At 35.1% G+C, this 106,911-nt stretch overlaps 4 protein-coding genes across 10 annotated transcripts; 1 reads left to right on the plus strand and 3 right to left on the minus strand.

Moving 5' to 3' along the window:
• Positions 1-2,273: 2,273 nt before the first annotated feature.
• On the minus strand, positions 2,274-62,899 carry LOC113120501 (centrosomal protein of 85 kDa-like). 4 transcript variants are annotated; one of them, XM_026290362.1, is made up of 13 exons: positions 62,796-62,899; positions 52,630-52,788; positions 30,647-31,353; positions 13,874-13,959; positions 11,181-11,298; positions 10,890-11,087; positions 9,760-9,912; positions 8,107-8,261; positions 7,660-7,777; positions 6,520-6,570; positions 6,297-6,404; positions 3,002-3,182; positions 2,274-2,914 (listed from the first exon to the last, which is right to left on the minus strand). In XM_026290362.1, the coding sequence occupies exons 3-13, from the start codon at positions 31,277-31,279 to the stop codon at positions 2,751-2,753; spliced, it is 1,965 nt and encodes a 654-aa protein (XP_026146147.1). In that variant the 5' UTR covers positions 31,280-31,353; positions 52,630-52,788; positions 62,796-62,899; the 3' UTR covers positions 2,274-2,750. The 4 variants fall into 4 exon arrangements, with proteins under 4 accessions (XP_026146147.1, XP_026146146.1, XP_026146145.1 ...); XM_026290361.1 differs by lacking the exon at positions 62,796-62,899 and adding an exon at positions 60,784-60,870; XM_026290360.1 differs by lacking the exon at positions 62,796-62,899 and adding an exon at positions 55,334-55,735 and having other exon boundaries at positions 8,107-8,255.
• On the plus strand, positions 21,551-29,566 carry LOC113120532 (cardiac phospholamban-like). Its single transcript, XM_026290403.1, has 3 exons — positions 21,551-21,715; positions 26,593-26,904; positions 28,593-29,566. The coding sequence occupies exons 2-3, from the start codon at positions 26,750-26,752 to the stop codon at positions 28,609-28,611; spliced, it is 174 nt and encodes a 57-aa protein (XP_026146188.1). The 5' UTR covers positions 21,551-21,715; positions 26,593-26,749; the 3' UTR covers positions 28,612-29,566.
• A 2,313-nt stretch (positions 62,900-65,212) lies between the features above and the next one.
• On the minus strand, positions 65,213-81,823 carry LOC113120491 (DNA helicase MCM9). Of its 3 annotated transcripts, none has more exons than XM_026290335.1 (13): positions 81,531-81,812; positions 80,347-80,702; positions 75,845-76,161; positions 75,018-75,099; positions 74,039-74,239; positions 72,315-72,398; positions 72,090-72,209; positions 70,548-70,722; positions 70,246-70,448; positions 68,852-69,055; positions 68,693-68,775; positions 68,475-68,620; positions 65,213-67,808 (listed from the first exon to the last, which is right to left on the minus strand). In XM_026290335.1, the coding sequence occupies exons 2-13, from the start codon at positions 80,663-80,665 to the stop codon at positions 66,494-66,496; spliced, it is 3,249 nt and encodes a 1,082-aa protein (XP_026146120.1). In that variant the 5' UTR covers positions 80,666-80,702; positions 81,531-81,812; the 3' UTR covers positions 65,213-66,493. The 3 variants fall into 3 exon arrangements, with proteins under 3 accessions (XP_026146120.1, XP_026146118.1, XP_026146121.1); XM_026290333.1 differs by having other exon boundaries at positions 72,308-72,433; XM_026290336.1 differs by lacking the exons at positions 65,213-67,808; positions 68,475-68,620; positions 68,693-68,775; positions 68,852-69,055 and adding an exon at positions 69,099-69,304 and having other exon boundaries at positions 72,308-72,433; positions 81,531-81,823.
• Positions 81,824-82,436: 613 nt separating this feature from the next.
• LOC113120528 (protein FAM184A-like) lies at positions 82,437-98,496 on the minus strand. 2 transcript variants are annotated; one of them, XM_026290398.1, is made up of 6 exons: positions 98,054-98,496; positions 93,256-93,373; positions 91,996-92,100; positions 89,716-89,924; positions 84,835-84,948; positions 83,012-83,088 (listed from the first exon to the last, which is right to left on the minus strand). In XM_026290398.1, the coding sequence occupies exons 1-5, from the start codon at positions 98,158-98,160 to the stop codon at positions 84,861-84,863; spliced, it is 627 nt and encodes a 208-aa protein (XP_026146183.1). In that variant the 5' UTR covers positions 98,161-98,496; the 3' UTR covers positions 83,012-83,088; positions 84,835-84,860. The 2 variants fall into 2 exon arrangements, with proteins under 2 accessions (XP_026146184.1, XP_026146183.1); XM_026290399.1 differs by lacking the exon at positions 84,835-84,948 and having other exon boundaries at positions 82,437-83,088.
• Between the last annotated feature and the right edge of the window lie 8,415 nt (positions 98,497-106,911).

A 106,911-nucleotide genomic window follows, 5' to 3' on the forward strand; every position in this document is an offset into this window, starting at 1 on the left:
GGGGCATAACAGACAGTTTGATCCAATCGCATGTTAATCTTGAGCACCTATAGAGTAGTACTGCATCGTTCATATCGCCAACAAGTCTTTAGTCTTTCCATCTTGGATGCGTGCTGTGGGCGGAGCTAAAGAGTGACGAGCACCGAATGCAAACAAAACTGACATTTGATGCCGTTTCACTTTGCGTCTGCAGTTCTGAATCATGACTGGGGGATCTTTTTATAGCTGGGACATCTCCGTCTTTCAGTTTTAAACCATATGCAAATCCAGCGTCTAACTGGGCCTTATTTATAAAATGTTCATCTGAAAGAAGCTCACTGATGAGCGCGATCTCGCTCTGGTCAATGTGGGTGTGGGTTTCCAGGTTCCACCTTCGTCTACGTCACAATTGTATTCACAATTGAAAAATCTGAAACTTGTATGAACCTGGAAGTAAGATTTTTGGCACAGAAATAGTCATACATCCAAATTAATTTTTAAACTATATCCATGCTTGGCATGAGAATCCAACTCTTTTACAATGTAATCCACTCTGAATGCATGAAACCACATTGTGCCCCCCCCCCCTTAATTTGTTTTTTCTTAAAGGCTCTAGTTTGGCGGGTCCTGCGACTTAAAGTCAGGTGCGACTTATCAAAATTAATTTGACACGAACCAAGAGAAAACATTACCTTCTCCAGCCACGAGAGGGCGCTCTATGCTGCTCCTGTAGTCTACCCCTGAGAACATAGAGCGCCCTCTGGCGGCTGTAGATGGTAATGTTTTCTCTTGGTTCTAAAAAAATGCGACTTATAGTCCAGTGCGACTTGTTTTTTTTCCTCATCATGATGTATTTTTGGACCGATGCGACTTATACTCCAAAAAAAATATACTGTACTCCCCCTTTTTTTTTTTTTTTTTACATCAAAGTGCCTGAAATATACTTCGACCATTTGATTTAGAAATTTAAATGAAATGCACATCCAACATTACTATACATTTTACACCAAGATTTGGAATTGAATGTGCATCATATAAAAAATAATCTACATGAATTTACTATTCTTGTTAGTAAAAACATTTAAAAAAAAAACGATGTAGAAAAATACTTTATTTGACAATTGTACAAACGAAAAGCACTTTACAAAATGGAAAAATAGTTAATACTTTTGAGAACAAAAACTAAAATTGTACATAAATAGACCTTTGGCATTTGTAAATTCTAGCTGGAAAATTAAAAGCTTAAGATTTGAAAGACATGTGAAATTCAAACATACTGTTAAACCAACCAGTGGCTTTCAGTGCACAGTGAGTGGGTCATGTCAACCAGTGCACGTTGCTTTTGTATTCCTATATATACACAATTCAGCATGCGGTCACACTGTCCTCTAATGCACAATGAAGAGCACCACATGCATTCTCCATCTGGTTATGAGCAGCTCTCTGCCTGAGAATAAATATGCATTGCATGTGAATATGGCTTAGCTGGCCTGCACATTTATGAAATAAACTTCCTGTCTCTGCCAGTTATGGAAAATACCCTTCGATGTCATACTGTGGTTCTGCTGCATAGATTTGTAAAGGCACAGAATAATATTACATATCTGCAGAAACGCATAATAAATGCTGGTTAATGTGAGGTTGCATAGCGCAGCGTACATCTACTTAGTTACCTTAATCTAGTCCCTTCTTTAAATACAAAGTAATTTTATGCACATGCACAAGATATTATGAGCACATAATGACAAAACCTCCATTTGAAAACATGCTTAATATACTTTAAATACAATGAGAGTACAGTCACGATACATAAGCCATATATAGATGCTTGTACTGTAAATATCTTAAACATTCGTCACCTTGGTGCAAAGCTTGACATGACCGCATCACTGGACTTTATCAACTATAAAATATTCTGCTTGGGGTCGAAAATGAACTTAATGACACTTAAATCCCTTCTGAAAGCATTCAGAGCAACGACAACGAATAAAAGAAACTCTTAAAATACCTGAGTGAACAAGTTTTGCATTGATTTCGTCCATATTCCTAAGAAATACATGTTATCTGGAGTTTATAAAATGTCATAAGCATGTCACAGGAAGTGCAGAACATTGTTTCCTGTCTGACTTTGGAACTCGACACCGAACTGTGCAGCGAAGTTAAAAAAGCAGCTCATATTTTATTCCAATTAAAAACTATTTAATGGGCATCCTGAATAGATTCACCTGGATTCCTCTGCTGTCATTTATTTTGAAATGCAACATTGCTCGAGTTCAACGGAAGCTCAAACATACTAAACTACACAAAATGCAGGATGTTGGCGATGAAGGAGCTTTCAAATGCTGCTGTTCCTGTTGGTGTTTTCGATGTACAGGGTCCTGAACATCGACCTGCGACCTGCAGCTGTTGGGTAGAGGATGGACCAGCTTCTTTGGGTAAAATAATTCAGTGACGTTCATGAAGTTTAAAGGTACACAAACAGGAACACAAGGCACTTTAGGACACCAGTTGCTCTACTTTCCCTCAAAGTCGACTTGACAGGAACAGCGTGAGGAACTCAAACGGTCTCAATAAATACAATAACACATTCAAACTCCTTGAAAATTCAATGTCCGCAAGAAACTTGTTGTAAAGACGTCCTTGTAAACTGGATTCACAGCTTGGTCCAACCTTTAGTGGTCTGAAAGACCTTGTTTGTTTCCGAGAGGTTGACTTTATTTCCCCTTTATGATCTCTGGGAACGCCGTCGGGCCTGACAAGGTGGAAATGGCTCATTGCGTCACGCAGTTTTCGCCCATGTCCTGTGCGTAACGATCCGAGATGAGCGTCCGCAGCTCGTCAATGTCTTTCCTCAGCTGGCACACCTCCACCAGCTTGGCCCGCAAGCCGTCCTCCATCAGCGGCTTCTCGTTCTCCTCCGCCGAGCAGCTCATAGCTGGAAGAAAAAAAGTGTCACAAATGAAAATCAAACCAGTTTATTCTGGAATAAAAGATCCTATGCTGCTAAGGCTAGAGTATTTACATTTGATGCCAAGCAGCAGGGCCAGGTTGGGCTCTTTTCCTTGAGCTCTCTGTGTGAGGACACTGCACAGACCCTTCAGATCCAGCAGACACAGGGACATCTCCTTCAGCAGGGGCCCGGCCTCCTTCAGACAGGACCCGGGGGTCACATTCAGCGTCTCCTCGTCTGGCCGTCTTTGGTTCTGTGGAGACAAATACAGAAAGCAGGGTGAATCAGGACAGAGCCTTTCAAGGGAACAATCAGAGTTTAATTTTAAATTATGAAAGTACAATGAAGCCCCGGCTTGTCACATTTGCCACTGGAGACTTGAGAGAATGGTTATTTTCACCTTCAAGTGCTATTACGGATACAAAGAATGTGTCTGAAGTGCGATTTCAGCATTTTATGCTGCAGTGTGGAAGGAACTTTCAAAGTTTGGACTGCAGCGTTGATGACTAAGCTTAACAATCGTGTGCATCCTGATACAGATCACCAGCGTAACTCTGAGCATATTCAAGAGCTACAAGAACAGATTCATGAGCAGCTATTTGTGAAAGCTGCCCAAAATATTAAAGAGTGAGAGCTGGAATTACTAGCACTTCCACAGCAGGACTACAGCAAGAGCGGAGGAGAACGTGCGTCCTGATCTACTGAGGATGGTGGCATTAAATCTGCACGTCAGCGGAGAACGCTTGATAATTCATTCACATCTAGCCCGAAGAGAACTGTTCTGTGTCGTACATTACAGAAGATGCAGATATTCATTTATTCACACGAGGTCATTATGAAATAAACACTGAACGGCGTTCAAGTTGACACAGCTAGAATGTAGTTACTCAACTGCATTGCTAGAGCTTGTACAATTTTCAGAAAATTGATAACGAGAAAGTGAGCACACAGTAAAGGACTAATAATTAGAGAATTAACAACAAAATTAAACTAGAAATCAAGACAAAAGCTGCATCTGAAATCAGAACTACTGGTCTGTTTTTAAGGGGAAGTCGTGGCCTAATGGTTAGAGAGTCGGACTCGCAATCGAAGGGTTGTGAGTTCGAGTCTCGGGCTGGCAGAAATTGTAGGTGTCACTTTCACTTCAAAAATGTGGGCTCAGTGAGAACTAAAATATGAAATTAAATGTAAATATAAAAAATACTGTAAAATTAAAATGTGCTTGTAAACTCACTGAGATTACTTTTAATTAAGATTTTTTATTCAGCAAGGAATCACAAAATTATTATTACAGAATAAAAAAACAGATCATGGTTTTCACAATAATACAAAAAAGGGTTCATATATATATATATATTTATTATATTTATTGTGTATATATAAACACACAGATGCATGCATATATTTAAGATTTTTATATATATATATATATACACACACACACTATATATATATATATATATATATATATATATATATATATATATATATATATATATATATATATATATATATATATATATATATATATACACACACAGTACAGACCAAAAGTTTGGAAACATTACTATTTTTAATGTTTTTGAAAGAAGTTTCTTCTGCTCATCAAGCCTGCATTTATTTGATCAAAAATACAGAAAAAAAATGATATTGTGAAATATTATTACAACTTAAAATAATTATTTTTCAATTTATTATACTTTAAATTATCATTTATTTGTATAGTAATAGTAATTTTTCTTTCTTTCATTTAAAAAAAAAAAAAAAATCAATACTTTTATTCAGCAAGGATGTGTTAAATTGATAAAAAGTGATGGTAAAGAAAATATATTATTAGAATATATATTATAATTTTTTTTTTAATAAATGCAGTTCTTTTTAACCTTTTATTCATCAAATATATTAGACAGCAGAACTGTTTCCAACACTCATAATAAATCAGAATATTAGAATGATTTCTAAATGATCATGTGATAAACTGGATGTTACATGTGACACTGAAGGCTGGAGTAATGATGCTGAAAATTCAGCTTTGCATCACAGGAATAAATTATTTTTTTTTAAAGTATATTCAAATAGAAAACTATAATTTTAAGTTGTAATAATATTTCACAATATTACATTTTTTTTCTGTATTTTTGATCAAATAAATGCAGGCTTGATGAGCAGAAGAAACTTCTTTCAAAAACATTAAAAATAGTAATGTTTCCAAACTTTTGGTATGTACTGTGTATAAATACACACACACGCACAATTTTAAAACATTGATAGTAAATTTTTGAATATTAAAATGTAATTATTAAAATAGAAAACAACTATTTTAATTTGTAACAATATTTCACATATTTTCATAATACAATATTCTCATTGTATTTCGGTCAAAAATGCAAACATTTGAAAGGTTTACATGAACGCGCGCACACACACACACACACACACCATCTGTCAACGCAGATTGGAATACTTCAATGCAAAATATAAACCTCTGCTAAAATTTAACAAATATGTTGTAAAACGGATAGTTCCTTGATTCTGATTGGTTGAGCCAAGTTCGAAGCTGTTGTAAATTACTCTACAAATACACACCTTTTGTTTACATTTGCGTTGCTCGGCAAACACTTTGTTGGAACCACAACTGTTTCTGAAAAACTACATTGTTTGCCGGAAGAATAATGTTTTTATTAATATCATTACATTTTTTTTGCTCTGTTTTATTCTGTGAAACCTTACTACGTATAACTGTTAAAGCAGTAATCCCCTTGAACCTGTGGTTTACAGTGAATTTATAACATCTAATGGGGTTGTAGGAATGTAAATAAATGTAAATCTAAAATGTAACAAAAAAAAATTGTAGTACTATTCTTACGTATCAGTTGCTTGGAAAAGAAACACTTCTTGGTTAAGGCTGTAGGATCTGTGGTTTAAAAGCGGTTGTGAACTGCATCATGAGGGAACCAAACTGTTGTCCACTGCAGTCCTCCTTTACATGGGATCTTTTATACTTGGTAATCAAACCTCACAATAGTCTGTGGGTCTCGCATGAGAAAGCCAGGTAATAATCTGGTGTCCCTGTGGCAGCGGTATGATGTACGGCCTCAGTGCTCTGTGAGAGTCTGTGGATCACGCATGACCTTGAGACGGCGCGCTGAAAAATGACGTTCTGAATCCTAATAACGTACTGGGGGCCGGTTGGGTTATTCATGACTCGACAGCTGTTAAAGGCAGGGTGCGAGCAATTTAATGGCACAAAAATGAGCCTTCAATCAAGCTTCTAACTTCTGCTTGCAGGCTCATCTGTATCATTTAGGACGAAAAAAGGCTTAGCGGGACTTTAGAGTCGCTTTTTGGATGGTTTGGTGAGCTGTACCTGTTGAAGAGTTTTGGAGAGGGTTTCCAGTTCCTCCTCGCGTTCCAAGAGCTGTTTGCGGAGCTCCTGCGTGATGCCTCTCTCCCTCTGCAGCTTCTTTTCCAGGGCCTGCAAGAAGCCTGCTCTGATAACTCAATTCAACATAAGACTCATCATCCATCCAAGAGTAAGAGCCAATCCAAACCAAGTTTCCACAAATAAAAGGTAGAGAATGACATCTTACCGACATCTCCAGAGTGAGTTTGTCAATCTGCTGCTTCTGATCGTCGATCAGCTGAAACAAATGAAACGTGTTAAGTAACACAAATGGATCTAATCTCATTTTATTAAGCAAGACCTTTTTTAAGACCTTTAATAATCCAGTTCAACCATACTAATAAGCAAAAATTACTCTAGATAAACTAACAATTGTGCTTCATTGTTTTTTGTTATTGTTGAAGAGTGTTGAACCACCTTCTCCTGCGTTCTACTCTACAGACGTGAATTAACTTTTCCTTCAGCCTGAGGTTTATTCATTACACTTTTTGGTGTGAAAGGGTTTTTACATTTGCTATAAATAGAACTTATTATATTAAAAAGAATGAAGCCCTGCTAATATCGAAAAAGTAATACAAACGTAACACAAAAGTAATGTAATGCCTTACTTTCCATTGAAATTGGTGAAATTGGTTACTTTTTTAGGGAGTAACGCAATATTGTAATGCATTACTTTTAGAAGTAACGTTTCCCAACACTGCATATACATATGAGTGTATGCAAAATTACAATTTTAATGCAGAAATTGTAATTATATAATTTGAATGCCCAAAGGAGGAAAAGCAGCCAGTGATTAAAATAAATATTAAATAAAGTGAGAATTTCAGCATTTTACGCAGCAGTGTGGGAAGAACTTGGACTGTAACAAAACAAAACAAAAAACAAATTTTTGATTAATTCAACCATTTTTGGTCACTTCAATTGGTTCATCAAAATTTTTGGTTACTTCCATTTGTGTACGTCAATATTTTTATAAAAGGTGGGATATATTTAATAATACAGAATGACTAGGTGTTCCCATACAATCGGCCTGTTGTGTTTTTATGCCTACATAATTTAAAATTGAATTATTTCGCAATATCAGCGTTTTTTATTGTATTTTGGTGAGAATTTGATACATTAAAAAATAAACCAAATTATTAAAATCCAAACTCTAAGTGTAGTGTACATGTTCTGTCTTTAGTGCAACATATCAATCTAGCAGTAAATGTGTTGATTATAATGTACTAAAAGACATCTGTGGCAGAGACGTCTGGAAATAAAAGCAGCGCATGATTACAGTAATGTCTTTTTAAGCTTCATTAGGTGCTTCATGGGGGATCAGTACCAGGCTCTTCTGGCTCTGTTGTCCCAGCAGACGAGTGTTTTCTCTTTCCAGCTGTTTCAGGTCCAGCATGGGCAGCCGTACTCCATCCTCCAAGCACTTCTCCACTTTCTCTTGCAGGCTACAGACACGAGTTTTATCATTCATTGGGTAAAATAAAATAAGGTACAAAGAGAAATCATAATAGATGCTCATTACATATATCAAAGCTGCAGTGGCCTTCAATTATTATTTTTTTCAGTCTGAGCAGATGCTTGGCCTGATTTAATTCCTGTGTTATCGCCATGTTTTAATAAGAGTACACAGCACTTTGATCTTCAGCTCACCTAACAAGGACTAGGCACTTTATATATAAAAAGTGGCTTTCAGAGAAGAAGCAAATCAAAAGCAATGCTTCTGGGTGTGAGCTCGTCTCAATGGAGTGAGTGTGTGTGTGAGTGAGTGCAGTACCTCTGAACAGCGCTCATAAGCTCTTTCTCCCGTTTGGACTGGGTCTCGATGAGGGCATCTTTCTCCTGCAGCACGGCTCGGTTCTCCTCCAGGGTTTTCTCCAGCTGGGCGACTGTGTCCTCCAAAGTCTGCTTCTTCCCCTGCACTTCCTGCAACTGAGACGCCACAATACGGACAGAGATGAGGACAGTAACACTACTATTTTGCCTGTAATCTGATTTTTTTTTTGCTTTTGCATTTCAGAAAATTGGTCAGAATAATCTCTAAATCAAGATATGTTTAATTGAGAAGAAAAGATAATATGACTTGTTTTCAGAAATAAGTGAAATATTATAATATAGTAAATATTTTTTATCTTTATTTTACATTATGTTTTAACATAAACCTTATAAATGTTGTAAGATTTATGCTTAAAGCAAGACAAAACTCTGACAATGCGCTAGGAAAAATAAAATAAAATAACATAAAATGAGAATGTGTCTGAAGTGTTATTTCAGCATTTATCTCTGCAGTGTGGGAAGAACTTGAACTGTAGTTCGGACCGTAACATTTCAAATCAAATGTTTTGATTTATTCCAAAAAAATTGGTCACTTCAGTTGGTTAACTTCAATATTTGTTCATTTCAATATTTGTGTTATTTCAAGGATTTGATAACTTCAATATTTGTCAAAAATAAAATAATTTATAAAGAATTAAATAAAAAATTTGAGTTTTCTTTTATTTATTTTTGGTCACTGCATGATTGTCATTCAATTTCCATTTTCTCTAAAAGGTAAAAAAATACTACAAACACAAAATGAGTAAATGTTTACAAATGTTTTTCATTTGGTGGGTAGTTCGGAGTTCAAATATTAGTAGTTTAGTATTTAGAAATATGTTATTTTATTTGTGTGTTTATTTTGCTTATCCAATTCTTGGTTTTAGCATAAACCATACAAACAACAACAACAACAAAAAAAGTAACAAAATTAAATGTTTGTTTCCATTTGTTCAGCCATTTCTGGTCACTATATAATTTGTGTACTTCCATTTTTAAAATAAAATAAAAGTAGTACACAAATGTATCGTATCGCAGATTTTCTCATATGTACTGAAATGTATCGTATCATAGATTTTCTCATATGTACTGAAAAGGGCGACTAAAATATTAATGAGTAAAATTGTTTCTGGAGTAAACTGCACTGCATTTAATCCAGTGTCAGAACAGAAAAAATCAGCAGACATCATCTGAGTGTAGTGACAGGGAAGTGAAAGATGCCGCAAACTACTCAGATAAGAAAAATGTGATGCCAAAAATTTGCTGTTGACTGTCGGATAAAATTAATCTTCACTAGCAGACTGCACAAAACAATGATTTAATAACCCGCAAGTACGATTATTTCCAACCATAATGAAGAGCGTCTGTCACATCAGCAGCTGTTTGTGCTGATCTGTTAGCAGAACGCCGTGGGGACTGACACTGCTGTGTTGGTTTAGCATTGAAAGGAGACGCTAATTATGCCCTGATTAACTGAATCAACATCACTTTAGATTTTTGAGGCTGACAATCAGATTTAAGGCTGAACGGGATGGTGATAAACTAGGAAGAAGTAGCATCTAAGGGAATCAGGTTAAATGTAAAAGACTGTTCGATCAGGTTTTGACGTCTGGACCTGCTGAGCCTGTGTCTGGACCTCGTCCAGCGAGGGCAGGTCTGCCAGGTACTTCTCCAGCGTCTCGATGCGCTGCTGCTTCTCCTGATTCTGCTCCTGTTCACGCTGGCACTTCTTCTTCAGACTGCTGATGTAGCGGTCACGTGTTTTCATCTGAACCCAAACACAGAGTATCTTGTTCAGCTTCAACAGTTTCTCATTTACTAAGCACATTGTGTTGACACAAGTTTGTGTGAGAAATCTGTTTGAACGTTTTCAGAAAGATATCACAATTACAAACCATCATTTATTTTAAATGTAAGAAACTCAACAACTGAAGCCACAAGTACGCCAAAATCACATGCATAGGATGGCCTTATAATCATGATAAAATAACATTTTAGATACAGATATAATCTTAAATATAGTTAATCCTAATATAAAATTCTAATGTTTAATACAAAGAAATGTTAATGATAATAAATTTGTATATATATATTTATGTGTATATATGTGCTGTCAAACAGTATAAACTTTGAAAATATTTACATGTATATATTTATATTAATATAATTTATGATATATAAATAAATTTAATATATGAATCTAAAACTTTTTTTAAAAATTCAGAAAAAAATTATAATATAATAATAAACAATAAAAAAACTTCATACTCTGAAATCATGAGATTGATTTTAATTGTTTTATTTTTTGTTTTTAATTGTAATAAGTACTGTAACTGTACATTTGAAAAGAAAATCTACTAAAACTTATTTAGCTTTTACTATAATGGCAAAATAAAAGCACACATTTTATATTGTTTTATTTATTTTATTGCTGTCTTTATAATATTATACTATATTTCTTACATATTATAACGTACAGCTGGCTAATAAGAGGTCTGTAACTTTGATGGTTTTGGCTGTTATTTTACGCAGATAACTAATTTCAGGCATGCAGTTGCTTATTTACAAAACTCAAACTTCATTAACATTAGAACGAGGTTAAGAAGAAATTCATGTGTCTATGCACGTGTGCTGAATTAAGCATACATATTCATAAGAAACTGTTGTGTGCATACATATAATCCATATAATCCAAATATTTTAACACCACAGACGTTTAGGAGTAAGATAATTAGACGCGCTCACCTTCTCCTCCAGTTTCTTGATGTCTTCAGTGTATTTCTGTGTGTTCTGTTTGAGAAATTCGCTGAGGTGGATGACCTCCAGCTCTGCCGCAGCTAGTTTCCGGCCCAGCTCTCCGTTCTCACAGGACAGGGGACTCACGCGCTCCGGCAGCTGGGACTTCGGACTCTGGCTGGATACCGGACTGTCATACGGAGAGTCCTAAAATAGTGAAAAGAAAGGCATCAGTGGTAGGTAAGTGACCATTTTTAATCTCATTATAAAAGTATTATGTAATCCGAATCATTATAGTACCTTAGCTTTGAGCAGATATGAGTCATCATAGCGCCCCCTCTGGTTTTGGAGGACTTGTTGCGCCCTTAACTCGTTTTCCCTGATCCTCGCATGGAGCTGAAGGATTTGCTGCTTTTGCCTAGAAATCAGTAAGACACTCAATATTCACTTTGACTGTTGCACAGCGCTGCTTCAGAGTTTTTACACTTGCAATGACATTTTAAAATGTGCTTGTTGCACTTGGTTTGGACATTTTCTGCCTTTGAGCAAAATAAGAGCGGGAGTGTGGTTAAACATTACTAGAACAAGTTCAGCATATGATAAACCAGCAAGATCAGGGAACTGATCGCAAAGCTGTCTTGTGGTACCTAATGTTTTGTTCAGTTAGAGGTGCTGCAAGCAATTTGTTAGGAAAACGTCCCTTTTTTCCCCAACGGAAATAACTGAATTAGATGTTCTGAAACAGATCTTTCTCTGAGATGACCGTAGATTTAGAAACATAAATTGTGGCCTAAACATTTCTGAGACCCAAAATATAATAAAATACAAATTGAAAAAGGTAAAATAATAATAATATGAATTAACACATTTCAAGAATGTGATGTTACTTCTAAAATATTCTGAAAAAAAACAAAAAAAAAACTGTCAGACATTTTGAAGCGTTATATATACATTCCTCACACAGTAGAAATTTGTACACATGGAAAATATATAGCTGTGTTTATATTTTATGGTTTAAAATAGTGCTGTAAAGCAATTAATCACATCCAAACATTTTTTTGTGTGTTTTTGTGTACACCGTATGTGTGTGTGCACTGTGTATATTTATTATGTATATATAAATACAGACCCATTCATGTATATATTTAAGAAAAATATGTTTCGCTTACAAATTAAATATATTGATATATAATATAAATTATATGAATGTAAATATATACATGTAAATATTTTCAAAATATATACTGTGTGTGTGTATTTATATATATATATACACATAATAAATAAACAAAGTAAAATTATTTTATGCAAATATGTAAACATGTAAATTAAAACGTTTATTTTGGATGCAATTAATCATGGTTAATTATTTTGACAGCACCAGCTTTAAAAACAAACAAACAAAGAGAAAAAAAACCTGGTTTAGACAATCAGAAGATTCTGAAATGCTTTCTACCTGTCAATCATGTTGCATGTTCACGGAGCAGTCCATATTTGTGAAACAGGAAGCAAAGAGTGTCAATTTTTTAAGATTATTCAGGTTTACAGCCATATTCACTTTCATAAACAATCAACAGTTAGTCTGTGGTACAATTTTGCTATTTTGCTCCTCTCTCCTTATATCAACGACATATTTGTAAGGCAGGGTTTTGGAAGAAGAGGTGTTAAAATAAAAGTCCCCAAACATTGGTTACAGCACCTTTAATAAATTAAACTAAAATGTAAAAGAGCAATAAGATAAGCAAAGAGCTAAACTGTCATGTGACAGAAGTCTGAGCAGTACCAGACTGATGGCCAGCTAAAAGCGTTTCCTCATGTGTAATTCTTGGCAGGGAAACGCGGTTCGTTTGTGTCTGAACAGTGGCGGTCTGCTCGGTGGCGTCTGTGAAACTGCCCCGTCTGTTAGAGCTCACAACACTTCGGGTGATGGCATGATGCTATAATTACAAGCGCTCAAGGTCACAGCAATCACTGCAGGGTCAGAGTCGCAAACACAGCCCATGTCATGTTAAATTAATGAAACGCTATTAATGAAGCATCTGCCCCTCTCCAGAAACAGGAGCTCATGACAAACCTACAGGCAAAAATGGATGATTCCATTACTCTGTTTATGTGGGAGGTCAGGATAGGCCTTGTTTGGACACAGACAGTTGAGAGATGCTTTTATTTTTGGCTAGGATGAGTGATTATTTTAATAAGTGGAATATGTCTACACGCATCAGATCTTACAACCCCATTTGAATAAATATTTTACCCAACAACCTTAAAATGGTCTTATTTTGAGCACTTTAAAACTGTCTTCAGTAAGGCGTGTGACTTACTGAAAGCATGTTATTTGATTGGAAATTAAATGTATAAAAATATATATATTCATGTATATATAAAAATGTCCATTATTATTATCTAATATCTAATATTATGTTAATTATTATATGTTAATATTATCTGTTAATTTAGAATTAACCATTTAAAATATAAAATTTAGAGAAATAATACATATATTTTAAATAAAATATAATAATATAGTAATATCTAATATCTGTAAATTTAGAATTTATATACAGTATATGTATATATACATATGAAAACATAATACATTTTTTTAATAATTATATATAAGAGAGTTTTAACATATTATATATTTGTGTATATATATTTGTGTGTGTCTATATATATATATATATCTATATATATATATATATATATCTATATATATATATCTATATATATATCTATATATATATCTATATATCTATATATATATATATCTATATATATATCTATATATATATCTATATATCTATATATCTATATATCTATCTATATATATATCTATATATATATATATATATATCTATATATATATATCTATATATATCTATCTATATATATATCTATATATAGATATATATATAGATATATATATATATATATTTGACCCCACAACCTAAAAATAATCTAATTACACTCTAAAAGTGTCTTTATTTACTCACCGGTCAATCTCCAGTTCCCTCTGCCTCAGGAGTCCCTCCTTAATCTTTACCAGGGTATTGACAGGGAGAGATGTTCCACCCAGCATCTGCACCAAACAATAATTACAGCATTAGAAGCGCTCATCTGGTAAACACGCAGGGTCAGGCTAGCGTGTACTTATGGTAAGCACACTGTAATTAACATACTCTGTCATCATAATCACCATCAACAACAAACTGCCACCGAAGTCACGCAGCATTACAGTGAAGAACTCCAGGGGGTTTGCCTCGAGGACCACAGCGAGACTCTACTGAATCTGATCATGCATTTGTTTAGAACTTTACTTGCATGTTTGTTTAAAGGAGATGTGTAACTCACTGAAAGTTAATAAATTCAGATTTATATTCAGGATTTGCAGGTAATAAAATGAACAAATAATAAGAAAATTTTTACATATTTAATATAAAATCCTTTTATAAATAACACATTTGAGAATTAATGAATTAAAATATTTTTCTAAAAATATTTTAATTGCTACTTTATTGATATAATATAAACAGGTAATTTTTCAGGATTTGTAGGCTTCTCATAATGAAATTAAAAACAGTATAATTATTAAAGGTATTTAGTGTGAAATAATTAAACGTTTAATAATTAATAAAAAAAAATTATTTAGAAATGTAGATTTTTTTTTTTTTGGAAATTATATTATTATACCTATAATATATATTATATATATTGATATAATATAAACCGCTCTAAATTCAGGATTTGCATGTTTCTCGCAATGGAATTGTTCATTTCAAATGAATTATTTAAAATGATTTCATTTTAGAAATTAATACATTTGAATAAATAACTATTAAATGAATTGTTTACGTTAGTAAAATATTGTAAAATCTTTTATGTATAATTTGATTTCATATTTTCAAATAAATTAAATAATTAACAATATAAATGAAACTTATTTTCTTTAATTATAAGGTGTCTCCATGTTCATTGTTACCGATTCTTTTTTCATCTGAGCAACTGTTCGGAATCTAAATAAATCTTAGGAGTCCTGTACTTTTTGCACTGGATACTGGATGTGGTATGGTACATTTTATCCAAGGAGACCAATGGCAGCTGTCCACTAGACTATGCATTCAACTGATGTGGTTGTGCAGGAGCAACCGCAGATGCCAATTACACAACCAGTTATCAGATGTATTAGACTCATTTACATCAACTCTTTAAAATAGTGTGTATTGTTTCTCTGACCCAAATCGGCAGTCTTGACCAGTCGCCAGACTCACAAATGCCAACCCTATAAATGCGGCACATATCAGTGGCGCACTCGAGTCTGCAAGCATGCCTTTATTTGCCTCTGGAGAGGTTTTAGTCTCAGCAGCAAACTGTGCGGTGATAAGAAGCAGGTGCCACTTTCATTGCCAGGCCTCCCTCAACTCTTCACATAGCTGGGGATATATTTAACAGTCAGTGTGTGGTAAACACAACAAGCTGGCTCAAATCTCCACAGTATGTGCCACGAGCACCATCCACTCGCACACAAGGAGCTTTGCAGAAGGAGTCCATCACCGGTTGGGTGGTTGGCAGCAGAGACAACAAACACAAGCTGGGAAGCAGATGACAGAGAATGGATGGGGAGAAGTTGAGTAGGCAGCTCGCTCTTTTCACTCTTAAAGGATCAGTTCACCCAAAAAAGAAAAGCACTTTCTGTCTTATACATAAAACGGGTGCAAAAGAAACATACAAAGTTGTAAAAGTAGTCTATACAACTACATTTATGTGAATGGGTTCAAATTCCAGCAAAGAATCAATAAAGAGATGTATACCTTGAATTCAATGCAAGTTGCAGTTAAAAGCATCTTCCAAAAGTAGATGTTATAACTCCTAAAGTTTTATTAACCTTGTAGGTAATCAGAGTGAATCAGACAATTTAAGATTAAATGGTAACACTTTAGAATAAGTTTCCATTAGTTAATGTTAGTTAATGTATTAATTAACATGAACTAAGCAAGAACAATCCTTCTACAGCATTTATAAGTCTTAGTTCATGTTAATTTCAACATTTACTAATGCATTATTTAAATCAAAGGTTGTGCTTGTTAACATTAGTTAATGCACTGTGAATTACCATGAACTAACAATGAATAACTGCATTTTCATTAACTAACATTAACGAAGATGAATAAATACAGTAATAAATGTATTATTCATTGTTTGTTCATGTTATTTAATACATTAACTAACATTAACTAATGGAACCTTATTCTAAAGTGTTACCGATTAAATCAGATTGGTGTTAAAACAACCCAAAGAGCCAAATTCCACAAAGAAGTCCAGGACTACAAGACAATGTCATAAATCTCGATATCCACGATACCTAAGTACCAGCCAGTCTGAAGCAAGCCTAACCAACCAACTATTAAACAGAACAGCTTGCAACATTAAAAGAACACTTATTACTAATCCCAACTCAGGAAGGAGATTTTCAATTTTGCGGCAAGAAACCGAAGATTAATGATTGAAGAGACAACATCATGACCATCACATAAGGGAAACAATCATTTCTATGCATAACTCCATATTATGTATGTAACCCACACATTTGACTATCATGCACTACTATGATGGCCTGTGACGTGTCCATGCATCTGACCAGAAGGCTTTAAGTTGATGATTGGAGAGCAAGGGAGCCAGGACATAGCAGTCATTCCCCACCAGCTTGTCTCCTCGGAGGGTGTTGTCACCACATGCCAGAAGTACCATGCAATTCCTATCAAGACCAGGACCTTTACACTTACATAAGATACTATGTCGACCCTAGGCCTCCAAATTTCTGTCATACATATGTGGCCATTTAGAAAGCGTATTTTTTAAGTTATATTTTTGGGCTTTTTTATGCCTTCATTTGAAAGGATAGTAGAGAGCAGACAGGAAAGCACTGGGAGTGGGACCGGCAAAGGACCTCGAGACGGTTATCAAACTTACCGTATAAGTCGCATCAGTCCAAAAATACGCCATGATGAGGAAAAAAACATATATAAGTCGCACTGGACTATAAGTTGCATTTATTTAGAACCAAAAGAAAACAGTGCGCCCTCTTGCAGCTGTAGACGGTAATGTTTTCTCTTGGTTAATGTTTAGTTCATTTCTCTTGGTTCATGTCAAATAAATTTTGATAAATAAGTCGCACCTGACTATAAGTCGCAGGACCAGCCAAACTATGAAAAAAAGTGTGACTTATAGTCTGGAAAATACGGTAGGTCACCGTGAGCGCAGATGCACTGTATGTCGCACACTAACCACGAGACTACTGGCGCCGATAGAATCACACATGGTCACGGAGCTCCCTGCAGGAACTTGTTCCAAAACATTGTTGTGCTTCATACAATGTCCACCAGGTAGCCCAACGAAAAACAATTCTGCAGGTAAACACCCAAGCAAGATCTACCACAGTGTTTTATTGCCACGCAAACGAAAATAAAATAAATGTAAGATTACGAGATTAAAGGCATAATATTTTGAGAATAAAATCAAAATTACGAGAATAAAGTTGTAGCCATATTGAGAATAAAGGCATAACATTATGAGATTAAAGTCTTAGCATGAAAATAAAGTCAAAAATGAAAGTCATAGCAATATGAGATTAAAGTCATTGTATCTGTACTGGTTTTACGGCATCAAAATGTGTGAGTGTGAAACATGCATCATAGCAGATAAGTCCTGAAAAGAGTAAGGTTAGTGGGCAACTAGTGGGAATAAACATCTATGTTTACCTAATTTTATGCTGTTACATAAACTAAAAGCTTTATGAGTCAGAAGTTTGTCTAAACTTGTTCCCCCACCTTCTCCTCAAAGCTCCTGACGGCACTGTTTGTCTCCTTCAACGCAGCCATTTAAACGGTCTAAGATATGAACAGCTGCTTGAAGAAGGAACCTCATTCATTACAGAAGACTGAGGCCAGAAAATGCAAAATGCTGCGTCTTTAATTTTATACTCCCTTTGGTCCTCGTTCGCCTCGAGTCTATAGTGAATAGGTCTTCATTTTAAAATGGAGAAAGCTCCCCTGCATATTCTATTATTTACCACTACCACATTAACTCTATAAACAAAATCCACATTAAACACCACAATAAATCACCTGACAGCGCATTTCCTATTGAAACAATTAGTTTGGACAGGACACACTAAAGGGGAACATATTTTGATCAATTTTCCAGGAAGAGGTGCACATATTGAAATTTGACCCTGTGGTCTGCGTGGGTCCTAATGCCCCAGCATAGTGATATATAAAATCCCACGAAAAAGAATTCTTGCTTTCATTGATTTCAGACATAAAGACTAAAATTTCTAAAAATGTAGCTTAGTCTGGTAGCAATTAGAATGAGGGATTTTTCCACAGGGGACGGATGCCTTTGGTGAACAGTATAAAAGTCAGATCCACTCTCTCAAATGCAGCAAAGAGCACAGGAAAGGTCTGATGCCTTTCGGCTACAGCACTTGAACAGTTTCACTCTGTCACATTGCACAGCTAATCTGGTGCCAATTCCCTGAACTCTATCACACCCTGCCACTGCGCTTTCTCCAAGGCCCTCCAGACAGCCGTCCATCAAGCCTTTTGGCATTCTGGGACAACACAAGGGAGACACGCTGGCTCCTGTCGAGGTGGCGGTACTCAGAATTGCCAATAAAGGCAGTGCTGTGGCCATTTGTAATGTAGCGGGAGTTCAGCAGTGTGTTATATAAGAATCACCTGTCGGTTTTAAGCACAGGTAGGTGATATCGGGTTTGCTTCAAGCTATTCTAGATCCAGAATACTCACTACATAAAAACAGTGCAAACACATAAAATTGAACATACGGTGTCCCAACAATTATTTAGACACTTAAGCTATGTTCTTTACATAAGATTAAGAAAAAAATATGAAAATATTAAAAAAACTGATATTTACTTGAAAGAAAAAAAGAACTAGAAGCACGCCTTTTAGGCAACATTTCTTAAAAAGGTATTTTTAGGGGTTTTAAATGATAAAACAACAGATGTACTGTTCAAAATAAAGACAAAGCTTATTTGGACATTTAAAATACAATTATTGTAGGAATGTAACTGGATTGGATTAGGCGACTAAATATCAAACCAAGTGATATTTAAAAAACAAAACATTTTTTGAGCAACACACACAGAATACAGTACATATTGTATGAATGTCATTGCATTAAATTGGGCAACAAAACTATTATAGTATAATAACAATATTTATTTGAAAGAAAAATTGCACAAGCAAATTTTTTAAGCAAAATATAATATATTAAAGTTAAAAATTTTTGGAAGATGTTAATATAACAAATATTACTGGTGTACATTTTACAATAAAGTACTATTTTACCGTTTCTACTTCAAAATGTCATGTTTAATTCAGTGTTACTTGCGGTTTATTTTTGAAGTTTACTTATTTTTGAAAATTCTTACAACACGTTTTTCTTTGTGCATTGTTAAAAAAAAAACAAAAAAAAAAACTATAATAATAATAGTAATATAATTTGGTCCCTTAAAAACGTTATTGACGTTACATAGACGTACTGTAGATTAGATTTAGTAACAAAATATCAAGCCAAGTTATATTTATTTGAAAGACAGACAAACACACTTAAAAATATTTCTTTTTCCGGTAGATTTTTTTGGTTTTAAATGATAAAAAAAAAAACATTGTTCAAAATGAAAACCAAACACAACCTAGTTGGACACTTCAACACATGTGTGAATGTGAGGAGGAATGACTTCATACATCCACTTAAAATCACTGCGGCTCCAGTTAAATGTACATGCTATTAAACAGCAATTTAGAAAGTTAATTCGGAGAAAATCTCAAGCAGCATTTGTTTACAGATGCCACTTAATGAAATGACATTTAGACATGTTAAGTGTCACTCGAGTGTCCGAATACCTTTTGAGGGTCACTGTATACACACACACTCTGTCACAACCCAAAGGCACCGCGGTGTGTGTGTTCTGGTGACAGCTGTTGAATCCGGGGAGCGGGTGTGCTAAGCTGAACAATGAGGTGAGACATGGATATATTGCACCTAACAAGCAAACTTTCCAGCACTGGCCAGAGGGCATGGGACAGGTGAACAGACAATGTGTATACATGTGCATGGCAACCGGGCATTTACACGCCATAAACACTCTGTAAACGCAGTACGCTGGACAAGGTCACCAGAGTGGACTAACCTCCTCCTTTTCCAAAAAGAATAGCATGTCTACCGAGCCGAATGGCACAAACGATGTCCTGTTGCATTGGGATTATTGTAGTGGGAAGAACTAGCATGCTAACAAATACACATTCAGAAAGATTTGAGGAACTATGAGATGAAGGAGTTGCTTAAAAAAACTGGTTTATGCTTGATTAGACCTGGTTTAGACACACAGCTGTAGTGTTCACCCAGCAAAACCTAATTGACAATTTTATAACACAAACCTCAAACTTTAGCATCTAGTGTGCATTTTAAAGACTTTATAGACATTGGTGCTGTTTTGGTCAAGTGGCAGTCATCCAGACTTCACCAAAAACAGTTTGGCATTGGCTGGAGGCTCTGTTGAAATCAGATGCCATCACAGTGCCCTCTCCATTCCTCAGGTCCTCTTCAAGCTCTTAGAGCTTCCCTCACTAGTGAACAGAGCTCCTTATAAGGAAGAGGACTCGGGATGTTATTATCTCAAAATAGAACTCAAACAATGATGAAAAAAGCTCAAATATGCAAGAAAGTTCCCAGAGCCCCCAGGGTCTTAAACCACATGTTGAAAATGGTTATAGTCTATTAGGACATAGGTATCATCATCTCAATGGAACCGGTCATTTAGCACATGCAACATCAAGAGAATATTTGCATTAATTCACCAGTGAGTAAATTCAACCAGGGCTGAACCGTTCAGTAATGGGGAAAAGCATGCAAAAGCAAGAAAAACAATATATTAAGCACAAGTATTGTTTGCAAATTTGGCTTGTTTAGATCCTCACAAGCCTACTTGTTACATGCAACAGGGAAAAGCTTAGCAAAATATGTCACTTAATATAAATGCACAATGCAAGGCCCATAATATCTTACATTATAAGTAAGAGATGCACATGAGAAAAGAAAAAAAGAAAAGAAAAAAAATTATATGTTTTTTTTTTTTAAAGTTAAAAGCTTTTCCCCAGGGGACAGTTAATTTTATAAATTTTCATATATGCAAACTTAATTCATGTCCATTCAAATAGGTAAGTAGGATTATAGTAATTCAAATGAATCAGTATATTCATAAAATAAGTTTATTTAAATTGTTTTAATGTAATTTAAACCTTCATTAGCCCTCAGTATAAAATCTGACAAAACAAATATAATAGAAATAAATACAGTAATAATATCAATATTATAACAACTAATATATATATATATATATATATATATATATATATATATATATATATATATATATATATATTAAAATTATATTATAATAATTAAAATATTATTTTAAACCTGGATACATTTATTTTAATTTTGCTTCCAATTAAAGATTTTATAAATAAATAAATAATTGTATAAACACTGTTCAATAAATCCTCATTTTGGTATGCTATGCTTATGTAAGGATAAACACTTGTAAATCTGCTACCAAATAAAAAATGAGAGAAAGAAAGCGAGAGCTCAGACCCCTCCTACGCATCTCTTTCTTTTCTCTCTCCACCTCTACTCCACCCCTCCACTTTTTCTGCCATAAACTTTCGAACACAACATTGTTGCCACAGACCCTCCTTTCCTCTAAAACCAGAGCAACAGGATTGAACCCCAACACTCTCCATCTACAGATTTAGGTAGGTAACTTTTTCTTGTATATCAGTTTCAGTCTAGTCGTCAAAGATTAGTTTATCTAGATTTTATCAATGACAGTTACCACATTTGACTATTGTGTCTAGTGCTGTTTGATGAGAATCTTTTCCCAAACATAGGATTTCTAGGATGCTGTGTCAAGTTAAAAACAGTTTGACTTAAAAATGCACATGTGGAAAAAAAGACAATGGAGTCTGTTTTATCCAAAACCAGCCTAAATTCAAGGTGCTTTATTAATATTAATAAAGCATATGCTTTTCCACAAGCAACAATGCAGTTAATAATTTTTTTTGTGATACAGTTACCCTTTGTATTTTATATTCCTAACTATACACAGCAGTGAACGACGTGTCCGAATGCACAGAGTCAGAGGTTAATCTGAGTTTTGATGTTTGGGTCTGTGCACTGGTCTTTCTGAGCTCCGCTCTGTGTGCCCACGATAAACAGCGAGCCAGACTCATTCTTCTCCGACACAAATCTGGGAGACGTGACCTAGACTGACTCCGACCTATACACAACACCCCACATTTGCACTGCATTCACCGTGGCCCTGCAGAGGAGGACAGCTTAACTGAATACAGAAGAGTGTTAAAGCAGGAACCACAACAAAGGTTGCACGCATCCAATTGAGTTCGCATAAGACAGACAAATATCAAAACAATAAAAATGATGATGCTTGCACAAAAATTATATATATTTGTGCTAACATTTGTAGCAACTGCCTTATTATTCTGCTAGTTATATGAAATTCAACTTGGTTTTGTAAAGTCAGTTTAATGTAATTTAAGTTAAAATGTTAATTATATAAACTGTAACAGTTTAAGGCTTCAAATGAACTAACGTTTTTAAGTTGAACGTTTTTTTTCAAAACTGTACTGCAAATGAAACTGCAGTAAATGTGAAATTCTCTCAGTGAGAGAATGCATCTGCTGTACGACGTTTAAATGGATTTGCTTCCCTTGTGTCCAGTATTGCATCTCCACAATAGTTTCAGAGTTTCACCTTCTTCAAAAACTGAACTGCAAGAAAATTATAGCATTAATAAAATATCTAAAAGATCTGAAGTTTCAAAGAAATAAAGTGAAATATTAAATATCAGTATGTGACTATCAGCACAGCCTTTGTGTGCATGTCCAGAAATGTTTGTCCTCAAGCCTGTTCAACAGGCTCTGGTCTACCTGTTAAGAGTCATGCCCTCAGAGGCGTCACCAAGCCACAAAAAAACCCCACTGCATTGCTCTACAATGCCATCATGGAAAGTTCAGCATTGAGGCCAACTGAGTGCACTCGCTCTGCCTCACGTCGACTTATTTGTACAGCAGAGTAAAAAATATGCACATAAACATGCAGAGGCTTGGGAAATCTCCAGGCCAGCCTTTCAGATGATTTCCTTCTTCGGTGCGATTCCATCTTATTTTTGCTCTCCTTGTTTTATTTTTTCACAACTTTCTTGGCTCTCTCTGTGCATTTCAGTGCAGATGAGTTCTTATTTTTTGCCAAAAGATGGCTTGAGAGAGTTGATAGAAATCTGCTCAGAACAGCCATATGAGGAAGGGTCTCAAACATATGACCTGCCTGATACCCTCCTAAGGAGATTGTTAATGATCTTATCATTCCCAGCGGTGAAGGCGGACATGACTCCTGACTAGCTAACTAGGGTGCTGGAATTCTGGTGCCCTGTGGTGTTGACAAACATCTCTCCAAAGTCTGTCGTCACCAGCAGCGGGTTTATCTCCACTGTGTCACATGTGGCCTGCGATGGGCGTCTGAATGGACTGCTCAACTCCAGGCTTCACTGTCAGTCACTCGTACACTTAACATCTTTGTCCAGTGACATCGGTCAGCTGGACTCAAGAAGCACTATGAAAACAAGCGGTGGGGAAGTGTGGGGTCTACTTTTCTGTAGCTTAGTGTCGATCATTCTGCTAAAAGAAAACATGGCTTTTCAAGTTGAGATGAGACTCGTAAGACTTCTATTACAAAAAAAAAAAGTCAAGTCGTTTGTGATAAGTATTTTAAAAATCATTGCATAAAGAACACAAAAAAGGTTACAGAGAAATATCTAGTAAAATAATTAGAATTAGGGGTTGCCAATATACTAGTAGACACAATTATCTGCTGGAATTTGTCAACCGTGTTTCTGAGCACTGTCATGGAGTGTGGGTGGGAGTATTGAACGTTGAGTTTTTTTTGCTGCTTTAGTCCTTGAAAGGTTAAATACACACACTTTTTTGTGTCAAAATGTGTCCTTGTAAACACAGAAATGTAGGTTTTAATTGAACTCAAACAGCTCAGGAAGAAAACACACGTAACAGTATTTTGGATCTGGGCAGCTCTTAAAGTGACAGCAGTCTAATATTCCCGCTTTCTGTCTTTTTATGCTGATCAAACAACGGAAGAGAGAAAATCAGTGCTCTTGACTTTTGTAGCTTTAATAAGAAGAAATATATATTTAATTTACACAGTGAAGAATATGCAGTGATTATACTTTATACAATTTATGTAGCAATTCTTATTGATTTATTTTATTGTCGTTTTTGTCCTATTGCTTGTAATTCGTTTTCAATTCTTAATCGCTGACTGTTTACTCGTCTTCGGTGAGCTGGAGTATTTGTCTTTCAATATTTTTCAGTTTAGATATCATAAAGACCTTATTTAAAGCTAAAAGAACTATATTGTGATATTACCATGAAATAATATTACTCATACCGTGATATAAGATTTTTGTCATATTTATACCAATATTTAGAAGAGAGAATACATAAGAAAAATGTTGACTACACAAATTGCAATAACTTTTTTTCCCCATGACCTTTTAGGATTTTATCAGTTATATCCATTCTTCCAGTCCCGATATTCACATTTTTGGAGGCGTTTAATTAGGCTGGGGTTTGCTGTACGTGACTCCAGTTGGGTGCATTTTTAGGGGGCGTATACAAGATTAGGATTGTTGTGTTGACTTCAAATGTAAATTAGCTTAAAAACCCAATGTTCATAGTGTGAAATGTTCAAAACAAAGTAAACAGCTAAAAATCCACACACTGAAAGCAGGTCAATTGATGTAGCCGCTAAAAATATTAATAGAAAAAGAAAATGCTAAATCCAAAACTAGTCAACCTGACTAACATAAGTCAGTTGTTGTAGTTAACAACAGTGACCCATCTCTAATTTAAAGTGGAACAGACTAAAACAAGAAGTAGGCCTACATAATTTTCCTGTCAAGAAGCCATTTAAACAACATAAATTGTGGAAATGCATAAATAGTTGAAAATACCATGCACGCCATTAAAGGCCTGTTTTATGTCTTTACAAGTTGTTGCAAAGGAACAGGTTTCTGTCATGCAGGTCACTACAAAAACAACCAATCCTTCACATCCTGTTTCCCATTGGGCTAAAGTTGTCACAGCCTACATATCCAACGACAACATCATCCCAGGCCTTCATGGCTCTCTTGGTGATAAGTTGTACTTAGTAAAATAGAGTCCGGCTCCTGAGGCATTCCGGGTAAGTCCTTGCCACGGTTTCAATGGAATATTGCGACCACCAAAAGTCATTCCTAAGAATAACTTTACTGTGGGCGAAGCAGATAATGCAACACATCAGCCAAAGAGAACACAGGTCAGAGGTGCTTCTGCATTCATGATGCTTCCGAATGCACTCGTAAGACAGAACTCCACACAGATCTGAGGACACAGGAATGAGCAGCAGTCTGAATGAGCGAGATAAGCTCTTCTAAGACGAGAGCAAGGCTAATACGCAAAGATTTATAATCAAGGCCACTTTATCTTTCAGCGAAAACAGGGCTTCATCTATTCTTTCTGGAGGCGAAGTGCTAAATCCTGATTTAGGCTGTTTTGTACACATGTAAAATCACCAATATAAAACGTCTTTCTGAAGCCGCCTCTTTTTATTTACTCAGAGCCAAGACGGGGTAATGAAAAGAAATAGACTCACTCCTACACCGCAAAGACAGTTATATAAAGACACAATATAAGCTGCCAGAGTCTCATTTTGCAAGCGTTAATAATAATAGGTTAATGAAGTTGCATTCAAAGTATGATAGACCAAGGTTTTGTAAAAGTGAATCTAAGCGAGAGTAAGACTGTAAAATCCACTCTGAACGACGAACCCAGAGGAACCGAGACCCCTGGGGTTTTCATTTTAGGAACACGTCAAGCATCTTTCTTTTTGGGGACACATCTGAAACACATTAGGGCATAGACATGATGTTAATGCACCGTAATTCAGTGTATTCCTTTTTAGTACAATCATTCTTTAATATTTAGTGAATCTTTTTGATGTATTGAAACAATCAACCTTTTTCATATTCCAAGTTCAAATCGGTACATGTTTGGTGCAATTTCTTGCTACATCGTAAAAACATGTGAAAGTCCAAGTGGCCTTTTACATTACTATTGAATACATTTCTATAATGCTAATCATGTGATATGACCTTTAAAGTGATAGTTCACCCCAAAAAAAAAAAAAAAAATTGCAGACAGAGCTTTTTACAATTACTTACAAATTTTATTTTGTTACTGATTCCAAATTACATGGCAAAAATAGTAGGAATTCAGATTATACTCAATCAGTTACTTTACCCATTCCACAGAACACAAAATAAGATATTCAGAGGTCCATGGTTTATGGACCCCAATGTGTTCTGCAGAGGAAGTCAGTCAAACAGGTTTGAAACGACATGAAGGTGAGTAAATGATGATAGATCTTTCATTTTTGGATGAACTATCACTTTAAGGATGCTAGATGGTGTCAAAATCTTCCGAATCATCTACCAAACCTGCATGACTCTTTTGAATCTGCATGCACATTCACTCTTTCATCTCCTGCTCCTTTCCCTCAGCCAACCGGATCACGTCCTCCATCGCCGTGAAATCCAGCACTGCTTCCTCCTCACGCGGCTCTCCACTCCACCTCGTGGTACTGCCATCTTTCTTCCTCTCTCCTCCACACTTCTCCCCTCTCTCTGCACTAATCCGTCCCACCCACCACGCCTCGGCATGGAGAAAGTGCAGCACATCACACGGGCGGCCATCCGCCGGGCGTCCACCATGGAGGTCCCCCAGCAGGCCAAGCAAAACATGCAGGAGCTATTCGTCAACTTCTGCCTCATCCTCATCTGCCTGCTGCTCATCTACATCATTGTCTTGCTAATGTGAGCGGGAGGGGACACAGGTTTCCCTCTAGCCAATGAGGGAGAAGGACTGTACATAGGGGCCAATCGTGTTGAGGGGAGGGATGGGCGGGGCTATTTATTATTTATGGGATTTTGAGTAGTTGCATGATTTGTGTCTAAACATTTTGTTTGTAAATATCACATTCAGAGGAACACAAAAAAGGCAATACTGATATAAACTAGTGGTTAAACAACAGGGGTTTTAAGTGGATGTTGCCAAAATCAATAACTAGACAGTCAGATGATTAAAATGCCAATATGTCTGATAATGTCACACAAAATTGAATTATATCATTTGATTTAGTTTGGGACTAATGTTAAAGCAGCATCACATGTATCCTAAGCAGAAAAGCCAAGTTAAATAATGAATTGTGCCATTTTGAAAAGTAAATCCAAGACAGCGGATGAGGCAAACTTAATAAAGTAAATATAAATAATGAGTTCAATTAAACATGTGACCCTGGACCACAAAACCAGTCATAAGGTCGTTAGGATAGGACAATATCTGGCCGAGATACAACTATTTGAAAATCTGGAATCTGAGGGTGCACAAAAATCTAAATACTGAGAAAATCGCCTTTAAAGTTGTACAAAATAAGTTCTTAGCATGCATATAATTAATCAAAAATGAAGTTTTAATATACTTAATGTAGGAAATTTACAAAATATCTTCATGGAACATAATATTAACCCATGTATAATTTATTTTGGTTATTGCTACAAAATATACCCAGCGACTTAAGACTGGTTTTGTAGTCCAGGGTCACAAATTTAATTTAATACAGACTAATATAGTTAAATTGCTTTTTGAAAGTCTGGGGTTAGTAAATTCTGTTTCTATTTTTTTTTTTAAGAAATGAAAAAGTCTGTTCAGCATAGATGCAATAAATAGAAGACATTTATAATGTCAGAAAAAAAGCTAAAAATATTTTTTTTTTGCAGTTTCCACAAAAAATATTAAGCAACACAACTATTGAACACTGATAATATTAATGCTTCTTGAGCAGCAATTCAGGATGTTAGAAAGATCATGTGACACTGCAGAATGGAGTAATGATGCAGAAAATTCAGCTTTGTGTCACAGGAATAAAAAACATTTTAGATTATATTAATATAGAAAACTGTTCTTTTTAATTATAACACTATTTCCCATTACTACTGTCCTTACTGTATTTCCGATCAAATAAATGCAGCTTTGGTGCTCATAAGGTGGTTTAAATCTTAATGACCCCAGACTTTTGTTCAGTACTGTACAATCAACTGATTAGAAATGAGTTAAATCAGCTAAAATAGGATTGGCGCTCCATTTTCTGGGGTGATTTGAAGAACTGAATGAACTTATGCTGCATGCATGTGTCTCTCCATGTGTCCGTCACTCTCCCCAGTATCCTGTCACTGCATGTCACCTGTGAGCCACGTCTTCTGTTACACACTGTGCCAAACTGAAAAACACTTGCTCAATAAAAGCATTGTATGATCACTTGTGTGCAATAAAAAGTGTGCCGTTTCTGTTTTTGACTGATACTCCCACTGTACTAATTCAGTTAAATGATCCACACCAGTATTTCACTGATGCAGTCACAGGAAGCTAAGAGAACCAGTTATTGTCTGTTTATATGACTCTGTCTTATCAGAAAAGCTCATGTCAGTCTGTCAATCATGTTTAGCTCTTTCCACGGCATGTGAGAGACCAGCGTGATGTAACCTGCTCATCCTCCTGTTCCCTGGCAAACAAGAAGAACCTCCACTCGGATACACTTCCACACGGCCGAACAGCCCAGGAAATCTCCATCCCGTCACTATGGATCTGATCAATAACCGAGGGATAAACCTGCTGCTCAACTTCCTGCTTATTGTAGTGGCTCTACTGCTCATGCTGATTCTGGTCAAGCTCATGTGACCCAACATGGCCAGAAACAAGAGACTCCTACTCTCTCCACCTCCAAAACCAGTTTAAGGTTCCTAATATGACATCAGACTGACTTTTTCTCACTTTAACAACACACCAGATGAACCTGTGCGAAATGAATGACAGGCAGGCAATGTTTCTGATTGGCTAGTTTTCCGATGTAGACTTTTCCCCTTTCTCTCCCTCAATTTTTTTCTCTCTCTATATTTTTCACTGTCAGAGAGACTTTTATTATTTCTCAGGGCACATATTTCACTCATTTGAATCAGATAGTAGGGACGTTATGAAAGCCTGGTGTTAAAAATATCAGTTAACAACTTTAGCTTATGACACACGCTTTGCTAGAGGTTAATGGAGGAGTAAGGTAAATGCAAAAAAAAAAATATTTCCACTGCATCACTCAAAAAAAAAAAAAAAAAAAAAAAAAAATTCAAACGTTACAAAAAATTCTAAACTTGATAGTCAATAAAAAAATGCTGCTACATATTATTTACAAAAAAAAAAAAAAAAACCTGAGGCGTTAAAACCAGTGTCACTGCGCCCTCTAGTGGTTGCTGCCTCTTACTGCTCAAAAACAACAACAACACAATTCCATAACCATGGGATTTAGATCAAAATTAGATCTTTTTCTGTGAACAGCAGGTTTGGATTCAAGTACATGACAATATAGATGAGCACTAAAATTACATGACACACAATTTGTAAAAATCTGTATTTTACCTGCAAAAAAAACAAAATTGTGGATGTACTCCTTATAATAAATTGAAGGCAAAGTCATGTTTTAATAAGGATATGCACTGGTTTGCCTATTAAATAATCAATTTACTCTTTCTATATTATTTTTCTGCTATCACTAAGCTCTTGTCTAAATCTGTGTGAATATATTTATGAAATACTTGTACTCATATATGGGAAGGAGTTACTGTGCAATGCAGGCACTTGAGGAATAAGACAATGAAAGCAAGTGCTGCTAATAAAAACACTTACACCGATAAAATATGTGTCTTTTTGTGAGCTGAATAAGACATTGAGTAAATTAAAAAAAATATCAAAGCAAATACTGAAGTCCTGCAGAGTCCATTTAGAACAAACACTGGGTCTTTACTAAAAATAGACACCAGGCACAGGAGACCATAATCCACACGAAATCACTAATACTTTCTTAATGCATGCTCATGGTCGTATTGTGCATGATTGAACCGTGCACATTATTTCAATCATAACCTTGTTCTGTCTCGGAAATCACTTTTATTATCGTTTGACGTCAAGAATCCATCTTAATCTTCAACCCTTCCAACTACCAGGCTCCATTCTAGTAAGTAACACAGTTTTTAGACAATATACCTGATTCAAAAGTTACACAGTGGTTTTATAGCATTAATTTCAATACGAGGTCAATAAAAGTTCAAACTCATCAGCATTTGAGACATTCTGGTCATTAGCACAATACATTTAATTATACTCATTTTATATGCATAAAAGATAAAAAATAAAACCTGAACTGAAATTAACGAATTGAAAAATTCATCTAATAATGGTAGTAATAATTAATAAATGCTATAACAGTTTATAATCAATACTAAAATATCACTGCTGTGGATGTAATCAGAAACATCTCTTAATTACAAGTTGCATAGTTGTAAAAAAAAAAAGTCTTTTAAATGAAGCATATTTGCTAGCAAATAGATTCAATGGTTTGTGCTGTGAACAGGACATTCACCTACCACTCTATCTCCAGCAGAGGGCGCTGTGGACCTACTTTTCTAAAACATTTCTTCATTTCTCCATGCATTTTTTCAACTGCAAACTGACCTGTGGGAGTTCTGCTTCCTGTCGTAGCCGCTCTCGCTGCTGCTGTTCCTGCTGCCACGAGCCACATCCCTCCGGTCCCGGCCGGTACTCCATCTGCTCACTCAGCCACATCTGAGTCCTTACGGCCGGCTGGATGGGCGACCCTCCCACGGCCTGGTGCCTGAGCGTGGGACCTCTCTGCCCGGGCCCGGCCAGGGCGATGGTGGGCGTCTTGCTCTCTGGTAAGGCACTGTAGGTAAGGTCTAACGTGCTGGGCTTGAGCGGAGAAGAGCAAGACGAGTCCGTTTTGCCCAGGGTGTTACTGCTGCCCAGGTCGTACTTAGTAAAGTCAGAGTTGGTGGAAAGTTTGTGCAGGCTTTCAGAAAGAAAGCCGTCTGAATAAAGAGGGTCCTGTCGGTAGCCGTAAAGCACACCTCGATCCAGGGAGCCGTGCGGGTCCATGCGTTGCGACGGTCTCCCGGAAGGGGTGGACTTTTCCTGGCCGGTCAGACGGGTGAGAGAGGACCAGCGGCGCACCGGCCGAGGGTCTTTCATGTCCAGGGGGCTGTCGAGGGGAGAAGGGAGCTGGCAGCTGCTCCAGGGGCTGGTGGGGGCCGAGGGCACGCTGAGTTTGGAGCTGGACGGAGATGGCATGACGTGGGCCGTGGGGATGGGACCTTGCGAGCGCAGAGGCTGGAAAGACAATGTGCCGCTGGAGGTGGAGTGGTCTGGAGACAGACAGAAAGAGATGCAACATTTAGACATTTTAGGCTTAACTAACAATGCTAATGCTCCTGCTAATGAAAACTGAATTTTAATTTGAATGTAAAAACCTTTTGGGTGTCACTGCTTTGCTGTCAGAAGGAAAATAGGTAGCTGGATTGTTATGGATGAAAAAGAGCTCCCTCTACTGAGAGCAGTAATACATTACAAGATCCACTTCCCTTAGTTTATTACCAACTCAAACAAGCTTTACAATAGAAATGAACTACACAAGCACCAAGAATAAAATCAAATAGTGTTATGAATAAGTATAAAATAAATAAATAAAAGTGTTATAAACAACGGTTTCAAATTATTTTATATTATATTCTTACAAGGGATGAAGTGAAATAGAATATAATAAAATTGTGTTATATATAAGTGTTGATTATGATTGGAGTCATTTTTATTATCTGGGCTGAAATAAGTGAAAATAAATAAACAAACAAATAAAAATGTTAGATATTATTCTTGTTAGGGCTGAAATGAGCTAATAAATAACTTTTAATAATGTTTGGCTATTATTCTTATAAGAGTTGAAATAAAACAGAATAAAATAAGTGTTAATTAAGATTGGATATTATTCTTATGTGGGCTGGAACGAGTGAAATCAAACAAATAAATAATAATGTTGAAAATAATTGAATATTATTATTATGCAGACTGAAACAAGTGAAAATAATCAACAAAATAAATAAAATAAAAAATAGTGTTAAAAATTAGTGTTAAAATGAATGGATATTACTTTTATGAGTGAAACTTTTTACCTTTTTTTTTATTTATTTTTATAGCTAAAACTGTTTTTAACGCCCTTGTCTGGAAGGAATTACCCAGAAACGTTTGGAGTGACACAAGCCTCTGATGATTACAGGAAATGAGGCTAAGTATTTCACATTCCATTCCTATTCTTCCTGAGAGACTAGATTGACAAAGTAACTGGATGGAGATGACCTAATACTGACCCTGCCCACAGTGCTCCAATATCCCATCATGCACTTGGGATTCCCCCGATCACATAGCCTCTCTTTCATGCTTTAAAAACAAAACACAAACTCTGTCATTCTAATAAACAGTGACTGAACTCATCTGACTGTGAGTCACTGTAGGAGAATAACACTCATACTATTCTTATATAAGACTACCAGACTTCAAACCTATGACCATTTAATTCAAAGCAATAATAATAATATATATATATATATATATACATATATATATACACACACACACATATATATATATATATATATATATATATATATATATATATATATATATATATATATATATATATATATATATATATATATATATATATATATATATACACATATATATATATATATATATATATATATATATATATATAAATATATATATATATTGTTGTTCAAGCATATTATTAAAATTACATTTATAAGGGATGCACCAATATGGCTGAAACACATAGAAACCTATTCAGATTTGTTTTTTATATAATTTTCTAGATCCAACAATAGTCTATAAAGGTATTTTAGAGACTATATTTAAATAATAGTAATAATAATAATAATAATAATAATAATATATATTTTTTCAACTATGTCATGGAATGGTGCAATAGATACATGTACAATGAAATGTAAAAATGAATTAATAATAATAATAAAAAAACAAAATACCACATTAAATAGCCCTAAAAATAAAACACAAAATACAAAATAAACTACACACCTCATAAAAAAATCATAAAATATTGCATCATGAAATGATGTTGCATTCAATAAATATGCATAATGAAAAGTCAGTAAATACCGTAAAAAAAAAAAAAAAAAAAAGGCGGAATTGAAAAATAAATAAATCCAGATTATTTGCTTTCCTTTAATTGGTGTAATCTACAGTATTCACATTAATACATGAATAATAAATAAATCTTCTTTAATTGAAAAAAATCTGTTTATCTACATCTAATTTTAATGTTAGGGTACCTGACAAAACATTTTTTTTACACTGTAAATAAACCAGCAATAACCAAGCACACTACAGAAGATAATGACAGGAAATGTGAATTCAAAAATGGATCTAGAAATGTATACATGGCTGTAATAATACACTGGAAGCAGAGGTAAAGCAAATGAAAGGTGCTGATGTGGTTAGGAAGCATCTGAGGTCAGTGTACTGCAGTATGAGCAGTCATGGCAGAGTGAAGAGCGTTAACAGTCACACTGAGACGAGCTGACAGGCTTTAACTCCATCATGAAGAAGCTAAAGATATGGACATTCAGAAGAAGAAGCTCAGCTGTCCGTGAGGCTCTCATCATATCAGTGCTGTCATGTGTGACCGCCGCTTCGGACACTTTGTTATGCGAGATTTGAGCAATCAATCTTTTTCAAAAGATGCTCAGGCGGTTTATACAATAATAAAAAACTGATGAAATGAGTCACATGAGACTCAGTATTCACATACCCATAACTGCACATCCACTGAATTCTGTATTGTTCTGCAGCAACTGTAAACAGCCTGCAATCATTTATTGTGATTTGTGTAATTTGTAATAATTAAAACTATGATTAGTGATACTACTACTACTACTACTACTAAGTAATCAATGTTGTTTTCGTCAACGATGACGACAACGAAATGACTTCGTTGATGCACCTTTTTTTTATGACGATAACGCGACGATGACTAGCTAAAAATGGCTCTAATGTGACTAAAACATGACGAGACGTTTTCGAGTTTTCGTTGACGAGACGAGACGGAACGAAAATGTACGTATATAATATACGTTGTTCATCGCACTTTAGCAATTTCTCAAATAAAGCCACCTTTGCCAAAATAAGAATATTTCTATTCCTGGCTTTTTTGGAGTAAAACAGTGATTCCACTGTTACCACTTTATCTGTGTGTAATGTTGTAGTAGCTCAAAGTTTTTCGCTGTTTAAACTTTAAACCATTCCTTTATAACTGTGATTAATGGTGAAAATAGGCAATGTGCTGAAATTTTAGAAGAGCATCAATTCATGGAAAAAAATATAACTTGAAATATGTGGATAAAAGGTTTCTGCCCAATGCGACCATGAAGTACAGCTTGACAGCACTGCATCTCCATCAATGAGAAAGTCTAGTTTATTATGCAAAGCTTTTAAGGTTAACTGTTGTTTTATGAATTGCAACACTCGTTACAACCTGTCAAACCTAAGTCCATTTCCAATACTTTTTAACCTAAATTAATTTGTTAAAGACTACTTTTGTTTTTTTACTAAAATTGACTAAAACCTTTTTGCGTTTTCGTCGACTAAAACTTGACTAAAACTATCAAGTTTATAAGTGACTAACATGTGACTAAAACTAAAAAGCATTTTCGTCCAAAAGACTAAGACTAAGACTAAACTAAAAGAGCTGCCAAAAACAACACCGTAAGTAATAATAAAAACCAACAACATTGATTAAACATTGGTGTATTTTATCATTTGCTGTTGTCAATGATTATTAAAGCAATAAGACACTCCCGATGCAGTATTTTTTTTAAGCACTTTTTATCCTGTTCTTCACCAAATATATTTTCTGCCATTCAGCATTCTTTCCGTCCACATCCCACCTACTCCCTTCACTTTTCCTGTTAGTTATGAAAGCTCCTTGAGAAACTCTCCTGTAAATCACAGTCCTATTAGAGACACCTGACTGGCTTTCAGTGATCGTATCAAGGAATTCTGAACTCTAGATATCAATTTTAAGTTGTAGTGACCCTTCTTGACTAACTTCTTATAGTAAAGTAAACTGTCGCACATCTCTACGGAGGTTTGCACAATACGGCTCTTTGTTGGCATGAGTGTGTCTGCCAACAGAAGACCATCTGGACACAGAGCAGGACTGAGACGGCACATTCCAGAGAAGAGACACCACTCTTGCAAATATTCACATATTGTACGCACATACAGTAATTGAACACTGCCAAACAAATCACAGGGAATTACTTGGTTTTCCAGACTGACAAGACTACTCTCACTTTTGCTTCCAGTGCAACAATCATGTGAGGACTCCAATACAATACGGTCATTTGCGTTTTTGATTACTGGATCACCAAGGTCGCTTGAGATGGCTGATGATATCAGGTTTAAATGGGGATTTCACTGCTTTCTGAACTTGAGCCAAATCTTGGTTCTCCTTGAGCCTTCAAAATTCAATGTAAATGAACAAAAGAAAACCATAAAACTGGTTAATTTTATGGCATTGTTTCATAACTACTTTACCATCTCTTACGAAAGGGAAAGTGAAAAAAAAAGCAACAAGTGAAAATACTTGTGCAAATGTAAATTTACTCCAATATGAAACTGTGACAAATTGCATGAGTATACAGCTAAGAAATGCTTCTGGTTTTAGTAATAAATGCAAATAAACAAATGCAGTTTCTTACATTGTCTGCTGATTTCTGAGCAAACGAGGAGGCGTAAAAATGTGACAGACTAATCTTTCATGTTTATGTGGAAAACACAGCTCTTTAAAATGGAAAAGAACAAAATAAACCTTATGTAATTAACTGTTTTATGCACATGCTTTGATTTCATACCGAAAACCTGCCATTTTCAACATGACAAAAGAATTTTACTGTACAACATGTTGACTCTCTATCCTTATATAGTCAAGTGGTCTCTAAACCTCCTTGTATTTGGAGTGCTGTGTCGTAAAATGGGCCGGACGGGCCATTCCAGAGAGGTTGGATTAAGCCAACCAGAATAACCTCATCTGGTTCTAATTTACATTGGGGCGGAGGAGAGACAGACAGAGCAAACCAGGACTGCTGAAGCCTTGGGCTACGGGTGCTCCAGTCCCAGAATTCCCAGCAGTGGGGGGACAACCCACTGCTGAGCGTCTGCTATTTATCAGGGCTGAATAAATGTGACAACCAGGTTTGAGATCAGTCTATGCAATCAATTAGCCTGGTACAGATCAGGCTCAGATTCAAAACATTTCAAGTGAAATCAGTTTGGTGTTGAAGCTTGTGATAGCAGCGTTGAGGAAAAATCAGGGTGGGCTGATCTATGATTGGCTGCCGTCTCTCTAGGGCTGAATCGATGTGTTTAGGTCGATGGACATAGTCTGTGCACTTTCTTGTGATTTGGGTTTCTTGCTGTGTTTCTGTCAGATACACTGTAATAAATGCACTGCCGTGTGTGTTTGTATCTGTGGGATTCTGAAATGTGGGTCACCGAGATCTACAAAGCTCTTCCTCCTACGGAGATCAAGCCATTTATAAATCATCAAAAACAACATTTTCTTGCAATACTGCCTGCACTTTCTGAATGTTTTCTTAAAGATTTCTCTCAAAACTTTAGTGGAAAGATGGTCGCATGGATGGATGGTTTAGAGGAAAATGGATGGATGGATCTTTTAGAGGAAAGAGAAATAAATGGATGGATGGATACTTGGAGGATAGATGGACACTTTAGAGGAAAGACAGATGATTGGATGGGTAGAAACCTTAAAGGGAAAATGGATGGGTGGATGAAAACGTTAGAGTAAAAATAGATGGATAGATGGATGGATGGATGGATGGATGGATGGATGGAGGGAGGGATTAATCAATTGATGGTTGGACTGATTGATACTTTAGAGTAAAAATGGGTGGATGAATGGATGATGGAAGGATAAGATCTACAAAGCTGAGATCCAGACATTTATAAATTACAAAAAAAAAAAGTTTTTCTTGCAATACTGTCTGAATTTTCTACATGTTCTCTTACTTGACATATTAGAAGATATTATAGAATGACAGACAGAACCACAGAATGATAGACAGACAGACAGACAGACAGATAGACAGATAGATAGATAGATAGATAGATAGATAGATAGACAGACAGACAGACAGACAGACAGACAGACAGACAGACAGACAGACAGAAAGATAGATAGATAGATAGATAGATAGATAGATAGATAGATAGATAGATAGATAGATAGATAGATAGATAGATAGATAGATAGATAGATAGACACCGTATTCTAACACACTTATGCCATAACTGTCATTTCACAACAGCGGTCCACTACCGGAATCCTCCTCAGTGACACTGATTAGCATGACGTCCACATGGACGCTGTCAGAAAACATCTGCAATCTGTGTCCAAACGTGTCTTCAAGAGAAATCATCTCCCTGAGCCAGCGTAAGCAGAACGTTGTGTTATTTCAGCCGCCCTCTCAGCGAGTCAATCAACCCCTCGCAGCTGCTCACAGCTGGAACACGCGTGTTTATTTTTATTTAGTGCTTGCTAACAAGTGAACGTTCTCAGAATCGTTACGTAACATAACTTTGAGCGGTAAAGCTAAAAAAAGGTGAAAACCAGCACGACAGATCAATGAGAATGAGATCACTGCGTTTTTCACAGGATTCCTCTACTGAACATGTTTTCCATATTCCTACGAGAGAATATTGTTATGAATTTTGAATTGTGGTCATTAACAAATCATCGATTTGAAGGGAAACTTCAAAATGAAAACTTTAATTCAACGAATCTGTTGATTTTGTTCATAACTTCAGAAGACTCCAAACATAGCACATAAGTCACGTTTCACTTTTAATGGTGCTGTTGCTCATAATGGACATACGTGCTCAACATTTATCAGCAACTGCACATGGTTATGAGTAAGTGTACATGTGAGTACTCCATTTCTAGAGTATCACAACACACTCTGATGTCAGTTGTCAAGCGTGTGCCACCAGAGCGTGGACTTGATGGCCTTACCACATTAGCACATATTTAGCAACTGCTCTTAGATTTCACTGCCACGTCTATCACCATTAGCCTGGCGCCAAAAAGACGGTTGCTGGGGACCAAGACGGAATTCAAGGGCCATTCTCGTAAGGGCCGCGGGCCAAGACTCGTTTAAATAAAGATTAGGCATATTAAAAATAGAGAAAGACATAATGGGTGCTTCTCGAACCAGTGATGGATTCTGGTAACAGCAATATGGAGACAAAAATGGCAAGTTGAAATCAGACACAGTTACTTGTTCACCACATATAAGGATACTGTACAACCTAGGTGACATCATTAATGTAAATAAATTAGTCACATGACAATAACAGGTGATTGGTTCGAACCTTTTTACAGATTCTTATCAGATGGAATAAAACGATAGATAGAATAACAGAATGTTAGAACAATAGATACAAAAATAGATTGAACTAGAGAAGGACAGACAGAACAACAGAAAGAATGAAACGTTGAACAATAGAATGATAGAATTATAGAACAACAGATAGAGCGATACATAGAACAACATAAAATAATAGAATAATAGAAGGACATAAAGATAGATAGAACGATAGAACAAAAGACAGATAAACAGACATAACCATAGATAGAATTAGAACTACAGATAAAATGATAGAACGATAGATAGAACTACAGAATAATAGAAGTATAGAATGATAGACATAATGATAGATAGATCACACCAAATGCATTTTTTAGGTAGGAAATCGAGAGGTGCACAACGGAAGCGAAAGATGTCCGTCGCCTTTTCTGCTCAGAGTTGCTTCAGGCGCTCAGAGCACCTCTGCAAAAACACGAGGCGCATCAGACGGCAAAAACACGAGGCGCACAGAGTGCATAAACAGTGCACAGGACGCTCACTGCCAACCGAAAACAATTTTAAAAAGGCGCCTCTCAAAGCAAAAAACGCACTCTGTGTCTTACTCAGCCAAGGATCTGGAAAACTCTTCCAGACATGTCAGTCCTGTCAACAGTCAGTATTTCCGGCTTTCTGTTGCATCACCAGCTGCTCAGAATTCCACAGTGACACGCGACAGTTGATGTAACGCATCTGAGACGAGTCACGGTCAAGCCTCAAGAAACACACCGCTCCACACAGCCAATTATTGACTAGTGCTAGTTCTTCCAGAAAGGAAAATGCAGTCTAGCTTCTTTCTTCCATGGAACATAAAAGATGTTTAGCAGAACATTTACACTGCCACCACATTCCACTTTTTCTACACACTAAAAGTGACTGGAGACTGTGTACTAACTTGTTGATGTTGTTGATGGTGTTAGTGAGAAGACCTGTAATCTCCAGCAGCCTTTAGTATTCATTTAACACAGCATAGTAAACATGAACACAATGGTTGGACCTGGAAGAGCACAGCAGTTAAACTAAGCTGAAAAAACACAGGCCTCAGCAGAGCTTTAATGAGGACCGAGAGGACGCGAAGTGTGTTTTCAAACTGGTGAGGCTAATTATCAGCTTTGGGAACAGAAATGCTGAGCCATTACACGGTATCAGTGCGCATGTATTTGTATGTCCTCGAGGGACCACGGAGTGCTAACATGCCACTTGATCTTGTTATGAAAAGAGATGGCAATTGTGCAGTCACTCACAAACTACCATAATAGTGGATCATGGGCCCTATGATTTCTGCAATGTGGAATACATGTAGCATAAAATGTCACAGAATTAGTTGAATTTTGGATGAATAAATCAAAATAGGGCCGTAAAATTATTCATAAATTACAATATGGACTCAGAAACTCAAATGTCATGACAAAATAAAAGGTTTTTTGAGGAAATTGTGACTGAAATATATTAAAATGTGCTTAAAAAAATAAAAGATTAATAAAATCGCCAAACATAGTTTGGAAAAAAAAAAAGGATTTCATAGGGCCCTGAAATGTAATTTCTGTCTAACTTTGAATAAATTGCTGTTAAATTATTAAGAATGTTTCATTTCAGGTATTTAGACATGCCTTAAAAAATGTAATTTAACATTTTAAAAGGAATGCAGAATAAAAATGGGTTCGGGGGGGAGTGATGGGGGGGCAACAAATGCAGAGAAATGTAAACAAAAAACTTGGGAATTAGTGAAAAAATATAAAACTTATATAAACACAATGTTTAAACAACATAAATGACAGCTCATGCGCATCTTATTCTCTCTGTCTTTCATTTTCATGATGAAGTGATCAATATCTTCCTCTCTAAAGCATTAATGATACAATCCCTTCCTGTGTGTTTTTTTTTTTTTAAGAAAAGGCAGCACTATGGCTGCATTCATATTGATCTATATCCATATCCAGTAGACATACAGTAAGTCTGCCTGAGCTGCATCCTGCTCCGGTGTAATTCGTTTATCTCCATCCTTTGAGATAAAGAACGTAATACAGTACTAGCAAGCGGCAGTTTCTCATTCATCATACATGTTCTTTCATACCCTCTCTCCTTGCACAGCGTTTCTCATTTCATTCATGAGCTCGAGGTAAGGCAGACTGGGATAGCATGGACAGGGTGAGGAAAATGTCATGACAATTGAATTATTACATTTAATTTAAAACACACACACACACACAAAAAAAAAAAAAAATATATATATATATATATATATATATATATATATATATATATATATATATAGAGCATATTTAGTATTTCTGTGTTTTAAATGAAATGTAATAATTAAATAATGTAAAAAGAAAAACAACAACAACAAAAAAAACAACTTGGTTTATTTTGATTGCCTCTTCTGACAATATTATATACATATATATTACATTACATATATATATATATATATATATATGTGTAAATTTAAATTAAAAATTTAATTATTGTTAATTTAAATAAATAGATACGTTTCAAATTAATAAAAAAAAAATTACTTTTATAATTTGTTTTCTTTTATTTAAAAAATTAAATTAGTAATTTAATTTTAATAGTAATAATAATGTAATAGCTTTTTTATTTTTATATAGTATTAATTTTATTCATTTAAAAGTACATTATAATATTTTATATTTTTTTATTTTTAAATATAAATATTTAATTTGAAATGAATAAAACAGTACAAATATTTTTCTTTAAATTGAATCGCTTAAAACTAAATATTAGCCTATTACTTTTTCATTTATTTAAAACTAAAATGTTATGACTGTAAATATGCCAACAGTGATAAAACTGTATATTATATAAAGTATACCTTAACCTTATAGCTCAGTTAAACAATAGTAGCTTTTAGGAAAGAAAATATTTCTATAAATATCCCATTTTTAATATATACTGCTCAAATTGTCCGGTTTTCATTGGCTAGACCTGTAAAGTAAAGCGTAATTATCCTACAGTTCTTTGTGACAGTTTTCACACAAACATCACTCCAGACCTCACACTCAAGCGCACTGCAGCTGGAGTCTGATGACAGATGTTCCAGCCCTCAGGGAGCACAATAACAGAATCACATTCACCACAAAAGGACCATCATCACAGCCGTAATGGCTTACATGTGATTCCCAAGCAGATGAAAGGAGGTCAACATAAAGGAAGGTCTATGTAGAAGGTCCCTTTATGGCTAGGCTGTGCCAGAAAACATATGGAACAGTTTGGGAGAAAATGGTAAAATAGCCCTGACAGGACGAGAATAAACCAGTCTGGTGTTGAGATGAGAGAGGATCAACTGCTGACCTCATTCATTACAACACATTCATCTCCTTCTCTATATTAAAGAGCTACACATTTCACAGACCAACAATGCTTATACTTCTTATACAAAAATAAAAAACGGTCTAAAAACTACTGTTCAAACGTTTTGGGTCAGATAAATGTTTTTAAGGTAATTAGCACTTTAATTCAGCAAGGATGCATTAAATCAATCAAACGAGAGAGCAAAGGCATTATAAATGTTACAAAATATTTTCATTTCAAATAAATACTGTTATTTTGAAATTTCTATTCATCATAAATCATTCAAGCTTCTTCAGCTGCAAATCAGCATATTAAACTGATTTCTGAAGGATCATGTGACATTGAAGACTGGAGTAACGATGCTGAATTCAGCTTTCCACGTGAGACATATAAATATATAAATAAGTATATAAAACTAATCTCAAACTTTTGAATGGTAGTGAAAACAGAGCAAAAACATAACATTTTAAATTAATTTTAATGTGCTCGTGTCAAACTACATTGACTACACAACTGTGCAATATCTAGCAGACTTGAGTTTAACAGTGTGAAATATGACTTAGAAAAGCCAAAATCAGCAGAACAACATTACATAATAAAAAGGAGACCTGATCTTTCCTCTTTTCAGTGAGTTCCACTATGGAAAAGTCAAGCAAAACTTCATTCCGGATATGTGGAAAGAGCCATTAAGCCCAAATAGTTTCCTTCCTGTGGTAAAACAGCAGATTTAACATGAATCTATGCATGTGTGGTCTTTGGGAGTACAGGTGACATTTCATTATGCATCATTATGCAATTATGGATTAAGTTAACTTGCTAAAATGCACTAGTGTTCTTTCCACAAAGTCAAAAACGACATGTTCTACAGCTGTTCATAAGAGGTGCTAACCTACTTTTGTGAGCCTGGCCCTTAGTATATAATTAGAGAAATTACCCAGTCTCAGAGGGAAGGTTTTTCCACAGCACTACATCTTGCAGTGTTTGAAGGCCTGAAAGCTCTTATCTGGTTCCTTTAAGGCAAGAGGATTATCCTTTCGATCCTATTATTTTATTCTGTTTTCTATGAGGGTGGTGATATGACTCATATTTCAATGCAGCAAAAGTAAACAATAAGTCTTGCTTCCACATCTATAATTAGAGATGCTGAAAATCAATTAGTCTGCATGCCGTCGGAGCAATTAGTCACCTAGTTAGTCATAAGGAAGCCCCGAATAAATTATAAACAGTTTTTGACTTTACATGTCTTCTTAAAATTGCAATAGCTCAGACAGCTCACACACACACACACACACACACAACTGATGAAACTGCGCTTAAAAATATTTAGACTCACAATAAATGCCTTGAAATATATTGTTAAAGATGAAGAATTTCTTACCAAGTGCTACTTAGATTGTGATGATAAAAGATTAATATAGAGAAAAACAAGAGGAAAAATATAAGTAATCAAGCTCACTAATCAGCTTACTGGTTGGATGACTAAGTCATTGTCAACCAAACTTATTGACAAAATACTGATAAATCATTTTAATAATAAAAAACAACATTAAAAAGCTGGGGGTTAACTGCAGTTACCTATTACTGCAAAGTAATGATGAGAAACGAGTTAAGAGTCTTCATGACACTGACCAATTAAAACAGATGTAGATGAAGAGAAAGAAACGATAAAAATGATAATACAACAATAAAAGCATGGTTTCCATAAACACCAACAGATATCAGTCCACAGGAAGTGAATTGTGTGTCCGCGTGATATTTCAGTGATCTTTCATAGCTTCCTGTTTACCAGATAACGCACAGGAACAAACAGCTATGACAGAAAATGTAGGTCACCAACATGAGGAGCTTGGATGCTTCAAAGCTGTGTCATTTCTCGACTAAACCACATTATTGTATTGTATAGTATAAATAGCAAGATTTGTTTTCCGACATAAAAAAAAATTCTCAGTGAATATCCCAAATCATTTGGAAATAGAGCATTTAATAAGGTTAAAAGGCTCAAAATGCTGTTTCTTGTCTTGCGAACACAACTTTCAGCTAATTTCCATCTCCGTGTGATTTCTAACACTGACCTTAACTAGTCTTATACATTGACTACTACAGGAAGTCCTTACCTTCTCCTGTCCTCCATAATATGATCAAGATATGCTGAATCCTAAACCAATCGACTTTCAACAGGGAGAAAAAAATGCAAAATAGCCCATTCTGGTCGTGCGGGTAAAAGCCTTAGAGATTATTAATTAAAAAAGGTCAAGGCAAGAGCTTCCAAGTGTGAGTGTGGCTGCACTCCAAATGTAATTAGAAAGCTTCACACAGACAGACTTCCTTCCTTTCACACTGCCCTCATCTATAAGAGCATGGCGTCTTATTAACCATCCGTTTGCTAGACAGACTGGTTCTCCAAGTTATGGAGTTGTGATGGAAAATCTTATTTGGGTGTGATTTAATCAACGCTCTGCTAGACCCTTAATTCGAAATTGATTAAGCCGGTGTTCACATGCACAAATCCTGATCCCTCTGCCAAAAGGTGAAACAATGCGTTAGTTCTGGGTGACCCAAAGCTGGCAGGATTTTTAACACTGGTTGACACCACTGAGATTTCAACAATATGTCAGATGAGCAAATTAAGATACCAGAGTAAAGTCGTCCTGGAAACCAGGTAGGGGGCTTCACAAGATACTTCATCACACATTACAATAAAAAAGGACTTAAGTCATACAGTTTACAAGCTTTCTTTAATATTTAGATTGTTAGGCTTTAATCAAGAAATTGTATAAATAATTCAGTCATTGTCAATTATTCCAATAATAATGTTATTTAAATGAGAAAAAAAAATCAAATTAGATTATGAATAATGATTTCTTATATATATATATATTATTTTCTTATATTATTTTTATATATATATGAATTTATTTTATGTATGTATTTAATAAAATAAATGTATGCAAATATCTATAAATTTAAATAAAATCTTTAACATTTGTTCTATATCATATTATATCGTATTATAGGTCTAGCTTTAACAATAAATAAATAAACACTTTTAACAAGATCACTTAAAGAAGTCCAAGCTATTCAAAGTGTGGCAAGTCAAAAAAAGATATATTCTGATATGCTTAAAGTGGATGAGGACTCTTAGGGTAAGGCTTTTTTTGATAGCGGTACATTTAGCTGGACTGTTACTGATAAAAAAAAAAGTGATTGTTTTTGGCTTTGGCAGGAAATGCTATTAGACTTAACGCCATAAAGCAATGCACAGGACATATCTGCATGTAATACTTCAAATCTTTATTACATTTGCAAACACACCCCTAAATCTAACAGTTACTTGAGGAAAACCGTTTTGGCTCTCATGTAAACTAAGAAGATAATGTTAATGCAGTGTTGTATCAAACTCATTCCTCATTCAGTGTCTAAGCCATCATTAGCGGGATGGGTTAGGAGCAGCTGGCATATGAAATATGTTTCAGGGTGGGGTTATGGGGTAAAAGACAGAAGGCCAGGAGCAAACAATACCCCCCTTAATCATGCTAACTGCATTACCCAACTCTAAGTCAAATGCTAATACGCTAGTCCCAACTGGCTAATAAGACAGTGCCAGGAGCTAATCTAGCCCAAATCTAATAGAGGGTAACATTTTGAGCCAGAATTCTCTTGGGACGGAGATGTTCGGAGAAGATTTGAAGAGAGAGATTTAGTTAATACCACTGGATTGATACTAGGAATTTATAAGATTATTTACCAGTTTTGGAAACAGATAAAGATCTCTCTCTCCTTTTGTTTTTATTTATTTTTTGTCCAAAAATGACTACCTGTCAATGTAACTATGATATACAATCGTCAATCTTCATCTCCCCACAAACCAACTAAAAACCAACCATAGCAAAAGCAACCATATTTATATCTTCAACCAAAGCAAAAGCAACCATTTTTATAGGGATCTGCTCAAAGTCCAAAGAAATGTACTTTAATACTTGTTTGAAAAAGCATAAATAAATAAATATATGATATGTGGAATGCATATTTGCAATAAAGAATCAATATATGTAAAAGAGCTACACCTAAAAATGTGACTTTAATTGTGTTTTGAGAGACTTTTGGTTTAAAATAGCACTATACAAATCACAAACAACTAAATAATCACTTCAAAACTAATAACTATTCTTGAACAATGTGGTGAGTGGGGCGGGGCCGAGAGGCGTGGGAACGAGGAGTGAGGCCAGGTGTAGTGATTGGAGATGAGCTACACCTGCGCCCCACCGCCAGTATCGAGTCCCACGTAGGAGATGGAAGGATATAAAACTGGATCGACTATAGTGAAGGACGAGAGAGGACCAGGCCTGGGACGTTATTTTATGCGTTTGCTTTTATTTGTGCGCGTCAGTCGCCGTGAGGGGCTGACGCGCTGTTGTGTTTATTTTTGAATATTAAAATTATGTTTTGATTGTGCGCCGGTTCCGCCTCCTTCTTCCCGATGAATATGGAGATTTGTGTATCATTACAAACAACAATAATATTTTTTCAAGCTTTTTATAACAAAGATTGTTGTGACAAAACATTATTTTTTAGTGCTGTCAAACGATTCATCACGATCACATCCAAAATAAACGTTTTTGTTTTCATAATGTGTGTACTGTGTATATTTATTATGTATACATATAAACACACACATGCATGTACATTTCAGAAAGATATGTTATTTTTATACATTAAATGTGTGTATTGATCAAATAAATTATATGAATATAAATATAAACATTTAAATAGATGTAAATGTAAATATTTAAAAAATATATACTGTATGTATGTGTATTTATATATATATATATATATATATATATATATATATATATATATATATAAATAATTATACACAAAACACGCATGTATATCATGTAAACAAAAACTTTTAATTTGGATGTGATTAATTGCAAATAATCGATTGACAGCACTAATTATTTTATGCAATATTTATTGCACATTTTATGTAAGGAAATAATAAATCATATATATCTTTACCTAAACTGTGCTTTTTATTTAATTTTGACATTCTTTGGTTTAAAAAAGAATAACTGAATAATTATATTAAAAAAAGCTTTATTTTATATAAAATTGTGCATTCTGTTTTTAATACAATCTTTATGAAATATATTATCATATTTGCTAATTGGAAACTATGAATGGAATAGAGCTACATCTTAAATGGGATTTTAGTCTAAACCACCCCCTACATCTGGTGTAATCTGAATACACATACATATTTTACAGATACATAATACACTGACAATGGGTTCTCTCCTACAAATAAACACTTGATGTGTGACACAGTGCTGTCAAAATATTAAAGAACTATGCAAAAGCACAGCGGCACAAATACACCAGTATGCACGTCACTTGCTCCTCGTGTATTTACGGATGCTTCGGTGGCATCCAAGGCATCTTTTTCAGCAAGTCTTAGGGCACCTATGTGTTTATTCTCGGCTGATAAGTCATGCAACTCCGGTTTCCTTTCGACACAGCTGATCCTCACACAGTAAGATGACACCTTAACTGTCCAGAACTACGTTGCGTAAGTGCTCCATGGAAATGCAATGTACCATGAGTACTAGGCAAAAACAACGTTCAGATCAGAAGTGTGGCAAGTGGGGCAAAGAACATGATTCTTGATGAATTAAGATTAGCTATGTCATTCTCTTAACATCAATCCCATGCAAGAGTTGAACGAAAAGGAGTCCCCGAAAGGAGCCATGAGCCCCCAGGGTAATTACAAAACTGCTACTGCTGCCCATGGAAAGGTATAATTAGTGACTCAGGTCATGAGGCGTCCTGGTTCAGAACGAAAGGAATTTCCTGTGCCTTCTTCTAGGTCAGCCACTGGCAGCTCATTTGGAGAGAGGGAATTCTGATCCTCAAGGCGGCGGAAAGTAAGTCAATTAATCTGCAAGAGGACAAGACTCCAACACTTTTCTCAAGGTTAAACTGGTGTCACAGGAAAGCCTGACACTTTGGCAGGACAGGGTTTTGAAGATGAAGACGTCTTGCAAGGAAAAGTTGCTCTGTCATGAGTCCATCAGGGTTCAAAGGGCAAGATGACAACTGATTACCATCAAGCAACCATAATACTTAGCAAGTTCCTGCAGACAGGTTACAATAACTTCATTAGACTGATAAAAATTACTTCATATACAACTTCTCATAGATCAAAGAGAAAAAAACACTTTAGGGTTTTCTATGTAAAATAAAATGAATACATTTAAATGCACAGGCTTCACAACATTATAATTCAAATTATTATAAACAGTTAAATGTTTAAATATTTTATAGATTACAATTTACAGAATAAAATTATGAATGTTTTTGATGACAACAAATATAGAACCTAATACCAATACCAATATGTCTCATATCAACTGATGAATATAAACTAAATATATAAATAAAACCACTAATGTCCACCAAAAATGTATATTATACTGTTATGCAGTAAAACCCTAATTTTATTCAACATTAAACGGACTATTTACCTAGTCAGAAAACCTTTTTTTATGCCAGTTGGCTTGAGGCCTGGTGACTCTGCATCTGAGGTCACATGTGCTCAAAGTGACTGAGTACAATATGACAGGATGTCCTCGATGCAGGACATGTCCCCAGGCTCATAGATATACGGCACTTCCTAACGAACCGTAATGAGGCCGTCTGCTAATTATGAAATCCACATGAGAAGAGCACACCCCCAGTATAAAAACACAGAAAAAGCTAAGGCCTTTGACTAGCAGTCTGCAACAGCATTGTTATAGACATGCAAAAAAAAGATAAACTAGATCAGTGACTTCCAAACATAACAGGCGAGTTTCAAACTTATCAAACTCAACATATCATATATATATATATATATATATATATATATATATATATATATATATATATATATATATATACAGTATATAAAATCCATTCTGTATTTCTAAAACTTCCGAAAAAGTCGGGAAAAACATATCTAGACCTTAAAGATCTAGACCTTAAATCTTCCCAGAAAAAAAGGAAATGGAAAAGTAGCTATTAAATTATAGGGTGGCGCTGTCTGTACATTATGGCTAAATGTATCAGACATTTCTGCGTTTCATAGAGTGAAAATGAAATAAGCCAATTGTAAGTTGACAACTAGATATAGAGGTTTCACAGAGTCTCCCAGAATAGTATTCTTTTTCATATAGCTTACAGTCAGTGAGCCTGCATTAGAATTATTCATGATAGAAAGATTGAGGAGAGAAGGACTTCAGGGAAGACCTATATAAAACCATCCTTGAGCACTGTACAACATGGCCGGATTAAAACAAAGAGGCTTATTTTGGAGAACCATTCGTAAGCCTTTTTATCAGATTTCCTCCGCTCTGCAAAGCTTGACGGTGCATTGTCTGCAAAACCACATTTGTCTCACTGCAGTGAAACAGTAATACTTTGTATTAAACTAGTTATTTAACTAAAAGAGAAAATCAGTACTTATTAGCACAAAAGTAAACCACAAACAAAAACTAACTTTTCCCTCATCCTACACAGCGATTACAGATGTTTCCATAGCAGATCTGCCCTACTTCTGGAGCCAACTCATGCTGGCTGCCTGCATCCAGATCGGCACTGAGACAAAGTCTTGAGATCATGCTTAACTCTTGTACCATTTGGGGCATTTCAATGAAATCACACATTTTCGCATGAGCCAGAATCGAGACAGAATGCATGAACAGCCTGTGGCTTGACCTTGACTTAAGCCCTGAGCAGAGGCGTATTTACTGCGCTAATGATAAAGAGATCAATTAAAGCAACAAGCTGTGATCAATACGAGCTTGACCGCAGTCCGTCTGACGATAAGACTGGCTTGAATTTGTCTTCCTAGGGCACTGAGCCAGGCAAACGTCAACTCCCTTTAGACAGCAGTGGGACAGGAAGTAGGGTGAGGATGGTGAGAGAAGGATGTTGGCTATTGGCTGCTCAAATGTAGGGCAGAATGGTGTGCCTCCAGCTGGGAGCTCACACTGGAAAACACATGATATACCATGGCAAAACCCATCATAATCCTAGGCACCAATTATGTTTATAGAACGGGCGTACAAAACCACATAGATTTCTATTGGAGGAGGGACTGCAAAATTGGTCTTTTGATCACCTAGCAACACGCTAGGAAACACCCAAAACTACCTAGAATGTATCTAGTATGCCCTAGCAACATACTGATTGTTTTAAATTGGAAAGCAGTAATCACATTTTCTCCTGCACTTGCTATTTTAGTATTATTTATATACTATTAAAATACTTTAAAGGAGCTTATTTTCTCTGTGTTTTGTAGTGTGATTCATGACCCAGAAAGCAACAGGAACATTAAACTGCTGTGAACCAATATAATGTTACACATCCATTTTCTTTCTCACTTGTTTACTTTCACTAAGCCATAAGCAACTGTGTTTACAAGGACACTTGCAGAGACATGGATTTCGACATAGTTGTGAACAGAATTCACTGTTCACATGCATCTGCTTGGGTCTTACCGTGTCTACACAAAAGGCGAGCAGCGTGGTGTGACGCGACAAAATACTATAGAACCGTAGCACACACAACGCCTCTCCACTTGCTCCCGATTTCTCTCAACATGGCAACACAAGAGCTGTCAGTCAATACATGGGAAACAAAGTGGCCTTAATCTTTTGAAAAAGTAGTCTAACTCAGATTTCCATAGCCCCTTTCACACTGCACGTCAGACCCAGCAAATTGCCCGGACATTGCAGGGTCACCTTCTGTGTGAAAGCAAACACGTCCCGGGATTGATTCTGGGATTGATCCCGGTTTGGGGACCTGGTAACATTGCCGGGTTCAGTCCCGGAACGAGCGATATGAACAAAAGCCAGATATAATGCCGTGTCGAAGTGATGACGCACGTTATCGTGCGACTCTTTTACCAGGTGTTTTGAAGGAAGATCATAGTTCACGACGAAAAAATATGAGCAAACTGTAATGAAGCAGAGATCAGTTAGTTCCTCACTTTCTGTGCTGAAGAAGAGATCGTTCGCTAGCTTCAGTGAAAGTATAACGTGTCTAATGTTTTCGACTCGTACATTACACTTCAGACACTGATGTCACATGTCGTTACGGGAAAGCACGCACATATTCCGGGTAATCACTGGCAGTGTGAAAGTGCAAAATCTAGCGACCCGTAATAATTGCCGGGACACATTACCCGTGTATTTGCCGGAATCGCGGTGTGAAAGGGGCTCATCTAAATTTAAAAAAAAAAAGTAATGTGTTACTTTACTAGTTACTTCAAAAAAGTAATCCAGTTATATAACTTGCGTTAATTGTAATGCGTTAATTCCAACACTGCTGACCACCAGCATCTAGTAAATAAAGCTCATTAGTGCTGCTAAACTTAAGTGACATTCAATTTGTGTTTGTAAATGTATTCCATGAGTATGTTGTGAACGTTATGGTAAAGGAACTGCCTGAATTCTCCTGCATAATGAATGAAGCATTCTAAAGCAAATGTAGTGACTGAGCTGCCTAGCTGATAATAGCAGCTAAGCTGTTGGTAGTTATATATACTGAAATATGTATGACCATATCCAAGCTCCTATGCAAGAGATATAGGCAGATATAACGGGTGTGCTTGTTTTGACAACCATCATTCAATCACCATTACAACTAAAACCCAAATAGCCTTTAGTCCATAATTTTCATCTTCCCAACCCTGAAAGCATTACTTTAACCATAGGTACATCCAATTTAGGTTACTGCCAAAACAGGCTTAGATTTATAACACACGCAGTTGGTTAGATATTAGAATACCCAATCCAAGACTGCCAATTTTACAACTAAATAGTATAACATTTTTATCCTCGATGATTCTTACAGTGCTTTACCTATACTAAGAGCAGACTAACATTAATAGTAAATGTCAGTAAAAATCAAACAAGAAATTTAAGCCAACATCATTTCTCAATGCAAAGACAAAATAACAAAATCCTGTAGAGTAAAAAGGCTTACCTCTCATTCTCTTCTCTTGCGCAAATTTTCAGCTTTGCCATCAAAAGAATAAACTACAGTGTAAAATATAATAAAATAAAAAAGTACATTTTTATAGTATATACTACTCTCACTTTCATTTGTTTCCAAATGCAGGCATCTATATCAGTCCCTAAACTCTTGGTTTAGAATAATTTAGAGAAAATTATGCATATGGTTGGCCTTATAATTCCTATACTGTCTCTAACATGTACAAAAAAAAGTAAACATGCATCATGGCATCATTTTCTGACAGAATCAGAGTGTTTAGATGCAAACAGTCATTTGGGAAAAGAGGAAACGAATTGATTTAACAATACACATCATCTTATAATCTCCACCCATAAGCCACTGCACACATTGGCCTACATATATTTTAGAGACATTGAAGCGTGACCTATTTCTAGAGGCTTTTACAATCCGATGCTTGCTAAGGGTAACTTCTCAAAAATCAAGGTGGTTGACAAATAATAGGAAGAATGCCCTGGTTTGACCTCGCTAAAGCATTAAAATCTCTATTTGTTGGTCACGGCGAAACTAAAGCCAATCCCATTTGAGGTTTTGTCTGACTAAAGCGAAGCATGAGGAGTCAGGTCATGACTTCGGGCTGATTTTGTAATGAGCTTGCTAGAAAACGTCTGACTGCGAAAACCAGGCATGAATTACAAACAGCCGATCAATAACACTTTTCACACCTCGCAAAACAGATTAAAGCCGGTCAGCCGAGCCACATGTGGTATGTTCATAAACGTCTCGTACCTTCTACGCTGTCAGAACACGAGGTCCCGATGCCGGTATCGCCACTGTCCGAGGCAGCGCTGTGACGTCGCCCGCGGCTGCTAATGCCAGTGGCGGAAGAGGAAGCTTGCCATGCTGAGTCGCAGCCAGGGACCCATCCAGGAGAGGACGTGCTCGAACCTAGGAGACAAACAGAACAGGGTTACCATGGTAGAAGAGAAAACAAATAGAAGGATGTCATGTCCAACCAACACATGATTTCAAACTGTATCAGCACTTGGTTTATTCACAATGAAAGTCGTTTAGTTAAGTGAGCATTCAAAAAACTTGACAGAAGTGTAACCTGAAAGCTGCAAATCTCAGATAGACATTACAAACACGTCAATGAAATGAGATGAATGTGAACAAACATAGAATTGAGAATCAACAACCGGTTCTTATCCAGAATCATTAACAAAAAATAAAAAAATAAGAAAAGGCCTGTCAAGTAAACCAAATGTCATGGAAATCTGAAAAAAAAAGTACAATTATGTACTTAAGGTTTCTGAGCTTGACTCATATATGAGTGATATTAATATTAGTATTTGTTTGATTATTAAAAATTATTAAAATTAATAATTTTGTTTTAGTATTTTTTACACTTGTACACACACACACACACACACACACACACACACACATATATATATATATATATATATATATATATATATATATATATATATATACTGCCATTAAGATGCCTGAGGTAAGTACATTTTATTTAGTTACTTTTAAAATTAATTAATACTTTTATTGTGCACGGACACATTAAATTGATCTAAAGTGGCGTAAAGAAATCTGTAATGTTACAAAACATTTCTATTTTAAATGAAAGCTGTTCTTTTGAACATATTAATCCATTAAAGAATACTGTTGTCAACATTAATAATAATAAGAGATGTTTCTTAAACACTAAATTATCATATAAGAATGTTATCTTACTGGAGCATTGGCTGCTGAAAATTCAGCTTTAACATCAAAGTAATACATTTGGATTAAAATGACATTTTAAGATTTAAGAATGTTTCACAATGTTTTTTACTGTAGAAAAAAGAAAAATAAATAAGTAAGCTATGACTTCTTTTAAAAACATTTAAAAATATTACTGACCTCAAACTTTTGAACGGTAAACAAACTAAACAAAACGTTTAATGTAGTTTAGAAAAATATTTGAATAAAACATACAAATATCACCTCTAACATTTTTGGGGCCAAAAACTACTAAATCACTAAAACAAGGTGAAGTTCAGTGAACCAAATGGTCAGATTTGCCCTCGAGGGCTCGTCCCCAATATCTGCTGGCCTAATCTGTTCTGAGGTGTAATCGGTTTAGACACCACCATTTCGGCTGTCCCCTGTAATGCCTGGCAGGAAAAAAGTGGAATATATAAACCCTCTTGCCTACATCTCTGAACATTTTGATTTGCTTCCAAATAGTGGAGAAAAAAAAAATCTTAATACTGATTCATAATAAACGAAGAGATGAAAAACTACAACAGATACATTTCAGAATTGATCATTAACTTGTTATTAAAACTGTGGAAAGTATAAACCTCATCCTTTTCCTTTCAGGTGCAGTCAGCAAATTCTATACTCCTAACACACGCATTTATATTGTGCCATACATCTGAGAAAACTCACAAACTGAGTTTGAAGCATTTTGCCCTGAAACAGCAATAAACAGAAAACCAAAAAATACTTCAGATGCTTTACATGAAAGCCAAGCTCCAGCCGAAATCACTAAGGCCAGAACCAAAATTACATCTCCATAATTCCTGGGTGGAAAACCTCAAGTTCCTAATAGTTCGTATGAAAGTGATCTACATTAGCCATCGTAACAGAGTAGCAGATCTGTAAATATCCCGGGTAAACACAGGGCTCAATGTTGATGAGGCTCCAGCAACTTCTAGACCACCAACAGTTATGCAACGTGATATGAATTATTAAAAAACACTGGCAGAGAGACTAGCCAGAATCTGTTGCATCACTGTTCAATATTAAGACAACTTTCAAACAAGAAGTGTAAAACCACAAGCTACTAAACACTGAACACGTGTTTGTTTGGATTTTACTGTCACCAGTATACAATTTGTTTAAAAAAATAAAGAAAGAATAAGAAAGACTGGACTAAAGACACATGCAAGGAATTTATAATTCAATATTTGAGATAAAAAAGGACAATTATTTAAATCACAAAATGGATATATATATATTTTTTTTTTTTTATGGATTATTATAACACATTTATATACATATTTACAAATAAATATTTTTTTTTCTAATTTATTATACATCCAACATTAATAGTAGCTACAAACCTTAAACTAAATAAATATTCTAGACAATGCTTTGCTTTAGAAAAAAACATTTAATAGCCCTCTCTCTCTATATGCCATCTGTGTGCCACAGAAGTGCATATATTAAAAGGCCCCCCAATAAAGAGATAGAAGACGTTAGAGACCTTTGTGTCCATATCTGACTCAAAGACAAAGCTGAAGGTGACACGAGTGATGCTGTCAAACCATCACAATTCAATAACATCACAACACTCATAACGGAACATTACGTATCTAATATATCACAGTCGGAGAGCGCGAAACAACAATACACGCGATCAAATATGGCTGTTCCTATGAGCATATCTGGCTTACAGTGTGTCATTACACAAGAACTAGGCTCTTACCTATCTTATAAGCGTCGAATCCGTCCTCAAAATCGTTCCTGGCCCACATGGCGCTCGGTTTCACACAATGAACCGATAGATCCGACACAACGAGCCGAGAAAAAATGCACGACCCCACTAAGAAAAGCAGGGGAGGTGTTTAAGTGAAACCGCATTCCATAGCCAGCAGTGACTGGAAGAACCTGCGCGTACAATCTGAGACCAACGCGTTAATATGTCGCTACGCGGTAGTCCTGCAAGGCTGGCGAGTATGTCGCAGATTTGAGCCGGAGTTATGAACTAGTATTCGCAGTATGACTTGCTGGCAGCTGCATCGCGAGGATGTGAGCTCACTGCCTGCAGCTCTCTCCAGAGATCCGCGGAGAAACGCAATCACAGTCCGAGAGCGAGCGACACTGGCTCCTCCCACTCAAAGCCATGCTCTCGACTGGAAGAACAGACCGGGGCTAGTTGTCACACGGGTGAAAAGTGTCTTAACCCTTTAGTTGCCAGGAATTTCTCTAAAATAATTCTGAAAATCTTCAAACGCACCAGCACTCACAAAACAATTTGTTTTTAATTGTACAGTTTGTACTTTTGAAATAAAATATAAAAAAAAAAAAAACTGAAAACGAACTGTACACAGTTGAAAATAAAACCAATAAAAACTAAATGTACAGTTGAAAATAAAACCAATGTTTGTAAATAAATAAATAAAAGGAAAAAAAATATCATATGAAATTAGTTTTTTATAACTTCCGATATACAAAAATCGATATACCTCTCCCCAGCTCAAGTAGTTTTAAACTTTTTTATATTTATTCATAACTACATGTTAGTCAAAATAATGGTTAGATCCATCTGCATTCTTTTTTTCTGTCTTTCTTTCTTAAATTGTGGTCAAAATTGAAATTTTAATTTTGCATTTTTTCTTTTTTCTTAAAATATGTGTATTCATGGATATGTTAAATGGACTTATGAACATGAGATATAAAGTACTGGACTAAAAAGTGAGACAATAACTAGTCCTGATCTCCCACACAGTATGAATGGAGGTGACATAAGTATAAGCAAATACTTATTGTATAAGCAAATACAATTTTATTAATATGTTGTAAAGTTTATTTTCAAGTATTAATACTTATATATTTAAAACTGATCATTTTAATGGATTTTAAATATTATGTGATGTTTTTATTGATTTAAAGTTACTATAAACTAATATAGTTAAGTTGTTAAAGCCGGTCAGCCGAGCCACATGTGGTTTGTTCATAAAAGTTATAGTTAAACTAACTAGTAAAGTTGCTATACACTAATATAGAGTGGTATTTGTTGCCAAGGTCTTGAGGGGATAAAATTAAATGTTCTCATGGTTCAAATCAACAAACACACTCACCACTATTCAGATGGCACATTCTTGCAACATACAAATGTACAAAACATAAGGATTACTGCTCTGATTTTTCACAATATCCGCATTGCATAACACTTACAATTATCACGACTGCTGCGGAAACAATTGCGATGTGTATTTACATCAAGGTACCTCAATATATGCAATAACTGAAATTTGAAAAAATAAAATTTAATCAAACCATGTCAAACTGCACACAACAGAAAAGGAAGACAAACAACGCTCCGTTGTCTGCTTAATAGGGTCTGTATCAACAGAAGAAAAAAAATCAGTCTGAGGCAGGCGAGAAAAATCAGGACTGCATAATTACTGTATTATCCTGGTGCAATTGTGCATAACCTCACAATTATGAACATGCATTCATATGCAATTACCCCATTCTGACAACACTGACAATTCCAAGTATAACATCATCTCTGACGAAAAAAAAGAAAATAAACGTTTTTTGCTTTTAAAAGTTTTTGCTATTCTTTTTACTTGCTTCTCGAATGTTTTTATTATTATTTTTTAATTAAGAGGTATTTAATGACATGAAAAAAATACAAAAGCAAGATACATTCACTAAAAACTGTTTTTCAAGGGGCAAACTATTGTGATGGGCCATTATGATAAGCCTTTGATAACTAGATCAATATTATATAAAAGTATACAAGGTCCAGGCCCAAAGCATACCACCACAATAGTTGCATAAGCTCCTGTCCTCGGGGCCTATTCATCAAATGTATTATGCATACAGTTCCATGCCGCCAATTTGACAAATCAGTTCTGTCTCCACAGGAAAGGACTGCACCTGACCTGCACCTCATTTAAAATCATAGACAGTAAAAGAAATGGACACAGCGACCCCATTGGAACTCAACTGAGACAAGTGAAGCCCATTTTTAGCTATTTTTAGCACTTCCGTTTCTGACGCGCAGACTCAAACTAAGCTTGACGACGTCAGCAACCTGTCTGCCAGATGTAAATCTTCTAGTAGCTGTGCGTGCAAACTGCCATCGTTAATCTTGCAGAGACGGCGAGCTTGAGCGGGGAGTTCTTTGGCGTGAGTGAGCAGGAGAAAGTATTCTGATTTATTATTTTGTATAGTATTTTAAAATGTAACGCCAGTACGCCATATTAAGTTAATTGCCTGTGAGCTTCTCCTCCTGTCTGTACGGTAATTTCTCTACTGTGCGACAGAGAGTCGAGTGATTATGACGCAATCGTTACAAAAACTGTTTCTACGGGGCCATAATGTAACATAGAAGGTAATGGAGCCCTTTATACATTGTCGTGTATCTTTAGAAATAAATAATGGACAAACGGAGTCTTTAAACGCCTCAGATGTAAAGTTATTCACTGTCAAAGTGACGCCAAAATGAATGGGAGTCAATGGGAATGCTAACGCAAGTGAAGTTCTGCTACAAGATGGCGGCACGCGGCCGACTTCAACTTCCGGTTGGCTTCCTTGCCGCCTGTTTAACATTTTATGTTTCTTAAAGGAATAGTTCACCTTAAAAATTATTATATACTCACCCTCATGTTGTTCAAAACCTTTATAAATGTGGAAGACAAAAATCTGAAGACTTGTACTGTTCACTTATTTCCACACATTTACATTAATTGGGAATTGGAGCTTCAAAAAGCACATAAAAGCTTTAATTAAAGCTTTCATATTCAAAAATATTATGAATTTAGTTAATTTGACTTTGCATGAAAACAATGAAATCAAGTCTGGTTCGTGAACAAATCTGTTAAGGTTGTTAACTGGATCAACCGATTAATTGAAAAGATCCAATTCAATAGTTCCGCAACATCTTTTCGAAGCTTGAAAGCTTCAACCCAAATTCACTGCACTTGGAAGATGGCAAACTACATTGGCCAAGTAGTGCAGAACCCATCGAAATCTCCACAACACAACGGAATCAAGCCAAAACACAACAAAATTAGCACAATACAATGGAAACAACCCACAACACAGCAGAAACAAGTCGTAACACAATGCAAATGAAACAAGCTACACAATGGAAACAAGCTACACAACATAATTAATCCTATTTTTTGTGGCAATTTCATTGTGTTGTGGAGATTTCGTTGTGTTGTGCACTACTGGGCCACTGTAGAAAACAGCAAATGGTACTATTCTGCAAAATCCTTCTTTTGTGCTTTGTGGATGAGAGAAAGTCATACAAGTTTGAAACGACAAAGGAGTAAGTAAATAATGACAGTGTTCACTGAGGTTCAGAATGCACTTCTGCTACATGTTGGGGCTTGCTTAATGGCCACCTGCATATTTGGAAACCGTATTGAGGAAGTGAACAAAGACACCTAGCAGATGTTCCTGCAGACTAAACTCAGTCCTGGTACTGGATGACACTGAGGCCTGTCTACACAACAACAGAAGCTCTGAGCCACAGTTCTGACCCACTCACTCCACACACAGAGCAGACACATCATTACACAAAGAGTGCTCACACTCCACTGTGAACAGCCATGCTGTGTGATGGTGCCAAAATGCACTGAACAAATCTCTGCAAAGGAAAGCATCGCTATTACTATCGCTCATCAAACTTCAGCACATAACTTCTCCCAGGCTGTTTTGTTACAGACATAAATGATGACTTAGCTCAAGCAGCTTATTGAGGAGAGGTGTGCTATTACTTTCCTAAAGGCATTTTACACAGCTGAGTTAAGGCTTCTCTGTGCCTGGTTACAATTCTGTATAAAGACATAATGTTGCACAAAAGCCAGACTAAATTATGCCTGCTCTCACATGGTTATCTTTGCTCTGTAAATGCACCTCTGAGCAGTATTAATAAGTCTGTGTAAACACACCTAAGTGCCATTTCAGAAGTGCCTCTGTGTCACCTTTGCAGTTTCAATTTGGCATGAGTGACCTGCCATATGGTTTACCCCCTCCAAAAAAAAAAAAAAAAAAAAAAATCCCTGAAAGTGGGACCTTAATATTCTAGAATACAAAATATCAGAGATTTGAAGATGGACCCTTTTGAAAAACTTACCAAACACCCAAAAAACATTAGGAACCACACATCAATGCTCTGACAACTACCAAGCATTAATATATATATAATTACTTTTTATTTCCATTTTATAGATAAATGGTCTATGTCAGCAGCATTTGTGGAAATATGTTGTACTTTAAACAATACAATATTACAGAATCAACTGCCTTGATTAAAATCAACACTGGCGCAAACTGAGATAACATTTCAACAATATTTTCCATAAACAGCACTCTCATTTTTCTAACTAGCGATCGTGTTTTAACAGAATAAAGGTCTTTGACCCTCTTGGCAATGAATGAAGGCTGTTGCTACTCGACCCAAACAACACATTTCCTCTCAGAGGACTGAGAAAGAGCCCTTCACCACGCCACCAGTGTTGACACTGACAACTTCACTCCGGTATTTCACCTCGGATCGGGGGCTGGTTTGGGAGAGAACCACATAATTCCATGAGGTTTGGAGCGAGTGGGACGTACAAACCAGGGAATCAAGAATCAGTGTATTTTTTGCATGTTATCGAACTAGTGCAGACTGCACCCAGCCCCCACTTCCTGTCTCTCTGCCAGGAAACCAGCGGCTGCATTTAAACACAGTGGACCTGCACATGCCTGTGCTTTCCATAGAAACAGTACCAGGCCAAAGTATGACTGGTCAGTTTTTGGCGTACTATACATTTCACATTTTAAACATATTTCCTTCATATATTCGACTTCCTGTTTATAATACCTGGATGCTCTAAACAAAGGTATTTGCTTCCTAAAAATACACATATTAACCAGAATTAAATAAAAAAATATGCGTCAACCAATCACATATTCCAAATAACAAGATTCGTGAATTCTGGTTCCTATAATATGATCTTTGTCTTCAAATGTACAGCATGAAAGGTCAACAGCATTCATTACGAAGAGTCTCAAAGCCTATTTTCAAATTTAAATCAGTTCAAGTGCCAACACAAATAGCAATGCCCCATATTCCTCGGCCTGGAAAGGAAAAACTTTCCAAAAGTTCAATTAAAATGACAAATATAGTTGTACAAATGCAAAACTTACAGTTGTTGGTCGACATGGGAAATGCACATTATGCAGAAGTAGCGGGAGGAAGTGGTGTTTGCTAAGCATACGTTACCTTGTGGGGAACTCTGTTGGCCAATGAGATCACATGAAACACATCACAGACACTTTTGAATAGATGTGACAAAACGTCTTGCTTTTAAGTGCCATTAAAACGATCAACCAACTCACAATCATTTGGTTCTTGGGTGGAAACAAAATAAAAATAAAAACTGTTGGTATTTTTTTGATGCCCATTAGCTTCTGTTTGAACTGCAAAGGTCAGGACTTCTGACTTTGTAGTTTTCCAGAGGCACTCTAGTGGCACTCCTGTTAAACAGATCACAGCAGGAGGCGTCCGGTCTCAACAGGCAGGCTAGAAACCATAGTCAAAGATCAATACCGGTCTAGGTCAGAGGGACCTTTATGAAGTGTTTGTGGAACTAGAGCAGACTTTGATTCTCTCACAGAACATTTGCCTCACAAAGTGAATTATCTTGCACTAAAAGAAAGCTTGAAACATTTATACCTTGAATAGTTCACACAAAAATGACAATTCTACATCATTAACTCACTCTTTTGGTCCTTAAAACCCATTTGATTTTAGTACACTTTGAAATCAGTTTTATTTTTTCCAAATGTACTAAAAGTTGTGTACTATGGCCCTGTGAAACACTTTTTTTTCAAATTAACTTTTATTTATATCATATTCTGTTAGCCATTCATTTTCTGGATTCCATCTTAAATGTTTTCATACAATTTTAATCAAAAGCATCTCTAAATAACTTACTTGTTTACATTTTTTTCTGGTAAATGTTTTTTTCTTCCTGGTAATATTTCATTAAAATTTATGTTTTAATTATAATTTTATTGTCAGTAATATGTTTTTGTCACAGTTTCTTCATGTTAAGCCAAACTTTTATTTTGACGGACCTCAAAACCCTTTAGGTTTCTGTTTGAATTAGGGCTGTCAGATAAACGCATTAACTTTATTAGTTATGAAAGTGATTAAAATATATTAAAGGGGTCATATGATGCGATTCAAATTTTTCCTTTCTCTTTGGAGTGTTACAAGCTCTTGATGTATAAATAAGATCTGTAAAGTTGCAAAGAATAATGTCTCAAATCCAAAGAGATATTCTTTATCAAAGTTAAGACTCTGACACGGCCCACTGAAACACCTTGTTTAAACACGCCCCCACATGTCTACATCACTATGTGGAAATATTTGTGTAATGCTGCCCAAATGTTCACAGAAAGAAAGACGTGGATTCAGTAACCACGGTTCGTGTCGAAGCAGCCATGTCAGAGAGATATTGTGTCTATCTAGGTGTAAGCAAAAGCAAAATGGACAAATTTGCTATTTTATCAGCTATAAACTGTATAAATATTCTTCAACACGTTTGGAAAACACAGGTTTGTGCTGTTAGTAACTAATAACTGAACTTTCATTTTTGAGTTCAATTTTTCCTTACACTGTTGAGACACTCAGAAGGATGTTGCAAATTTCACATACTTGCTAACGTGTGAGTCAGTGTTTCTTTATCAGCAATTTTCTTTCCAGTTAGCAGGCGATGGCTGACCATGCAGAAGAGGATGTGTTGCCCACACACATTAAATGTGTCAAATGCATGCCAGTCATGTCAAAAACATACTTACATTTATCACAAAAACAGAGCAAACTAGCTTTTTCTAAAGCAGATAGAGTTTGCTCCATGACAACTCCCATAAACCTGCTATTCACAGTGATTGATGTTTTTTCCCCTGAAGCGTTCCAGGTGAAGAGTTGTAAAAACAACATTCATATTACACCTCTGGGTTTATGTAATCGAGCTACACCCCAACTGTCTGAGCAACAAGTTCTGTTCTGTCCAGTTCACATGATTAGGTGCAACCAGAGAAGATCATAATGCCTGTACCTGAATCAAACAACTCACTTTCTTCTTTATTAATCTTTACAGAATTACAGCTTGCAGCATAAATGCTTGTTTCTCAAAGATTTCCGTGCTTACCCTAAAAGAAGAGTGTTCTAGCTCAGGCCAAAAAGGAAAATCCCAGGTCCTGCCAAACTAAACTCCAACTCTGCTGAACAGAACAGAATAGAGTTTAAAGAAAGGTGCTCCTTTAGATGTGCAGTGGCTCAATGTTCACTCAAGGCACCAAAATCACTCAGGCATATGCTTCTGACATGACATGCAAGGCTTTCAAAAATGTCAAAACAACCTGATGGGGAAATTGAAAGCTTCACGCCTTCTTCTGACCTAAATACCAAAAGGTTTTGATTAGAATTCTTTTTTTATTACAATTGCATCCATCCACCCACCATCCTCTATATGTACATATAAACAGAAACTTTTTCGATAAATTGTTAGTCAGATATAAACTGTAACTTTGTAATTTTGATGATAAATTGATAAAAACCTTTAGAAAAAAACTAAACTTTTGTAAGTGTATTTAGACGTGTGCTTTTGTGTGTGTTAACTTATAAAACTATAATGTTGTGTAGCTTTATTGCCAAGCAAAACATGTTACCTGTTTCTGATGCAGAAAAGCTAGTTCATGCATTCATGACCTCTAGACTGGACAATTGTAATGCACTGCTAGGTGGTTCTCCTGCATGCTCAATAAACAAGCTACAAGTAGTCCAAAATGTAGTGGCTAGAGTCCTTACCAGGACAAGACAATATGATAATATTACCCCAATTCTACAGTCTCTGTCTGCACTGGCTACCTATGAAGTTCTGTATCGGTTACAAATTATTATTACTTACCTACAAGGCTCTTATAGTTTAGCTCCTGCGTACCTAACTAGCCTTCTACCACGCTACAATCCATCACACTCCCTAAGGTCACAAAATGCTGGACATTTTGTAGTTGATAGCAAAGTCCACTAAAGGAGGTAGAGCTTTTTCGCATTTGGCTCCCAAACTCTGGAATAACCTTCCTGATAACGTTCATGGTTCAGACACACTCTCTCTGTTTAAATCTAGATTAAAGACACATCTCTTTCGCCAAGCATTCAAATAATGCAGTTATATCTGATCAAATGCACATTATTATTCTTTAGCTTGGGCTCGGAACAGCAGCTATGCTACTTCTGTCTCTATTTGTTTCTCTGTTTTGCCATAACTAGGATTTACACAAGCTGCAGTCTGGATCCAGAACACCAGAGAGGAGATGATGCCAACCCTTATTTTGACTGCAACATATAATAATTGCTGTTAACAGTTCATCATCAGTCTTTAAATGATTTTTCCATACATTTTTGCCATATGTACATTAATTGACAGTCACCACTGATAAACTACTACTAAATATATTGTAGGAACCTAATTTTCTGTAAAGCTGCTGTCCAATGATTTGTATTGTGAAAAGCGCTATACACATAAACTTGAATTTAATTGTATGTAACTATATACGTATCTATCAGTTATATAGTTAGGCTACATATAAACAGTAACTTATTTCTGACTGATAATAAATAGATAAACTTTAGAAAAACGTAAATGCAACTTGTAAATTTTGTAAGACTTGAAATTCTGTAAAATAAAAAATAAAAATGCATATAGCTATAGGCATCTATTTATTGTTTATATAGTTAAATATAACAACCTGTAAAATTTTAAACCTTTTTAAAATGTTATTTTGTAAAGAATGTTAAAGAATACAATGTAACTATACAAACCGTAGATATCTATCTATTAGACCTCACCATAAAGTCCAGATTAAAATGCTTCATATTTGCCGCAAAAAAGCTTTAAAATGACAAAGTCCCAAATTCAGTCCTCTAAAACACTGCAAGATGGCAAATGAATGATGTAATGGTGAGTCTGGGTATCCTTGGTGGCACATTCAGAGACATTAAATCAATAACGCTTCATTATTGATAAGGCCAGTGATCCATCTGCAGGAAGTTCAGGATCCATTAACGTCTCATCTTACCTTCAGCCTCCCTTTACCGCAGTTCTCCTCTGAGACAAATACAGAAGCTGTACAGACCTTGACCCTCTCCAACAGAAGGTTAGACTTCACTAGTAACTCAGCCAGTCAATGGAAATGATCTCATAACTGCTTAAAGAAAAAATAAGCTTGTTATAGTCACATATTAAAGCATGTCCTTATTTCAAGAATGCAGCATATAGGTGTATAAAAATATATATCATGCACTCTCACACACCAATAACATTAGAAAAGAACCTAAAAATAAGATTAATGTCCTTTTAAAACAGCAATAAACAATGTAGGTGGAATTGCTTGCTGTTTAAGAGGTTTGAGTAAAATGTGCTTGCCTTAACCATCTTAATCCATGATTTTGACCTTGGGGACTGCAGCAGATCCTGTCCTGTATGATCTTATCATCACCGAATGCAGTACATTCATTTCTAAACTCCCAATGGAATGAAATTCGTCACCATGACATTAGACAACATCTCTTCACCATGGTGTCATTTATTGCTCCCAAGGGGTAAATTGCTCAAGCCTGAAAACATCTTTTACAGCATCCACTAAGCATTCAAGCATGTGTTTCGATGGTTATTTGGCTTTACATGGGCTGAAAGGCACCTTTAGCCAGGCTTTATTTTTGCTGGGTGAAAGACGAATACACTATTGCTGTACAACAAATCGCTGCACGGCAATTAAACATGCATTATTAAGTTGTTAAATGTAACCGACCCCATTATCTTGCACTGTTTTACTATATGTTTAGAATTGGCTACTAAGTGAGAAAAGGATTGCGATTGTTTATTTATTTATTTATTTTAACTAAAGACTAATTTAGAGATCCCTTGCACACGCACACACACCATTTTCGAAAAATAAGCTTTGAAAAGGGTCATTCACAAATCATCATGGTTATGAGGTCAGAACCATGTGGAAATGAACATGACCACCTAGTTGTTTACAACCTATTCTGTATTCAGCAATCATAACATAATTTAACTATAGAAATCTTACAGGTGAAGTAGCAAAAACAGTATGTTTGATTCTAAAGGTCAGAGATTTTGGTACATAACATTGATTATCAGGGTAAGTGGACGTTGGGGGGGCTCTTGCAAAAAAGTGAGATGTTTATCATTGTAAAACAAGAGCAATGCTGAAAATAGCATTTGGCCTTTTAAGTAGGTTTTATTTATTTTTTTTAGAGAAGCCCATTTCAGCCACTAAATGAAGATAAATTACTGAAAAATCTCAGAATTCTGACTTTTTTTTAAATTAATTTATTAATTAATTTAATTTAATTATTAATTATGAAGGTAGAATTGTAAGATATAACTTTTAATTCTTTTTTTCCCATGCAGAATTGTGAGTTTATATCGGGCAATTCTGAAGGAAAAAAACGACAACCTGCAATTCTGAGAAAAAAGTCAGAATTATATGATGTAAAAATTATGAGTAAAACAGTCACAACTACCTTTTTTATTTTTATTCAGTGGCGGAAACGGCTTCAATAAAAATATTTAAAAACAAACATAACTTAAACGTTTAAAAAAAAAAAACTTGCATGTAAAAAAACTGCTAAGGATATATAAATACCAGACATGAAAATGTAACTGATATTTACTAAATGAAAAAAAGTGCAAATAAAGTATCTTTTACTGTGACATCAGAATCTGTTTAGCCATTAAAACATCACACTGCACTTAAATGAACAAAAAAACACAAGAAATACATATACTGCAAATATACATGACAAACGTCTCCTGCTGCATCAGATCCAGTCAGCATCTAGATCTTCATCGTCTATGACAGACGAGCCGAACAGTGAAAAACCTTTGAGGAGTCCTGCGGGGCCTCCGGAGCCCAACTCAAAGCATCTCCTCTTCTTTGTAGCGTTCTCTCCGGCTTCTTCCTGTCTGTCGGAGGGCTCTGTCCTCATGTTGCCCGTCTGCACAGTGGTGGCCTTTGCATCTGTAGTTTTATTTTTCCTGGTCAGTGTGCTTGTGTTCTCCTGGTCTTCAGAAAGCGGGTTTGCTGGCTCTTTGTTTGTACTGCTGTTTGTAGCTGGGACTGTTTTATCACCAGGCTTTTCCTCAGATGAGCCCGTAAAAGAGAATCTAGAAAGTTTGGCCAGAGTTGAACTGGCCACCTTCACCTTTGGGTGGTCTGTCTTTGGTGGGGATTGTGGGTGTTTATAAGTGTTGCCATTCTCCTCACCTGGAGAGAGGCTGTTGAGTCTGGACAGCAGCTGTCGTTGATGATTAGTGTCCTCAGACGTCCCTTTCTGAGCTGTGCTCACATCATTTAAGACCAGAGAGGAAACGTCTTCTGTTTTATTGTTGGTTCCTAGCCGGGGTTTCTCATAAGCTCTGCTCCCCTCTGCTGGACGACATGAGCTTGACCGATTCTCACTGTGGGCCTGTGTTTCTGGCATCTGAGGTGCAGCAGGTTTCGCTCCCTCATGCACCGCCACTTTGCCACTTGTTTTCGCAAATGACTGACCGGCATGAGTCAATCTCTCTCTGGGCTTGAATGTGAAGGTTGTGAGTTTGCTGTGTAAATCCTCTCCGCTATCGGCTCTGATGTCAGGAGGACTGGTGGTTGTGTTTTTTCTTTTTGAGGGTTTCTTCCTCGTTTTGGGTGTGCTGTGGGAGAAAATATCCTCTAAATCATCACCTGTCTCTCCTAAAACTCGTTCCTCGCTCAGCAGGAGGGATGCTTTCATCTCTTTCAACCGTTTGGCTCTGAGCTTTTTGAAGCCCTTTTCCACAACAGCCTCAACCAGGGATGGATCGTCATCCTTCTCCCACACAGAACCCTTGCAGCGCATGGAACGGTTGTTGCTAGGCAACACAGTCGTGCCACCCAGTGTAGTGGTGGCATTCTGTGTGGAGGTAATGATGGAGGAGGTGTGAACGATGGAGCCAGTTCCAGTCGCGCTGGATAAAGAGTGGAACCAGTCCAGGCTGGGGTCTGGATCAGTGGTCACCTCACCATTACTGTGATTCTGACCAGTTGGAGGCTGACTGGTGTGGTCACTACAGGATTCGGTCTCTTTAGGGGAGTATGGTCTTCTGCTATCTAGCCTAAAGAGGAGCACAAAAGAGGTTCTTAGAAGGAATCTCAGATCTTTAAGGGGCTCAGATTAATTTTAGGCATGTTTTCTATGTGCAATAAAATATGGAAGTCCATTTCTGCCACTGATTAAAAAAAAAGAAAAAAAAAAAAAGAAAAGAAAAGGTAATTGCTTTTTATCTCATAATCTTGACTTATTTCTTACAACTGCATGATACAAACTCACAATTGACTTTTTTCACAAAGCTATGAGATATAAACTTGAAATGGCAAGTTATAAAGTCTGAATTTCGAGATATAAATGTGCAATTCTGAGGAAAAAAGTCAGAATTGTGATTTGATATCTTAGAATTCTGATGTAATATCTCGTAATTGAAGTTTATATCATGGAGTTCTGAGAAAGAAAAAAGTCTGAATTGTGAGACGTAAACTAGGGGTGGGAGAAAAAAAAAATCGATTCTCTTCAACATTCTGGATCGACTTAATCTAAGTAAGTACCTTTACTATATATGAACCTAAATAATAAGTACAATTTATATTATATTAAATACTATTTTGTATTTAAACATACATATTTTATCATGAATAATACATATTAATACAATTCTCTTTTGTATTTGATAATACTTTCTATTTATAGTACAAATTAAATTTTAAATGTATAATTTCAGTTTTACCTTGAAAGTCTTTTCAGTTCTTTCTGCAGGATATCAGTCAATCCCAGCCTCTCAAGCACAATCTCACACTGTGTTTTATACTGTTCACAGGGGTCATCAGGAAAAGAGGTGTGTAGAGCGCTCACATTTCCAAGAAGAGCGCCTCCCTGAGGCAAACAAAAATATGTTTCATAACAATTTAATATAGCTTCCGAATGATGAAGTAGTAATAAACAAACCTGCATGGAGCACTCCATAACAGACACCACAACAACCGCATCCTCTACGGTCACTGTCTCTCTGAACATCAGCCTGGCATGAGCTGAAACACACAGAGAGATGAGCATCAACTCTGATGAGATGAGCATCAGATATTATGCTGTATGAGAGCATCTGACCCTCAGCGAGACGGCTGAGACTCTCCAGCATGCGGATGGTCGTCCGGGCGGCGTTCCGGCTGTCGCTCTGTCTCTGCAGCTGATAGTAGCGGCTCAGGATGGTGTTTGCTTCCTGTGTCATACAAGGCTTAAGCGTCTTGATCAGACAGAAATAGGCCCTCATCTTCTCCATACTCCATAAACATGAAGACGCACTTGGCGCTCCTGTGGGAAAAACACGAGGGTTAGAGAGTTGAGAGATGTTTAGATAAATATTTTATAAATATTCAACAAATGTCAAGTCTGCTGCTTCACCATTAACTTCTAGTCGGTATCAAAGAGTTTCTCAGCCAAATGAGGGGTGAACCAGCCCTCGAGGGGACAGGTTTTCCTATCAAAGTGGCATCTCTTGGGAAAATAACCAAGTCTGAAGTAGCAACAAATCCCATGAGGTAAGCAGGATCAGCAGTCAGGCTGGATGGGAGGGGTTCGGATCCAATAATACATCAGATGAAACCTCACAAACTACATTTTTTGTATGTCATGTACAACAAAAAAATGCATTATGAGCTAGGCATCGAGTTAAAAATGTGAAAAAAAATATTGAAGGAACCTGGACATGATTCAAAGGAAGGGGAAAAGAAGGAAATTTTGTAGGGATCATGGCCTAGAAATGCAAAGGCAGGTATAACCTACAAAGAATATTATTTAAAATAGTTAATAAATATTATATATATTTAATACTTTTAATAAATACAATTATAAAATATTTCATTTAATTACATAAATAAGTATATAAAATGCTATGTAAATCAAAATATATGACTATAAGCCTAAACATTTAAAATGTGCATCCAAATATATAGTTAGAACTATATATTTGGAATGGAATAATTTTTAATGTTTAGAATAATTATACCTTTATATTTTTCAAATATATATTCAAATTGCATAATATAATATAATATAATATAATATAATATAATATAATATAATATAATATAATATAAAACTACTTTGAAAACCCCTGAGATGACCAAAAAAAGACAAACCTATAAATAAATGTACAAATTTATGTATACAAGTAGTCACCCTTGAAGTGGATCAAAACTTTTCATTTTTTCAAGTTGTCCTAAAACCATGCAAAAATGCATTCTTGTCTTAGGACAACTTCAATTTTTTTTTGACCCACTTCAAATGTTGACTAATGTGTGCATGTGTGTGTATGTGTGTGTATATATCTATTGTGTGTATATATCTATATCTATATCTATTGTCCCCTTATTTGTAAGTCGCTTTGGATATAAGTGTCTGCTAAATTACTAAATGTAAATGTATTCAGATTTTACATCAAATGCACCTACTTTGAAAACCCCTGATATTACAAAACAAAAGGATTTTTCTCTGGGACAAACCTTTGTTCTGCAGGATAAATGAGGAGATTATTTTGTCCCATTCTGGGTTTTTAGTATCCAGCAGAACCAGTACGAGGTCAAAGCGGCTCAAGAGGGGGCTGGCGAGGGCCACGTTCACAGAAACGGACACATTAGGGTCATACTGCCCCTTTGGGTTTGTAGCAGCCAGGATGGTGGTCCTTGTGTCCAGTTTGCACACCATTCTACAAAAGAAGAACATGGGATATTTCATGTGATGCTCATACGCTTTTAGTTAATAAAAAAACAAAATGCAAGATGACATTATTTCCCCCAGCACTCACCCGGCTTTTGCCACGCTGATAGTTTGTTGCTCCATGGCCTCGTGGATGCTGGTGCGGTCATGTTCTTTGATGCTGTTGAATTCATCGATGCAGCACAGACCTCCATCAGAGAGAACAAGGGCTCCTGCCTCCAGATGCCACTCTCCAGAGTCCTTAACAGCCGCCACTGTCAGACCTGACCAGCATTTCACAATGATACAAACAATGATGCAACAACAACAATGCTCTTTGGACAGTAGAAGTGAATAGTGCTTAGTATGTGCCAAAAATAGAAAGTGTATGCAGCAATCTGAAGTGTACAACAACAATAACTCATCTCTTAAATCAGACACTGCACACCACATGAGTACTACACAAAGTTTGGTTCTGGCTCTATTTAGCCTTTATTTCTTCACAAATTTTAGGGGTTTTGAGTAGGAAGAATTTTACTATTAATTTTAATTTAAATAAATACTCTACCACTAGGTTTGGAGTAGGTATAATTTTTTTTATATTTTAAAAAGAAATGTGTTATGCCCACCAAGGCAGCTTTTATTTGATCAAAATACACAAGATTTATGAAATATAATTGCAATTGAAAACAGCTATAGTTACTTGAATATAATTAAAAATGCAATTTATTCCTGTGTTGCAAAGCTGAATTTTCAGCAGCTCCAGTCTTCAGTGATTTTCTCCAGTCTTCACATGATTCTTCAGAAATCATTCTAATACGCTGATTTGGTGTTCAACAAAAATTTAATTGTACTTTTTTTTTTCTTTTTACATATACAATGTTTTTGTAATATTATAAATGTATTTACTATCACATTTGTTTGATTTAATTTAATAATTTAAACTTATGTATAAACGTATATTAGCTCTGGTTGTATACTGCACATCTTAAATGTGCATACAGAAATTCTGCGTACTGTTGTTCACAGTATAAATATCACAGATGAAAGATGAAAATTCTGTCATCATTTACTCACCCTCATGATGATTCAAACTCATATGAGTTTCTGTCTTATAATGAAAATTAAACATGTTTTGAGGAATGTTGGTAGACACTGACTTCCATAATAGTGAAAAAACAACAGAAGAAAAACAAAACAAGTTTGGAAAACCATGAGTACATTTTTAGTGACCTATCCCTTTAAGCAAAGTACCATATTTTTCGGACTATAAGTCGCACCTGAGTATAAGTCGCATCAGTCCAAAAATACGTCATGACGAGGAAAAAAACATATATAAGCACTGGACTATAAGTCACATTTATTTAGAACCAAGAACCAAGATAAAACATTACCGTCTCCAGCCGCGAGAGGGCACTAAATGCTGCTCAGTGTAGACTACAGGAGCATAGAGCGCCCTCTCGCGGCTGGAGACGGTAATGTTTTCTCTTGGTTCATTTATCTCGATTCATGTCAAATTAATTTTGATAAGTCGCACCTGACTATAAGTCGCAGGACCAGCCAAACTATGAAAAAAACAAACATTCCTCTAGAGCGCTGATTGTGAACGTTAATGAGAAGGTGATCTGAGGTTCGGAAGAACGTGTGGAACCTGCATTAGTAGATCCGATTCCTGCAGTAAGCACAGAGCGTGGTGTAATCTTAGCTGCATACTTCAGAAACTGTGACTTCCCAGTGCCTGGATCACCCACGAGCAACAGATGAGACTCTCCTAAACAGAGCGCAGACACTTTTCAAGCACACCTCTTAACTCTGTTTCACGTTAAGTCTAAATGTCAGACTGCCATGATGTGCAATGTGAACGCATACCTCTCACCTTGGTTCCAGATGCATCTATTCTCTGTACCCCACCTGCCAAAACCATAGCAACAGCCAGCTTGACGACGTACATGCCGAACACCTGAGGGCAGAGATTCATCAAGATCTCATTCCTGCCTTCAGAATGTCAAGAGAAAGAGAGACAGAAAGAATGAATAAGAAAGACATATTTTATGATTCATAAACCCACTTCTAGGCCATTGCTTCTCTATTTTTTCCACCACTTTTTCTAACATCAATGAGAAAATCATATATTTGACCGTTTAGAAAACACTTTTGCTCAAAAAGCCACATGATTGAGGTCAGGGGCAGATCTAGAAAAATATTGATGGGGTGGCGAGAAGGGGGCAGGAATTTTTGAGGGGTGGCAACATATGGCAGACGTATATATACTGAATTTAGTCACAGTTATCACAGATTGATGATAAATATATGTGCACACTACAAAAGGACACAGGCTATAATTTACAAACTTAATCTCATGCAATAAATGTCTTGCATTTGAAACAGTTCATAAGGAATAAGTGACCATACCCCATAAGCACCATATTAATTTATTTTATAGTCTCAAGGATTCAGAAATCATGCAAAAGGAAATTAAGCAGTTTTACTATGATAAAACCATGGTTTATTTTTGTAAGGATTGTGATATGCACGTTTTTTGTTGAAGAAATTATAAAGCCTGTGTCATCTATAGCAAAAAGGTGGCCAAAAATGAAAGATTAAGTGAATATTTGAATGAAATGTTTGGTCAGAAGCCTAAACAAGGATTTGATTGTCCTGTAAGTGTAACAGCAGCAATCACATGGCATTTGTAATAACATGTATAAATAGTTTATTTTGTATTTGCCTACATTATGTAGATCTTGTTTTGTATTATGCCTACATTTGAGTCAGTTTGGAAGTTCAAAGTGGGTTCGCGAATCATTCGAGTCAGTTTTGGGATCGCAAATCATTTGAGTCAGTTTGGGAGTTCAGAGCGGGATCGCGAATCATTTGAGTCAGTTCGGGAGTTCGGAACGGGATCGCGAATCATTTGAGTCAGTTTGGAAGTTCAAAGTGGGTTCGCGAATCATTCGAGTCAGTTTTGGGATCGCAAACCATTTGAATCAGTTCGGGAGTTCGGAGCGGGTTCGCGAATCATTTGAGTCAGTTCGTGAGTTCAAAGCGGGTTCGCGAATCATTTGAGTCAGTTTGGGGATCGCGAATCATTTGAATCAGTTCGGGAGTTCGGAGCGGGATCACGAATCACGAAAGATTCGCGCTCATAAATTTTCAAATTGGCCATAACCTTTAATTCTTTGTTGCCAACTGGGGTAGCAGCAGGGCTTTGCCACCCTATGCCACCCCGGTAGATCCGCCCCTGATTGAGGTATTGTTCATGGTTGCAGGACAAACGATACATGATGAGATACATGACAAAGTTTAGTAATTGCAGTTAGAAATTCGTTCAAAGCCCTAACTCAATAGCCCTATAAGCAATAGTAGCCTAACACTGATAGAGTGGTCTCAGGAAAACCCCACTGGCAACAGATTACAGCACTGTTTCATGACCTAATCAACTGAACTTCCTCTACAGGGATTATAATTGAGTTTATATAGCAATAAGAAAGAGAAAAAATCTTTTAAATGCTGAGAGGACATGGTATTAAAAATGCCATATCGTTTATTTGTACTACTAGACTGGTTTTCCAGATTCAATATATTAAAAAAGACACCAACCAGCAATGGGGTCATGTTTGTGACTGTCCCAGAAATCTTCAAACTCCTTCTGGATGTCTTCCAGCACTAGTGCAGTGCTAGACTGCTCATTGTTGACCTCGATATAGTTTGCTTTCAGCACAATCTCCACATCACAGCGGCAATCCAGAAACATCGGCTTCCAGCGCTGACACACAACGCCATACACTGTGATGTCATCGCCTGCCAGAAACATAAGTGGGGAAAAAAAAAGAGACATGATTTTGCCCTGAAGAATGTTATTATTATTGTACAAGTAACACATCATATGATGCAAAACTTGTTTATATAATATAAATATATATATCGTTTTTATTTTATAAATCAAAATAAATTGAACGTATGTAAAACAAAAATTCTACAACAAATTGGATTATTTACAATGTTATTGTTATTGCACTGAAGACAATGACTGAATAAAAAAAAATAAAAATAAAAAAAACAGGAAATTTATGTCGGAATTCATTCATGAGAAAATCGTAATAAAGCCAGTCTTGTACAACACGGTATTAAAATCCTCATGGAATCAAAATGGACTTTATTTACTTTATTAGTGCACATTGCTAGTCTTGATGTTTACATTTAATCCATGCAAGTTAATCCGCTGAAAAAATATTTTTGTCTTGGTAATCTTTAATCAACATCTGAACATTTCCTTCCGCTCTGGAATGGCATTCTTTCTATGATGACATCAGTTTAGGTTGTTATAAGTGAGAGACGGGGATGAGGAGCACAACAATAAAACCACTATTCCTCTAAAACCTCCATTCAGTATTCAATATAAACTGAAAATACGTCACTACACTGAAATAAAGTCAGCAACAACTTCCAGTTCACACAGACTTGAACTGTGAACAGGACTGGACAGAGTAATTGAGTGATACAGATATCAGTCCTGCACTGTCAAATTATTTAAGCCAGTAAATATATATGTATAAAATACAGACTGGACAGCATTTACCTGATTTACAGCTGTCCACAAGATCGTCCTCCAGGATGATGAGCATAGATCGAGGGATACTGCCCACTGACAGTTTCTGTACCTGTTGGTGAAGGTGCACTGGTCAAGAAGATTATACACTTCCAGATACAGATATAAACACTCATTTTTCTTAATTGTTTTGTAGATACTTTATATATTACATTTACATATCATTTTACATAAAATTGTTAGTTTTATTTTAATTACATTTCATAAGATATAATTAAATTATATTATTATATTACTTATAATTATAATAATATTTTATTTTAAAGGGGTCATCGGATGCCCATTTTCCACAAGTTGATATGATGCTTTAGGGTTTTAATGAAATGTCTATAACATATTTTGGTTACATTTTTCAATGGTAGTGTAAAAAACACCCTTTTTACCCTGTCAAAATCAGATCTGTTTACAGCTAATGAGTAGAGATGCACCGATCCCTATTTTAATCAGCCATTTTTCCTCACGATCGGCCCGGATCAGTGTCTGGATGATCAGTCTCACTTTTATCGAGCCGATCCGATGATCCCTTTAAATAATTTTAGTTTATGTACTTATTTTATTTAATATCATTTTCATTGTTATGTTCTTTTTGGAAACCCATGGCATAAAGTCTCAGCCATGGAGATCAAACCTACAGACCGATGATTGAATGTCTGGTGCACAAAACACACAAAAACACTATGGAAGTTTCAAAGTCATCACCTGCCGAACCCCATCTTAGAAGAAGAAAGCCGAATTGAACAATTTCTTTAGCACCAGGTTGCTCCAGGGTGACTGTACATGAATAAACAACATCTCACCTGCTCTTGGATTTTGATCTCCTGGTAGTCCTTGCAGGCGGCTGGAGGGGCGTCACTTCCTGACAGGCAGGTGAATTTGAAAGAATTACATCCTTCCTCATTGGGGCAACTGGTGGGTGGAGTAAAGGTGTAAAACTGCTCAAAAGAGGCCTGCATGGAGAACACGTGCCTGCATTTATTGCACATGTAGTCTCTCTCATACTCCAGCACTTTAGTCACACTGGTGCGGATGACCGTGCCCGTGACGGAGAGGAAGTGACCCACGTCTCTAGCTTTAGGAATGTGATCTCTGGTCAGCTCGGGACACATAGGTAAACCTAAAAACATGTAGTAATGAAAGAAAGCCATATATTGAATTGGAACAGCATGAGTGAGCAAATGTTGACTTTTTTTGTTGTTGTTGATTATTTCAAATTAACCAGCAGGTGTCAGTGTTATTCCACCACAGCCTTCTAGGGCTAATTTCTGAGAAATTCGGTCTCCTACAGCTAGATGGCGCTACATGTTCATGCAATAAAAGTTCAAAAGCAGAGTTACAGTCTCTTGCATAATGAATCAACTCTATGTGCATTCAGTATTTGAATATGACCTGGCCCGGCATGGTTGCATCATAGAAAACATAAAAGAAAGAAAGAATCAAAAACGTCAAAGTTACTTAGCCAATAAAACTGCATTCATTTCTTCTTTCCCCTCTAACCACAGACACAGACTGCAGTGGCTACGGAGAAAATGGGTTTCAGTAAAGCGTGTTTATTCGGATGAGTCACGTCTGCAGGGCTACAGATGAAGAGCGTGTAATTACAGGTGACGGCAATCATCTCCTGCAGGACGTGAGAGAAAAGCACTTGGCTTCGACACAATGCAATACGATCCATCCCACAGACCTCAGGGATCAAACACAAGCCTACACGTCACCTAAAACAATCTTCACACTCTTGCTGTCTATGTCAGTCTGCTATTTCTAGATAAATTGATTAGGGCTGGGCGAAACACTAAATATTCATGAGATATTCATGATCAGGATTTTGATTAAAAGTGACCATCGTGTTTCCCAAATATATTGCCTCATTACAAGAACACAGTTTTTTAAAAGCACAAAACAAAATTCCTGAGAGAACTATTTCCATAGCTAGAGTCAGCTAGGCCTATTTTTTTTTTTTAATGGAACAGCAGCTATGATTTAAATTTCTGCAACACAAACAGTATTCAAAAGTTTGTACTTCTATAATCACTGAAAATGAAAAATGTACACAGAAATGTAAATTTTTTATGCATTTCAGATTTTCTCTCTCTCTGTATATATATATATATATATATATATATATATATATATATATATATATATATATATATAAAATTTTGGAATACTTAATGAAAGATTCAAGCTTTATCTTGCAAGATTAGCAAGTTTAGAAATTAATAAGTAGGGAAAAAATATTAACAAATTCTAAATGACCAAAGTTTTACAAATACATTTAATAATTAAACAAATTATATACTCCATAATAATTATATAATATTTATCAATTACTGCATTTATACACATTTCATATAAAGCTATAATTATATATAAATGTAATAATTATGTTTTCAGTAATTTCATGTTTTACTTAAAGAAAGATATTCAACAAGATTAGTTGAGATTAGACACGACTATTTACTTATATTTAAATATTTTTTAATAGCATTTATTTACATTTTTTCATATTTTCGGTTTTCTTTGTTGCTTGTCATAATTGTAAGTGCTGCTATTTTTTATTATTGCTATTATTTTATATATTAGTATTTAGTTTAAAATTATTTTTATTTTAGCTCTAGTTTTTATGTCCATTTTAGTACTTTTAGCATTTAGTAATGTTAAAAAGTTGTAACATTGCTAATTTATTGGTAAAACATTCGTTTTCACTAACATTTTATATTTACTAATAGTTTTTTTTCAGATAATAATTACTAATAATAGGATCACTAATATTTAAGAATAGTTATAATAATTACTTACTAATAGTTATTATTACTACTAATAATATTAGGATTACTAATAATAGTAATAATATTTACTAATAGTGCTTACTTATATTACCATTATTTTAAAATAGCATTTATTTTTTATTTTGTTTTTATTAGAAACATTTTGTTAGAGTTTTCATTAAATCTTTTGTTATGTGCTGTTGTCATTTTTATCATTACTGTTATTATTTTTTATATTTTAGTATTTAATCTTATGTTTTGTTTTAGTTCAGTTTTTATTTATTTCCATTTATTTAATTTTCATGTAACTTATTTCAGTTGGCTGCCAAGGCCACATCTGATTTCCTATTTTATATTTTATTTCAGCTTTATATCAAATGTACAAAAAAAGGTGTTTTATTTTTTAGTTAAAGATAATAACCCTGCCACCAAGCACAAGTCTGATTGTAAATTATTACGGTAGTCGACCACTTTGAAATGTTTCCTCAACAAGTCATTCATTCACACCACATAGTTCCGCACATTTTTTTTTCTTAAAAAATTCCCCTTTTACCTTCCACAGAAAATATACCCATTAGTTTGTCAATACTCTATATAATCCTGTTTGTGACGAATGAAAATCTCGAATCTTGAATACAACTGCATACGGTTCAAAGCGTCATGAGTAACTGCTGAAAGAGTTTTCATGAAATATTCCTTTAAAGCATTACTCAGCTGTTCTTTCCTCTGACAGCCAATGTGTCTGTCTGACCTCTCACATGAGACGTTCTCTCTCTCTCCTCAGAACCCGATCGATACCCTTCCTGCAGAGCCCTTGCTCCTCTTGTTGTTATATCATGCAGTGTTTGCACTCACACCTGACCAGCTACTCAAAGCTCCATCTGATCACCCTCCAGCGAGCCAACATCCCGACGCATAACAAGACTGTTGTTACAGAGAAAACACATCAGCATATCCTGCAGGTTATACGACACTAGATCAGAGGAAGCGACCATGATAACAGATAACGGTTCGCGGCAGGACAAACGAGCTGTCTGCCACGGTGTGCCGGGGTCTAATTGCCTGTAGAAGGAAACAGCCTCTGTGTTGCATTGACAAACTAATAGGGTGCGAGACTTCAAGAGTAAATGAAACAGGCAGTCGGAGGCACAGCACAGATCTACCAGTGACACAAAGAGAACAGTCAGCCATACACAAGCCACTTGTGATCACGCGGAGCTACAAGTCATATCGGAAAAAGAGGAATAGTTTAATGTTGTGCACAAATAGGCCTAATAGTTTCATTTGCTAGATCTGCAATATTTATAGCAAATACTTTAGTCTAGACATCTTGGAGTATAGATACAGCATTACTTTCAGTACCTGGACAGACAGTCGGTAACACTTTATCCTCTTAACTGTCGAACCCACTTTTTGATCATACATTTCCAACTTAAATTGAAGAACATTTTGAATACTTCGGAGCATAGACTTAAGGTTAATCTCATTTTAAAGAAGACAATTGGCAGATTATTGTAGAAGTGAAAACAGTTCTAAAAATTACATGACAAAAAGTTTAACCTTATTAAATATAAAATGTTAAATTATTTTCACTAATAGGTTGTTTATATATATATTTAAAATGCTTAACTGATCTGAAAGATCTGTTATTGAGAATTAAGTAAAAAATATGTATATACTTGTATATGGACTATAATGATATTTTACAAGGAAATAATCCTGTAATTATGTGTTGATACTTTAAAATAAAAGATTTGATTCAAACTTTATTGTACAAATGAGATTAGTTTAGATAAGAAAATAGTTTCGAATGAGTAAAAATTATAAACTTATATTTTAAATAAAAGGTTTTCTAAAAGTTGTATTAAATATTATACAATCATTATATACATTTAATATTGATATATATATATATATATATATATATATATATATATATATATATATATATATATATATATATATATATATATATATATATATATAAATATAAAACCTTAGAAAATTTAGTTTTTTTATATATATATATATATATATATATACACACACATCCACACACACAATGATTAATAAGCATTTTATAAGGCAGCAATTTTATACAAATTAAAAAAGATTTAACTATTTAATGAAAAACATAATTCAACAAGATTAGCTGACAGTAATTACTTTATTTACAATTAAAACAAATATAGTACATTTACAAAACTGACTAATAAAATGTTATTATAGTCATTGTAAAGTGTTACTGATTAATCTTACTATTATTGTTCTACCCTATTTTTTCCATTTTTTAATGTTGATTTGGAATATGTAGCACTTTTTCCCTTTTATTTTTCCCAAAATAATTTAATGATTAAGTTTGTAATTCAATACCACTAGCTAACAGAAACAAATATTTCCCAAACAGGTTTTAAAAGTTTATGTTATTGGTCTGGAAGTTGCCCAAAAACTTTAAGAAACCTTGTTAAATCTTTGTTGTTGAGACCTGAAACAGGTGTTGGTGTAAAAGAGTGGACGCTCTTACTCATGCTTACCTGATATACGAACATGCAGATTGTGTTTGAGTTTGAAACTCTCCTGCGTTGAGGAAGAAGACTGAGATATGGTCTGGGCTACTCTCTGTAGGGCATTGTCAAATATAGGCAGCACCTGGCTAGGGAACGCATTGAAACACTCTCCAACCTCCATATTGTCCTCAAATAAGGTCATGGCATTCACTACAACAGGATAGTGAGAATCTTCACTGGCCTCCTGGAAGATCTGTAGGATGTCATTCTTGTGGTGCTCCATCACATAAGTCTCAAACGCCAGTCCTATGAAGGACACCTGATCCGGATTGAGCATCACGTTCATCTGAAGACTGAACCTGACCACTCAGACATGAAGTATTCTGCAAGAGAGCAGTGGATGATGGTCTGTAACGTTACATAAATTGCAGTTCATCTTTTCAAACCCTTGTTTAATCACACACTTGTATCACAGTAAATGGAGGTTTCCGCACCTTTTGACAAATGTATGACATTTTAAGTCATTTGTGATTACTAGACAAGCCGGTTTTGTAAAAGTAGTTGAATGAATTACTAGAAATTAACTGGAAAGATGTATTGACTATAAAACTGCCTCACACAATTTATCCCAAATATCTCAAGGTTTTTCATAAAGATGAATAATTTTATAATGCTAAACTGATCTTTAGTTCATGTTCATTTAAAAGTATAAATTAAAAGTTAACGTTACATGCTTTCTATCTTAATTTCTATTACATTTACTCTTTACATTTTAACGTTTTGAAAAAACTTAAAAAAACACCATTCAAACATTATGCAAGTACAGCGAGACTAGCTTAGAATAAATTACTTCACTTATAATTAAAACAAGTAAATATAATAATAAATCATAGCGATAATGATAACCCTTACACTATTAATACGCCTTTTTAAAAACCTTTTTTTTGCACTTGACAAAGTATTTTATGAAACCACAAATGTTTCATGCATTTTTTAAATTAACTTGAGTTCATAAAATTGCATGAATAATGATTATACAAGATCTACAGCTGTTTAACAGCTCACGTGGTCTTTATATAACACGCATTCCGCAAGCGTTCAAAACAAAACATTTCTCTGCGCTCATTACTCTCTTGAGCAAAATTTTGCAAACAATAACAATAACGTACAACAAAAATATTTTCTTCCCTACAATTCTGTATTTGACATACCTGGATGGGTGAACAGTAATTATATGACCTAACAACATATGGGTGTTTTCTTCCTGTCCGTGTTTTCAGATTTGGCGCTTTATTCCGTAGCTTTCTGCACTGTAGGGGAGGACGTGTAAACAAACTTTGAATTCTAGTTAAATATAACTCATTCTAAGCCATACATAATACTATAAAAGCAGTTTCACTGCATTATGCTTTGTTTAATTTTTGATTTTTGTGTATTTTTTTAGTGCTGATAGATTGTAGGGTATGTGATCAATACCAGCTCCCCCGTTTCTGGACTAGGTAGAACCCAGTAAACGGAAAACGCTGCATGCGGAGGTCGATGACGTCGACCGCCAGTATAAAAGTCCCGTTTTTTATATTCAACCTTCTCTTGTTCCTGGCTAAATATTTTACACATAAATGTTAACTTTATAAGCGTAAACCTCTCTTTTGTATTTTCCTTGAAGTCTTAAAACGTTGTATTTGATTTCGGACTCTTGTAATAAGGAAGCTGTAAAAAATGAATGTATACTTTTATTTTTTTGATTATCTTCAAGAAAAAACATATTTGCTTAAATTCGAATTAATGTATGTACAGTACAAATCTTTCACATATTTAAATAAATAAAATGGTACTACAAAAATAATTAGATATTTAAATTATTACAATACATTAAAATGTATGCAATAAAAACTACATTTTAAAATATTTGGATTTTAATAACAGCCTTTGTTCTCTCATATGTTCAATTCTGCAGATCATAAACAGTTATAAACATATATATATATATATATATATATATATATATATATATATATATATATATATATAAAACAACACATAAACTCACCTCTAATCTCCAATAATCGATTTGTCCTTATTAGGGTTATTGTTCTTACATAAAGAAAAAGTCAAATGACAATAAAAGTGTTTATTTTTCCTTGTTTCAGAGCAATATGTGTTGATGTATATGAAAATACAGGCATTTTAAATCAAATGTTCTTTTGCTTTCATTTCCTTAAATGGTAAAAGTTGACTCACATAACAGACACACTTCATTAAATGTCACAATAATTATTTATTCTTACGCATACACCAGTAATATAAATATAAAATATGCATTTATTTTAAAATTAGTGAGACATCATTATATCTGTGTTGAGACATCCATACAAACAGTTTAATCCTACCAAAATTGATAATGCAGCTGTAACAAAGTCATTACGGTGGCATTCTAAAATTAGATACAGAGGAGACAATACTGTTGTTTTTTTCTCTTTTAACAAATAGTAATTAGCAGCGTATGCACCAGTCTATAGAAACTGCAGTAAATGAAATGTCAAACATACCTATCATCACTGTAAAAACAACAAACCCATTCACAGTGGGGAGAAAAAAAGACCAAATGAAAGGATGTGTCGTCAAATAATATATCACTTTTTGTTTCTTTTTTTTTTTTTTGGTCAACATGCTCTTTAATTGCAAAGTCAGAAGGAGAAGTACTGCGCGAACCACTCTTGTCTCTGGGGGTCTGGAGAGGTGACGGGTGATTCTTCTCCTTCAGGAGGGCTGAGGAGAAAAACAAACCGAGAGAGACAGAGATAGAAGAAAAACAGAAAGAAATACAGTCAGAGTTAGGGAGAGAGTTACAACACCACTGCTAACTGTAGTCTGAGCTAAACTAAAGCTTCTCTTGATACTGAAAACTTCAAAGCATAGCAACCAGTTGATGGTCTTGTTCATGTGTTTTTCTTTTCTTTTCTATTTTGTGTCACATAAGTGTTTTTTATGAAATTCCAGCAACAGAGTGATCAATAGTCCATTAAACTTGTAAAAATGTAACATATAAATATTTATAAACACTGTTGGGGAAAGTTACTTTTAAAAGTAATGCATTACAATATTGCTTTACTCCCTAAAAAAAGTAACTAATTATGTTACTTAGTTACTTTTTATGGAAAGTAATGCATTCCATTACTTTTGCATTACTTTTTCAATATGCTTGATTGTTTTTAATATAATAAGTTCTATTTGGTAAATGCCCTTTCACACCAAAAAGTGAATAAAGTAATGAATAAACCTCAGGCTGAAGGAAAAGTTAATTCTGTAGAGTAGAACACAGGAGAAGAAGGATCAACACTCTTCACCAATAAGAAAACAATGAAGAACAATTGTTAGTTTATCTAGAGTATTTTTTTGCTTATTAGTATGGTTGAACTGGATCATCAAATGTCAGCAGCAAAGACATAAGTTAATAGAATGGGATTAGATACATTTGTGTTATTTTACATTTCATTTTTGCAGGTTTGCGTCATTTTCTGAGTTTGCATTTCACAGTTTTGATTCATTTTGATGAATACTAAATCCGTTTTTTGTGAGTAGGATGAATGAATGCACATTCACCTTTAGTCTAGAACTACAGTAACATCATGTTCACACAGCACACTTCTGTACTTCAGATTCCTCACAATATGGGGACAGGAGACATTTCAGCCAATAAATGAAAAACAAAGTAACTGGCATTACTTTTTTGAAAAAGTAACTCATATATTTTCTCGTAAATTAAAAAATAATGCGTTACTTTACTAGTTACTTGAAAAAAGTAATCTGATTGCATAACTCACGTTACTTGTAATTTTTTACCCCCAAAACTGTTTATAAATATGGTACAAATTATCATAATATCAACATTCAAAAACCAAAATATTAATTATTTGCTAAAGAAACAAGTTTTTCTCCTCAGACTGTTTAAAAGCTCAGGTCACAGTAACATTGTTTTAATTAATACTTTTGCTCAGCAAGAAAGCATTAAATTGATCAAATAATTTATAATGTCACAAGAGATTTCTGTTATGAATAACAGTATGGTATATTATCATAAAATTCTAAATTTAACTTAAATACAGTTTCACTTTGTGCCTATAATTATTCTGCAAAATAAATAAATCTATAGACAGATAGATAGATTTATTTGATATAATCTTTCCAGGAAGCTCATAAACTAGAACTGAGTTTTTCTCCAGGTGAAATGTACTGGGTGTCTGTGATGTAGTCGACCTCCAGCTCTTTCCAAGGTCTTCTGGAACAGAAGCCGCTTTCAATCCTGATTAATTTAGCCCTCGGGTCAACGTTTACAGAAACACTTTTTATTTGTCCCTCACAACTCTGCTCTTTAAAAGACTGAGACACAAATGTGCCTCTACACTACAGCAGAACATTTCATTTCATCGTTTATTCCGAGGAAGGAATTTCTATAAGCTGCAAGGTTGTTCTTTTCTTTTTCAGGTAGCTCAGCTGTATGGTTGAAATGCTTACTGACTGACTGACTGACATCTGGGCTTCTACCACTGACTCAGAACGTTTGCAGTCTGATGACAGCTGGCTGATGCCTCCTTCCTGCTTCTTAAGAAGAGTGTAACGTCTGGAAGTCTGAGATAGAGGAAAAAAGGAAAGAGAGATGGATGGAGCTCTTTTATCTATCTATCTATCTATCTATCTATCTATCTATCTATCTATCTATCTATCTATCTATCTATCTATCTATCTATCAACTTAATCTTTTTTATTGTTATTTTCAATTTTTTCAAACAATAACATTCCAACTTCAAAGTCACAGTCAAACGGATTTGTTTGAACTTCAGTTCATTTGAAATCTCCTTTCAGTCAAATTTGAATTGGATATCTGTATCCTGTTCACACCATTCAAATTCAGGAACTTAACTGGATTCAAAGATATCAAAACCTGTAGCCCCTGATTTAAAGATAACCACTTAAAGCCAGTTAATCAGTTTTGATCTTTTGAGACATAAATACAGTATTTACAATATACTCTCCGAAAAAAAGGAGAGTGTAAAAACATCAGAAGGTATCTTGTTTCAATTGCAGAAAGACATCAACACACACCTTTTTTCAAGTTCAAGTCCACCGACATTAATCTACTCTCCTGTCTGGTTTGTATGTCAGACAAAATGGCAGATTCAGCATTATGATTGGTTAGATCGGCTGTCAATCAAACTGCTAACGAAAGATCAATTTTGTTCAGTTTAGGAGTACATTAGCATATAAATAGCCCGTAAGCAAACTGTTTTAAAAAAAACACTGACATTTATATTAAAACTGGACTTTGGGTACGTTTAATATCCTAATTTTCATTCTAAAGAGCATCTGACCAGACATAAATGTGTAAAATCAATATTTCTAGAATTCTGTCAACTTTTAGGATTACATTAGCATATAAATGGCCTGAAAGCAAACGCATATTGCATAAAAGCCACAAAACTCAAGTGTCAAATAACATGTAGCACATATAAAAAAATCATTACTTTATGTAAATGTGCTTGATGAAAATCTTTGACCATTTTGATGCCTCTAGCTGTTTAAAACAAACAAACTGAAATTGGCATTGACATATTTCCTATTAAAACAGGACTTAAGGTAGATCAAAAAGTCATTTTATTCATAAAATATTTTAAACAGGCTAATTCTCATTTTAGATAACATTTGATGACATAAATGTGTAAAAATCTAAGTTTTTCTCCATTTTCCCAGACTGTACATTTTAAATGGGCATATCTTCTAAAAGTTAATTTGGTCAACTTTTAGGAGTACATTAGCATATAAATGGCCTCGAAGCAAACACATATTGACTAAAAGCCAAAAAACTCAAGTGTCAAATTACGAAGAACATTTTTAAAAGACCCCAAAGCTCAAGTGCAAGAATACTGTGTGAAATTATAATTATTTTAAAATGGCAACAGATTTGTGAATATGAGAAAGGACCCCACTTGAATATTAAAAAGTGACTCTAGTTCAGTTGCTAAGTGGACCAAGTTCACCCTGACATGAACTGAACCGGATAAACTGTGTGTGAGAGTTACATGAGTGTCTCATGACAAAAGAGCACAACTCCACACAAGTCTATCTTGCTGCATCACTTGCACCTCATTTACATTAAAACCAGCATGCAAGGAAACACACGTAATGGTGCTTCGGACGAGATGATACTTCCTGGGTCAAGAGCAGCCGCAACTGTGACAGCAAAACATGCATGATACAGCCACCGCTCAAAACATGCCGACTGCAAAGGCAGAGCCATAGGCAAAGGTTTATTGTTGAAAAAGAGTGAAAATAGTGTATTTAAAGAGTGTAAAACCTAAAACACTGTAATTTACATGTTCACACAGATGTAAGACAGTACATTATGGAAATTTTTTTTTAAAATAAACTATTCATTCTCTCTGATGCAATGTGGTGTTCAAGAACAATAAAAGACATTATGTGAAAGATGAACCATATAACTTCCATCACAAACAGAAAACACAGAGACAGACACCAACTCCCAGCATGCACTGCAATGGTGGGGACACATGCTCCCATTTGCATTCCAATGCCATTTCCAAAGCTCATGTATGGGACTTCAGAAAGTAACATTAAGCATACATGTACATCAGTGTTAGGAAAAAGCTCAAGTATCCCCTTTATTTGCCTGATGTGGATGCACTGGCTGTGTTCAGAATGGAATACTAGCTTTTTGCATATTGTGAAGTAAGTGCACAGTATAATGCCTGCTACTGTTAGAAAACAGTATGAAAAAGGTGTCAATATGCAGTGAGAATGTTTCAGAAGGAACTAAGCTACATTGTTAGCATGACTGCATTGCACTGCATGTTTAATTAACCATTATGCAGAAATCATCTTTTTTTTTTAAAAATGTAAATACATAATTTGGTACATTGTTGTTCATGACTATAATGAAATAAAAACAATATTGTTTTTAGTTTTATTAAAATAAGGCTTAAATAAAATTAAATATACCATTAGAAATGAGAAATTAAATTATAAGAAATAAAAACTAAATTATAAATGTTACCTAATAAAATAAAATAATTTGAAATAGGAATAAATACTAGGGATGCACCGATATATCGGCCGTTGATATTTATCGGCCGATTTTTTGTATTATTTTAGAGCCATTGGCACATCGCAAACAGCATGAAAAGGGCTGATACCGTTGGTTTATTAATTAACTGCATGGAGACAACAAGTTGCATTTCTGTTGAATAATCCAATGTTTTTCTCTGGGTAAAATAATTAAATACTTGCCAAAACTAAATAAAATCAGTACTAAATACAGTTTGTCAGACGGCAAAGTATGGCCTATGCAAACGTAGCACTGATGCATCCATGCCCACGCTCAGCTGTAAATTCATCAGTTGCAATGGTAATGCACTGGCTTTAGAGTTTATCCGAGGATACTATATGTCACAAACTGCCAAGCATTAGGCCTACATTTAAGTGAAAATGAAAGACAGGTTATATGCAGCTTTTTGTTTGAAACCAGTGTAGAACACGTTCACATCATACACCTGCAGCATTTCTATAAAAGAAGAAAACTAAATAAAACTATATTGGCTAAATAAACAGGAATATATAGGCCTATAGACAAAATATATTTGACTTAAATCATTAACAGATGAAAAAAAAGAAAGAAAAAAAATTGTGCTGAGTTTCGGATAATAACGTGCACCAAAGTTCATGTGGAAAAAAACGAGACGGCAGAAAGCAGCTTTCTTTACTTTGCAAAAGCTTACAGTTTTGAATAATGTTTAGCTTCTATCTGTATGACCATCCAGCGCTGGTATGACCACAAATTAGGCTACCCATAACAGCTGGGAAAACAATGCAGTGATCGTGTTGGTGCCTCACGCATACACAACCAATTTTTGCTGATTTGACATCGCAGCATGTTCATTATCAAAATAAAATACAGTCAAAGAAACATAAAAAGTTACAATACTCAATTTAAATAGTCCGTAGACACTAGCTGATATACGGTAGCCTTTAGGCTTCAGTTTTGTTTTTAAATTAATTTGTTTTGGCTTGATGCTTGTATTTACTGTAGAACAACTTTAGAAGATTTGTTGTGGAGAGAAGGGAACTAAAATAGCCTAATCGTGCTTGTAATTTTGCTTTAATTTACCATTATTTTAGCCTACATTATCTATGAATGTAATAAAAAAAATGCAACCTACAGCCTCCTTATTTAGTAGATAATTTGTAAATCTCTTGAAAAAAAATGTTAAAGTTTTTAATGCGACAGTTTTTCGTTTTGTTTAATAAATTTTGTCTTTGGTAAATCTAAAAAAGATGATGCTGTATTGGCAATGACTAAGCGAGATCAAGACTTCATAATTTTTTTTTTCTTTTTGAGTATATTAAACACTATACTTTATTATTATTATTATTATTATTGGCCAATTAAAAGTAAAACAACAACAACAACAAAAAAAAGTTATTAACTGTTATGTTTTTTTACTCAAACTGGTTTCACAGATGAATGCAGGACCAGAAAAGTTTAAATACAGATTCTGCTCGGCGTGAACCCATTATTTTTTTCTTCTTCTAGTTTTTAAGACCTGCTTTATGCAACTGACCAACATCAGTATAGGTATCAGAATCGGCAAACAGTTTATATTTAAAATTGATTATGGCCAAAATAATAATAATAATAATAATCCTATCGGTGCATCCCTAATAAATACTATATTAGTATATAAATAAAAAATAAAATTACATTTAGTGTAAAATGAAAGAAAAGGGATTTTCAGTCATCATGGAAAATGAAAGGTTAAATCAAGACCAATGCATTATGGGATACAGTACCCAGTATAGCAAATTGTTGTATACCACAAATTTTGTAATATATAGTATACCAGGTATGCAGAATATATTTTTATTAAGTGTGTAGGATGATAGCATACCATTCCGAACAAGTGTACCCACTATGAAAATAAACAAAAAAAAAATCAATTTGAATAATTTTTTGCCAACTTTTTGGCTTGGCAACTTAAATTCTCCTACATTTCCCCCCAAAAAGCAGCACATCCTTCAAATAGAACCAACTCACATGTGAACTGTAACACGGCCCAAGTCTGAGACCGGGGCGACGCACTCATTATTTGAGTTAGTTACTAGTTTCTTCTGATTTCCCACTCTCTGTTAGGCAGAGAGGAGTCTGGGAGATGCAAACACAAAGCAAACCATCAGAAGTTTGGGTGTGCATTTCCTCAGCACATAAAAGGGATACAACAGCTGTCTCTAGAAAAGTGGGCGATGGGTTTTCAGTGTGTTGGTGTGTTTATCCACTGGCCCTTGATGCAGAGAGCGAGGCGTCTGCCGTGATGAGGTGCGCCTCACCTCATCAATTTCTTGGCTTCGGTGAGAGGGGTTGGCGTGGGCAGGGGTTTGCTTGTGTTAGGCTCCAGCTGGTGAATGGGGGAGTTGGGGATGGGCTCGAGGCGGTTGGGCTGGGGCTGGCCGCTCCCTGTCCCAGAAGCTTCCACATTGGCCCTAAGATTGGCCGAGCTGCTGAGTCGGGTAGCTGATTTGTCGTTCTTTCGCTTTTGCTACATAGGACGACAAGAAAAGCAAACAAAAAGGAAGTTTGGAGAGCTTGACGCTCCATTTTTGAGAAGGTCTCCTAATGATTGTTTCCTAACAAATGCCCACCCTGAAAGTCAAGCTCGCAACACTCAGCAGAGGAAGCATCAGTCGCTCTCAGCCAATCAAATCAAAATGAGTCGAAAGAGATGTGTCAGAGGAAGAGGCTGTTGAAAATTTCAGACTGAAAGAAGAATGGCTTGGAAAGCAAAGAAGAACTGGATGTCTAAACAGGAAGAGAACGCGGAGTAACGAGAGACAGTCACAGGTGCACACACACACACACACACACACATATATGCACATGTAATCACTGACACTTGGAAGTTATAGAACACAGATGAGGGTCAAACAGAATGACATTGTTGAGACTGGGTCAGGAACTGCTGTGACGTATGGAACAAACATCATTTTCTCTCAAGCTCTGGAAAAACAGGAAGTTCAAAGGATGAGTCACTCAAAAATGAAAATCCAGTCATCATTTACACACCATCACGTTGTTTCCAACCTGTATGACTTTGGATCTCATACTGGCTCTTTTGTATGCAATTGCAAGGCTTTCAAGCTTCAAAATGAATGCAAATGGACCATGAAAAGTTCATAAAAGTAATCTTCTGAGCTTATACGATTACTTTGAAGATCAGAAAAACAGAAGTTATTTTTCAAAAATGAATCATTCGCATTCATTGAATCACCAAGAACATTACAAATAAAATTTAAAAACATTAAAATATGTTTTTAATTAAAATAAATCTGAAATTAAATAAACTACAAATATAAAAACCTAAAAAAAAATGTAAAAAGTTTAAAATGTTGCCTCATCAAATAAATTAAATAAATACATAAATACAAGTACTAACTTAATTACTAAAACTGCTATAAATGAAACTGAAACAAAAGTTAAATAGAACAATATATATATATATATATATAAATATATATATATATATATATAAAAAGACAAAAAACATTTAATAACAAACAACAAAATTGCAAAAAAACTTGAACTTAAATATAAAAATATAAAATGAAATTAACAGAAAATAATAAAATACTAATAAATACTTCTGTATAATAAATCATTTTAGAATATTACAAAAATAAAATAAACGTAAAATGTAATTCACTGATGAGATTAAGAAAATATATCATACAGCTTCAAGATAACTGGAAATTGTATGCACTACTTTTATGATCCTTTCATGTGGATTTTTGTCCCTTTTATGCTTGAAAGAATCAGTCCCTGTTTACTGCAGTTGCATGGAAGAAACCAACCAGTATAATATGATAAATTTTTCTGTTTCCATGCAGGTTTGGTATGACATGAGGGTGAGTAAATGATGTCAGAATATTCATTTCTGGGAGAACAATCCCTTTAATAGTGTGTGTGTGTGTGTATGTGTGTGTGTGTGTGTGTGCATGAGCTCCAGCATGCTCCCAGTAAACAGTGTTTCCAGTGAACTCCAGTCCGGCATGTCAGTTGTATTCCCATTGATTGCACCCCAGCAACACTCCATCCTAACCAGGCACAACACATCTACTAAAGTCATTTTCACAGTAAACAGAGCATATATGATGTTTAATATACAGCTACAGAATAGGATTTTTGTCATGATATTTGTGCAGCTGGTTGGGAACTCCAATTAGCAATGCACACAAGTAATTTATCACTTTTTTGCTTTTTTGTGTCGTGCATGGCTAGAATACAGTGAAAGAAATGACATTCAAGATGAACTATCAAGCATCATTCACTGCTGTCATTTCCAAAACTTAGTGAGCTGCCTCTCTGTCTACTGTCTATGTATTAGACACAATGTAAAGACGATGTATAAACGTGAACATTCATTTCGTTCAATTTCTTTGTGTTCTGCCAAGCGATTTTTTTTTTAAATCAGAGTATATCCCATGCAAACAGCCAGCATACTAGAATTGAGACTAATCAGATCACTGAGTTTTGAAACAGCAACTACATCTTAAACTAACCAACTACCAGCTCCGCACACAAGGACACAGCAGAGTACAGAGAAGAACTCTTACCTTGACAAGAGGGTTAATGACACCAACATTAGGATTTGCGTTGAATATTTTGTTGAAGTTGGTCTCTCTGTTGACAAGCTCCAGCTGGTAAAACTTTTTGTCATCCTGGAAGAATAAAAATCGTGGACAACATAACTTTACTGAATATGAGCACCATTTGTCTCCAGAACGTGTCACTCAACACAAACATCTGCTTGTTAAGTGTTTTGCAAGATTAAATATATGAATAAAAAATTATTGTATGCTTTTATTAAAAAAACCCTGATTAAATTTTCTATGTGCAATTTACATGTACATGCAGTTACAAATTGCATCATAACTTGAAATAATATTTTGACAAAATCACAAATGACTGGCCATGACAAAATGTGCATTTAAAATATAAATGTATACATATAAATATAAGCGATATAAAAACATAGGCTACATTTAAATTAAAACAGGATATTTTAGAGTTCCCACCACCACAAAATAATAATAATCTGTCATTATAAGTGACAAAATGAAGCTAAACTGACATTATTTTAATCCCATTTGACATTCATAATGAGTTCTTTTTTCTTTCCTTACATTCATTAAATATCACATATTTATGGAAGCCAGTTTTACCATTAAATAAATAAAACATGAGCTAATTTTGACTATTTATGAGTTTAAATCATGCTGTCATGAGTTTATAGATAATTGAGATTGTCATAACTATAAGATAACTACACATAACTACAAAAGTTACATAATCATCATTATCAAACCATATCTATGTTATTTACATTTCAGTTTTTGTTAATTAAATCAACTTTACTTGTAATCATTTGTATGAGTCACTGATTTGAAGCGGTTACAATGTATCAGCTAAATTAACTGTTTAAATTTAAAATTAAAAACAGCTTAGCTGGTGTAATTTTAGCAGGTGCTAGTGTGGTTTTATTGTTGTCTGAATCAAGATACAAGAAACAGATGCCAAACACAGCTCTGACACAGCTCTTTTTATGAGCAAAGAAAGTCTTTTCCGTAAACCACCATTGTTTCAAGGAGTGAAATAGTAAATAGTAAAGCGGTTGTCACTGTGTCTAGAGTAGGATTAAGCTGGTCTTTTCAGCAGGGTTGTCTGTCCTGAAATAGATCTATCACTCCAGTCTTGCGAGACTCAGCTAATCTCAGCAGAACCGAGCACCCGTGGGATACCTCACAGCTGAGAAATTTCACAAAAAACCTGCAATATTGTGAATGAGCCTGTCACACTTCTTAGAGTGCTCTTACCACCAGTTTCTTGACCAAAGATTCTCTCTCGGCCACCATATCCTTCAGTTCGGCTATTGTCTGCAGATCTTCAGGCCTGCTCTCTCTGTTCCGGAATTTGTCTTCTGTTCCCTCCAACCTGAAGAGCAAAGACATATGATTTAGGATGAGATTTTACAAACTCTATAACCTTTAAATCAGCTTATCTTAATGTCTATATTATTAACATTTAACACAGTTTTTTATTATTAGCATTGCTTTCCCCAGTCCAAGATGGTGGATGAGGAAATAAATGTAGAATATAAATGAACTTACATATCAATCAGTCTTTTTGTGTGTGTGTGTGTATGTGTTTTCGTGGTCATTAAAGCATTGCTGTGTTAGCTTAGCAACATGCTAATGAACACATTTGAAATCAACTGAAGTAGCATGCAGAGCACTATTTGTGTAGGCCGTGGAGTTGCTAACTATGTAGAACACTTCAAATTGTTCACTTAAGAGTTTCCATGATTAGGATGCTATCTAGGCAACAATTTAAGTCACATGGTTTAGAAACTGAGCTATCAAGCCTCTCGCCACTCTGTTTACAATCAGTCTGTCATCTGTTTGGGCTTGTGACTCATTACTGAGAGTGAAATTCGACTATTCTGACACTTCAGCTTAGTTAGAAAGGAAAGCTGACGGCTTTGTGCTTTGAACACAGAATGAATTAAACACCACTGGCAATATCACTGTGATGATATTGGCATCTGACATTGATTTTCTCTACTTCACATTGTATCAGTGTGGAAATTTAAAATCATCAGCACCTTTGAATAGCCGTCGCTCAATCGTTCTTTCATCTACAGGAATTCTTTGATGATCGGTGTCATCGAGGATCAATATCTCCACCGTTTCTGCATCTTTGAAGGATGTTTCAAAATGTGTGATAAATCTTTAATGATCATGCAATGTGATGCTTCACCTAGAGGTATACAATGCTAAGATTGATGGCTGTTTTCATATGAAAACCTCCCCTAAGGTCTTCACAACTGCGGGTAATAATGAAACAGAGGCTGTTTCATGAATAGTTTTAAACTGCTGCTAACAGAGGACAAGTTTAACTTAGTTTAACTACTAAGGGCGTGTTTGTCTATTCACACTAAATTGGTCATTAACCTGGGGCCAGATGGGCACTGCCCTCTCAGATTTACACTCTCCCGCCTCAAGAACACAATTTTAATGAGTCCATATCAGACAACTTTACTTCTAAACAAGGACATCCATTTATCGGTCCATCCATCCGTCTTTCTGTCTTTCTTTCTATCTGTCCATCTATCCATACATCCTTCCACTCTGTTTATTAATTCATCCATTTATCCAACTATCTATACTTCTTTACATCCTTCCATCCTGTTTATCCATCCAACCAACCAACCAACGAACCATCTGTTTATCCATCCATCCATCTGCTATCCATCCATCCATCCGTCTTTCTTTCTATCTGTCCATCTATCCATACATCCTTCCACTCTGTTTATTCATTCATCCATTTATCCAACTATCTATATTTATTTACATCTTTCCATCCTGTTTATCCATCCAACCAACCAACCAACCAACCATCTGTTTATCCATCCATCCATCTGCTATCCATCCATCTATCCATCCATCCATCTTTCTGTCTTTCTTTCTATCTGTCCATCTATCCATACATCCTTCCACTCTGTTTATTAATTCATCCATTTATCCAACTATCTATACTTCTTTACATCCTTCCATCCTGTTTATCCATCCATCCATCCATCCATCCATCCATCCAACCAACCAACCATCTGTTTATCCATCCATCCATCCATCCATCCATCTGCTATCCATCCACCCATCCATCTATCATCTATCCATCTATCATCTATCCATCTATCCATCTATCTATCATCCATCCATCCACTTTGTTTATCCATCCATCCATTTATTCATCTAGTTATACTTCTTTTCATTCATCCATCCTCTCTGTTTATCCATTCATCAAAACAACCAACCAACCAATCAATCAATGCCTTCTTATGGAAAAAAATAAATCATTATAAGTTAACCTCGTGTAAAAGCTAAAGCTTTAAATAAGAAATGACCCTTTTAAACAGATTCATAATAGCGGTTCACTGAATGGGCCTTTCCGAGTAAATAAACACCATTCTCATCAAGCCTATTTTTCCATTTAAAGTGACAGCAGCAAAACAGCGCATGCAGCCTGGAGGGTGCACTTGAGCGGTTACAGTAGAGCAGCCCATGCTCCACACACGAGGATCACCGCACACATGAAATATTCATGAGACTTAAATAGGTTGAAATTTAAAACTGGTTGGAGGACTCGGTTTAGGGAAGCTTAGCTGTCATAACAATTAATTGCTCAGAGGACAGGACTGTCATTTCAATAGCTTTGTGTTACGTTTAATTAGCTGGCTGTGTGTCTCTACTCCTCAGGGACACCTGGAGATGGCACGCTTAAGAAATGATGAGGGATACAAGTTGTGACTGCTTCACACGAGACCCCGTTCTGTTCAGTCACAAACTGACTGCTTCTCACACTAAAAATACTCGTATGAGGCAAATGTTCAAAATAGCTCACCCTGAAACCATTTACACACTCTCATGTCATTCAAAAACCTGTACGAGTGATTCTTTTGTGGAACACAACAAGTTATCTTTCCCACACAATGTAAGTGAATAGAGCTGTGAAGATCCAAAAATGACGAAAAAGACAAAAATACACAAATAGGCCTGAACGACTTGTGCACCACATAACCAGGTTTTCTGAAGTCATAATATAGCTATTTAGTACGACTGTGTTGTACGATTCCTGAACAAATGGCTGGTTCATTTTTAGTCAATTAGGCAAGTAAATAGACTAAGAAAAAATGAACTTACTTGTTATTCAAATTATCTAATTTTGGCAGTGAAAATGAATTTTGTTGTTCCTTAAAAAGGACCAAAGGAATCGTAATGGAACTCTTAAGAGACTGAATAATCAATAAGAGGAATCGAAACTGCTAGAAATGAGAATTATAAAGCATTTAAGGGGTTTGATTCTGAAAACAGACCGATATTTACTCATTTGTGCTTCAGTATGAAGAAACTCGCTGCATCAAGATCAGCTGCCAGACACTAGACACAGACACACAGACAACTAATGGCATTTGTCACTGAATAATGCTTTAAATTGGTTTAAATGTCACACCAAGTTATCACATGTTCTCAGAAACTTGTAATACAGAACATGGACTACTTTTATGGTATGTTTTTGGATCTTAAAAAGAGTTGCATGAATATCTACCCTTTTATTTTAGTGAAGAAAGTAAGTCATTCAAATCTGGAACTACAAAGAGAATGAATAAATGATAGAATCTTCATTTTTGGGTGAACAATTCCTTTAAGATCAGTCCTTCACACCCTTTGTCTCATGAACACACAAAAGAATCGTTTCCAAAGATGGATTTGATAAATGATTCATTAAAAACACTAGGATTTAAATGAACCTTAGATATTTTGCACTTTGTTAAACGCAACTTTTTTCTTTCCCTGGTATTTTGTGGGCCATGGGGCCTTTCCACGTCATGACACACACACTTCCAGAATCTAAATTATTCATTATCATTCTCAGTTGTGAATGCTGAGCGGATTCAGGCAGTCAGATGAACTATTTTTATATGACAAGATGTTCAGTAGCTGGATGTGTTGGTGTTCTCGTTCAAGTAAACCTAAATTAGGTCACCTCTGACAGCAATATCTACAGTCAAAGAGCTCTTCTACAACCCTGCCAGCTTTCTATATTTATATATCCACACATGCATATACAACGACAAACACCCCCTGTTCATGTACGGCTGTCTTTCTGACTCAAATTCATCTAAACATGTTTATCATGCAAAGTCTGTAGCAGATATATAAAATTGACAATCTGAAGCAAAAATTAGGGTGAATACAAATCAGCTGGGACATTTTCCCCATTCATCTCTATGAAAAAAGTGTCCTGATTTACATTTATTCAACTTAAATAAATTATTCACATCTAATGCAATAGTATTCATAAAAATTTCATAAACCACACATAATTCCCAATTAACTAGACACTTTTTACTTTTTACTTGGAATCTATTTTCAAGTAGATTTTTCAATAGATTACAATTATGTTATCCATACATACTTGTATGTTCTAAAAGAAAACAATACTATTTCAGTCTTTTTAACTAAAATGTCATTTAAATCAATGTATCACTTGACATTTCTTTGTAATTATTTGTGAATTTACAAGAAATTTCTCAGAGAACATTTCTCAGAGAAAACAGTTTCTATACCTAAAGTTTTCAGTGTAATAATGTCACATATACTGTATATTGGAATCTAATCATTATCACTTTTAGTGCAAAGCACATTTTGTGGTAATCATAGCAGCAATAAATCATTAAATGATGGAGAAGAGCATTATTTACACGCTTTGCTTCTCCATATGAACAATGTCCTTTGTCAGAGCACAAGAAAAGTACACATAAACCCCATGTTTCGTAGCTAAAGGCATCTTCTACTCTTATCTGAGCTGCTTTGACAGGGTCGTGAGTTCTCGCTAGATATATATCTAGATACTGTATCTTCTCTGTCTCCCTCCCAGCATCTCTTCAGAAAGATTATCTTTTGCCTGTCTATAGCACATTCTGGTTTCATTTTGTTCGAATTCAAGATGTTTCATAGCCTAATGGATGTAAACAACCAGCCAAACCTAAAGTTACAAAAGCTTCATCCTCCAAAATAGGCATACTGTACTGTATCTAGCATGGGGACTCACAGGATCTGCAGGGCAGAGATCTTGTCCTTCAGCAGTTCCTGGGCCTTGTTGAAGTCTGACAGCATGTTTTGTGTTTCTCTGTGGTGGAGAGCGTTCAGCTCGGCCATCTCACGCTCGTGCTTCTTACACAGGTCCTGCTCATGAGCTCTGTGAATACAAACACACACACACACACATACACGTCTATGTTACTAAGTGGGGACTATCGCTCTACACTGACCAAGAGGGGACCAGTGTTTCTGGTCATTTTTAAGAAACAAAAATTACATACAAAATTTTCATTTGAGGTCTTTTTTCATAATATAACTGAAAAAATGCATTTTTAATTTTTTTTAAAAACATGCCAAGTGGGGACCTGAGTGACGTCTACCTATCCAACAGAGGACCTCCATAGACTGCAATGCAACTGTGTGTGCAAACATTAGGGCAATTGTACCAAGTGTTTCTTTAAAATCTAACTGTATTTAAATGCAACTCTAAACTTTGAAACATTCACACTATATCTCCATTGAAGAAATATTCTAATAGAAATCCAAAATGTTTAATAAATTAGTATGACATGCAGCTATTTTCGGGGCTTGAGACTAATACAAATACACTTCTCAATATATGAATGCAATCACACAGATAATAAGACAAAACAAGCAAGACACTATAGTTAATTTGAGTATAGCAAAAATAAAGTAAAATAAAGAGCTCTTTAAGGTAACAATTGCATGTCAATACTTTTGTCAGTAAAGAGTGCATGTGTTAGATAAAATGAGTTTGGTCCCCAGTTAGATGGTGACGTGTGACGCCTGTTAGACTGAATCACCTCTTCTTACATCACAGACACATTAACATTATATGTTAAGTTAAGAAACAAAATTATATGTTAACTTAAGAAACAATATTATATGTTAACTTAAGAAACAATATTATATGTTAGCTTGCTGCATTGAAAAATTTCAGTTGAGTTCAGTAAAACACCTTTTAACTATGCCACTTTAGCTGTTTAACACTGACATTTTCCAGAGGCTCAATTGTTTTATGGTATTATCAGCATTGCCATTATATTCAGAAATAAATAAATAAATAAATGTAATTTGTTAAATGTAAAGGCAACCAAACAGATCACGTCATACTTCACCATCTAACTGGGGACCGGTTTGATCTTGGAGGCCAATTTTTTTTTTTTTTTTTTTTGATAGATGGATGGATGGATGGATGGATGGATGGATAGATGGATAGATGGATAGATAGAACAGATAGATGGAATAGTGCTAATGTTGATCTGAACACTTAGGTCCCCTGTTAAATGGTAAACTGCGACATCTCTTTGGTTGCTTTGACATTTCTTGCCAATTTCATGTTAACTTTGAAAATATTCAATTGGCTAAATTTCTAAATCAATGTTACAATCAACATATATTGTAACATTATATTATCATCCTTGCCATAGCATTTAGAGATGGTGAGAATGTGAAATATTGTTAAATGTAAGGTCAGCCAATCAGGCGTCACACTTCACCATCTAACAGGGGACCAGTGTGCTTTTTTTTTAATGCAACAATCAATATATAATTTTGAAAAACTGACATATTATAACCAAAAATTCCTCATAAAGTAGACTACCAGTAAATTTGATAAAAATTATTCTGACAATAGACCTGACCATTTTTTGTTTAAGTGCTATCTGATATTATCAAGATGAATTTGTTCTGACAAGTTAACTCTGAGTTCTTGTCATCTTTTATTACCATTATCTAAACTATAGCAAATAAACTGTGATAGCGTTTGAAATGTTCAAGGTGTCTGAATAAATGTAGTTTTTACTGTATACATACACAATATACGTATATGTACTTATAATACTGATACATTGAGAAGTGTCATTATAGTTAGTTTGTTAGTACTTAGTTTCTTTATTTTTCAAATAATAATAATAGTAATAAAAAGTAGTAATATAATTAGAGTCAGCCAGCTGTCAACAGTTCAAGGGCAGAGGTAATGCCTCTTATAATTAACTATATATATATATATATATATATATATATATATATATATATATATATATATATATATATATATATATATATATATATATTTATATATATATAATTATTATTTTTTTTTTTACATTTATTTGACATTTTCTTGGCTTAACCCCAATACACTTCTCAACGTATGAATGCAATCAAAACCCATTCCTGAGAAGGTCCTATCAGTGATGATAATTTGATCAGACAGATAGATAGATAGACAGATGGATGGATGGATAGATGGATAGATAGAACAGATAGATGGAATAGTGCTAATGTTGATCTGAACACTTAGGTCCCCTGTTAAATGGTAAACTGCGACATCTCTTTGGTTGCTTTGACATTTCTTGCCAATTTTATGTTAACTTTGAAAATATTCAATTGGCTAAATTTCTAAATCAATGTTACAATCAACATATATTGTAACTTTATATTATCATCCTTGCCATAGCATTCAGAGATGGTGAGAATGTGAAATATTACAGCCAATCAGGCGTCACACTTCACCATCTAACAGGGGACCAGTGTGCTTTAGTCTAGTGAAATCACCACTACATGCACAGACCTGTTGCTGTGTACGTTTAGTATGTACAGTTTAGCTTGTGTGGAATTGTTTTTATTATTTGACTTTTTTCTGTTCAACACAAACAAAAATGACCCTCATTGGCCGATTAGAAACATCAAAGGAGGATTCGTTGTAGAGTGTCTGACAAAATTAATGTCTTGTAATCTATAATGTACGCTCAGCACCGCTGAGTGTTCCCGCGATCATTAAATCAAACATATACGCGTATTTAAAAGCAATTTTAATACCCCGCATTTTGAGAGTGTCTCCCTGATGCTCGCAAGTTAGGCTTGATAACATATCTAGACTGTTATTAGTATGTAGGCTATAACAGGTTTTGTAGTTGTCTATAGATCTGTTATCTTTCTCTATTTGAACTTTGAATATATAGAGAGCACTTATTGTTTCTACTCAATAGAAACTATTATGTTATTTGTTATGTGTTTATTTGTATGTTCAGTTTGTGAAAAGGAGTTCACTTTCAGTCGGTCACTCTCAACGTCTCATCGGTGATGACTGACACATTGTGATCCTACTTCTAGAAGCTCATAATTCATGTACGGTTCCAATGTCTGAAGAGACTCAGATAAAATCATGCAGGAGAGAATCCAGGCAGTTGAACAAAACCTTTTACACAGCTTGAGTGTTGTTGTTTTTACTGCATATGATAATTCATACTCAGAAAGTAGAACTGAAATTATATTGATTACAAGATGATTTTTCCAGTCAAACATTTTTAGACCAGAAGTTGGTCATTAAGATTCCTTTTTTTTTATCTGTAAAAATCTTGTCTTGTGGATTGAGTTAAGTGTTGGCATTAATGCTAATCAAACAATAAAAGGCGAGAAGAAAAATAATTACATTAATTTCTCAAGTAAAGCATTATTAGTTTGTTTAATTTACATCAACAAAACAAATTTATGGGTTAAAAAGAGCAGAAAGAGCTCTTTAAGGTAACAATTGCATGTCAATACTTTTGTCAGTAAAGAGTGCATGTGTTAGATAAAATGAGTTTGGTCCCCAGTTAGATGGTGACGTGTGACGCCTGTTAGACTGAATCACCTCTTCTTACATCACAGACACATTAACATTATATGTTAAGTTAAGAAACAACATTATATGTTAACTTAAGAAACAAAATTATATGTTAACTTAAGAAACAATATTATATGTTAGCTTGCTGCATTGAAAAATTTCAATTGAGTTCAGTAAAACACCTTTTAACTATGCCACTTTAGCTGTTTAACACTGACGTTTTTCAGAGGCTCCATTTTTTTGTAGGGTATTATCAACATTGCCATTATATTCAGAAATAAATAAATAAATAAATAAATAAATGTAATTTGTTAAATGTATAGGCAACCAAACAGATCACGTCATACTTCACCATCTAACTGGGGACCGGTTTGATCTTGGAGGCCAATTTGTGCATTTTTTTAATAGATAGATGGATGGATGGATGGATGGATGGATAGATGGATAGATAGAACAGATAGATGGAATAGTGCTAATGTTGATCTGAACACTTAGGTCCCCTGTTAAATGGTAAACTGCGACATCTCTTTGGTTGCTTTGACATTTCTTGCCAATTTCATGTTGACTTTGAAAATATTCAATTGGCTAAATTTCTAAATCAATGTTACAATCAACATATATTGTAACTTTATATTATCATCCTTGCCATAGCATTCAGAGATGGTGAGAATGTGAAATATTGTTAAATGTAAGGTCAGCCAATCAGGCGTCACACTTCACCATCTAACAGGGGACCAGTGTGCTTTTTTTATTTTTTTATTTACTGCATTAAAATCTTCAGTTGGCTCCAGTAAATTAAATGAACTGAATGTCTTTTAACATTTGCACATTTGTAGATCCAACTGAAAATTCTCAATGCAACAATCAATAAATAATTTTGAGTTTTGACCTCCATGTGTGTATTAGTGTCAGGTGTTGTATGGACAGCTACAATAAAATACTTTAAGCATTGGCACTTTAGTCGTTTAACACACTACCATTTTTCAGAGCAGCACTTGATTTAGGGGCTCCATTTTTATTATCAACATTGCCATTACATTCAGAAATAGGCAGAATATTCTAAACATTCATGTGAAATGTAAATTGTTAAATGTAAAGGCAAGAAAACAGATAACCATTTGGATCTTTGGAGGTAATACATACATACATACATACATACATACATACATACATACATACATACATACATACATATATACATATATATATATATATATATATATATATATATATATATATATATATATATATATATATATATGCAGACTTCCTTTATTGAAAAGGATATTGTGAAAAAACAAAACAGCATTTTGAATGAAATCAAGTCAAACTTTATTCTCATAATCTCTCTAAAATAGCTCTCAGGGTTTATGGGCTCAGTACTGTTGACCCAAACTTCTCTTAACTGAAATTATTCTGTTGAGCACAAAGTATTTAACTGTTTTCCAGTCTCTTCCATTATCCTTTAGAATCCTGTTTGCATTTATGCATCTTTCACAGTCCACTTTTCCAGGAGCCTTCATTTCCTTAAAGTAGATCTTGAAACAGTGTTCTATGACTTTCCTCTCTGTTTCTGACCAGGGCTTTCTGGCTCTTGCTATTTAACAAAATTAAAAGATAAAAAATATATATAGTGAATAAATATATGAATGAATGAAAAAAATGTAATGTCAGTAATACATACTTTACAAAGTTGAAAACATGAAAAGACAATGATCTTCAGCTCTTCAGTATTGTTTGTGGTGAATGGAACATACCGTTTTGATTTAATGGCACTAGTGATTTACTGATGTGTCCGAGACTGAAGACTGAAGTCTTTTCTGAGCTGGCAGCCCTTATTTCAGAAAGATCATCATTTGTGTCACTATTTCCTGAAACCACACGGACATTGCTGTAGCTGTTTTTGGTTCATATTTGATAAGACCAGTGATCAAATTCACACCAGTATTTATATCTAATCATTTTAATGCTTATTGTAAACTCTACAATAAGTCTTTGCACATAGTTTTGACTTCCTGAAGGCTTTCCTCAATAGTAGGATGCTCTTCCACTGATTTGCTCAGCATTCTGCTTAAGATATTGTTTGTCTTTCATCCCATTGAAGACTGAAGTTACTCGTTCTGACATGTAGAGACAGACCAAGTGGATCCTGGCTGTAGGGTGTAGTTGTCTGATGAGGGTGTTGTCCATCCGTCTGTAATGGACCAAGCATCCTGCTACCTGTAATATAGAAGATTCATTTATAACAATGTCTAGTAATGGCCACCTGACTAAGCTGTACAGAATTAATAATGATATTGTTGTGAACGCTGAAAGTGACATGCAGAACATTTCAACAAGTGCTCTTTTTTGTAAACCTGATTTTAATTAATGCTTTAATTGATTATTTTAATCATATTTGTTACGGACTAAAATTTATTATTGCATACATTAAACTTGTTGACTTGCATCCCCTTTTATACTCAAACCCAGACCCAAATTAAAAGATGTAATTCATGTAATAACACACTAGTAATTCATGATTAACCTAACATTTTAAGGATCCAGAATTGTGCATTAGTTAAGAATAAACAAACCAGTAATTAATTATTAACTTTTTCACAATTATTGAGTGGCACTTACTAAGTGATATTCAAGTTTATTGACCAGAATAAGCCAATAATTATTGATTAACTAATGCATTATTCTGGATTACTAATGCATTATTCCCTTAAAATAAAGTGTTTTTTGTTAAGTGTAAAGTTTCACTTTACAATAAGTCAGGTCAAGTCAATTTCTATTTATAGAGCACAACATTAACACAACCATCATTGATCCAACGTGCTTTACAAGAAAAGGTTACTTTAAAAGCAACAGAGATCAAAAATTAAAATAAAAAATATGTATATATACACATTTAAAAAATTAAAAACATACATCAAAAGAACCGTACACCGCATCACTCAAATGCAAGGGTGTAAAAATGAGTCTTTAAGTTTGATTTAAAAACACTGAGCGATGGACAGGACAGCCCTGTTCACGCTCTCTCTCTCTCCCCCACAAACATCACACCTCTCACAGGATCAACACACCTGACCAGTGAGTCTGGGATCAGGAAGACTGGTTTAATGCTTTTAAAAGAAGACTTTTCTGCTAATCAAGGCTGCATTTACCTGATCAGAAATATTGTAAAATGAATTAAAAATTGTGAAATAGTATTACAATTTGAAATAACTGTTTTCTTATCGAATGTTCTTTAAACTGTAATGTATTTCTGTGATGTGCAGCTGTATTTTCAGCATCATTACTCTAGTCTTCAGTGTCAAATGATCTTCAGAAATAATTTGAATTAGCTGAATTGATGTTCTTTTATGATCAATTATTATTGGTTCTCAATCATTAATAAGGATTCTTATATTATCAATGTTGAAAGCATCTTTTCCGTCTTCATAGTTTTGTGGAAACTGTGATATATAGTACTTTTTAGGATTATTTAATGAAAATAAAGTTCAAAATTACAGCATTTATTTAAAATAAACTGAATAGACCTATATCGAGATATCTATAGATATATTGTGTATATATACAGTATACAGATAGAGAGAGAGAGAGAGAGAGAGAGAGAGAGAGAGAGAGAGAGAGAACTGTTACTTTAAACTGTGATATATCACTATTATATAGTTTTCACTGTACTTTTTTTTATTAAATAAATGAAGACTTGGTGAGCAGAATATTCTTTTAAAGACATTTAAAAATCGTACTGATCCCAAACTGATTTAACATTGTTTTGTAACAAGTTTGCCAGGTTAATTCCATTATTTTACATTAAAACTCAAAGGAAGTTTGACTACTACAAGTAAATAACAATTCATGAAATAACTCTGAAATATGAGCTAATTGAAATAGAAATGTACCTGTCTCCATGACGTGTCAGGATCTCCGCAGTCCAACATAATTTCTTCTCCTGTAGTGATGTTTGTGGTCCCAAAATGAACACAAATGTGCTCTTTTCTGTTCATCAACAATCTGTTGGTCACAAACACATACACATATTATTTTTAGAGAATACATACATTTATGATACAAGTTTAATATGTGTCCCAGTTGTTTTCGAGTTCCAATGATTATCAATATTTTATATTTTATCAAGTATGATTATCAGTACAATCTTTATAACAGTGCATCAAAATTAAAATACACTGAATATTCAAGCCACTGATCATCTATAATTTCTGTTTCTGTATTTTTTCACACTGCACACTATGAACAAGTAATAACATTGCCACAGTACACTTCTTGAAATTCATAAGCTACTATGCCAAGTATTTAATTAATATTTGCAGTCATACAGTATTGGAGACAGAGTCTTAAATGATAACTTACCTTTCTCTTGACTCTTGACTGAAATATGTCTTTATCTTTCCCAGATGCAATGAATTTCAAAGCTTCCTTTTCAGGACAGACTCTTCTGGGTCTCATTTTCCTGTGAAATATTCAAGATTTCTTTGGGGTACACTGCATTTGCCAAAATGAAAAACAATATTTAGAAACAACCACAAAAAAAATCTATCAACAAATGAACAAATATATACAGTAAATAGAGATTAAACAGCACTAACATTTACTAAGAGACTACATACAAATTTTAACAGTCTGCGTGCATTTTTGGCAGACATTTATTTTTTAAGGCTACCATTTACATGTTATCAGAATCTAAAATCAGAATGTATAACTTACCTTTTCAGTGTTGAATGGAAAAAGAGATGAGAAATGGCCTTAGTAGGCTTTGTTGCATGTGGTCCCTTGTAGGCAATGTAGGGATCTCAAAAAGCAGTTTGTCCTTCAAGGTTTTGGAATTTTATTTCACAAAAAAACTAAAAATTCAATGTAGATTCTGTCAGGAAAAACAGGTATATATATAACCCCACCCAGATATCTGGAGCGTGATTGGATGAGACTCAGTTAGCCCGGATACTGTTGGTACTGTTGCTGTGAGAGGGCAGGTGATATGTGAAGACATTAGTGTTATTAGCATAAGAAGAGAGAACAATCAGTTTACCAGACGCTGCTGGGGGAATCGGGGATGTGGGGATTCTTTAAAACAAGTCACTTTGACCCGGATTGGTTTGCTTTTAGATTATGTAGCTTGAAAAAATAATCAGGGATTTTAAATTATTTTTTTTACACTCAAGGGCATTAGTGCTAGAAAGATTATAAAAGTATTAAAAACTATTTGTGTTGTATTCAAAGTCTTCTGA

This window comes from Carassius auratus, chromosome 20 (genome assembly GCF_003368295.1).
Source record: "Carassius auratus strain Wakin chromosome 20, ASM336829v1, whole genome shotgun sequence".
In the NCBI taxonomy this organism is placed as follows: Eukaryota; Metazoa; Chordata; class Actinopteri; order Cypriniformes; family Cyprinidae; genus Carassius; species Carassius auratus.

What these genes read in the sequence shown, in the direction of transcription:
- LOC113120532 (XM_026290403.1), top strand. Translation starts at nt 26,750, where the DNA reads ATGGAGAAAGTGCAGCACATCACACGGGCGGCCATCCGCCGGGCGTCC.
- LOC113120501 (XM_026290359.1), bottom strand. Translation starts at nt 55,382, where the DNA reads ATGTGGGCCAGGAACGATTTTGAGGACGGATTCGACGCTTATAAGATA. An exon ending in AGGAAGCAGAACTCCCACAG is followed by an intron (nt 13,960 to 30,646) that starts GTCAGTTTGCAG and finishes TGTTTGGTGCAG; the next exon opens with ATGCTGGGTGGAACATCTCT. An exon ending in AGGGAACTGGAGATTGACCG is followed by an intron (nt 11,299 to 13,873) that starts GTGAGTAAATAA and finishes ACTGATTTCTAG; the next exon opens with GCAAAAGCAGCAAATCCTTC.
- LOC113120491 (XM_026290333.1), bottom strand. Translation starts at nt 80,665, where the DNA reads ATGAACGTGATGCTCAATCCGGATCAGGTGTCCTTCATAGGACTGGCG. An exon ending in AGATCAAAATCCAAGAGCAG is followed by an intron (nt 75,100 to 75,844) that starts GTGAGATGTTGT and finishes CTTCACCAACAG; the next exon opens with GTACAGAAACTGTCAGTGGG. An exon ending in ATCTGGAACCAAGGTGAGAG is followed by an intron (nt 72,210 to 72,307) that starts GTATGCGTTCAC and finishes CGCTCTGTTTAG; the next exon opens with GAGAGTCTCATCTGTTGCTC.
- LOC113120528 (XM_026290398.1), bottom strand. Translation starts at nt 98,160, where the DNA reads ATGGCCGAGCTGAACGCTCTCCACCACAGAGAAACACAAAACATGCTG. An exon ending in ATCTCTGCCCTGCAGATCCT is followed by an intron (nt 93,374 to 98,053) that starts GTGAGTCCCCAT and finishes TTTGCTCTTCAG; the next exon opens with GTTGGAGGGAACAGAAGACA. An exon ending in TCATTAACCCTCTTGTCAAG is followed by an intron (nt 89,925 to 91,995) that starts GTAAGAGTTCTT and finishes CGTCCTATGTAG; the next exon opens with CAAAAGCGAAAGAACGACAA.